The sequence below is a fragment of the Apium graveolens genome, chromosome 7, assembly GCF_009905375.1.
Source record: "Apium graveolens cultivar Ventura chromosome 7, ASM990537v1, whole genome shotgun sequence".
NCBI classification, from domain to species: Eukaryota; Viridiplantae; Streptophyta; class Magnoliopsida; order Apiales; family Apiaceae; genus Apium; species Apium graveolens.
Window position 1 is genome coordinate 93,515,521 of NC_133653.1, and position 144,179 is coordinate 93,659,699.

The 144,179-nt window shown below is 36.5% G+C and overlaps 1 protein-coding gene across 2 annotated transcripts; it reads left to right on the plus strand.

The window, feature by feature from the left end:
- The first annotated feature begins 82,303 nt into the window (after positions 1–82,303).
- LOC141672350 (uncharacterized) lies at positions 82,304–84,798 on the plus strand. 2 transcript variants are annotated; one of them, XR_012555470.1, is made up of 3 exons: positions 82,304–83,386; positions 83,496–84,026; positions 84,098–84,798. XR_012555470.1 is itself a non-coding variant. In XM_074478923.1 (2 exons), the coding sequence occupies exons 1-2, from the start codon at positions 83,874–83,876 to the stop codon at positions 84,611–84,613; spliced, it is 669 nt and encodes a 222-aa protein (XP_074335024.1). In that variant the 5' UTR covers positions 83,415–83,873; the 3' UTR covers positions 84,614–84,798. The 2 variants fall into 2 exon arrangements, 1 of the variants encoding a protein (XP_074335024.1); XM_074478923.1 differs by lacking the exon at positions 82,304–83,386 and having other exon boundaries at positions 83,415–84,026.
- Positions 84,799–144,179: the final 59,381 nt, after the last annotated feature.

Sequence of the window (144,179 nt, forward strand, 5' to 3'; positions counted from 1 at the left end):
CAAGAAAAAGATATGCACTTGTGATGGTGGATGACTACTTAAGATACACATGGGTAGAATTTATGCACTCTAAAGATGAAACTCCATGCATCATAATTAAACACAATAAGAAGATTGAGAAGCAGGATGAAGATCAAAATTGTGTGAAAAGATTGAGGAGTGATAATGGAACAAAATTCAGAATTGCAACCTTAACTGAATTTTGCAAAGACAAGGGTATTGTTCAAGAGTTCTTAGCTGCTAGATGACCTCAACAAAGTGGTGTAGTTGAGAGAAAGAATAAAACACTAGTGGAGGCTGCTAGAACAATGCTGCAAGATGCAAATCTGTCAACTAGTTTTTGGGAAGAAGCTGTGAACACTGCATGCTATACTCAAAATAGATATCTCATTAACAAGAATCTTGGAAAGTCACCCTATTCAATCTTGTCCTTAAAAAAGCCTATTGTAAAGCAACTTCATGTGTTTGGAAGCAAGTGCTATGTATTGAAAGACAACTCTGAATATGTGGGAAAATTTGACTCCAAAGTTTTTGAGGCAATTTTCTAGGATATTCATTGGAAAGAACCGCATACAAAGTCTATGTGATTGAACAAAGGAAGATCATGGAAAGCACATATGTTACTTTTGATGATGAAAAATGTCCAGGCTTGGAATGCCTTGATGAAAATGAAGCCCTAAAGTTTGAAAATATCAACATTAATAGTGATTCTGATGATGAAGCTGAAGTCAACACAAATCAGGGAGTTGATGAAGAGTCCACTGATCAAGTGAATATGAGAATGGAAGCTCATCTCATGAACCTGAATTTGATAGTACAAACTCAGGGGGAGAAAGAGAGGAAGGTTCTGCAAGTCATGCCAATGGTGAGGAAAACACAGAAAACTCAAGTTAACAAACTCACACCAGAAAATGGGATAGAAGTCACACTAGAGAAGCAATTATTGGTGATCCAACTACTGGAGTGAAGACTAGAAGTGCAACTGCAAATGAATGCCTTCATACATGTTTTCTATCACAAGTTGAGCCAAAGAAAACTGAGAAAGCCCTTCTTAATCCTGATTGGATATTTTCTATGCAAGAAGAGCTAAATTAGTTTGAGAGAAACAAAGTTTGGAAAATGGTTCTTGCACCAAAGAACAGAAGTATAATTGGAACAAAGTAGGTGTTCAGGAACAAAATGGATGAAAATGGAATAGTTATAACGACTCGTATATTTTTATATTATAAAATATGTAATTGTGGAATAATTGAATAAATAAAATATGTGTATTGGTTCTGCTATATGTGTGTTACATTATTATTATTTATGTGTGAATATTGGTGTACAGAGTTTATTTGCGTAATTAATTATTGAGATATATTGTTTTGTTTTCACTTTTAAAAGTGGTTTTATTACAGATTTATTCTCATAAATATTTGGATTATCTTTAAAATTGTTTTTATGGTTTTATAATTTCAATAATTATTTTTGGGATTTAATAAAATTTAGAAATCAATATTTTAGTAATTATTTATATTTAAATGATTTTTTGATTACATTTATTTGTAAATTTAGTATTTAATTCCAGGATGCCTCAAAAATAAAAAACTCATATTTTATTAAGTTTACAATATTTTGAGAATTTTAAACTTATTTTGGAAATTTTTTGGATTAAATTCACCCGCACATTTATTTGTTAAATCATTAAACGCGGATATGAGTTGCGTTTCAAAAATGGCTCAAAAATCTTGAAACTTTTATTTTATTAACTTTCGAATATTCCGAGAATTTTGGTATTATATTTATAATTTTTCGATGATTTTTCTTATGCATCGCAATACATTTAATTAAGAAAAGCGAGTTGGAATTCTGTTTAATTGAGTTAGGGACACGTGTAGGTACAATTTGCTTCGTGGCAGCTGTTATCCACACACACACAAAGATCAGTCTAATCTCTCTCACTCTCGATTCCTCTAATCTCTCTCGCATATTCTCTATCTCTCCCTCTAACCTCTTTCCTCGCTCCCTGTTCCTCTCCCTTCTTCCCCGCTTCTTTCTTCCCTTTTTCTCCTCTAGTCGCCGCCGTTCTGTGCTTTTCTGGTAAGCATGGTCGTTGTTCTGTTTTTCCAGTTGGGTGTTGTGGTTCCTTTCTTGCTTATTATATACATATATATACATGTGTGTATTTATTTGTGATTGTTCCAAATTCGGTTGTGAAATTCTGATTTCAAATTCTTAATTGTTGCAGGAATATTTTGAGTGATATTTGTGATAAAAATATGTTTCGTGCGGGCAATTATTAATAGTAATCAGTGAAACTTATTCGGACACCCGAACATTTTCGGGCACCAATAAATTTTGCCGCCGTTGACGATGGACTTCGGTGAATCAACGATGGACGGTGATGATTTTAATCTGAGTCCTAAATTTATAAAACAAATAAATTAGTTTTCGAATGTAAATGTTTATTATAAATTCGTATTAAATCATGGATTTTAAAATTGTGAATTTTGGGATTTGACGTCGATTATGTTTCGACAGGTAGACTTATAAATAGAGGAGTCGCTGTCCAAATTTTCTGAAAATTATTTTATTTACGAAATGTGTACTATATTATAGTAAAAGTTTCGTTATTGTAAATATCATAACATGGATATATTTATATACGTTATACGAGTCGAGTTATCAAATTGGGTTATTTAGGTTCGAGGATATCAAGCAGGTCGGTATAACTAATTAGGTTATTCTATTACTGTAGATCCCAGTCAAAATTTGCGAGGACCAAAGTCGGTCAACCGCAACTACCCTAGGAATCCCGAAAAATTATCATAAGGCAAGTACCCCTGACCATTCTTTTATGGTTCAGCATATATGAATAAACTGTTATTTTATTCTCGTACAGGAATAGAAACGTTTTAAGTTACGTATTCCCTGTAGTTATAACTAACTATTTTAAATATGTTTTGGGGAAAAGTAACTTCGAAAAGGTACCTATCTCGAATAAAAGTGATTGTGAACCAGTTTTATGTGTGATGTTAAATAAAACCATTTTTAAAATGAGATAGGTACAAGTGATTTGAAAACTGGATAAAATGATCAGATATTGGGTATATAGGGGCCAGAGTGGCCTATTGAGGTTGCGTAAGAGGCGCGCACTACAAAAACGATTAGTCCAGCAGTCCAGTAGGTCAGAGACCTACCTAGCTAGTATTTGGTGACGTCAACTCCTGACCCCGGGGTTGAGGCCGTCACAATTGATGTTTTGATAGAACTGCCTTAACCTTATTGTGTCTTTCCTGTATATTTTTTTTTTAATATTGGCAGTGGCCCATTGTGATATCCAGTTCTCCATCCCGGGAGAACATATCTGATTCAGACAGTTCAGACTCATAGAGAATACTAGATGTTATAGCCGAGGAGACTCCCTTATCTCCCCCACCAGTGCCTTAGTTTGTCCCGAAGGATATACCTGGACCTAGTACCTATCCTCGTTGGGTGCGGAGGTCAGTGTCAGCTGTTAGAGATTTTCCACCGGGTTGCGAACCCAGCTCTTCTTTCCCTGACCTCTAGGTACCTTATCCCCAATTCCGTATCATGTTCACCGGGCCGTAAACAGATCTTTTATTAGTGGTCAGAGCGCGGAGCTGGCCGTGCATCCTGATCGAGTACCAGTTGGACCCTTTCAGGGCATCCCTATCCCCTCACCCGATATCCAGGCCAGAGTGAGGACTTTGACTCAGACTGCTGTTGAGCGAGCTAGATCTATTGACTCTTTCATTAGCTCTGAGTTTAGGGCTATCCAGTACCAGGACTTGGTTAACTGGTTGGTGTTCGAGTTGTGTACGATTGGTGGCAGTGGCAGTTGTTAGAGCGGAGTTACAAAAGTGGTAGACAGAGCTCAGATCTGGTTACTTCAGGAGTTATGTAGTTTGTTTTATATATACATTATATTATTGTAGTATGTAGTAGTTGGAGGCTATTATATCAGCCAATTTTTTTGTGTACTCGGATGGTTTAGTAGTTAGATATCAGTTGTACCAGTTGGATTTCTATATAGTTGTTATATAGTAGCTGCTTTATTATGTTGTTCAGTTTTCAAATACTTGTGCGTTGTTATTATTGTTGTTATTATTATTGTTGCTTCTGTTGATGGTATTTCTAGAATTTAATCATTCACTCAGGATGGATCCGATTAACTGAGGATGAGGATATTTTCATTGCGGCAGCATTCTCCTGGATACATAAGTATAAACTATTTGGAGCAATCCATTTACTTATATATGACTGCTATGTTTCATGAGAATGCCACCTAAGAAGAATCCTGAACCCAACAACGGATCTGTTGTGGAACCCTCCATGAGTGAATTGATAGATGTGTTGCGTCAACAGTCTACTCAGCTGGCCCAACACCAACATCAATTCCAGCAACAACAACAACAATTTCAGCAGCAGCAACAACAACAACAACAACTCATACAACAACAACAACTCATACAACAACAACAACAAATCCAAAAACAATAGCTGTAAATCCAATAACAACATCAGTTGAGGGGGACAACCCAAAGTATTAGTTTTAAATCTTTCCAGGCTGTAAAACCCCCTGAGTTCAAAGGTGAAGTAGATTATGTTGCTGACAGGATCTGGCTGGAGGAAATGGAGAAGGATTTTGCTCTCATCAAGGTGAGTGAGGATTTAAAGATAGATTTTTCTAGTTACTTTCTGAAGAATGATTTGAACTACTTGTGGGAGTCTACGCGGGCCTTGGAAGGAGAAGGTCCTATTCCCTGGACCCGATTTACAACATTGTTCTTGAAAAAATATTTCCTGGATTATCTCCAAAACCAGATGGAGTTTCTAGAGTTGAATCAAGAAGACAGAAGTGTCACGGAGTATGAAGCCAAGTTCATAGAATTGGCTCGTATAACACCAGAGTATGTAAGTTCAGAAGCTCAGAGAGCGAAGTGGTTTCAACAAGGATTGAAGCTAGAGATGAGGAGTGGAGTGGTAGCTCTACAACTCAAGACATATACTTCGGTTATTCAGGCCGCCTTAGTGATAAAAGTGATCAGAGGTTGGATCCTAAAGAAAGAGGTGAGAAGAAGAGAAAGTTTAAAGGTGGGCCTGCAAAGTTAGAACAAGAAGGAGTAAACCAGAAGTTTCAACAACGGTTTGGAAGTAATAGAGACAGGAAATTCAGGAGGCAGAATTTCCCACCAGCTAGGCCCAGTGTTGCCTCAATTAGTTCTACTTCGACAAACTCTAATAAGCCAATGATCGACTGTATGAAATATGGAAAGAAGCATGGTGTTCAGTGCAGAGAGAATGTCAACTGTTTCAAGTGTTTCCAGAAGGGTCATTATTCCACTGAGTGCAAATCTGAGAACCAAGGAGTAACCTGTTTTAGCTACGGCAAAGTGGGGAACATTGCTAGGAATTGCAAATCAGTTACCCAGGGCAGTGTAAGAGGAAGTACATCTCAAGGACCAGCAACAAGTACAGCTAGAGCTAGGACCTTCAAATTGACTAAGAAATCTATGGCTCGGGATTCTGAGGTGGTTGAAGGTACGGTTTCTCTTAATTCCGTGCCTGTTAATGTTTTATTTGATTCGGGAGCGTCTAAATCTTTCATAACCCTGAACTGTGTGAATAAAATGCAATTAATGTTGGAAGACTTAGATGAACCTTTGACCATAGAGGTGGCCAATCAAGATAGGGTATCTGTAAGCCAATTTTACCCTAAGTGTTCCATAGAGATTTTAGGTCATTCTTTTCCCGCTGACCTAATACCGTTTGAGTTAGGAGAATTTGATATTATTCTAGGCATGGATTGGTTTTGTCTGTATAAGGCAAGTATTGAGTACAAGAAGAAGATAATTGTCATGTATACAACAGATAATGTAAGGATAAGCTATCAAGGACAGAAGCAGGACAAGAAGTTTCTCTCAATACTGTAGGCAAAGAAATTGTTAAGACAAGGATGCGAAGCGTATTTGGCTCATGTGGTGGACACCAAGAAAGAGAAACCTACCCTAGATGAGATTCCAATAGTAAGAGAATATCCCGACGTCTTTCCGGAAGAATTGTCGAGATTACCACCTGATCAAGAAATAGAGTTCTTCATTGATTTGATACCAGGAGCAGAACCAGTTTCCAAAGCTCCATACTGAATGGCTCTAGTGGAAATGAAGGAATTGGCCAAGCAACTCCAAGAACTGTTAGATAAAGGAGTCATCTGACCAAGTTTTTCTCCGTGGGGTGCCCCAGTGTTATTTGTAAAGAAGAGGGATGGGAGTATGAGGTTATGTATTGACTATAGGGAGCTGAACAAGTTGACAATCAAGAATAAGTATCCCTTGCCAAGAATTGATGATTTACTTGACCAGCTTAAAGAAGCATGCTATTTTTCAAAAATTGATTTAAGATCTGGCTACCACCAACTGAAGATCAGGCCTGAAAATATACCCAAGACTGGATTCAGAACAAGGTATGGCCATCATGAATTCTTAGTGATATCATTTGGATTGACCAATGCACCCACGACTTTTATGGATTTAATGAACCAGGTGTATAAGGAGTACTTGGATAAGTTTGTAATTGTATTTATTGATGACATCCTCATCTATTCAAAGACTCAAGAAGATCACACAACACACCTAAGGATTTCCCTCTAAAGGTTAAGAGACAAACAACTGTACGCGAAGTTTTCCAAGTGTGAGTTTTGGTTGACAGAGGTGCAGTTTCTTGGACATATGGTATGCAAGGAAGGTATCAAGGTAGACCCTGTATAGATTGAAGCCGTATCCAAATGGGAGCAACCAAAGACTCTGACAAAAGTGAGAAGTTTTCTGGGGCTAGTAAGATATTGTCGAAGAAGTAAAAGATTTCTCTAAGATCGCAGATCCATTAACCAAGCTAACCAGGAAGAACGAGAAATATATTTGGACGTAGAAGTGTGAAGAAAGCTTCCAGGAACTGAAAAAGAAGTTAGTAACGGCTCCAGTATTAGCATTTTCAGATGAGATGGGGAACTTTGTGATATATAGCGATGCTTCTTTAAAGGGTTTAGGTTGTGTACTAATGCAGCACAAGAAAGTCATCGCCTATGCCTCCAGATAATTGAAACCTCGCGAACAGAAGTATCCAGTCCATGATCTCGAGTTGGCAGCTATAGTGTTTGCAATGAAATTGTGGAGATAATATCTACATGGAGAAAAGTGTGATATTTACACGAATCATAAGAGTTTGAAATATATATTCACTCAAAAGGACTTGAACATGAGACAAAAAAGATGGTTAAAGTTGAACAAAGACTACGACTATTCCATCAACTATCACCCAGGTAAGGCCAACATGGTGGTGGATGCCTTGAGCAGAAAAGAGAGGCTGAATAGGGTTTAGATTGTAGAAGAGTTAGCACGAGACTTGGAAAGGATAGAAATTGAAGTTCGAGTACTAAGAAAAGGTAAAGAGAAACTGTATGAGATTATGTTTCAACCAGCACTGACAGATAAGATAAATAGGTGTCAAGAAGGAGTTATGGAGCAAGAATTGGACAATCTGACAGGAGAAGAACTGTGTACCCAAAAGGATAACCAAGGTATGCTTAGATTTGCAATGGGTGGGATTGCCAAAGATGAGACCCAATCATGATGCTATTTGGTTAATCATCGATAGATTGACAAAGTCAGCACATTTCCTCCCAATTAATGAAAGATATTCTTTGGAAAAGTTAGTTAAGTTGTATTCGGATGAAATAGTAACCAAACATGGAGTTTCTATATCCATTGTATCAGATCGAGACCCGAGATTCAATTTAAGGTTTTGGACTAAGTTTCAAGAATGTCTAGGAACCAAGCTAAATATGAGTACCGCCTATCATCCCCAGACAGACGGTCAGAGTAAAAGAACCATCCAGACAATAGAGGATATGTTAAAAGTTTGTGCTTTGGATTTTGAGGGAAAATGGGATGACCACTTACCTTTAATTGAATTCTCGTACAACAATAGTTATCATGCTAGCATTGGAATGCCACCTTATGAAGCTCTATATGGACGCAAATGTAGATCACCATTGTATTGGGATGAAATAGGAGAAAAGAAAGTGTTAGGTCCTGAGCTAGTTTAACAGACCAAAGATGCAGTGGCCTCGATTCAGAATAGGTTAGAAGCAGCTCAGGATAGACAGAGAAAGAATGCGGATTTACATCAAAAATATATGAACTTCGAACTGGGATCATTGGTATTGTTGAAAGTGTCGCCTTGGAAAGGATTGGTTCAATTTGGTCAGAACGGTAAGCTCAACCCAAGGTACATAGGACCATTTGAAGTTTTAAAGCAAATAGGGAAAGTGTCTTACGACATAGCGTTGTCGCCACAGTTGCAGTATATTCATAATGTGTTCCACGTATCCATGTTGAAGCCATATATTCCTGACTCAAATCAAGTTATAGAGTATGAACCGATCGAGCTTCAACCAGATTTATCCTATGTGGAACAACCAATCCAGATTTTAGATCATAAAGAGCGGGTCCTTAGAAATAAGTCAATCCCCATAGTAAAAATACTTTGGAGAAATCCTTAAGTAGAAGAGTCTACTTGGGAGTTAGAATCTGACATTCTTGATAAATATTCTGATTTTTTAAGTTAAGTCAGATTTTGGGGACAAAATCTTTTTAAGGGGGAAGGATATAACGACTCGAATATTTTTGTAATATTAAATGTGTAATTGTGGATTAATTGAATAAATAAAATATGTGTATTAGTTCTGTTATATGTGTGTTGCATTATTATTATATATGTGTGATTATTGGTGTATAGAGTTTATTTGCGTAATTAATTATTGAGATGTATTATTTTGTTTTCACTTTTAAAAGTGGTTTAATTACAGATTTATTCTCATAAATATTTGGATTGTCTCTAAAATTGTTTTTATGGTTTTATAATTTCAATAATTATTTTTTGGATTTTATAAAATTTAGAAATCAATATTTCATTAATTATTTATCTTTAAATTATTTTCTAATTATATTTATTTGTAAATTTAGTATTTAATTCCAAGATGCCTCAAAAATTACAAAACTCATATTTTATTAAGCTTATAATATTTTGATAATTTAAAAATTATATTAGAAATTTTTGGGATTAAATTCATCCACACATTTATTCTTTAAATCATTAAACGCGGATATTAGTTGCATTTTAAAAATGGATCAAAAATCTTGAAACTTTTATTTTATTAACTTTCAAATATTCCGAGAATTTTGGCATTTTATTTATAAGTTTTTGATGATTTTTATGTGCATCGCGGTACATTTAATTAAGAAAAGCGAGTCAGATTTCTGTTTAATTGAGTCAGGGACACGTGTAGGTAATCAGTTTACTAAATTGCCACGTGTCTTATTCATTTGCTCCGTGGCAGGTGTTAAACACACACACAAACATTAGTCTAATCTATCTCTCTCTCTCGATTCCTCTAATCTCTCTCGCATAATCTCTATCTCGCCCTCTAATCTCTTTCCTCTCCATCTGTTCCTCTCCCTTCTTCCCCACTTCTTTCTTCTCTTTTCTTGCTTCGGTCTCCGCCGTTCTGTGCTTTTCCGGTAAGCATGGTCGTTCTTCTATTTTTCCAGTCGGGTGTTGTGGTTCCTTTCTTTCTTATTGTATACTTATATATATATATATACATATGTGTGTATATATGTGTGTGCAATCAATTGAGGTTTCTTTGCCGCCTTTATTTTTCTCGTTGCCGCCTTCCTTTTTGCTTTTCCGGCAAGGGATGTTATGGCATGGTCTGCGTTTGTGTGGCTGCTACGCGCGTTGCGCGTGTGTGGCTGTGTCCGTGTGTGGCTGTTGTTCTGTGTTGCCTTGCTGCCTGTTTTGGTTAATTCGAATAACTCAAATTAATTTATTTGTGATGGTTCCAAATTCGGTTGAGAAATTCTGATTTCAAATTCTTAAATGTTGCAGGAATATTTTGAGTGATATTCATGAACTTCGGTGAGTCAACGGTGGACGGTGATGATTTTAATCTGAGTCCTAAATTTATTAAACAAATAAATTAGTTTTCGAATGTAAATATTTATTGTAGTGTCGTATTAAATCTTGGATTGTGAAATTGTGAATTCTGGCATTTGACGGCGATTATGTTTCGACGGGTAGGCTTACAAATAGAGTAGTCGCTGTCCAAATTTTTTGAAAATGATTTTATTTACAAAACATGTACTATATTATATTAAATATTTCGTTATTGTAAATATCGGTACATGGATATATTTATGTATATTATACGAGTCGGGTTATCGAATTGGGTTATTTAGGTTCGAGGATATCAAGCATGTTGGTATAACTAATTAGGTTATTCTATTACTGTAGATCCCAATTAAAGTTCGCGAGGACCAAAGTCAGTCAACCGCAACTACCCTAGGAATCCCGAAAAATCATCGCAAGGCAAGTACCCCTGACCATTCTTTTATGGTTCAGCATATATGAATAAACTGTTATTTTATTCTTGTACAGGAACATAAACGTTTTAAGTTATGTATCCCCTGTAGTTATAACTAACTGTTTTAAATCTGTTTTGGGGAAAAGTAACTTCGAAAAGGTACCTATCTCGAATGAAAGTGATTGTGAACCAATTTTATGTGTGTTGTTAAATAAAACCGTTTTTAAAATGAGATAGGTACAAGTGATTTGAAAACTGGATAAAACGATCAGATATTGGGTACATAGGGGCCAGAGTGGCCTATTAAGGTTGCGTAAGAGGCTAACTCAGTTGCGCGCACTACAAAACCGATTAGTCTCTGAGTTTCGGAATAGGTGCATGGGATGGAAGTTGGAGCCGTCTGGTGTTGATAGCCTGATCATCTGTCTTCACATATCCACTACATATCTGATTTAGCTTTGTGATTCTCGTAATGAAGCAAGTGATTTGGTACTGCTGAGCGATTATATGCTCACCTTGTAACCTGTTATGTATATATCGCAGATGTCTAAAAGACCTATCAGACCCGAACAGAACATAGTCTCAGCCCCTTCTGGTCCCGGCTCCTCCGGGGTAGTTTGTATCAGACCATATGTGGTCTGAAGAGTTGCCGGATAAGTTAATGTGTCAGGCTTTTTAATAATGGTTGTTGTAACAGTGAGTAGCTTAAATTATACTTGAATCTGGATCGGATATTGGTTTTGGGGTCATGTTAATATAATAATAATAATATTATAGTTTATATTTATGATTTATTATATTTGGTGACATCAACTCCTGACCCCAGGGTTGAGGCTATCACAATAGTCACCAGAAACAAAGCAAGATTGGTTGCAAAAGGGTATTCACATTAAGAAGGAATTGATTATGATGAAACCTTTGCTCCAGTTGCAAGACTTGAAGCAATAAGGATTTTTATTGCATTTGCTGCACATTCAAATTTCAAGATATATCAAATGGATGTGAAGAGTACAATCCCTAATGGTGAGTTGGAAGAAGAGGTTTATGTGCAACAGCCACCTGGCTTTGAAGATCCAAAATTTCCAAGTTTTGTATACAAGTTACTCAAGGCTCTCTATGGACTTAAACAAGCACCTAGAGCTTGGTATGACACACTGTTAGAATTTTTTATTAAGCATGGATTCACTAGAGGTACTATTGACAAGACTCTCTTCTACAAGAAGCATGGTGATGATATGATCCTAGTTCAGATCTATGTGGATGATATTATTTTTAGTTTTACAAATGAAAAGCTTTGCCAAAGATTCTCTAAGCTTATGCAGAGTGAATATGAAATGAGTATGATGGGGGAATTAGGTTACTTTCTTGGGCTTCAAGTTAGTCAAAGAAATGATGGAATCTACATCAGCCAAATTAAGCATGTCAAAGATTTATTGAAAAAGTTTTATATGGTTGATTGTTCACCTACATCTACACCTATATCTACAGCTACAAAGTTGGATGAAGATAAAAAGGGCAAAAGTGTAGATATCTCAAGCTATAGAGGAATGATTGGATCTTTGATGTACTTAACTGCAAGTAGACCAGACATCATGTTTGCAATATGTCTATGTGCAAGATTTCAAGCCAATCCAAAAGAATCACATTTGATGGCTGTGAAGAGGATTTTTGGATACTTGAAGGGGACTCCAAACTTGGGATTATGGTATCCTAAGGGAACTGGTTTTGAAGCTGTTGGATATAAAGATTCAGATTTTGATGGATGCAGGGTTGACAGAGAGAGTACTAGTGGAAGTTGTTAGTTTTTTGGATAAAGACTTATATCCCGGTATAGCAAGAAACAACAATTTATGTTAACTTCCATAGCTGAGGATGAATACATAGCTGCTGGAAGTTGCTGTGCTCAAGTGCTTTGGATTAGAAATCAGCTAATGGACTATGGCCTAGTGTTACACAAAATTCTAATTATGTGTGATAATACTAGTGCTATATCTATTGTGGCTAATCCACTTAATCATTCTAGAACAAAGCACATTAATGTAAGGTACCATTTTATTAGAGAACATGCTGCAAATGGTACCATTGAGCTTGTTTTTGTTCCAACAGAAAAACAATTAGCTGACAGTTTTACTAAACCTTTGGATGAAACAACTTTCACTAGACTTGTAGGTGAAATTGGAATGCTTAATTATTCATCCTAAGGCAAGAACTCAGCTAATGTTTTGCAGCAGATTAGTTTCTAATAAATCAAAATTCATTTGATTAATTGGAAATTAACTTAAATATTAATTATAAATATTTCAGAAATCTCTGCATATTTATTTTTCAAAATTCAAAATTTAGCTTGGAATTTTTCAATTCTAAGAAAAATGTCTAAATGTTGATTTACATTATCAATATGTAAAATTAGCACAATGCAGAATCAAAGTTGTGACGGCCTCAACCCCGGGGTCAGGAGTTGACGTCATCAATAACAATATTAACAACATAACATAATCCACTCAACATTATTATATAAACACAACCCCCCTTTTTTTCCAAGATCTTTTCCAGGTTTAAATATGACTTAGGTTACAACCGTCACAAAACCAACTTACTAAAGACAATCCAAACAATACTATCCTTGTTCAGCAACTCAACAGACTCGCTTGGGTCCAACACAACTACCTCAGAGGAGCCTGACACGGAAGGAACTGGAACTCTGCCCTGACTACCACGGGAGAATCCCCTAGGCATCTGCAATACATATATAAAACATTTTGCAAGGGTGAGCAACCAATTGCTCATCAGTACCACTATATGAATAAGAATCAAAAACAGTTTATGACAAACATTTATAGGAACAGAAATCATAGCTCGCTAGAAAACAAGTAAAACATGTATGAACTGGGTATCAAAACTAGCATGCTCTGTAAAACCAAATCATCAGTTGTGTGCTGTGCATAAATACCAAATTTTAATTTTAGCATGCTTCTTTCATTTTTAAATCTTCCGTCCCATGGAAGGACCCATAAAACCATTTGTCCCGTTACGGGGACCCAAAATCATTTATTCCGTTACGGGAACCATAAAACTTGTCCCATCATAGGACCTATAAGACTTGTTCCTCTCCGGGAACCTCAAAATCATTTGCTCAGATATAAAGGTATTGGATGATCTCTGGTGAGACAGCTGATCAGGCCATCCTATGAAACTTATTCCGGAACTCAGAGACTAGCTAGGTCTCTGTCACGCTGGGCTGGTCGTTATAATATGGTTCACAACCACTTCGCCTCTTATGCTAATTTCTAGGCCGTTACGGGCCTCCTGCGCACACTCATCCAATTATCTGATCATTTTTATCCAGTTTTCCAAGTCACTTACCTATCTCTTGTCAAACAATTATATCACAACACATTTTCCAAAATATTTCATTTTACTCAAAATTTAGAGATAGGCATTTTCAGAAGTTACTTTTCCCCCAAAACCAAGTTAACAAAATAATTTGAAACCCAGGGAATACATAACTTAAATCATTCTGTTCAGTACGTAAATTTAAATCAATAATTATTCATATAGTACTGAACTGTAAAAGATTTATTCAGGGGTACTTACCTTGTAGAGCTTTACAAACATTACTGATTGACCTTGAGTCGACACGAACGCTCAGGCTTTATCACCTAACCACTAGATCATCCTGGATTCGACTTCAACACGCAGGTCCTTCGATTGGAACCTTGCTGAGCTCGTCGACTGTCCACTAGGCTATCCAACGCCAATTCTTGGGCTTTCTGACTAGCACATACAAAGTCAAAATACCCTAATTTAGACCTTCGATTATGCTTGACATATCCTCGTTAACAATCTACCCGACTCGTAACATACTTCATATAATAATACACGTATCAATTAGGGTTCACGTTCTTGAAAATCGGTTCGGTGTTCGTTTCCAGAATATAGGTATATTCGTCCTTTTACGAAATTAGGGTTATCGGTTCTGGCAAAGTATTTCATCACAACACATAACCAGGTTTTGTACAAAGTAGTTACACATATGACCGATCGACGTTCCGATAGCCATTGGGTACGGCCTCGTATCTCCGTCATTTAATTTACGAAATTCGGGCAGCACCTCCTTTAATTATCGGCTAACCCGTCGAACGTCCCGACGTTAAATTAATCACAACACAATCAATCACAGTCCCAAAATCTATTCACCCACTTCAGTCAACAACGTCAATTTACCAATACCAAGTAAATATAAATATTAATCGTTATAATCCGCATTTTTATGTTTTAATCGCATTTTATAATTTAAAATCATATTTTGTATTTTTAAATCGTAGGACTCGGAGTATATCATCATAGTCCACTGTCGGCTCGCCGAGACTCATCGCCCACGGCGGTAGAATTCGCGGGTTCCCGATTAATTCGGGTTTCCGACACGAATCCCACCAATTAAATTATTTCGGAATAATCACAAATTTAATTTCAGAAATCAAGAATATTTCATTTAAAATTTTTCCACAAATTACACAATAATTCAAACTGTTCGAATTATTGCACAACGAAGCCAAAAATCAGAAATCCGAACCACCTCAGGACGCTCGCGCGTGTGATTGGCTGGAAACTAGAAAGCCAACATAATCAAAACAACTGCACAATAGCACGACCACGAGCCACTAGCCTCGCCGGAAAAATCGGGAGGGGCGGCGGCAATCATGGAATAAACAAAAAACTGCACACCCGCATATGTAATTACACAACATACACACACATATGCAGAAATATACTACTCAATCGAAATAAAACGTAACGGGAGTGAGCTCGCCGGAGAAGTGGCGGCTTACCGGAGCCAAAGAACGACGACAACCACCAGAGAAACAAGAAAGGGAAGAGAAGAATCGGGGATGAAAGAGAGATGAGAGGGAGAGATCAATTACAGAGATGAGGGAACAAGAGATTAGCCGGCTGCAAAACGGAAAATAAAGACAAGGGATAAGGATGAATATCCTTATCTGATTTATTTACTCCGATAATTCTGAATTCGCACCGACACATAACAATTTAACGAATAATTTACGGGTAATTAATACCCGAACATAATAAAATATTTTATAAGATATCACAAATAATTAAAAGTTATTTAAAATAAGTTTTCTATAATTTTGAAATTATTTTTAAAATGCAACTCATATCTGCATTTATCAATCAAATAAAATAACACGCGGGTCAAACTAATCCCAAAAATTTCCGAACAGCTTTTTAAAATTCTCGTAATATTCCAAACTTAATAAAATATAAATATCATAATATTTAAAGAATCCCGGAATTAAATACGGATTTACCAAATAATTGAAATCAGAAAATCATATATGGCTAAATAATTGATGAAATATTGATTCTCAATTTTAAAAACTCCTAAAAATAATTAATAAAATTATGAAGCCATAAAAATGATTTTGGAGATAACCCAAGTATTTATGGAGATAAATCCTGAATAAAATCACCTTTAAATATAAAAGTGACACAACACAGCTTCACAACGAATTACACAATTGATACACGAACACTAACGATCACACATAATTAATAAAATATTAACAAAATAATATCCAGCTGACAGAACCCATACACATAATTATTTATTTATTAATTACACATTTAAATATTACAAAAATGTACGAGTCGTTATATCCTTCACCCCTTAAAAAGATTCTGTCCTCAGAATCTAATCTAATTAAACAAATGCGGATATTTGTCAAGCATATCTGACTCTAACTCCCAAGTGGACTCTTCCACTCGAGGATTTATTAAAAGCATACTCACTATAGATATAAATTCATTCCTAAGGATTCGCTCATAATGACCTAGGATCTGGGTCGACCATTCCACGCAGAACAATTTGGACAAGAGCCCATTGGCTCCTACTCAATGATTTGGTTCGAATCAAGAAAATATCGCTTTAACAATGACATGTAGAACACACTATAAATTACTGCAACTGTAATGACAATGCTAACCCATGAGCACTTCATCTATCTTCCTCGATACCTCCAACGTGTACATATATTTGGGGCTCAACTTGCCCCTTCTAATCAGACCTAAGCAATCTCTTTTCGATGCAAATCCGTCTTCTTTCTTTGTCCATCCCAAGCTGCGTCAACTCCTTTTCAAACCAACACCACTATGCCCTTGGTGCGCTGAATTTACTCAGGATCTAATAACATTTCTACTCCCACTTTCTCTCAATAGAGGGAAACTCACACTTATACTCACATAGGGCTTCGCAAGGTAGCATTCCCTACTAACATAATAATCATTAACATAGGAGACTCAATCAATGGTAGGTGATTACCACAGTTTCTTCTTAGATTCAAACTATATACTCTCAACATATCTTATATTGCCGGAATCGTTCTTTCACTTTGACCCTTCGTCTACGAATGATAGGTGGTGCTCATTTTCAATTTAGTTTCCAAACATTTGAACACCTCTTGCTTCTCTCCATCAGTTAAGACTGGAAAGTAATCTCATATCTTCACTTATTCTAACCTTCAGATATTTGAACTTCACATTCCACTTTTTCCCTATTCCTTTATTAAGCATAGCGATTTTAATCACATTCAATCCATTCCTTCTATACAGGGCATCTGTTACTACACCGACTTTGCTTAAATGTTCGTTAATGGAATAATCGGAATCATTTGTTACTCTCAGCTAAAATTCATATTTGAAACTTAATATATAGTTGTTTTCCTTCTAATCTTCATAGGGAAATCCTTGGGCATTTCAAATGGATGTCCTTGGTCTTTGAATAGCTGAGGATGTTATCAATAAATACAATCATGCTTATCCAAGCACTCCTTATACACCATGCTTCTTGACTAATAAACTTATTAATCCAAATGACATTATTAAAAATTGTGATGGCCATATTTCATTTTAATTGCAGTCTTCGATACGTTCTCAGGCTGGATCTTAAATTATTCCCCGAGAAATAACACACTCCTCGAATTAAGTCACCTAAATAATCAATTCTTAATAGGGTTACTTATTCCTATTCGTCGTTTTGTTAAACTCCCGGTACCCATTACATACTCTCATAATTTCATCCTTCTTTTTAGCAACATCTCTGGTGTAAATCAAGGGACTATATCTGGTATGCTCATTTTCCTTACTAATATCTTTTACATTTTTCGAACTAATTATTTCACCCCACTAGCCTTCAAAGAAATTCCAAAACAATTATATATTACTCAACTTCCTTCAGCTTAAGTGTTTTCTTCTTCGTATCTTTACACAAGGTGGATCTACTCTATCTCCTTAGCTTATTAACTCCTTCCTTCACACGATTGGAAGAGTTTCTTATCTCGCTCCTTCCTTTTATAACTCACCCTACTACTGGCTTCCATACACTTTACTATTCGCTTCTCCTAAATTAATCTTTGCCTTATGAAAGGACAATCCATTCGCTACTAAAATCATGTCAACTCCTCAAGCTCAAAGGGTGTCAGGTCAGCTGCACTATGACCGAATTCTAAACGCTCGATCTTTTGGTCACTCTGAAAATTCTGCCTCTAGCCGTGCTGGATATTGGCCCTTGGGATGTAATACCTTGAGTAACTATTCCACAACTCCTTGCAATATGCCCAACCTTCCTACAATGGTAGCAAATAACTCCTGGATTTTCTGGATTACATTCCAACGCAGCATGACCCTTATGACCGTATTTGAAACATTGAATATTCTTTGTTTTCGAATTTAAAACCACATTAGCATTTAACTTCATATAATTGGAACCGACTTCTACATAATTGACCATTAGCTGATAAAATTAACTAACTCTTCCTTTTAATTGACCAATTGGAGTATCATCTGAAACACCACTAACACATCATAGTATACGTTGTATCTTTAAAAGTAGGGTATTTTTCAAAAATTTGGGCAGCATTTCCTCTATATTACTAACTACCAGTCAGACTCAAGCCGACACCAACAATCAACCAACAACCATATCAATCCATCAACATAAACCAAACCACCAACAAGTATATTAACCATCTTTCACCACTCAACTCCACGGTTCACAGTACTGTGACACATCTATTCTTATCACTGCTGTATTCTAGAAATCCCCTACCACATCTAGCTAGAGTACATGATTAGCAGTTAGAGCTCCCACAAAGTATGTTCCAGACAGAAATTTCACAAAGCTTTTGAAAGCTTCAAGAGCTTGATTTGCTTCTAGAAATACAAGAAAGTTGGTTTCTTTTGGGATAAAGGTTACAATAATGTTTCCTGCCACTGAGAAGAGTATGAAGTTTAGTGGGTAAGAAAAATTGAAGAGAAAGAGTTCAAAATGAGAGAGAAATCGGTTTGGAAATAAATTCTAGGTCACTTAGAGTTCTCGAAGGCATAAGTATATGTATGTCAAGATGTCTGAGTATTTATAGTAAAAGCAAATGACTTATCGAGTACTCAAAAATAAATATTTGGAAATAGCTTATCGAGAAGTCATTTCTAAAAGATAATTACATATCAGGAAGTCATTTTAATTTACTATTTTAGAGAACTAAAACTGACTTGTCGAGATGTCAAATAAATACTCAGTCTGTCCAAAATGGATTGAATTGCTTCCAATTTTTATTTGAATAAATCCAAATAAAATCAGAATTAATTATCAAGAGTAATTTACGAAAATAATTTATTGAATTTAAATTATTTCAGTTCTGAGTTATTTATAAGTCTAAAATGTACTTGTAGAGAACTCTGTGTGTTAACACTTTTAGAGAACTCTATAATGACTTATCGATAAGTCATAATAAAGCTTATCGAGAAGTCCCTGGAGAAGTCAGAAAATTGTCTTGTCGAGAACTCACACTAGAAGTCTTAAAATGACTTATCGATAAGTCAGTTAGACTTATCGAGAACTCAGTTCTCTATATATTCTTGATCACTTTTATAACGACTCGTACATTTCTGTAATATTTAAATGTGTAATTACAAAATAAATAATTATGTGTATGGGTTCTGTCAGCTGGATATTATTTTGTTAATATTTTATTAATTATGTGTGATCGTTGGTGTTCGTGTATCAATTGTGTAATTCGTTGTGAAGCTGTGTTGTGTCACTTTTATATTTAAAGGTGATTTTATTCCGGATTTATTTCCATAAATACTTGGGTTATCTCCAAAATCATTTTTATGGCTTCATAATTTTATTAATTATTTTTAGGAGTTTTTAAAATTGAGAAATCAATATTTCATCAATTATTTAGCCATATATGATTTTCTGATTTCAATTATTTGTTAAATCCATATTTAATTCTGGGATTCTTTAAAAATCACGAAATTTATATTTTATTAAGTTTGGAATATTACGAGAATTTTAAAAAGTTGTTCGAAAATTTTTCGGATTAGTTCGACCCGCGTGTTATTTTATTTTATTGATAAATGCATATATGAGTTGTATTTTAAAAATAATTTCAAAATTATAGAAAACTTATTTTAAATAACTTTTAATTATTTATTATATCTTATAAAATATTTTATTATGTTCGGGTATTAATTACCCGTAAATTATTCGTTAAATTGTTATGTGTCGGTGCGAATTCAGAATTATCGGAGTAAATAAATCAGATAAGGATATTCATCCTTATCCCTTGTCTTTATTTTCCCTTTTGCAGCCGGCTAATCTCTTGTTCCCTCATCTCTGTAATTGATCTCTCCCTCTCATCTCTCTTTCATCCCCGATTCTTCTCTTCCCTTTCTTGTTCCTCTGGTGGTTGCCGTCGTTCTTTGGCTCCGGTAAGCCGCCACTTCTCCGGTGAGCTCACTCCTGTTACGTTTTATTTCTATTGAGTAGTATATTTCTGCATATGTGTGTGTATGTTGTGTAATTACATATGCGGGTGTGCAGTTTTCAGTTTATTCCATGATTGCCGCCGCCCCTCCCGATTTTTCTGGCAAGGTTGGAGGCGCGTGGTCGTGCTATTGTTCAGTTGTTTTGATTATGTTGGCTTCCCAGTTTCCAGCCAATCACACGCGCGAGCGTGTGGAGGTGGTTCGGATTTCTGATTTTTGGCTTCGTTGTGCAGTAATTCGAACAGTTCGAATTATTGTGTAATTTGTGGAAAAATTTTGAATAAAATATTCTTTATTTCTAAAATTAAATTTGTGATTATTCCCAAAATAATTTAATTGGTGGGATTCGTGTCGGAAACCCGAATTAATCGGGAACCCGCTAATTCTACCGCCGTCGGCGATGAGTCTCGGTGAGCCAACGGTGGACTATGTTGATACTCTGAGTCCTACGATTTAAAAATATAAAATATGATTTTAAATTATAAAATGCGATTAAAACATAAAAATGCGGATGATAACGATTAATAATTATATTTACTTGGTATTGGTGAATTGACGTTGTTGACTGAAGTGGATGAATAGATTTTGGGACTGTGATTGACTATGTTGTGATTAATTTAATGTCGGGACGTTCGACGGGTTAGCCGATAATTAAAGGAGGTGTTGCCCGATTTTCGTAAATTAAATGACGGAGATACGAGGCCGTACCCAATGACTATCGGAACGTCGATCGGTCATATGTGTAACTACTTTGTACGAAACCTGGTTATGTGTTGTGATGAAATACTTAGCCAGATGCGATAACCCTAATTTCGTAAAAGGGCAAATATACCTATATTCTGGAAACGAATACCGAACCGATTTTCAGAACGTGAACCCTAATTGATACGTGTATTATTATATGAAGTATGTTACGAGTGGGGTAGATTGTTAGTGAGGATATGTCAAGCATAATCGAAGGTCTAAATTAGGGTATTTCGACTTTGTAGGTGCTAGTCGGAAAGCCCAAGAGTTGGCGTTGAATAGCCTAGTGGACAGTCGACGAGCTCAGTAAGGTTCCAATCGAAGGACCTGAGTATTGAAGTCGAATCCAGGGTGATCTAGTGGTTAGGTGATAAAGCCTGAATGTTCGTGTCGGCTCAAGGTCAATCAGTAATGTTTATAAAGCTCTGCAAGGCAAGTACCCCTGAACAAATCTTTTACAGTTCAGTATTTAAATTTACGTACTGGAACAAAATGATTTAAGTTACGTATCCCCTGGGTTTCAAATTGTTTTGTTAACTTGGTTTTAGGGGAAAAGTAACTTCTGAAAATGCCTATCTCTAAATTTTGAATAAAATGAAATATTTTGGAAAATGTGTTGTGATATAATTATTTGACAAGAGATAGGTAAGTGATTTGGAAAACTGGATAAAAATGATCAGATAATTGGATGAGTGTGTGCAGGAGGCCCGTAACGGCCAGAAAGTTAGCGTAAGAGGCGAAGTGGTTGCGCACCCTATTATAACCACCAACCCAGCGTGACAGAGACCTAGCTAGTCTCTGAGTTCTGGAATAAGTTTCATAGGATGGCCTGATCAGCTGTCTCACCAGGGATCATCCAATACTTTTATATCTCAGCAAATGATTTTGAGGTTCCCGGAGAGGAACAAGTTTTATAGGTCCTGTGATGGGACAAGTTTTATGGTTCCCGTAACGGAACAAATGATTTTGGGTTTCCGTAACGGGACAAATGGTTTTATGGGTCCTGCCATGGGATGAAATATTTAAAAATGAAAGAATCATGCTAAAATTGAAATTTGGTATTTATGCACAACACACAACTGATGATTTGGTTTTACAGAGCATGCGAGTTTTGATATCCAGTTCATACATGTTTTACTTATTTTCTAGCGAGCTATGATTTCTGTTCCTATAACTGTTTATCACAAACTGTTTTTGATTATTATTCATATAGTGGTACTGATGAGCAATTGGTTGCTCACCCTTGAAAAATGTTTTATATATGTATTGCAGATGCCTAGGGGATTCTCCCGTGGTAGTCAGGGCAGAGTTCCAGTTCCTTCCGTGTCAGGCTCCTCTGAGGTAGTTGTGTTGGACCCAAGCGAGTCTGTTGAGTTGCTGAACAAGGATAGTATTGTTTGGATTGTCTTCAGTAAGTTGGTTTTGTGATGGTTGTAACCTAAGTCATACTTAAACCTGGAAAAGATCTTGGAAAAAAGGGGGTTGTGTTTATATAATAATGTTGAGTGGATTATGTTATATTGTTAATATTGTTATTGATGACGTCAACTCCTGACCCCGGGGTTGAGGCCGTCACAGTTGGTGTCAAAGCTACAGGTTTGAGTCCCTGATTTAGGTTAGGAATAGAGTCAGAAGAGTGCAAGAAGGTTTATTCTATATAGATATGAGTAAGCAACTCAACCAGAGGAGCAAGTCTGTGAGTTTAGTCAAGGGTTCGAAGGCGTAACCCTGATATTTGTTGGGGATTGGCTAGAACTCCTTTAGATTTTAGTAAGTCTCCCTTATATATATGTATCATTTGCAATGTCTAGTTGAGGTTTCTAGTTTCTTTTCTTGAGCAAGCCAATTTGACCATGAAAGTTCAGGTGGAAGGTTAATAGTTAGCGGCTACCATGACAGCCGAGTCTCATAGTGAATGTGGGTCAGTACTGAGGTTTATACCTTGAACCCTTATATTTCTATCTTCGGAGGTTCTATCGGTTGATTGGGGCAAAAAATACATATGATGTGACTATTTTTCTGTGTGACAAAGGGTCTGGTGGGACGCCACCGAATTATGTGTTGTAAACTGTATGGTACTAAGATTGGCCATCTTACGTACTTGTATGGTTGCTCCCAGTCAAATCCGTATTTCCTTCATGTTTCTTTTTGAATGAATTATCTTGACTTCGAAATTTTATTTGGTATTTTATGACAATGAATTTTCTTCGGTAACCACTACGGTTGGACCGTCCTAGTTATGGAAAGTAAATGAAGAATTGACCGTCAGGAGAAATAGAAGTTCTATATCCGGTTGCTATTTTGGAATGATGGCAGCAGAAAGGATTTGTGACCCATTGGAAAAGGTTGTTGTCTTAGAAAAGTTAATTCAGTGGTTGTCGAGTCTATGGAAAATGATAGGGAACCACCTTTAGAAGTATGGTTGGTTGAAAATTGGATTATTATGCCTAGCAGAGGTCCTTAAGTTGACCTAGTCTGCGAAGTTGCTTGTTGGTAGATGTGGCTGAAATAGCCAACCTCGTTTTATTATGTTGGTTAGTGATATATATGGTTATTAACATGTCTTCAATCTTCGCTGGGTCCACTTTGATCCCTTCATTACTGACTATGTGTCCTAAGAACTAGACTTCTTGTAACCAAAACTCACACTTCGAAAATTTAGCATTTAACTTTTTCTTCCTTCAAATCTCTAAAGCTGTCCTCAAATGTTCTACATGATCCTCTTCTGTCTGTGAATAAATCAAAATATCATTTATAAAGACAATAACAAACTTGTCCAAGTATTCCTTGAATGCTGCCGGGGCATCGGTCAATCCAAAAGACATCACTAAAAATTCATAATGTCCATACCTTGTTCTGAAAGCTGTCTTTGGTATATCCTCTGGCTTAATCTTTAGTTGATGATATCCCGATCTCAAATCGATCTTGGAGAAGTACTTGGCTCATTTCAATTGGTCAAACAAATCATCAATTCTGGGTAACGGATACTTGTTCTTGATTGTAAGCTTATTGAGCTCCCGATAGTTGATGCACAGTCTCATTCTTCCATCCTTCTTCTTGACAAATAGTACCGGTGCACCCCACGGGGATGCACTGGGTCCGATTACTCCTTTCTCTAACAACTCTTGCAATTATTTTGCTAGTTCCTTCATCTCAACGGGCGCCATTCTATACGAGGCCTTGGATACCGGTTCCGTTCCAGGTGCTAAGTCGATCGCAAACTCAATTTCTCTGTCTGGAGGAAGTCCTGGTAACTCATCGAGAAACACGTCTGGAAATTCATCGACTACCGGAATATCTTCAAATTTTGCTGGCTCCTAACATCTATCAATGACATAAGCAACGAAATGCTCGCATCCTTGCCGTAGTAACTTTTTAGCTTGAATCATTGTTAAAAACTTCTTTCCTTGCTTCTGACCCTTAAACATTACTATCCTCTCGTCTGGCGTCTTTACCATTTCCTTCTTATTTTGACAATCTATCTGGGCATCGTGCTTAGATAACCAATCCATTCCTAAAATAATGTCAAACTCTCCTAGCTTAAATGGTATCAATTCTACACAAAACTTATTACCAGAAATCTCAATCTCACAATTCCCACAAACTTGATTAACAGGTATACGTTCTTGATTTGCTAATTCCACAGTCATTATTTCATTTAAATACTCAACTGAACAATTTAACTTACTAACAAAATCTTGAGAAATAAATGATCGAGTTGCTCCCGAATCTATTAACACTTTGGCACATAAAGAATTCACATTAAGCGTACCTGCCACGACATCAGTATCCTGGATAGCGTCCTTCATAGACATATCAAAAACTCTAGCCCTTGGAGTCTCATTTACCGCTGGAGTAGATCCCATAATTCTTAATACATTACTAACTGGGGATGGTGTCTTGCAATCCCTAGCTATATGTCCTGGCTTCCCACATTTAAAGCATGTAAATCCAATAGCTAAAACCTTAACCGTTGGTTTCCGGGTAAGTTGTTCCTTGTTTACTGGCTCTCTTACTGGATGATTGCGGCATTCCCTCGAATAGTGCCCTTTCTGATTACACTTGAAACAAACCACGTTCAACTTATTACCAACTCATCCGTGCTTCTTCCCACATACCTGACAATCTGGAAAAGTTAGCCTCAACTGATTCGGCTGATTCACATTGACTGGACGGTTACCTTGACCTTCGTCGCCTGCATTTTGCTTTTTGAAATTAAAATTTCTTCCTGGCTGAAACTTGCCCTTCTTAAAATTTGGAAACTTCCCTGGTTGTGACTGACCTTCATTCCCTTCAAACTTCCTCTTCTTACTTTCCTTTTCCTTCTGTGACATCTCGCTCTCTGTTTCTGCAATCATGGCCTTTTGTACAACTCCTGCATAGGTATCCAATTCAAATATGGCTACCTTCCCTCTGATCCATGGCTTCAGACCTTGCTGGAATCTCTTAGCCTTCTTCCTGTCAGTGTCTACATATGATGGCACATACCTTGACAATTCCTTAAACTTACTCTCATAATCAGCTACCGACATATTTCATTGCTTTAACTCTAAAAACTTCAACTCCATTTGATCCTGAACAAACTGGGGAAAATATTTTTCTAAAAACAATTCCTTAAACCTCTCCCAAGTAATAACATCTGTACCTTCCAATGTCTTCATAGTCTCCCACCAATAGGTGGCCTCATTCTTCAAATAATAACTTGCAAACTCCACTTTCTGTTCTTCCTTCACTTTAACTAAAGCAAATGACTTCTCTATTTCCTTTAACCAAACATTCGCTTAAATCGGATCTAAGGAACCCTTGAATTCTGGTGGGTTTACCGCCTGAAAAGTTTTGAAAGTTACCTGGGGATTGGTTTGTCTTTGTTGCTGTTGTGTCAGGTGAACTGTTTGTTGAGCCAAGATTTGAAGAATTTGGGCTATTGCTGGGTCTATGGGTCCTGGTTGCATTCTGGTTAGTATCATCTTGGTTGTTATTGTTGTTGTTGGTTTCTTCATTATGGGTGTTGGTGCGGGTATTTATTATGGGAGGCATTTTATGTAAAGAATCAAACAACTTATTTAGCTTTTAAATCAAATCCTTTGCATAAAAGAAAAGTTTTGTAAAACAGAAATATCTCTTTTTGAAAACAGTTGTAACTATTGAACTAAGTAAATTGCATGCTTCTTTACAGAATATAAACAGTTAAGGGAACAGGGTATATGGTATCACAAGGGTATAACTGGTGCAATAAATAAAGTAAAGTAAAACAGGTGCAGTAAAGTAAATGACAATGCTGGAAAAGAAAAGGTACTGATATATATAGATCAAAAGTTTTATGTACTACAAGCGTTAAAATGCTTCGGAAGTAAAAGCAAAAGGTACAACAAACCTACTCACTAGTCAGCATATCTAGTCTAGAAATATAACCCAAAATTCTACTAATATATACTACACACTACTGTACATACTAAACAGCCACAACAACACTGACCAGCATATCCATCTCTGGATCTAACTCCAAGGAAACTCTGGTCCTCCCAGCCTCTCCAAGTCCTCCATCACCTCTCTAGCCCATCCCATAAGTGCATCAGGGCCTGGACCAGGTAATGTAGCTCCGTGTAGCCTAGCCTCAAGAATCTTGCCTGTCACATGCATCTCCTCTCGAAGCTCCCTCACACCACGATCAACATCTGTAGTCCTGATGATATGCTGCAGCTCTCAGATATGTGCCAACAAGGAATCACGCTCCAATAAAAGAGCCTCATACCGATAATAAGGAATATGAGGCAATGTAGACTGGAATGGGGCACCCGCAACTGAATGTCCAATGGAATTTGAATCAGCTGGTCGGGGTCCTCTGATAGGTGGTCTCATACCTTGGGGTGGAATAGCCTGTAGTGGTACGGGCTGTAACACAGATGGAGGTAAAATAGCCAACACTGGTGGAACAACAGGACGTGGATCTGAAGATGGTCCTCCAACTAAAGGCTCTGAGTGATCAGCTGGTACGGCGATGAAAGAGTCGGCCATCGCTGCTATCTGAAATCATATCGCAATATAAGAATCTCGAACCACAACGCGAATTATACTAATGCTTGTTATACCGACGCACTCATCCTCTCGACGTTCTATCTTTCTATTTCCTTACTTCTAATCCTAACCCTCTACCCATTCCCGTCAACCTAGGCTTGTGTCAGTGACTTTTAACCTGTAGCTCTGATACCAAACCTGTGGCGCCCTCCAAACCCGGGTCAGAAGTTTGGGGTCCACACACACACACACACACCTTATTTATAACCTGCTTATAACAATACTAAAGATAATAATATGCAGTGACCCTATTTACCAACTACCACGGACCGCAACAGGTTAAAGTATATACACAAGCCACACACACATACTTTATATTACAAATGTCCAAATCCCAACTGTTCAAACTCAGAACTTAATATTAAACATTATTACAAACTTTTACAAACTTAAAATATCTCAAAAGCTGTCAGCTAGCTTAACTCGATCAACCTGGACCCCTAGCTCTCGCACTGGATTGGGGATCCTCGCTACCAACTGGTTCCTTCTTAACTAGAAAAGAACATAAACAACATCGCACAAATGAGCTAACTAGCTCAGCAAGTCACAATGACAAGACTGAGAATAATGATCATCAAGTGAAAAGGGTTATGGTATCAAGTGAACAATGATTAATGATTTAGAATTGGATATTATATTTTTATTTTAAAACCAAGGTTAGGCTGCTGATCAGTCACGCACTAACCCCGAGCAAGGCACATAGCTATGCTCTAATTACTGGATCCAAGGCACACATTGGCCTAACTTGACCGCCAATCTGGTCTGACCACGAATCCGGTCCACAATTTTATAAAACAATCCAATTATAACATAATAATAGAATAAACAATGTAAAATAATAAACAAAATCATAAGCAACATTGGATATTCAATAATGAAATGGTTTCAATCTTCACAATGGATCAATATGGCAATCTCAAAGAAGAGCTGTTGGGTAATGAAAGAATTGGATAACAAAGGAATCAAAGTTTCAGGGTTGCAAGGATTTGGTCTTTCAAAGTATAAGGTACAATGGTTTGAGTATGTAAGCAATTTGATTCAGTGTTTGGCATTTAGTTTGTATGTATTTGTGGAGTAGTGTCGTATATCTTTGGTTCGTATTCGGGTATACAACAATCAATAGTTCAGGAAGAATAAGGTTTACGGCTCAAAGATCAACGATTGGAATAAAGGTTTAGGGTTCAGTGCTTCAAATCACTTGCAATATAAAACAGGACTATCAATCAACTATAATATATCTTGAGAAAGTTCAGAACACTTACCTGATATTAGCTTGCTATACTTCTCTAACTTCCAATCACAATCTCCTACTCCTCGACTATCTGTTTCCCTTTCCTACGCCTTGCCTCTTCTGCTCATATATCGTGAACATCTATCAATACTCAACTCATACGATTCTATTTGATATACACTTCTATCTACCCTTCGTTTTACCCAAATCCGATTAACGAACTGAAAGTTATGCTATAACAAAGTAAACACCGAACATATAGACCGACCGTCAAACAAACAAGTCACATATAGCACATAACACGTTAAACAATCGATGACATTCCATTTATAGAGAAGTCTCGGGTCATAAACAGGCTTTCGGGTATTTAGGATGATTTTTAAAACATTTTTCGATATTAAAACTGGTCGTTGGATCAATTTTAAAGCAATAAACAGGGTTCGGTTGGCCACATCTGGCTTAAAAATAATTAAAGTAATATTTTAAAGCTCGAAATTATTTTTCAGAATTTTTAAATCATTAATAAATAATTAAATCTAATTAAATAATTAATTAAAATCAATTAATAATTAATTAAATCAATTAATCAATTAATTTTTGAATTAATTGATCAATTAAATAATTAATTATTAACTAAAATTAATTAACTAATTAATTCAGATTTATTTTTGAATTAAAAATAATTTTTGGAATTAATATAATAATTTTTGGAATTTTCAGAAATTAAAAACGAATTTTTATAATTAAAATAAATAGGAAATATGATTTTTAAATAATTTATAAATAGGAATCCTAAATTTGCAAGTTCTGGAAAGTTCAGGGACTGAACTTCATCGTTTTCAAAACAACAGGGACTAAAGTGCAATTTTGCACCCCCCGTCGCCGGAAAACGCCCTGTCTCGCCAGAGACGGCGTTCCCGGAATCCTTACACCTCCACAAGCTCCAGATTTAATCTACACAATACCAGGAACACAACCATGCAATCAAATCATTCTAATAACCCCTGAGTTGGCCGAAAAATGGCCAAGAAACTCACCGGTATCCGGTGACCTGACGTAAACTTCAAAACACAACTCCGTTCAAACCATGAATCGTCTGTTAATGAGCTATACACCAATCGATTGCAAATTTCATGAGGAACAAAACCCACTATATTTCAACATCTAATAACCCCTAGAACAAAAGGCCCTAAATTTCAATTAAGAACATTCATACGGGTTATAAACCCTAATTTTAAAATTCGAAAATTAAACTCAATTTTGAACATGTTATTGAACTCCAAATCAGTCATATGACATATCAAAATCATCAGAAAAACAAGCTCTACAACATGCAAGCATCAAATCATTCAAATAATCATCCGAACAAAAATTCATATTTTTAATCAAAATAATTCGAAAATAAATAAAATTACAGAAAATAAACCTTTGATTCTGCAGTGAAACAAGTTCTGGAATCTGAAAGTACACTCGAAATCCTTCGTTTTGGTTACCAGAGCTTTCTAAATGGATTTTAATAACACCTTGAAACTGTAGTTTGATTCTCAAACGGTTTTATGAAATTAGGGGTTTTCCCAGGAAAATTCTATAATTACTGTTTGCAAATGATTTTCGGTACGAAATAAAATACGGTAAAGGCTATTTATAATTATGGAAAATTAGTATCCCGTTGGATCATTCCGGATATGAAGTGGTACGTTTATTTATAAAAACAGATCCAAACGGTACCGGTTTTTGGGATAATTATCCAAATCAGTACAATTTGTACTGCGGTCTTGGTCTCAGTGCCTGGTTACACGTATTACGAGGTGATAATTGTAATAGTTTAATAAAAAGATCCTATTTATCAAAAATACGAGTTTTATTGATTTACCGAAACGAATAATGTATCGAAAATATTGCGCTGGGACCCGCGCAGGACAAATCGTACGCCGGATCGAAAAAGTCGAAAGATGGAAAATGCTCGGAATATTGCAATTAGGTTAGGAAGGAGTTCTCGGAAGAGTTTCGGGATATAAAAACGTAAAAACGAGTGACTTCGGTTGGTTCCCGATTGTATAAAATAGGTTATACATACTCGGAAAAATAATTTATAAAATCCATATATTTCCTATAGAATCATAAATCAACATAAAAATAAATAAGAAGATATGACAATTATCTATATTTTATTTTGGACATATAAAAATTAAAATAGTCAATTTATATTATTTTTAAACATCCAAACACATATATCACTTAACAAATACTTCACAGAATAAACACGAAACATGCATAATATTTATTTATTAGCAAAAATAATTACACGATATATCCCAAATATTACAATGGGTGGCTAGATCAGAATTTACCAAGACTTGTTTGACATATGTAGGAATTTGGAGGGGTCTCAAAACAGTCTTCTTATTATCAGTAGATAATAAGTCAGTAAAGGCTCTCTTAGCAAGTTTAAATGGTTCAATTAACTCACTTGCTAGTTGGGGTGCATCAGAGCAACAAAAACTATAAATAAGCTGACAAAATCTAGCAAAGTAAACTGTATTTCTATCTTCTGTCATCCTATCCCCAATAAATCCTAAAATAGCATTTGCGTAATCAAAATGAGTTTGATTAATGAGAGCATACCCGATTTGTTGACTGAGAATTGGGATTGCATCAAAATTAGAACATTTGTTGGCAAAGGCCTTTGTGATGCAGTCAAAGAAGAAACTCCATTCCCTCCTTATGTGAGGTCTCTTCAATTGACCCAGCTTTGCCAAAGTCTTTTTATACCCCAGATTGGCCATCATCTGTTGAAGAGCTGACTCATCAACTGTTGAACTGTAGACACAGTTTTCTGGCAAATGTAAAGCCTGTCGAACTATAGCCAAAGTCACTACATGCTCATCCTCCCCTGTTGAAAAAATAATACTTGGGGACCCATGAGCACCACCATCATCATACATGCCACTTCTCCAAAACTCAAGCACTTGAATTCCAGAGATTGCTTCTGGTTGGGTCAAAGCATACCCAATCTCAGAGTTAGCAAGGAAGTCCTGAATGAAGTGAAGTTCCGAAGGAGCTTCACCCTTGCTAAGAATAGCCAAGTAGTTGTTGGGAACAAACTTAGCTCCATTGAAAACAATATCTTTTGGCGCCATTTCTGTGAAAAATCAAATGAGAAAAAGAATGTTTGCAAGGTGTTTAATAGAATGCCTGTATGAAAAATAACTCCAGAGAATATTAGAGAGAGGGAGAGAATAAGAGAGATTAGAGAAAGAAAAGTAGGTAAAAGATTATAAAATATTTTATCTCCCATATATATACTCTCTTTTTGACAACTGTTATGATTGAAGCAGAACAGACTTTAGACACCTGGCAGCATATCATTAGTCAAAAAATTATTATTGGGCACGGGTATTAAGCAGTAATAAATGTGCACATGCAGTGTTTCAAGAAAACACGCTTCCCACTTACTAAATGATTATGACTGTTTTTATCTCACCTAATTATATTCTGATAAAATATGACCGTTACAGTATTTACCACAAATAAGTCAAGTAAATAAATAATGGCATGTAAGCATCAGAGTTTCCATCAGGATTTAATATCAGAACTTGACTATTATCAGATTTTAACAGTCATCAGAACATGGCTTCTGTACTCAAAAAGTGAATGTTTGCTTCTGTGATTCTTCATACAAATACTAACTTATTTCTTCAGATTTTAATCATCAGAACTTCCATCGGAACTTGTCCTCAGAATTTATGCATATGACACTTAACTGTTTATCTAAAACAACTTAATCACCACAGTAATTTTCATCATTCATATGGAGTGCTAGTGTGTGCATTAGCAAAATATCAGATAAAGATTGAAGTCTGATAAACTTCAGTACATCTTAGAAATAAGGCATAACTAAGAAAAGTGCTTAAAAACTGTCATTAATAATGAAGTCTACTATAGAATAAATTTATGCAAGAATCCACCTCAACTGTTTGTGCTCATTTTATGTATCTTTTGAAATTCCTTTTTACAGTGGCTTTTCAGTGTAAGTGAGTCACAACTAATATCATAATTTATGCTATTATCAGAGTATTTCTCCAGTAATCAGAGAATGTGAAAAGTCACCAAGAAAAAATTTGTTTGCTTTTTTAATGCATATAACTTAATACCAGCAATGCACTTGGGTCTTCCCTTCCTCATAATTACTCTAGATCTCAAAGGAGTACCTGACTTCAATTTTCTTTTCTTTTCTTCAGATAAGTGAGGCTTATCAAGCATGTGGTTCATCCTTAAGATTTACAGACATCAGAATTTGACAGATAAGAAGCAAGAATCTAGTTTGTGACTCAGTGATAAGATACACACAGTAAATTTGACTAAGCTCAAAATCATAATTTTCTTGTGTTAATGAATTCTCACATAAACAACTAATTCAAACATGGGATTTCTAGTATATAAAAGACTACTAGGTCAGCATCTAGTACAGTAATCCTTATTGGATTAAATAGTCACATAATATTAAAATCACTATCAGAGTATATAGATCCACATCAGATAACAATCAACATTTAATGTATTATAATTTAAGCACAGATTATATGAAGATAAGACAATCTGTAAACACTGATCATAAAGTCTGATGCATGAGAACAAAAACTAAGCAGATTTAGAGAAAGAACTTGAAACCATTCCAAGTTCATTTACCAGTCTTGTAAAAGTAGCTTCACATAGTGGTTTTGTGAAGATAACTGTTAGTTGTTGATCTGTTGGAACAAAATGCAATTCCAATGTACCATCCATCACATGTTCCCTTATGAAATGGTACCTAATGCTGATGTGCTTTGTCATTGAGTGTTGAACTGGATTACCTGTCATAGCAATTGCACTTTGATTATCACAGTAAATAGGTATTTTAGAAAATTCTAACCCATAATCCAGTAACTGATTCTTCATCCAAAGAATCTGTGCACAACAGTTTCCTGCAGCAATATATTTTGCTTCTGCAGTTGATGTGGAAATTGATTTCTATTTCTTGCTTAACCAAGAAACCAATCTGCCTCCAAGAAATTTGCAGCTTTCACTAGTGTTTTTCCTGTCTATTTTGCATCCTGCAAAATCTGCATCTGAGTAACCTATTAGCATAAAATCTGATTCTCTAGGATACCACAAACCTAGATCAGCTGTACCCTTGAGGTACTTGAAAATTCTTTTCACAGCTATTAGATGAGGTTCTCTTGGATCAGCCTGAAATCTTGCACAAAGACAGGTAGCATACATGATATCAGGTCTACTTGCAGTTAAATAGAGTAAAGAGGCAATCATACCTCTGTAGTTAGTAATATCTACTGATGAACCAGTATCTTTATCTAACTTGGTTGCAGTGGCCATGAGAGTGGATGCAGTTGAACAGTCTTCCATTCCAAATTTCTTCAGTAAATTTTTGGTGTACTTGGATTGATTGATGAAAGTATCTTCTTCATTTTTCTTGACTTGAAGTCCCATAAAATAACTAAGTTCTCCCATCATACTCATTTGATATCCTGACTGCATTAGCTTTGTAAACCTTTTACATAGTTTGGCATTTGTAGAACCAAATATGATATCATCAACATAAGTAAGTCTTTTCCATGGTTGAGGTAGAACAGTGTTTTATCAATTGTACCTCTGTGAAATCCACTTTCCAGAAGGAATTGAACTAAAGTATCATACCATGCTCTTGGAGCTTGCTTAAGGCCATAAAGTGTTTTATCAAGCCTGTAGACATGATTTGAAAATTTTGAATCTACAAAGCCTGGAGGTTGTTCAACATATACCTCTTTTTCCAATTCTCCATTGAGAAAAGCACTTTTCACATCCATTTGAAAGACTTTAAACTTTTTTTGTGCAGCATAAGCCAAAAAGATTCTTATGGCTTCCAATCTAGCAACTGGTGCAAATATTTCATCATAATCAATACTCTCCTGTTGAGAGTATCCTTTAGCAACCAGCCTTGCTTTGTTCCTTGTAATTATGCCATCAGTGTCAGTTTTATTTTTGAACACCCATTTTGTGCCAATAATGGATCTGTTCTTTGGTCTTGGCACTAGGGTCCAGAATTTATTTCTTTCAAATTCATTCAACTCTTCCTGCATTGCTTGCACCCAATCAGCATCTTGAAGAGCTTCTTGCACTTTCTTTGGTTCAGTCTGAGATAGAAAAGAATGATAGAGACATTCATTTGATGTTGTTGTTCTAGTTATGACACCTGCTTCTGGATCTCCAATTAATAAGTCAGGTGTATGTGCTTTAGTCCACTTCCTTGCAGATGGAAGTTGTTCTCTAGAATTGGATCCTCCCCCATGATCCATGTTGTCTCCATCAGCAATTTTTGAAGCTCCCCCTGTAGTTATGCTCTCTGAAACTTCAGAATTTAAGTTGGATCCTTTAGGATTTGAAGAATCAGAGTTTCCAGAATTATCAGAATTTGGCTTATCAGAACTTGATGAATCAGAACTTGAAGAGCCAGTGACAGGTTCTGATGTTTCTTGAGAGTCTTGAGTTGTGGTAGAATCTTCAGCTTGCACCCCCTGGATAGGTGCATTTTCCCTTGGAGTAGTTACCACAGTTTCAATGACATCAGAACTTAACCCGTCAGAACTTACAGGATCAGGATTTAAGTCATCAGAATTTACAGAATTAGAATTTAAATCTTCATTTTCAAATCTCAGCTGATCATGATCATTGAAATCTTCAAGTCCAGTAATCTTCTTATCATCAAAAGATACAGTGATAGATTCCATGACAACCCTTGTTCTTAAATTGTAGACTCTGAAGGCTTTTATGGAAAGTGGATATCCAACAAAAATTCCTTCATCAGCTTCTAAATCAAATTTTTCCAGCTGTTCAGGATGAGTCTTAAGAACAAAACACTTGCAACCAAATACATGAAAGTATCCCAGATTAGGATTCTTTTTCTTCACCATCTCATATGGTGTTTTTCCATGCTTGTTTATGCGTGTAGCATTCTGTGAAAAACAAGCAGTCTGTATAGCTTCAGCCCAAAAGTAGGTTGGTAGCTTTGCTTCATCAAGCATAGTTCGTGCAGCTTCAATAAGAGTCATGTTCTTTCTTTCTATAACTCCATTTTGTTGTGGAGTTCCAGGTGTAGAAAATTCATGTTTTATTCCATGCTCTTTACAGAACTTTTCCATGATTGAATTCTTGAACTCAGTGCCATTATCACTTCTTATATTGACAGAATCTTTGACCAATTTATCCAGCTGTCTGACATGATCAGTTAGAGTAGATGCAATTTCATTCTTCTTGTTCAAGAAATACACCGAAGTGTACCTTGTAAACCAATCCACTATAACCATAGCATATTTCTTCTTTGCAATAGACATGACATTGACTGGACCAAATAGATCAAGATGTAGTAGGTGATAAGGCTCAAGAATTGAAGATTCGGTTTTGCTCTTGAATGAAGATTTTCTTTATTTTGCCTTTTGACATGAATCACAAAGGCCATCAGGAGCAAATACTGATTTTGGCAGTTCTCTCACAAGATCTTTCTTTACTAGCTCATTTATGTTGTTGAAATTTAAATGAGAGAGTCTTTTTTGCCAATTCAAGCTTTCTTCAATTGATGCTCTACTCAACAGACAGATTACAGAACCATCAGAACTTGTCGAAAGTCTGGCTTCATAAATGTTACCATGCCTGTAACCTTTCAGAACCACTTTGCCTGTAGAATTTTTTACAACTTCACATTGTTCTTCAAAGAAATCCACATGATAACCTCTGTCACAGATTTGACTCACACTTAGCAGATTGTAATTAAGTTATGAGACAAGAGCTACTGTTTCAATGATGACATTCCCAAGATTGATATTTCCATATCCCAGAGTTTTTCCCATATTGCCATCTCCATAAGAAACTCATGGGCCAGCTTTCTCCACAAAGTCTGATAGCAGGGCTTTATTTCTAGTCATATGTCCTGAACATCCAATGTCCAGAACTAGGATGTTTTTCCTGTTGCCCTGCAATCACAAAGACCACAATTGGTTAGTTTTAAGGACCCAGACTTGCTTGGATCCTTTGGCCTTTTTAAGTTTGTTAGCATTTGCAGCGGATTTAGTTTCAGAGTTTATGCTAACATGTTGTTTATCAGAATTTATATCAGACTTTGCATCAGACTTTACACTAGAAGGAATAATACTAACTTTCTTCAAAGAAGGTTTTATTTGATAATAATCATAGTACAAACTATGATATTCCTTACAAGTATAAATGGAATGCCATAAACTACCACAATGAAAACAAGGATTTTGTGGTTTAAACCTAACAGACTGACTCTTAACTCCTGATTTAGGAGGTAAAGAGTTTATATCTTTATTTTTCCTGCAAAAAGAAGCAAGATGGTTAGAGTTTCCACAGTTATAACATTTCTTTCTAGGAGCATTAGGAACAGGCATATAATTATTTCTTTTATTCAGACCTTCTTTTCCATTCCAATTTTTCCTAGCTTCCTTTACCTTGTTCACATTTCTAATCTCTTAAGCTTCTTCTTTGTCATTAAGCCTATATTTACTTCAGCTGGTTTATCCTATTTTAATTTGTCAGAAGTTGACTTTTCTTTGACTTCTGTCCTAGAATCTTTCATCTTTTCAGAATCAGACTTTACAGTTTTTGCTACAAACTTAACAGGATTTACCTTTGGCTTAGTAGTCTGTTTAACAACAATTAGCTCAATTTGCACAGTTTCTTTCTCACTTTTATCATCTCCATAACCTAAGCCCTCTTTCCAGTTTCCACTACTTAGTAAAGTCTGAGTTGTTCTGCCAGAGTTAGTCCAAGTTCTGATAATCTCTCTTTCCTTTTCTAAGTCAGCTTTTAGAGATTCATTCAATTTTAAAACTTCATCTCTAACATACAAAGCATCATCTTTTTCTTTCTTAGTTTGATGAAGAAAAACTAACTCCTTTTCTAAATAGTCATTTCTCTTTTTAAAAGCAAGATTTTCAGATGTCAATCTTTCACATGTTAAAGTCTGATCTCTATAACTAATGAACATGGTTTAAGATATAATCTCAACTCAGTAATATCATCAGTATGAAAAGCATAAGTTGTTTGAGGTACCTTTAATTCAGCAGTTTCAGGACTGCTATCAGCATTTGCCATCAAGGCATAGTTCACCTCATGTTCAGAATCTGAAGTATCTGTCCAGCTTTTCTTCTTTGTGACAAGTGTCTTGCCTTTGTCACTTTTTCCTTTCTTGTAGTCAGGAGATATGTGGCCTCTTTCACCATAATTGTAGCATTTGACATTTGAATTGTCTCCTCTGTCAGACTTTCCTCCTTTTCCTTCAGACTTTCTGAACCCTTTCTTATCAGAACTTCCACTTTTCCTAGAAAACTTCTTGCCTTTTCTGAATTTCCTATGGGCTATCTTTGTGATACCCTTCACCATAAGAGCACACAGTTGCATCATCTCTGCATCAATATCAACTTCAGATAAACTTTCAGTTTCTGAATCATCATCATCAGAATATGATGACTCTGAATCAGAATTTATGATGAGAGCCTTTCGTTTGCCCCTCTTTGAGGCAACCACTTTAGGAGATTCCTCCTCAGCTTTAAGAGCAACAGTCCTTGACTTTCTTCCATGCCTCTTGCTCCTTTGATCCATCTCAAGTTCATGAGTCTTGAGCATACCATAAATTTCATCAAGAGTAGTTTCAGTAAGGTCATAGTTGTCTCTTATGGTAGTAGACTTCAAATCCCAATTTTCAGGAAGAGCTAAAAGGAATTTTAGATTTGAATCTTCAAGATCATATTCCTTGTCCACCAGTGACAGATCATTCAAGAGTTTGGCAAACCTTTCATAAAAATCAGTTAATGACTCATCCGCTTTTGAGTCAAAGTGCTCATACTCTTGAGTGAGTATAGTCCTCCTGTTCTTTTTGATTGCATCAGTTCTCTGGCATCTTGTCTCTAAAGCATCCCATATCTCCTTTGCAGTCTTGCAATTAATTATCCTGTTTGACATGACATTATCAATGGCACTATACAGCAAATGCCTTACCCTTGCATCCTTTGCAACAGATGAGATGTCTTCAGCTGTGTAATCACCTTTCTCCTTTGGTATGGACTTTGCTGGTTGATCCGCAACTGCTACAGAGAGCTTGGTAGGCTTATATGGTCCTTCATTAATCCTATCAAGGTATTCTGGATCTGTAACTTCCAGAAACATAGCCATCTTCACTTTCCATATGGGATACTCAGAAGGTCACAGTATGGGAACCCTAATAGTCTCATATCGATTGTGGGTTTGAGTGTTTTGACTTTCTTGAGTTTTGGTGGGCTTGGTTGGAGTTTGTGTTTCTTCAGACATGATTATTGGATCTTTACTGTATGTGTGTTAACAGAAAAGCTCTGATACCATTTGTTAGGTCACACAACACTGTAGAAGGGGGTTGAATACAGTGTTTATACAATTAAATCGATTTAACACAAGTATGTAACAAAGATTAAGTATATTCAATAAACTCTGTTACAATATGAACTGTTGTTCTCTCTCAGTGATGAACAAATATCACTAAGAGCTGCTAGGTTACAATATATAATCTTCTCCATAATGATAACATATAAAGTGTAAACCTTAAGTCTGTGTTTATATAGTACACAGTTACAAGATATATTCTAATTGATATGAAATACAATTCTGTCTCCTAAAATATATCAATCAGATATCTTCTACAAGTCTTCCAGTCCTCTAACTCTTTCCATGCATATCTTCTTTTTTTTAGTCTCGATCTTCTCTTGTAAATCAGCTTCATTCCTTAACTCAAAGTCTTCCCGCACTTAAGTTTTGATATGACCTTAAGTTATGATATTAAGTTCTGACTTCCCGTAAGTACTGATTTCAGTAAGTCTTGATTTCAGTAAGTCCTGATTTGTCCTGTTGTTAAGTTCTGAAAACTAAACACAAATCATATTAGACATGACATCTCAAATATATCTAACACCTCCCGAGATAAGATGTGAGAAATTGAATACCGACGGAGCATGTCAAAATGGCAGTAGATAAATAGGAGTTGGAGGCCTTATTCGTGATGAAAATGGAGCTTAGATTAGAGGATTTATGGGAACGGTGGGATGCAGATCTCCTTTAATGGCTGAATTACGGGCAATAGAGTGGGGTCTCGATATTGTTTGGGATCTTCATCTCCCATAAATAATTCTTGAAACAGATTCTCTTGATGCTATTAACTGCATCCATTCTGGAGATGTTAATCATGCATATTCTCATATTTTCGACCGAATTAATGAGTTGCGTAGGCATCTTTGGCGTATCTCTTTCACACATATCTTCAGAGAAGCTAATAAGCTGCTGATTTTCTTGCTAATTTGGGTCTTGATAATGGTTTTGGAGTCGAGGTTCTGTACGAACCTCTTGAATCTCTAGCCAATCTTCTGCTATTGGACATTCAGGGAGCTCCTTCTTTTCGTTCTCTAGCTAGTTCACCCAGGCTTGTTGGGTCCAGACCTCCTGGTAACTAATCTCAGGGTAGTACCCTTCCATTCAGAATCAAAAAAAATAAACACAGGTTTACACAGCATGCAATAAAATGTACTAAACCCTACTTTAAGTTATCTCTAAAGCTTTCCATTTTTGGCTTAGTGAATATTTGTAAATTGTGTAGGTCTGTGACTTTCCTTTATCAGTAAATCTTGGCCCTTGATCTTGCACTCTTCAAGCTGTTTTTGTAGAATTTTCAATCTTAGTGATTAGACCATTTGTTAACTGATAATCTTGAATCTTTAACTTGTCTGCATTCTGTACTTGAGGTTCATATCGAGATCTTCAGTTTGTTGTATAGGGAACTGACATCTCGATAAGTATAATGGCTTATCAAGATATCTTAGTTCTCTCTAAATGTCTTTGACTTGTCGAGGTCTCTAAGTTCTCTATAACTGAATTTGGCCTGTCGAGGTCTCTGAGTTCTCTAGAAGTGTTTTTAACTTGTCGAGGTCTTCGAGTTCTCTATAAGTGAACTTGACTTGTCGAGGTCTCTAAATCTCTACATGTAGAGATGGTTTGTCGATATCTCTGAGATCTCTACAAGAATTTTGACTTGTCGATATCTCTGAGATCTCTAATGAGAAATTGAGTTGTCGATATCTCCAATCTTCATATCTTCATTTTGACTTGTCGATATCTCTGAGTTCTCTATATGCAGAAATGACTTGTTGATATCTCCAATCTTCATATCTTCATTTGACTTGTCGACATCTCTGAGACTTCTCTATAAGCCATTTTGGTCTTCTCAATAAGTCATTCTAGAGTTCTAGAATGACTTCTCTATATGCCTTGATCTTCGACTTGTAGATATCTTTGACTTAGAACATTTTTCCTAAAACAGATTTATTCAACTCCAAGCTTCTTCAACTTTTCTCTGAGGCATGATCTTGTTGATCTTCTTCCAGAGTTTATTCTTAGGCTTGAGACTTTTCACAAAAAAATAGTCCAGTCTAATCTTTAACATTTTTATAGACTCAAGTAATACCATACAAAATACAGATTTAGACTATCATACAACTAAATCTTTGGGTTGTCAAAATGACTTAGTCTTGTTATGATACAGGCATGTATTGCACAATAATCTCCCCCAATTTGTGAGAAGATTGCTTATCACAACTTCATTCCCGGTAACAAGACTAACCCCAAGTTACAATGAACAATAAAAAATTACATAAAATTGACAGAATACAAATACAACTTTTATACATTGAGTGATTACATGAGTTTGATAAGTGCATTCATTACATGAAATTCTCATAGCCTAGCTCCTTTTTAATAAGGTCCTTAAGATTTACTAGCACTTAAAGTTCCTCAATGATTCCAGTCCCTCTTAGAGTTTCCAAAAGCTTGAGCCAATCATCCAATGAATGACAATTCAAGTAACCAACTCCGAATCTTGAGAATCTGCCAACCTTAATGTTTAGAAAGTGTCCATCCTTAGAAATTCTACTCATCTATTTTTCCTTGAGCTCATTTAATCTTTGTTCAAACATGGAAATTTCTGCTGCATACTTCTTATCCTTTTCTTCCTTTTCTTCCTTTCCGGCCTTTTCTTTTTCTCTTCTTTCATCTCTTACTTTCATCCATACATACAACACAGCCCTCCATGCTCTTGTACTAGTGTCCTTATCCTTCATCAAGCTAATCACCCTCTTGATTTATGTGGTTAAAAGTGTGTCCATTAAATGTCTTCCAAGTAAAGTGTACGAGCCGTCTTGATAATAAATTTCGACTTCCCTTAATGATACAACCAAAACTTTGACCATTTCTTCAGCTAATTTTGAAAGTAGGCATCATCTGGATGCACCAGTTTAATGGTAAAAAATCAGTTTGTTCAAAACAATTCCAGATAGTCATTTCTTCAACTTACAGCTTCTTTGCTTTTCTCCCAACATTTTTAAAATGAGTTTTGATAGGTGGCTTAAATGAAGGTAGGTTTGAGATTTTCTTTAAAGTGGTTTGGCTAGAGGTGATTGGTATTTTAAGTAGAGTGTTTGCAGTTTGTTTATACAGAAGTTTAGGCTTAGAGGTCAAGGGTAGTTGAATGTTTGAGCTTTTAGGTTTAGTGAATTGAGCATGTTGGATTTGGATTGATTGGACATTTTTGTAATAACCCCAAAATTTTTCAACTTTTTGTAACCCTTGTGAATAGTGTTTTAGCTGAATGAGAAAACTTTTCGCGCCACACTATGTAGGGGTTCTGTTATGGATATTCTGGGATTTTATTAGTACTCTATGAAGTATATAAGTGTATGTAAATATCGTCAGAATCCAATTCCGAACACTTTGGTTTTTCCCGGAAATCCACAAGATATGGAGAGAATTGAGTATAAGGTAACAGGATAAAAAGGATTTAAATTTAAGGATTATATTAGAGGATCATAAAAAGGAATATAATGTATTGAGAAAGGTTAAGGGAACCTAAGTAATAAGATCCCGGGTATGATCCTTCAAACGATAAACGAGAACGAAAGTTAAGCGAACCGTATAACAGATCAGCGGTCATTAGGCAAACGATTAGGAAGTTAATCAAAGGGATTAGTGGGAATGATGTCATCCAACCAATAGAAAGAAGACAAGGAAGGAAGGATGACATCATGAGGATAAGGTAAGCATGACATGGGAAGGAAGGAGGTGTGGTTGAATAAGGACCACACAAATTCAAGGGCAAGGTAGTAATTTACTAAATCAAATACAAATCAAGCCAACCAAGCTAGCAAAATCATTTCATCAAAAATCAAAAACAACCAAGGCATTTGTTCTTAGGAGCTCTCGGCTTTTTACATTTTAAAGGCATAGATTTTTCAAAAATCAAGATCCAAGCATCCTAAATTGGTAAGAAAATTCCCTAATCATCTTTATGCTTAGTTATGGCTATATCATGAGTTTAAGCCATTAATTCTTTCTCTAACTTCTTCATTTAATCAAGGAAGAAGACAATGAATAGTGTTTTCAAGTTTTTAACTTGAACTTTTTCTTGTTTTTCTTGAAGATCCAAGCTTTCCTAAGGCTTCTCAAAGCTTCTTAAGGCTTCTTAGCTCCACCCACCACTTCAAGGAAGGTATACCATTTCCAAACCCTAGGTTCATATATATTATAAGGTGATTTTGAGTAGTGGGTTGATATTGTATCTTGTTGTTATGATTTAGAGTTTGAGATTTGGTATGGTAGTGAATGGAATGGTAATTATTGTGGTTTTGATTTAAAAGAACTTAAGAATGATTAAAGTTAAGTTTAAGCATAAGTATGAAAGATTAAATTGAATTGGTTGGGGTGGTTATGATGTGATAAGGATGGAGGATGGTTGTATGTTGGATTTGAGGTTGATTTGGGTTGATTGTGGATGGTTTAAAAAAATTGGAAATCGCGTAAACATAGCCGTCGTAACGTCCGATTTTCTTTGGACTGTTTTTGTGCATAGCATTAGGACCCGAGAACCCCCTGCTAGATTGTGACCACTGCCATGTTTAGATAGCTCATGTTACGAGCTTCGTTTTGATATGTAGTTCGTTCGATTCCGATTTACGGTTTAGGAGAAACGACCGTTTCAAGTAACGGCGTTTCGCGAACGAAACTTTTTCCCTCGCCTTACTTTGGAATGTAGGTTAAAGACCAAAAAGGGTTAATTAATGTGTGAAACATTTATGGTAAGTGTGTTAGGCAGTTGGTAAGTCATTCGCGAAGGAATCGCTTTAAAACTCGTAAAGGTTAAATTATTAAAAATGGTGGAGGCGAGGGTACCCGAGTGACTTAAGCAAATCGGTGAGCGCAAAACTAGCATTAGAGTCTAAGTTAGTTAAAGCATAGATTTACAAGTGATTTTGGTTTAATTCCAACTTACTTGTTGTTTATAGGTTATCAGACTCGTCCCGAGCCTTTCTCACCCCCAAGTCGCTCAGGCAAGTATTCTATCCGATATACTGTTGTTGTGATGTATACATTTGTATATGCATGATCTTGCGATAAATGCCTATTGGTTATTTAGCAAACTTTTGCGATATATTGTAGCATGTGATATGGTATATATGCATGCCTGTTTCATATTCTTGAAATATATATCTGTTGGTTCATTTGATAATATCTATGCTAGAGGATAGCGGTAACTTGCATATACCCTTAGTATAGGGACCCAAAGGTGAAAATATTTTCAAAAACCGGGAGTCGAGGATCCCGAGTAGATTTTATATATATGGATATGGATATATATATATATATTTATATATTTATATATATATGGTTATAGTTTTCCAAACTATTAATCGAATAAGGTTTATTCGATAACTTGAAACTTTATTTTACTATTGAATATTATTTCGAATATTATTCGAGGGCTTATGACTCCTTTTATTTATTTATCTGAATATTATTTGAATATTCATTCGAGGACTTATGACTCTTTTATATTATTATGAATATTATTTGAATATTCATTTGAGGATCTATGACTCCGATAATGTGCTGTAATATATTCTTTATTTTATTAAAGAGTAAGGTGTTAATAATCAAACTTATTTTCGATTATTCAAATAAAGATAATACTTTCATATAAGTATATCTTTGGTTATTTAATGTTTATTTCAAGTATAAGTTTTAATACTTCTACTTCAATTATTTTTATAAAGATTATTCTTTATGGGAATATTATTTAAATAATAATATTCAGTCATTTTCTAAATATTCTGGGGACTGATTTACTTCATTAAATCAGCCTTACTCCAAACACTCTTTAAAGTGTTTTCGAGTCTTCAAAATGATTTTTAAAAGTCAGAGCGGATCCCAAAACTTATTTTTTATATTTAAGATCTTCCTTTTTTAAGGGGATTTAAATACTCGCTCAAAACCTGGGGAATCCGGCTCTGTGGTGTATTTTATATTCGCAACGAGGTTGCAGATTTGGTAAATGAATTGATTACTTGCCCAACGTTCGGGAAGTAAGCCCATCTCATTGAGTCGGCATAAGCGACAGGCCGGGGTACGGTCTATTATTGTGTAAGTGGCTGGGTGGCAGTCCATCAACGCGTGAGGAGCCGGGGTACGGTTTAGCGCGAGGTCCTAATGCGGCCAGGGTGATGACCGGTGAGGAATTCATCCATCTACAGTAGAAAAGGTTACTTATTGGTATCTTTGCCTGATCAGCAAGATATCTGGTTTATGCCAAAATTCTTTTCCTTTCCAAAATTCATTGGATGTTTCAAACTCTTTTCATACTTTACATAACAGAGGTTCCAGGAAATGTTTAAAGGGGTATATATATGTGAATATATATATACCGGGACTAAATAAAGTATCTCATAACTTTTCATTCAATAATATTTCAAAGATTGAATCTATTCAAGTCTTAACTTGTGGTCTCATCTATGGGGTGTTTTTCTTAAAACTTATAATACTTCGAACGGTGGCAGTTCAAGTAACTTTATATATGATATAAGTGTGGTGAAGTATTGGTAACTTCATTCCTTGTTTTTACTTATATCTAGTAAGTAATTATCTTGCATATGATAGAGATGCTATTAAGTATCCATTTAGATACTTATATTATTGTTATCACTATATATATTATCTTGCGAGCTGTAAGGCTCACTCTTGCTTTATTTCTTCATCACACAACAACAGTTAGGAGAGATGGCCAGACTCCAGCAGACCCAGCGCAAGCGCGTGGGAAGCGTCCCGCGTCTTCCCGATGATGTTGTAGCTGCTATAGCTGCAGAGGTAGATCCATTGTAGTGTAGACCATCTACTTTTGAGAATCAAATTATGTATAATTATAACTTGTGGCAGATAATGGCAATTAACTGTAAATTATCAAGTAATCGTTTTGGGTTGTAATAATTTTAAAATTGTGGATTCAAAGACTTGTACTTATTTCAATTTCATCTCTGAGACTATAACGAGTTGTGGTGTGTGTTAGTGTGGGGTCACAGTATGAGGTTATTTATTATAAATTAAGTGAAGTGATGTTGTGGAAAGAAAGACCGTGACAACCCGGATCCCCGACCCCGGATCTGGGGGTGTTACAGAAATGGTATCAGAGCTAAGCGTTATAAACCTCAGAGATGATGCGACGATATAATAATAAACTCACAAAGATAATAAGAACTCTTGCCAAGTTCATGGTCGGACTACTTAAAGTAGTGCTGACAGTTAAAACCCTTACGGGAACCCTTATAAGTATCATGATAGTAACTTAGCTCGTTTAATGTGTAGGCGCCTGAGATGGAGGACCCTGAGATGTTCGAGCGTGAGCATGATGAGGCACTGCTAGATGTTGAGGATCAGGAGGAGCCTGAGATGGAGGAGGATGAGGAGGACCCCTCAGAGGAGTCAGAGACGGAGGTCATTGCTATTTCAGATGAGGAGGACCCGGATGAGGTCCCAGTAGCTGAGGAGCGTGTTGGACCTATGGTAGTGTATGCTGGTATCCCTTTACCCACACTTCCGGTGGTCAGAGCCCCTACCCCTCCACCACTATCTTGGATTCCTGATGATGACAGCTCAGAGACCCATACTTCCGAGCCTAGGCAGACCGAGGAGGCACCCTCAGCGGCTCCGGATTCACCACCTCTTGACCCTGCCCACAGGCAGTCTTCGTTAGCTCATGGATATGTTCAGGATATTTTGAGGACCCGAGTGGCTGTTGCCGAGGCCCGACTGGATGAGGCCAGGAGGGAGTTGGATGCAGAGAGGGCGGGTAGGCGTACCCGAGCTTATGAGACCAGGGCTTCTATACCCCGATCCTTGAGGAGGGAGCTTACGGGGATAGAGCTCACGTCCCGAGCGAGACTCAGATCTCTCCAGGGGGACAGGCATGGTAGGATCTCCAGGCGGCAGGCCGACTATATCTTCCGTCGTGCGATGGAAAGGGTTTGGGAGCTGACCCGCTCCGGTGTGTGATTCAGGATTGATGATGGAATAGTCTAGTTGTCTAGTTAGCCGAGGCCTTAGTAAGAGCCAATTTTCCGGGATAGTTGACTTGTATATAGCATCCCTTTTTCTGACTAGACAGATAGACTCTTGTGTATCACTTTTGGGATAGATGACTGTAGCACTGTTGTACTTTTGACCAGATCAAACTATGTATTTCTCGTATTTGTATATATTTGTTTCCTTTCGGTTCAGTTCCATAGTGACGGGATCACTGTTTTATCATTATTATTACTGCACTTCGTATTAGAACTTTCTTAAAATAATAGAATTGCGATATACGTTCTCCCCATTATAAGAGCTGTGCAAGGCACAATGTTGTATATGATTGTGACCTAACGTTGAATTTTCCCAATAATTGTTTTTATTATTATCAGAATCATGCCGCCAAGAAAGATTGGAACTAGGGCGAACCCTGGGTCTGAGGACCAGGGAAGCCATAATCAGGACAATAGAAACCAAGAACACAGTGAAGAGGAAGATGAGGATTATGTGGAACAGGATGAATCCCTGTATGAAGAAGAAGAGGAAACATATGATGTTGAGGGATTTGAGATAGAGGCTGAAGAAGGAGAAACCGAGGTTGAGCAACCAGTACCAAACCCAGGCATGGATCCCATGGGTCAGTTTATGCAACTCCTAAGACAGAATTTGGAACGTCAACCCAACCCACCCCCTCAAGGAAGTAACAATGCAGTGGCAAACTCTTTCAGGGCTTTTAAGTCCCTTAAGCCCCCTGAGTTCCACGGATCAGCCGACCCAGTTGAGGCAAGGGCATGGTTAAAGGAAATGGAGAAATCTTTTGAGATTTTGAGTATCGATGAGGCACAGAAAACTGTATTTGCTACCTACCTTCTGAAAGGAGAAGCTAACTACTGGTGGGAGGCCAAGAAAAACATGGAGACAGATGCTATAATAACCTGGGAGAGATTTAGTCAGTTGTTTCTGGGAAAGTATTTCCCGAGGTTTATGGAAAACCAGATGGAGCTCAAGTTCTTGGAGCTAAAGCAGAATAACTTGTCTGTAGCAGAGTACGAAGCGAAATTTACTGAATTATCAAGGTTTGTGCCGGAGTTTGTAAGCACTGAGGAAAAGAAAGCTAGGAGGTTTCAGCAGGGACTGAAACCATGGATTCAGAATAGGGTGGCAATCCTTGAGCTTACGGACTATGCCACTCTGGTGCAAAAAGCAACGATTGTAGAAGTCGGAAGTGAACAGATGCAGAAGGAAAGAGAGAAGAAAGGAATAAAGAGGAAAAGTATGAGCATGGGTGGAGGTTCCGCAGGAAGGAGCTTCCCAACTAGATTTAATCGAGGAGCAGTGTCCCTACCAGGAAGGAACACTGGGTTTAAGCGACCAATGAGTGTGAGTGTGAGCCAGGGCGGTCAGAAGTCAAGAACGTCCTATTCCAACCAGTCTCGGCCCCCATTGCCAGCCTGTAACATATGTGGAAGGAATCACCCTGGGGAGTGTAAGGAAAGGCCAGTAACCTGTTTTAAGTGCGGTCGGGAGGGCCACTATGCAAATAAGTGCCCATCATCAACCCCTGCCGTCGTTCCAACCACCAATTGTCATCAGTGTGGACGCCCGGGTCATTGGAAGAAGGAATGCCCAATGAACAAACCAGCAGCTTCGGGAGCAAGCAGGGCTGCTTCTAATAAGCCACCTACTGCGAGGACTTTCAACATGACAGTCCAGGATGCTATGAAAGATTCAGATGTGATAGCAGGTACCCTTTCTCTAAATTCAGTCAGTGCAAATGTTTTATTTGATTCGGGAGCAACTAAATCTTTTATATCAAAGGACTTTGCGCGTAAGTTAAGACTTAAGGCTAAACCCTTGATAGAACCCTTACAAGTAGAAATAGCCAATCATGAAATTATTCCTGTTAACCAGATTCACCCCGCCTGTGAGATAGGCATAGGGGAGCAATCTTTCAGTGTTGATCTGATTCCTTTTAAATTAGGGGAGTTTGATGTGATTTTGGGGATGGACTGGCTATCTAGCAACGATGCTCAGATAGACTGTAAAGGGAAGAAAGTTAAGTTAAATATCCCCGGGAAGAAAGAAGTTATATTTAGAGGAAAGAGGCAGACGCATAAATTTTTGACCATGGCTCAGGCCAAAAGGATGCTACGAAAAGGAAGTGAGGCCTACCTAGCCTATGTGGTGGACACGCAGAAGGAGGTGCCCAACTTACAAGATATTCCAGTAGTCAACGAATTTGAAGATGTATTCCCCCAAGACCTTCCGGGATTACCACCCGATAGAGTGATTGAATTTGCTATTGAGTTGGCCCCAGGGACGGCGCCAGTTTCAAAAGCACCTTACCGGTTAGCCCCGTTAGAAATGAAGGAATTAGCTATCCAATTGCAGGAACTCTTGGATAAGGGTATGATAAGACCCAGTGTGTCTCCGTGGGGAGCATCAGTTTTATTTGTTAAGAAGAAAGATGGGAGCATGAGGTTGTGCATAGACTATCGAGAGTTGAACAAGCTAACCATAAAGAACAGGTACCCATTACCTAGAATAGACGATCTGTTCGACCAGCTAAAGGATGCTGTTTATTTTTCCAAGATCGACCTGAGAACTGGATATCACCAACTAAAGATTAAACCTGAAGATATTTCCAAGACAGCGTTCCGTACCAGGTATGGGCATTATGAGTTCTTGGTAATGTCCTTTGGACTAACCAACGCCCCAGCGGCTTTCATGGATTTAATGAATAGAGTATTTAAGAAGTACTTGGACAAGTGTGTGATAGTTTTTATCGATGATATTTTGATCTACTCAAGGACTGAGGCAGAACATGCAGAGCATTTGAGGATAGCTCTAGGAATACTCAGAGAGGAGCAGTTATATGCCAAATTCTCGAAGTGTGAATTCTGGCGGAATGAAGTACAGTTTTTAGGACATGTGATCAATAAAGAAGGAGTATTGGTCGACCCCTCCAAGATAGAGGCGGTCTCAAATTGGGAAAGGCCAACCACACCCACAGAGGTGAGGAATTTTATAGGATTGGCCGGCTACTATCGTAGATTTGTACAGGACTTTGCGAAGATCGCAGCCCCTTTGACACGACTTACTCGTAAGACAGAGAAGTTTGAATGGACGGAGAAATGCGAGAACAGTTTTCAGGAATTAAAGAAAAGGTTGATAACGGCTCCGGTATTGGCATTGCCGGACGGAAAAGGAGATTTTGTGATATATAGTGACGCGTCGCACAAAGGATTAGGATGTGTGCTTATGCAGCACGGTAGAGTTATTGCGTATGCATCGAGACAATTGAAGGAATACGAGGTTAGATATCCTACTCATGACCTTGAGCTCGCGGCAATAGTATTTGCTTTAAAAATTTGGAGGCACTACTTGTATGGAGAGAAGTGCGAGATTTTCACAGACCATAAGAGCCTCAAGTACATATTTACGTAGAAAGAGCTCAACATGCGCCAGAGGAGATGGTTAGAACTAATCAAGGACTATGATTGTGAGATTCTCTATCATCCAGGGAAAGCCAATGTGGTGGCTGATGCCCTTAGTAGAAAGGAAAGACTCAGAATGATAACGACTTCGGAAGAGTTGATAAGGGATTTTGAGAAAATGGAAATAGAAGTAAAGGTAACCGGAACCGAAACTGAAAAGCTATTGGAAAAGATCAGATTATGCCAGGAGAAAACAATGAATGAAGACAGAGAGTCAATGACTGGAGAGGAGATCCATACTGAGAAAGATGATAAAGGGATAATGAGGTACTCCTACCGAATTTGGGTTCCGAATGTTCAAGAACTTAAAAATGAGATTTTGGATGAAAGCCATAGTTCAAGGTATTCCATTCACCCGGGAAGTACCAAGATGTATAGGGATTTGAAGGAATATTACTGGTGGCCCAACATGAAGAGGGACGTAGCAGAATGGGTAAACAAGTGTTTGACTTGCCAAAGAGTAAAGGCAGAGCACCAGAGACCCAGTGGGCTTTTGCGACCCCTGGAGATTCCCGAATGGAAATGGGAACAGATAGCGATGGATTTTGTTGTAGGCTTGCCAAGGACGAAAGCCAATCACGACGCCATTTGGGTAATTATAGACCGACTGACAAAGTCAGCTCATTTCATTCCTATCAACGAGAGATACACAGTCAATAGACTGGTGGACATTTACCTTAAGGAAATAGTAACGCGACATGGAGTCCCAGCGTCCATTGTCTCAGACCGAGACCCAAGGTTCAACTCCAGATTTTGGAGGAGCTTTCAGGAATGTGCGGGGACCAAGTTAAATATGAGTACCGCGTACCATCCCCAAACGGATGGACAGAGTGAAAGGACCATCCAGACACTAGAGGATATGTTGAGAGTCTGTGCAATAGACCTTAAAGGAAGTTGGGATGATCACCTGCCGTTGATCGAGTTTTCTTATAACAATAGCTTTCATGCTAGCATCGGAATGCCGCCTTATGAGGCCTTGTACGGAAGAAGGTGTCGATCTCCCTTATACTGGGATGAAGTAGGAGAGCGGAAGATGCTCGGACCCGAAGTGGTCCAAAGGACCAAAGATATAGTGGATCTTATCAGAGGGCGACTTGTAGCAGCCCAAGACAGACAGAAGAAATATGCAGACCTAGCCCGAAAGGACAAGGAATATGAAGTAGGGGACTTAGTACTGTTGAAAGTATCCCCTTGGAAGGGATTAATGAGGTTCGGAAAGAAAGGAAAACTAAGCCCAAGATACATTGGACCCTTTGAGATATTAAGACGGATTGGAAAGTTAGCTTACGAGCTAGCCCTACCCCTTAATTTGCAACAAGTTCATAATGTGTTCCATGTGTCAATGCTAAGGAGGTATCATCGGGATGCCAGGCACATAGTGGAGTACGAGCAGGTGGATATGCAGCCAGATCTAACTTACGTGGAGAAGCCAGTAAGGATTATAGATAAGAAGGAGCAGGTGCTTCGGAACAAAGTGATCAAGCTAGTCAGAGTACTATGGCAGAATCATAATGTGGAAGAATCGACTTGGGAACTAGAGAGCGCAATGCTAGAAAAGTACCCCCATTTGTTTTCTGTTTGATTCCGGGACGGAATCCTTTTAAGGAGGGGAGACTGTAATAACCCCAAAAATTTTCAACTTTTTGTAACCCTTGTGAATAGTGTTTTAGCTGAATGAGAAAACTTTTCGTGCCACACTATGTAGGGGTTCTGTTATGGATATTCTGGGATTTTATTAGTACTCTATGAAGTATATAAGTGTATGTAAATATCGTCAGAATCCAATTCCGAACACTTTGGTTTTTCCCGGAAATCCACAAGATACGGAGAGAATTGAGTATAAGGTAACAGGATAAAAAGGATTTAAATTTAAGGATTATATTAGAGGATCATAAAAAGGAATATAATGTATTGAGAAAGGTTAAGGGAACCTAAGTAATAAGATCCCGGGTATGATCCTTCAAACGATAAACGAGAACGAAAGTTAAGCGAACCGTATAACAGATCAGCGGTCATTAGGCAAACGATTAGGAAGTTAATCAAAGGGATTAGTGGGAATGATGTCATCCAACCAATAGAAAGAAGACAAGGAAGGAAGGATGACATCATGAGGATAAGGTAAGCATGACATGGGAAGGAAGGAGGTGTGGTTGAATAAGGACCACACAAATTCAAGGGCAAGGTAGTAATTTACTAAATCAAATACAAATCAAGCCAACCAAGCTAGCAAAATCATTTCATCAAAAATCAAAAACAACCAAGGCATTTGTTCTTAGGAGCTCTCGGCTTTTTACATTTTAAAGGCATAGATTTTTCAAAAATCAAGATCCAAGCATCCTAAATTGGTAAGAAAATTCCCTAATCATCTTTATGCTTAGTTATGGCTATATCATGAGTTTAAGCCATTAATTCTTTCTCTAACTTCTTCATTTAATCAAGGAAGAAGACAATGAATAGTGTTTTCAAGTTTTTAACTTGAACTTTTTCTTGTTTTTCTTGAAGATCCAAGCTTTCCTAAGGCTTCTCAAAGCTTCTTAAGGCTTCTTAGCTCCACCCACCACTTCAAGGAAGGTATACCATTTCCAAACCCTAGGTTCATATATATTATAAGGTGATTTTGAGTAGTGGGTTGATATTGTATCTTGTTGTTATGATTTAGAGTTTGAGATTTGGTATGGTAGTGAATGGAATGGTAATTATTGTGGTTTTGATTTAAAAGAACTTAAGAATGATTAAAGTTAAGTTTAAGCATAAGTATGAAAGATTAAATTGAATTGGTTGGGGTGGTTATGATGTGATAAGGATGGAGGATGGTTGTATGTTGGATTTGAGGTTGATTTGGGTTGATTGTGGATGGTTTAAAAAAATTGGAAATCGCGTAAACATAGCCGTCGTAACGTCCGATTTTCTTTGGACTGTTTTTGTGCATAGCATTAGGACCCGAGAACCCCCTGCTAGATTGTGACCACTGCCATGTTTAGATAGCTCATGTTACGAGCTTCGTTTTGATATGTAGTTCGTTCGATTCCGATTTACGGTTTAGGAGAAACGACCGTTTCAAGTAACGGCGTTTCGTGAACGAAACTTTTTCCCTCGCCTTACTTTGGAATGTAGGTTAAAGACCAAAAAGGGTTAATTAATGTGTGAAACATTTATGGTAAGTGTGTTAGGCAGTTGGTAAGTCATTCGCGAAGGAATCACTTTAAAACTCGTAAAGGTTAAATTATTAAAAATGGTGGAGCCGAGGGTACCCGAGTGACTTAAGCAAATCGGTGAGCGCAAAACTAGCATTAGAGTCTAAGTTAGTTAAAGCATAGATTTACAAGTGATTTTGGTTTAATTCCAACTTACTTGTTGTTTATAGGTTATCAGACTCGTCCCGAGCCTTTCTCACCCCCAAGTCGCTCAGGCAAGTATTCTATCCGATATACTGTTGTTGTGATGTATACATTTGTATATGCATGATCTTGCGATAAATGCCTATTGGTTATTTAGCAAACTTTTGCGATATATTGTAGCATGTGATATGGTATATATGCATGCCTGTTTCATATTCTTGAAATATATATCTGTTGGTTCATTTGATAATACCTATGCTAGAGGATAGCGGTAACTTGCATATACCCTTAGTATAGGGACCCAAAGGTGAAAATATTTTCAAAAACCGGGAGTCGAGGATCCCGAGTAGATTTTATATATATGGATATGGATATATATATATATATATTTATATATTTATATATATATGGTTATAGTTTTCCAAACTATTAATCGAATAAGGTTTATTCGATAACTTGAAACTTTATTTTACTATTGAATATTATTTCGAATATTATTCGAGGGCTTATGACTCCTTTTATTTATTTATCTGAATATTATTTGAATATTCATTCGAGGACTTATGACTCTTTTATATTATTATGAATATTATTTGAATATTCATTTGAGGATCTATGACTCCGATAATGTGCTGTAATATATTCTTTATTTTATTAAAGAGTAAGGTGTTAATAATCAAACTTATTTTCGATTATTCAAATAAAGATAATACTTTCATATAAGTATATCTTTGGTTATTTAATGTTTATTTCAAGTATAAGTTTTAATACTTCTACTTCAATTATTTTTATAAAGATTATTCTTTATGGGAATATTATTTAAATAATAATATTCAGTCATTTTCTAAATATTCTGGGGACTGATTTACTTCATTAAATCAGCCTTACTCCAAACACTCTTTAAAGTGTTTTCGAGTCTTCAAAATGATTTTTAAAAGTCAGAGCGGATCCCAAAACTCATTTTTTATATTTAAGATCTTCCTTTTTTAAGGGGATTTAAATACTCGCTCAAAACCTGGGGAATCCGGCTCTGTGGTGTATTTTATATTCGCAACGAGGTTGCAGATTTGGTAAATGAATTGATTACTTGCCCAACGTTCGGGAAGTAAGCCCATCTCATTGAGTCGGCATAAGCGACAGGCCGGGGTACGGTCTATTATTGTGTAAGTGGCTGGGTGGCAGTCCATCAACGCGTGAGGGGCCGGGGTACGGTCTAGCGCGAGGTCCTAATGCGGCCAGGGTGATGACCGGTGAGGAATTCATCCATCTACAGTAGAAAAGGTTACTTATTGGTATCTTTGCCTGATCAGCAAGATATCTGGTTTATGCCAAAATTCTTTTCCTTTCCAAAATTCATTGGATGTTTCAAACTCTGTTCATACTTTACATAACAGAGGTTCCAGGAAATGTTTAAAGGGGTATATATATGTGGATATATATATACCGGGACTAAATAAAGTATCTCATAACTTTTCATTCAATAATATTTCAAAGATTGAATCTATTCAAGTCTTAACTTGTGGTCTCATCTATGGGGTGTTTTTCTTAAAACTTATAATACTTCGAACGGTGGCAGTTCAAGTAACTTTATATATGATATAAGTGTGGTGAAGTATTGGTAACTTCATTTCTTGTTTTTACTTATATCTAGTAAGTAATTATCTTGCATATGATAGAGATGCTATTAAGTATCCATTTAGATACTTATATTATTGTTATCACTATATATATTATCTTGCGAGCTGTAAGGCTCACTCTTGCTTTATTTCTTCATCACACAACAACAGTTAGGAGAGATGGCCAGACTCCAGCAGACCCAGCGCAAGCGCGTGGGAAGCGTCCCGCGTCTTCCCGATGATGTTGTAGCTGTTATAGCTGCAGAGGTAGATCCATTGTAGTGTAGACCATCTACTTTTGAGAATCAAATTATGTATAATTATAACTTGTGGCAGATAATGGCAATTAACTGTAAATTATCAAGTAATCGTTTTGGGTTGTAATAATTTTAAAATTGTGGATTCAAAGACTTGTACTTATTTCAATTTCATCTCTGAGACTATAACGGGTTGTGGTGTGTGTTAGTGTGGGGTCACAGTATGAGGTTATTTATTATAAATTAAGTGAAGTGATGTTGTGGAAAGAAAGACCATGACAACCCGGATCCCCGACCCCGGATCTGGGGGTGTTACAATTTTTCTTTGATCATTCACCATCTTTCTTCTTCTTTTATATCCCATTTTCTTATCATCTCTCTTCTTCTCATCCTACTTCTTTTCTTCTACTTTGCTACCAGTTGCTTTAGAAAAATGACTTGGATTTGAACCAGAAGGTTTTTGCTCGTCATGCTTCTGCTCATCATCATCCTCGTCATCTTTTAAGTTAAATTGTGGGTTTGGCAACATGGTATCAGCATTTTAAAGATATCTTCCCAAGATTCTGATCATCTCCTCATCTTCAATTTTCTTGTTCTTCTTGGACTTTAGATCAGTTTCAAGGGTCATTATCAGTCTCAAATTTCCTGTTACACAATTCTTTGGAATTGTGAAGAACTTGCACTTTTTGGTTATTGAACAGATGTAGACCACCCCCTTGTTTGGATAGAGATAGGCTTCAGGAAAAGCAGTTATCTGAGCCTTTTTGAGTTCATTTAGCAGTTGGGTGTCCTATGGAATTACTAAATTGACTCTTTCAATAATTACATCCAGCTTAGATGCTCTCATGGTTTGAAGATTTGAGAGAGACACATGTAGACATTTGTCCAAGCCATAATCATTCACATTTGCAACTATTTTTTTCTCTAAAAAGTTTTCAACTTTGACAATCACAACTCTGATAAAATTGATATTGTTGGCCAAGGCTCTTTTGTAGGTAATGTAGTTATTGTGAAGAGACATCCTTAAAACTGTTAATAGCTCATTGAACTCCTTGTCTTGACAGGGTCCTTCTGCAGCTTTTTGTAGTCTGTCTTTTCCAACATCTTTATATATTTTTGAGCTTGTGAAGAGCTTTGACCAGTTTGAGTTGATTTCAATTTTCTAGCCTCCTTAGTTTTACCAGCTTCCTTTGACTATTGAATCCTAGCTTCTATTTCCCCCTTAGTCTTGTTGGCAGGCAGGAGTAGTGGATTAGGAATTTCTGGCCTCACATCTTCAGGAAGAGCCGGTAAAGGAACATTCAAGGCACCCATGATAGCTCCCTAAAAAACTGAATTCTGCATTGGGAGATGTTTGTGGGAGTCTACCAGGGTCCTGATGTCATTATGTTGACTTTATACCAAGGCTGTTAGTTGAGAGTCTTGAATTGTCAAAGACTCATTTGATGATTGCAAAGTAGAGACTTGAGTTTGAAGAACTTGAATTTGCAAGTTTCTGGATGTGGACATTGGTTGTTGAGAAGCTAAAGAGAGAGAAGTTCCAAATGTAGCTTATACAGCTTCGCTAATTCCTTCCATCAAAAGAGCAAATGGTTCAAATCTAGCCTGATATAGTTGATCCAGTTTGACCCTGATGTCATTATTACTAGTGATTTGCTGTTGGACAACTTCATGCACGGCTATAAATGATTCCCTCAAATTCTTGATGCTCTTGTCCACAGATAAAAAATAAAACTTGATCATTTGATCTGTAAATCTAGAGAATTTTTGCTTGGTGTCCAATTGAGAAGGGATTATCTCATCTAGCTTTTCCTTGACCAGTTTTCTTGTCTTTTCTTGATGATCAATCAGAGTCAGTTTTAGAGCTTTACCAATAAGGTGAAATGCTTTAATTGAGCTTTATAGACATCTGTGACTGCATCATAAACTTCTTGTGGACCGGGTGTTTTGGAATTACTCCCAAGGATGATGATGTACTCTTCTCTAAATCTGGCCAAAACTTCATCCATCTCGAGATTGAATTTTTTATCCAACCAGGCATCACAGTTACCATCCTATTCAGCTTCATTTACAATCTTCGTTTATTTTTCTTGAACATCTATCTGATAGGAAAGTATGATAGCTTGATAATCTTGGTTAGACATATCTGATGTAAGAAGCTGTTGAGAAATTTGGGCAAGTCCAGACAGCTGATCAACCAATAGATCATTCATTGTTGTTGCTTGAGCTTCAGCTTTTTATAGCCACTGAGAGAGCAAATGAGGTTGTGGTTAAGTAGGGTTAGAGGTGGATGGCTGGTCAGTTGGATTTGAAATGGAGGGTAGTGAACCAATATAATCACCATTGACAGATGCCAAAGTTTGACTCACAAGTTGAACTGTGGTTATGATAGTGTGTTATTCTCCACTTGTGGTGGGAACCTCCATTGTAATTGGAGGGGAGTTGACCAGGTTACTATCATGTACCTTGGACTCAAACCCTTGTACTTCTTTCAAAGCACTGTCACTTGAATGTGATGTACTTGCCTCCCCCATAGCAGGATCATTGTCAATTCGACTCTTAGCTTCAATTGTTAAGGCAATTTCAGCTAGGGTTTTGAGGGGAGTTGTCCCTACTAAAGGAACCTCCAATTGAATTGGAGAGGATTTAGATAGCTCCCCCTCAGGAGTAATACCCTCAAACCTATCAATATGTGAAGATTGTTTAGCACATGAAGGTGCTTGAGTAGATACCACAGGGTCTTTAGTAAAAACTGATGAAACCAATGTGTTTGTGTCATCAAGGTCTACTCCAGAGTGTAGCCTCTCACCAACTAAATGTGGTTCCTGGGTGGTGAGCATATTTTCTTGAACCATGTCACTTGATGTTAGCAACACTTGAGAGTTAGATTCAAGTGTTTCATTATATAAAGAAGAAATTTTAGATATTAGATTTGTAATTTCAGGATTGAGTGTTGGCAGCTCCCTCTGAATAGATGAGGGAGCTTCAAAAGGTATGCTCTGTGTGTGTGTGCCATCCTTATTCCTTCTATCATACACTTGAATATGTTCAAGTGTTGGTGCAGACTCTTTACAGGGTACACTAGGGAGAGTGCTCTTTTCAATAGAGACACCCTGTTGAGAGGATGCCCCCAGAGTCTATTTTATGCCCTCTTTTACAACTACATCCTTTTGAGAGGATGCAGAGGTAGCTTGAGTGGTCAGCTCAGTTTGCTTTGCCTTCTTTGGTTTCTTGACCAAGGTTGACTCTGGTTTAATTTGATCCTCACCACTCTCATTTATCACAGTAAAAGGTGTCTGTTTTCTCTTCTTTTTACTCACTTCACCCTTTTGAGAGAATGAAGTGGTTAGTTTCCTAGCTTCTATTGGTAAAGAAAGAGGGGTCTCAGTTTGGGAAGGCCCATGTTGGTGTTCCTGTGTTTGTGCTTCCACAGGTACATGAGCCATAACTATACTAATTGTTACTGTAGACCTCATGTCTGGCATTGGATAAGGGTAAGTCCTGAATCTCTCCAACATAAATAGAGTGATTTTAAGACTTACAGGTACCTTGTTCTTTGTAATGAGTGAGCCAAATAGAACTTTGGACACTTGTTTATAGTTGCCTATTTTAGTTCTATCTATGCCATTAAACATATGAATGTCATATACTTTATGATTTAAAGCAGATATTATAAATCTAGGATAAAAGATTTCCTTACCTCTTGATGTCAAAGGCATTGTGAGCCTAGTACTAAGCTCCTCCATTATCAGGTGGCCTACATTGAGGTGTTTGTTGTGAGCCATAGAGAACACCAGCTTCTGAACAACACTTGAAATATTGTCATACCCTGTCTTCCTACAGGTGAATGCCCTCACAATCGAATCAAAAAGGAAAGACCATTCCCTCCCCAGGTACTTCTTGTTCAGACTAGACAAGTTGATTCTTTCACTGTAGTTTATGAAATCCATGAACTTAGATAGCTCATCTTGTGTTGGAACCTCCACCTAATTGTCATTAGGGATGCCCAAAGCCATATTGACATCATCTTCATAAAACTCCACCTATTGGCCTTGAATGGGGTAGTTAACCACCATGGACATAGCTTGGTTTTCATGCACCACTGTCCTTATCACAGCTGTGTTCCAGAAATCCCTAAGAGCATCCAAGCATATTATTGGAGTTGCAGTTAGAGCACCTGCAAAGTAAGTTTCAGAAATAAACTTTACAAAGCTCTTGAAACTGTTAGGAGCTTGATTTGCATCTGTAAAAGCAAGATAGTCGGTGCCCTCCTTTGGGATGAAAGGTGTAGTTGTGTTTGATGCCATTTGAAGAGTTTGAATTTGAGTGGGTAAGAAAAATTAGAGAGAAAGAGCTTGAAATGAGAGAAAATGGTTTGGATTTTGAAAAATTAGGTCACTTAGAGATTTCGAAGGCGTAAAGAGATGTATGTCAAGATATCTGAGTATTTATAGTAAAAGGTAAATGACCTGTCGAAAACTAAAAATAAATGTTTGGAATTTGCTTAGCAAGAAGTCATATTGAAAGAATAGATACATATCGATATGTTATTTTCCTGACTCGTATCGAGAACTAAAAAATGACTTATCGAGATGTCAACTAAATACCCAGTTTGTCATGAATGGACTGAATTTCTCCAAATTTTTATTTGAACAAATCAAAATAAAATCAGAAGGATTTTATCAAAAGTATTTTACCAAAATAATTTATTAAATTAAATTATCTCAGTTCTGAGTTGTTTATAAATCTAAAATTTATATTTGTTGAGAACTCAGTGAATTATCACTTATCGAGATCTCTACAATGACTTATCGAGAAGTCATAATTAGCTTTTCGAGGAGTTTTTCGAGGAGTTCTTCGAGAAGTCATAAAAATGACTTATCGAGAACTCACTCGAGAAGTCTCAAAATGACTTGTCGAGAAGTCAATTAGACTTATGGAGAACTCAGTTCTCTATATACTTTTGTTATTTTTGATTTTGTCTTGTGGTAATTTCGCATATTAAAAATGTAAATTAAAATTTAGACAGTTTTCTCAGAATTGAAAAATTCTAAGCTAAATTTTTGAATTTTAAAAAATAAATATACAGAGATTTATGAAATATTTATAACTTATATTCCAGTTAATTTCCAATTAAATCAAATTTTGATTTATTAGAAATTAATCCACTGAAAAACATATTTGAGTTCTTGCCTTTAGGATGAAGAATTTAGCATTCCAATTTTACCTATAAGTCTAGTGAAAGTTGCTTCATCCAAAGGTTTAGTAAAAATGTCAGCTAACTGGTTTTCTGTTGGAACAAAAATGAGCTCAATGGTACCATTTGCAGCATGTTCTCTAATAAAAATGATACCTTATATCATTGTATTTTGTTCTAGAATGATTGTCTGAATTAGCCACAATAGATATAGCACTCATATTGTCACACATAATTAGAATTTTATGTAACACTAGGCCATAATCCATTAGCTGATTTCTAATCCAAAGCACTTGAGCACAGCAACTTCCAGCAGCTATGTATTTAGCCTCAGCTGTGGAAGTTGACAAGGATTGTTGTTTCTTGCTATACCAGGATACAAGTCTTTGTCAAAGAAACTGTCAACTTCCATCAGTGCTCTTTCTGTCAACCCTGCATTCATCAAAATTTGCATCTGTGTATCCAACAGCTTCAAAACTTGTTCTCTTAAGATACCATAATCCCAAGTTTGGAGTTCCCTTTAAGTATCTGAAAATTCTCTTCACATCCATCAAATGTGATTCTTTTAGATTGGCTTGAAATCTTGCACACAAACATGTTACAAATATAATGTCTTGTCTACTAGCACTCGGATACAGCAAATATCCAATCATTCCTCTATAACCTGAAATGTCTACACTTTTTCCTTTCTTATCTTCATCCAATTTTGTAGCTGTAGACAAAGGTATAGATGTAGGAGAACAATCAACCATACAAAACTTCTTCAATAGATCTTTAACATACTCGGTTTGGCTGTTGAAGATTTCATCACTTCTTTGACTGACTTGAAGTCCAAGGAAGTAACTTAATTCCCCCATCATACTCATTTCATATTCACTCTGCATGAGTTCTGAGAATCTTTGACATAGTTTTTTATTAGTAGAACTAAAAATGATATCATCCACATAGATCTGAACTAGGATCATATCACCATCATGCTGTTTATAGAAGAGAGTCTTGTCAATTGTACCTCTAGTGAAATCCATGTTTAAGAAACAATTCTGACAGTGTGTTATACCATGCTCTAGGTGCTTGCTTTAATCCATATAGAGCTTTGAGTAGTTTGTATACAAAGTTTAGAAATTCTGGATCTTCAAAGCCAGGAGGCTGTTGCACATAAACTTCTTTTTCCAACTCACCATTCAGGAATGCACTCTTTACATCCATTTGATACACCTTAAAATTTGAGTGTGCAACAAATACAATAAATATCCTTATTGCTTCAAGTCTTGCAACTGGAGCAAAAGTTTCATCATAATCAATTCTTTCCTCCTGTGAGTAGCCTTTTGCAACCAACATTGCTTTGTTTCTAGTGACAATCCATTTTCATCCATTTTGTTCCTGAACATCCACTTTGTTCCAATTACAGTTTTGTTCTTTGGTGCAGGAACCAACTCCCAAACTTTATTTCTTTCAAACTAATTTAGCTCCTCTTGCATAGCAGATATATCCAATCAGGATCAAGTAAAGCTTTCTCAATTTTCTTAGGCTCACTTTGTGAAAGAAATCATGCATGTAGACATTTATTAGCAGTTCTAGTCCTCACTCCAGCATTTGGATCACCAATAATTGCTTCTCTTGTGTGACTCCTATCCCATTTCCTGGTGTGAGTTTGTTTACTTGAATGTTCTGTATTTTTTTCATCATTGGCATGACTTGCAGAACTTTCTCCTCTTTCTCCCCCTGAGTTTGTGCTATCAAATTCAGGATTTTAGGATGAGTTTCCATTCTCATGATTCACTAGTTCAGTTGACTCTCCATCCATTATGTTTCTTGTATTGACTTAAGCTTCATTTACAGAATCACTATCAATGTTGAGATTTTCAAATTTAAGGGCCTGAGTTTCATTTTCATCAAGGTATTCCAAGCCTGGACACTTGTCATCATCAAAAGTCACATATGTGCTTTCCATAATTTTCTTTTGTTCAAGCACATAGACTTTGTAGGAAGTTCTCTCCAATGAATATCCCATAAAAATTATTTCAAAAACCTTAGAGACAAATTTTCCCACATATTCAGAGTTGTTTTTCAAAACATAACACTTGCTTCCAAACACATGAAGATGCTTCACAGTAGGCTTCCTTTTAGATAAGATTGAGTAGGGTGATTTTCCAATATTCTTGTTAATGAGATATATGTTTTGAGTATAGCATGCAGCATTGACAACTTCTTCCCAAAAACTTGTTGGCAGTTTGGCATCCTGCATCATTATAGTAGCAGCCTCTACTAGTGTTCTATTCTTTCTCTCAACTACCCCATTTTGTTGAAATGTTTTAGAAGCTGAGAATTCTTAAACAATACCCTTGTCTTTGCAGAATTCTATTAAAGTTACATTTCTGAATTATGTGCCATTGTCACTCCTCAATCTCTTCACACTATTCTGATCTTCAGCCTGCTTCTCAATCTTCTTAATGTGTTCAATTATGATGTGTGGAGTCTCATCCTTAGAATGCATAAATTCTACCCATGTGTACTTTAAGTAGTCATCCACCATCACAATTGCATATTTCTTCCTTGAAATTGATAAGACATTAACTAGTCCAAAAAATTCCATGTTAATAAGTTGCAAAGGTGCACTTATGGAATTCACAGTTTTACTCTTGTGAATTGAATTCTTCATTTTGCCTTTTTGACAAGCCTCACAAACTTCATTTTGAGCAAACTCCAGATTTGGCATGTCTCTCACTAACTCCTTATTCACCAGGGTGTTGATTGCCTTGTAATTCAGGTGAGAGAGTTTTTTGTGCCACAGATTGCTTTGCTCTACAGATGCCTTGGTATAGAAATAACAAATTCCTTCCTTATTTACTAAGTGTAAATCTGAAACAAACAGGCTACCCTTTCTTACTCCTTTCATAGATACTTCACTGGTCTTTTTGCTAATGATTAAGCATTCTCATTTGTCAAATGTAACATTGAATCCTCGATCTGTGAATTGACTGACACTTAGGAGATTCACTTCCAATCCAGCAACCAGTGCTACATCTTCAATGACAATATTTCCATAAATTAACTTCCCATATCCCATTGTGAAACCTTTGATGTTGTCTCCAAAAGTCACTAATGGGTCAGCCATCTCCTCAAACTGTGATAGCAGGGCCTTATCATATGTTATATATCTTGAGCATCCACTGTCTATGATCCATATAAATTTCTTCATTTTGCCCTGCACACAAAGAGGATAAAGTGTGTTTAGCTACCCAAGCAGTGTTGGGTACTTTATTCTTATTAACATAATTTACAGAATTAGAATGAGTTGATCCAGAAAGAATGGTGTTCATTGATTGATTTGCATGTTCCCTTTTAGCTGCAGACCCAATGTTGACTTCTCAGCTTGTGACGACTTGTCATCACTTTCATGTTGCAAGGAATACAATCAAACTTATCACAGAAGGAATAGGGATCTTCAGTCTTTGTTTCATTATATTTGCATGCTCCCAATCTTGACTCACTAACAGCTTTTTTACAAAGGTGAGTTAGGTGATTTATAGAGCCACATTTCTGACACTGTTTCCTAGGAGCATCTGCTACAAATGCAAAGTTATTGCTCTTGTTTATCCCAATCTTCTCATTTCTGTTTTTCTTCTTCTTTCCTGAATTCTCAGTCTTAACCTCTTTGATTGAATTCTTGGGGGTTTGATCCATCATGAGCTTCTTCTCAGTTTTAAGTGTTGTAATTATTTCTGTGCATTTCTTCTCATTGTCCTCATTATCAAGTTCTTGATTTATCACCAACTCCTCTTCACTGAAATTGACTTTACATGCCTTGAACAAAGGTGAGTCAACCTTTCTTAGCATTTCTGGGACATTTTCATTTATAGTTGCTTTGCCTTTGTCACCTTCATTCTTTTTGTTGTTGTTTAAGGCATCATAGTCAAGGCCAATGGCTATATTAGCACATGGCTTGTTCTTCTCATGGTACTGACCCACAAACCGAGAAAAATTTCCAAATGATTTTAGTTTCACCTCATTCTTCTCTATTTTTTTCCTCAACATAGCTTCTATCTCACTAGCATACTTCAGCTTGTTCTTTAGATAGTCATTTTCCTGCTTGACAGTCTCAAGCTCAACAAGCTGTAGTTCCAAATTTTGCTTCTCAACCTCAAGCTTCTCATTAGATTTTAACAGTGTGACACCCCCAGATCCGGGGTCAGGGATCCGGGTCGTCACGGTCTTTCTTTCCACAATATCACTTCACTTAATTAATAATAAATAACCTTATGTTGTGACCCCACACTAACACACACCACAACCCGTTATAGTCTCAGAGATGAAATTGAAATAAGTACAAGTCCTTGAATCCACAATTTAAAAGCTATTACAACCCAAAATGATTACTTGATAAGTTTACAGTTAATTGTCATTATCTGCCACAAGTTATAATTATACAATATTTGGTTCCCAAAAGTAGAATGCCTGATCTACCAATAGATCTACCTCTACAGCTATAGCAGCTACAACATCAACGGGAAGACGCGGGACGCTTCCCACGTGCTTGCGCTGGGTCTGCTTGAGTCTGGTCATCTTTCCTAACTGTTGTTGTGTGATGAAGAAATGAAGCAAGAGTGAGCATTACAGCTCGCAAGATAATATATAGTGTAAACAATAATGCAAGTATCTAAATGGATAACTTACTAGAATCCTTTATCAAGTGTAAGGTAATTACTTACTGGATATAAGTTTTAAGGAAGATGAAGTTACCAATTACTTCATTATACTTATACCATTTTTAGAAATCTACTTGAACTATTATTGTTCAAAGTATAATAAGTTTCAAAAGGTCGTCCCATAGATGAGATCACAAGTTAAAACTTGAATAGATTCAATCTTTGAAATATTTTTAAAGGAAATGAAGTTACGAGATACTTCATTCAATGGGAACACCATTAAAACTATTTGATCCTGTCAATGCTTCGGCAACCACCCATTCGTAGCCTTTCGATCGAAATGCTACGGGTAGTGTTGCAGAATTATCCAACTGGATGATGAACTCATTACGGGAGTTTTGTCGCGCCAGGAAGACCACTTACGATGATCAGTCGTAGTAGTGCAACCCCACTATTTTCTACATGTAGAGGAGAACCTGTCGAATTTACTTGTCAACCGAACACTGGACTCCTAAGGAATGTACCGTCTTGCGGAACTTCCAGGCCATTGGGCCAATATAATAAAGCTGGGCCGGCGCCACTCGACCACTTATGCCACTCCTAGTTCAGATGAAATCCATGACTCTGAAACGTAAAGCTCGTCCTCACCTTCCCCAAGTAGAAACTTGTTGATACGACTCCACCAAGAAGTCGTATCTAGTTGGAAAGAAAAACTCACCGATATTTCCCAGGTGATGCCTGTCAATGGATTAACTTGTTCCAAGAATTTTACTTCCTGAGTATTGGGTAAGTAATCAAAAACTTTTTTATCAAGACAGCAACCTTGTTGCGAATATAAAACACACCACAGAGCCGGATCCCTCAGGTTTTGAGCGAGTATTTAAATCCCCTTCGAAAGGAGGATCTTAAATATAAAATGAGTTTTGGGATCCGCTCTAACTTTTAAAATCATTTTGAAGACTTGCAAAACATTTTTAAGAATGTTTGCAGTAATGCTGATTTAATAAAATGAATCAGTCCCAATATATTAGAAAATATCTGAATATTATTATTTAAATAATCTTCCCATAAAGAATAATCTTTATAAAATAATTGAAGTAGAAGTTGTAAAACTTATACTTGAAATGAATCTTAAATAACCAAAGATGTACTTATACGAAAGTAATATCTTTATTTGAATAATCAAAAGTAAGTTTGATTATCGACACATTATTCTATAATAAAATAAAGAATAATATTTAGTAAATAATCGAAGTCATAAGTCCTCGAATGAATATTCAAATTAATATACATTAATAAAATAAACGGAGTCATAAGCCCTCGAATGAATATTCAAAATAATATTCAATAATAAAATAAACGGGATCATAAGCCCTCGAATGAATATTCAAGATAATATTCAATAATAAAATAAACAACATAAGCCCTCGAATGAATATTCAAGATAATATTCAATAATAAAATAAACGGGATCATAAGCCCTCGAATGAATATTCAAGATAATATTCATTAATAAAATAAAGTTATCGAATAAACCTTATTCGATTCATAGTTTTGAAAACAATTCATATATATATATATATTATACTCGGGAGCCTCGACTCCCGGTTTTAGAAAAAGTTCACCTTTGGGTCCCCTATACTAAGGGTATATGCAAATTACCGCTTATCTCTAACATAGGTATTATCAACTGAATCAACAGATATATGTATCAAGAATATGAAACAGGCATGCATATATACCATATCACATGCTACAATATATCGCAAGAATTTTCTAAGTAACCATTATGCATCTATCACAAGATAATGCATGTACAAATGTATACATCACAACAACAGTATAACGGATAGAAAACTTGCCTGAGCGACTGGGGGTTATAAATGGCTTGGGACGAGTCTGGTAACCTATAAACAACATATAAGTTGGAATTAAACCAAAGTCACTTATAAATCTATACTTTAACCAATTTGGACTCTAACGCTCGCTTTGCGCTTACTGATTCTCTTAAGTCGCTCGAGTACCCTCGGCTCCACCATTTTTAATAACTTAACCATTACGAGTTTTAAGGAAATTCTTTCGCGAGTGTCTTACCAACTGCCTAACACACTTTACATAAATGTTTCATACTCCAATTAATCCTTTTAGGTCTTTAACCTATGTTTCAAAGTAAGGCGAGGGGTAATGATTCGTTCGCGAAATGTCGTTACTTAAAACGGCCGTTTCTCCTAAACCGTACATCGGAATCAAACGAACTACATATCAAAACGAAGCTCGTAACATGAACTATCTAATCATGGCATTGGTCAAAACCTAGCAGTGAGTTCACGGATCCTAATGTTAAGAACAAAAACAGTCTAAAGTAAATCGGACATTACGACGGCTATGTTTACGCGATTACCCAAATTTAAAACACTCCAATTCAACCCACAATCAATCCACAATCACAACCCAATCAAAACTCCATCCATACTACATCATAACATCCCCAACAACTCAACATTAAGAATTTATACTTATTCTTAAACTTGAACTTAACTACACTTAAGTTCATTAATCAACAATCCAAGAATTACCACTCCAAAACTTCACAAAACTAACTAATCTCTACATTCACAACAAGAAAGCCTCCCATGAATTAAAATCAACAAAACTAAACCTAATTACTCAAATAAATTTAGGATTTGGAGGGGTTATACCTTCCTTGCAGAGTGGAGAATCAAGAGAATGGCTTGGAATCACCCTTAAAGTCCTTATCCAAGCTTAAACTAAACAAAACTTCAAGAACAAAAATTTTAGTTCTTAAAAAACACTATTCACCATCTTCTTCCATGATTTTTAGGAAGATATTGTGAATGATTTAGGAGCTCAAACTTATAGGATATCCATAACTATGCTTAAGGAGTCTTAGATAATTACCTTGTGATTTAACAATGCTTGGAACTTGATTTTCGATTTTCTTGCTTTGAAAAAGAAGAAAAAGCCGAGAGCATGGAAGAAGAAAGGTGAGAAAATGTTGTGTTTTTGGTGAAAATGAATTGTTGGCTTGGTTGGTTGATATTTTGATTTGTTTTGTTTTGTTTTATTACCTTTTTACCATGGTAACTTTTGTGTGGTTCTAATTCAACCAACAACACACTTGCTTGGTCATGCTTATGTCACCATGTGATGTCACCCTCCCTCCTTTGTCCTCTTCTCATTGGTTTGATGACATCATCCCCACTAATCTCTTTGATTAGCTTTTAATTATTTGGCTAATCACCGTTGATTTGTTATACGGTTCGCTTAACTTTCGTTTTCGTTTATCGTTTGAGGGATCATACCCGGGATCTTATTACTTAGGTTCCCTTAACCTTTCTCAATACATTATATTCCTTTTTATGATCCTCTATTAAAATCCTTGAATTTAAATCCATTTTATCATGTTACCTTATACTCAATTCTTTCGATATCTGGTGGATTTTCGGGAAAAATCAAAAGGTTCAAATTTAGATTCTGACGATCTTTACATACACTTATATATCATATAGAGTACCAATAAAATCTCATTCCATAAAAGAACCCCTACATAGTGTGGCATGAACAGTTTTCTTATTCAGCAATATCAGCAAAAACACTATTCATAAGGGTTACAAAAAAGTTCAAAATTTTTGGGGTTATTACAGTCTCCCCTCCTTAAAAGGATTCTGTCCCGGAATCAAATAGAAAACAAATGGGGGTACTTTTCTAGCATTGCGCTCTCTAGTTCCCAAGTTGATTCCTCCATATTATGATTCTGTCATAGCACTCTGACTAGCTTGATCACTTTGTTCCGAAGCACCTGCTCCTTCTTATCCATAATCTTTACTGGTTTCTCCACGTAAGTCAGATCTGGTTGCATATCCACATGCTCGTACTCCACTATATGTCTGGCATCCCGATGATACTTCCTTAGCATTGACACATGGAACACATTATGAACTTGTTGTAGGTTCGGGGGTAAGGCTAGCTCGTAAGCCAACTTCCCAATCCGTCTTAGTATCTCAAAAGGTCCAATGTATCTTGGGCTTAGTTTTCCTTTCTTTCCAAATCTCATTAACCCCTTCCAAGGGGATACTTTTAGTAGTACTAAGTCCCCTACTCCATACTTCTTGTCCTTTCGGGCTAGGTCTGCATATTTCTTATGTCTGTCTTGGGTTGCTACCAGCCGTCCTCTGATGAGATCCACTATGTCTTTGGTCCTTTGGACCACTTCGGGTCCGAGCATCTTCCGCACTCCTACTTCATCCCAGTATAAGGGAGATCGACACCTTCTTCCGTACAGGGCCTCATAAGGCGGCATTCCGATGCTAGCATGAAAGCTATTGTTATAAGAAAATTCGATCAACGGCAAGTGATCATCCCAACTTCCTTTAAAGTCTATTGCACAGACTCTCAACATATCCTCTAGTGTCTGGATGGTCCTTTCACTCTGCCCATCCGTCGGGGGATGGTAAGCGGTACTCATATTTAACTTGGTCCCCGCACATTCTTGAAAGCTCCTTCAAAATCTGGAGTTGAACCTGGGGTCTCGGTCTGAGACAATGGACGCTGGGACTCCATGTCGCGTCACTATTTCCTTAAGGTAAATATCCACCAGTCTATCGACTGTGTATCTCTCATTGATAGGAATGAAATGAGCTGACTTTGTCAGTCGGTCTATAATCACCCATATGGCATCATGGTTGGCTTTCGTCCTTGGTAAGCCGACAACAAAATCCATGGCTATCTGTTCCCATTTCCATTCAGGAATCTCCAGGGGTCGTAAGGGTCCACTGGGTCTCTGGTGCTCTGCCTTTACTCTTTGGCAAGTCAAACATTTGCTTACCCATTCTGCTACGTCCCTCTTCATGTTGGGCCACCAGTAATATTCCTTCAAATCCCTATACATCTTGGTGTTTCCCGGGTGAATGGAATACCTTGAACTATGGCTTTCATCCAAAATCTCATCTTTAAGCTCTTGAACGTTCGGAACCCAAATCCGGTAGGAGTACCTCATTATCCATTTATCATCTTTCTCAGTATGGATCTCTTCTCCAGTCATTGACTCTCTGCCTTCATTCATTATTTTCTCTTGGCACAATCTGATCTTTTCCAATAACTCTGGCTGCATTGAGATCTCAAATAGCTTTTCAGTTCCGGTTCCGGTTACCTTTACTTCTATTTCCATCCTCTCGAAATCCTTTATCAATTCTTCTGAAGTCATTATCATTCTGAGTCTTTCCTTTCTACTAAGGGCATCAGCCACCACATTGGCTTTCCCCGGATGATAGAGAATCTCACAATCATAGTCCTTGATTAGCTCTAACCATCTCCTCTGGCGCATGTTGAGCTCTTTCTGCGTAAATATGTACTTGAGGCTCTTATGGTCTGTGAAAATCTCGCACTTCTCTCCATACAAGTAGTGCCTCCAAATTTTTAGGGCAAAAACTATTGCTGCGAGCTCAAGGTCATGAGTAGGATATCTAATCTCGTATTCCTTCAGTTGTCTCGACGCATACGCAATCACTTTACCGTGCTGCATAAGCACACACCCTAATCCTTTGTGCGACGCGTCACTATATATCAAAAAATCTCCTTTTCCGTCTGGCAATGCCAACACCGGGGCCGTTACCAACCTTTTCTTTAATTCCTGAAAACTGTTCTCGCATTTCTCCGTCCATTCAAACTTCTATGTCTTACGAGTAAGTCGTGTCAAAGGGGCTGCGATCTTCGCAAAGTCCTGTACAAATCTACGATAGTAGCCGGCCAATCCTATGAAACTCCTTACCTCTGTGGGTGTGGTTGGCCTTTCCTAACTTGAGACCGCCTCTATCTTGGAGGGGTCGACCAATACTCCTTCTTTATTGATCACATGTCCTAAAAACTGTACTTCATTCCGCCAGAAGTCACACTTCGAGAATTTGGCATATAACTGTTCCTCTCTGAGTATTCCTAGAGCTATCCTCAAATGCTCTGAATGTTCTGCCTCAGTCCTTGAGTAGATTAAAATATCATCGATAAAAACTATCACACACTTGTCCAAGTACTTCTTAAATACTCTGTTCATTAAATCCATGAAAGCCGTTGGGGCGTTGGTTAATCCAAAGGACATTACCAAGAACTCATAGTGCCCATACCTGGTACGGAACGTTGTCTTGGGAATATCTTCGGGTTTAATCTTAAGTTGGTGATATCCAGTTCTCAGGTCAATCTTGGAAAAATAAACAGCATCCTTTAGCTGGTCGAACAGATCGTCTATTCTAGGTAACGGGTACCTGTTCTTTATGGTTAGCTTGTTCAACTCTCGATAGTCGATGCACAGCCTCATGCTCTCATCCTTATTCTTAACAAATAACACTAGTGCTCCCCATAAAGACACACTGGGTCTTATCATACATTTATCCAAAAGTTCCTGCAATTGGGTAGCTAATTCCTTCATTTCTAATGGGGCTAACCGGTAAGGTGCTTTTGAAACTGGCGCCGTCCCGGGGGCCAACTCAATAGCAAATTCAATCACTCTATCGGGTGGTAATCCCGGAAGGTCTTGTGGGAATACGTCTTCAAATTCGTTGACTACCGGAATATCTTGTAAGTTGGGCACCTCCTTCTGCGTGTCCACCACATAGGCTAGATAAGCCTCATTTCCTTTTCGTAACATCCTTCTGGCCTGGGCCATAGTCAAAAATTTATGCGTCTGCCTCTTTCCTCTAAATATGACTTCTTTCTTTCCTGGGATATTTAACTTAACTTTCTTCCCCTTACAGTCTATCTGAGCATCATTGCTAGATAGCCAGTCCATTCCCAAAATTACATCAAACTCCCCTAATTTAAAAGGAATCAGATCAACACTAAAAGATTGTTCCCCTATGCCTAACTCACAGGCGGGGTGAATCTGGTTAACAGGAATAATTTCATGATTGTCTATTTCTACTTGTAAGGGTTCTATCAAGGGTTCAGCCTTAAGTCTTAATTTACGTGCAAGGTCCTTTGATATAAAAGATTTAGTTGCTCCCGAATCAAATAAAATGTTTGCACTGACTGAATTTAGAGAAAGGGTACCTGCTATCACATCTGAGTCTTTCATAGCATCCTGGACTGTCATGTTGAAAGTCCTCGCAGTAGGTGGCTTATTGGAGGCAGCCCTGCTGGCTCCTGAAGCTGCTGGTTTGTTCATTGGGCATTCCTTCTTCCAATGACCCGGGCGTCCACACTGATGACAAGTGGTGGTTGGAATGATGGCAGGGGCTGACGAAGGGCATTTGTGGGAATAGTGGCCCACTTGCCCACACTTAAAGCAGGTTACTGGCTTTCCCTTACATTCCCCAGAATGCATCCTTCCACAAGTGTTACAGGTTGGCAATGGGGGTCGAGACTGGTTGGAATAGGACATTCTTGACTTCTGGCCGCTCTGGCTCACATTCACACTCATTGGCCACTTAAACCCAGTGTTCTTTCCCGGTAGGGACACTGCTCCTCGATTAAATCTAGTTGGGAAGCTCCTTCCTGCGGAACCTCCACCCATGCTCATGCTTTTCCTCTTTATTCCCTTCTTCTCTCTTTCCTTCTGCATTTGTTCACTTCCGGCTTCTACAATTGTTGCCTTTTACACCAGAGTGGCATAATCCGTAAGCTCAAGGATTGCCACCCTATTCTAAATCCACGGTTTCAGTCCCTGCTGAAACCTCCTAGCTTTCTTTTCCTCGATGCTCACAAATTCCGGCACAAACCTTGATAACTCAGTAAATTTCGCTTCGTACTCTGCTACAGATAAGTTATTCTGCTTTAGCTCCAAGAACTTGAGCTTCATCTGGTTTTCCATAAACCTCGGGAAATATTTTTCCCAGAAATAATTGACTGAATCTCTCCCAGGTTATAATAGCATCTGTCTCCATGTTTTTCTTGGCCTCCCACCAGTAGTTAGCCTCTCCTTTCAGAAGGTAGGTAGCAAATACAGTCTTCTGTGCCTCATCGATACTCAGAATCTCAAAGGATTTCTCCATTTCCTTTAACCATGCCCTTGCCTCAACTGGGTCGGCTGATCCGTGGAACTCAGGGGGCTTAAGGGACTTAAAAGCCCTGAAAGAGTTTGCCACAACATTGTTATTTCCTTGAGGGGGTGGGTTGGGTTGACGTTCCAAATTCTGCCTTAGTAGTTGCATGAACTGGCCCGTGGGATCCATGCCTGGGTTTGGTATTGGTTGCTCAACCTCAGTTTCTCCTTCCTCAGCCTCTATCTCAAATCCCTCAACATCATATGTTTCCTCCTCCTCTTCATACAGGGACTCATCTTGTTCAACATAATCCTCGTCTTCCTCTTCACTGTGTTCCTGGTTCCTATCGTCCTGGTTATGGCTTCCCTGGTCCTCAGATCCAGGGTTCGCCCTAGTTCCAATCTTTCTTGGCGGCATGATACTGATAATAAAAAAAATTATTGGGAAAAATCAACGTTAGGTCACAATCATACTCAACATTGTGCCTTGTACAGCTCTATAATGGGGAGAATGTATCTCGCAATTCTATTATTTTATGACAGTTCTAATAAGAAGTGCAGTAATAATAATGATAAAAACAGTGATCTCGTCACTAAGGAACTGAACCGAAAGGAAACAAATATATACATAATGCGAGAAATACATAGTTTGATCTGGTCAAAAGTACAACAGTGCTACAACCATCTGTCCCAAAAGTGATACACAAGAGTCTATCTGTCTAGTCAGAAAAAGGGATGCTATATACAAGTCAACTATCCCGGAAAATTGGCTCTTACTAAGGCCTCGACTAACTAGACAACTAGACTATCCCATCGTCAGTCCTGAATCACACACCGGAGCGGGTCAGCTCCCATACCCTTTCCATCGCTCGACGGAAGATATAGTCGGCCTGCCGCCTAGAGATCCTACCATGCCTGTCCCCCTGGAGCGATCTGAGTCTCGCTCGGGACATGAGCTCTATCCCCGTCAGCTCCCTCCTCAAGGATCGGGGTATAGCAACCCTAGTCTCATAAGCTCGGGTACGCCTACCCGCCCTCTCTGCATCCAACTCCCTCCTGGCCTCATCCAGCCGGGCCTCAGCAACAGCCACTCGGGTCCTCAGTACATCCTGAACATAGTCGTGGGCTAACAAAGACTGCCTATGGGCAGGGTCGAGAGGTGGTGGATCCGGAGCCGCTGGGGGTGCCTCCTCGGTCTGCCTAGGCTCGGGAGTATGGGTCTCTGAGCTGTCATCATAGGGGCTCCAGGATAGTGGTGGAGGGGTAAGAGCTCAGACCACCGGGAGTGTGGGTAAAGGGGTACTAGTGTACACTACCATAGCTCCGACACGCTCCTCAGCCACTGGGACCTCATCCGGGTCCTCCTTATCTGAAATAGCAACAACCTCTGCCTCTGAGTCCTCTGAGGGGTCCTCCTCATCCCCCTCCATCTCAGGCTCCTCCTGATCCCCGACATCTAGCAGTACCTCATCATGCTCACGCTCGAACATCTCAGGGTCCTCTATCTCATGCGCCGACACATTAAATGAGCTAAGTTACTATCATGATACTTATAAGGGTTCCTGTAAGGGTTTCAACTGTCAGCGCTACTTTAAGTAGTCCGACCTTGAACTTGGCAAGAGTTCTTATTATCTTTGTGAGTTTATTATTACATCGTCGCATCATCTCTGAGGTTTATAACGCTTAGCTTTGATACCATTTCTGTGACACCCCACAATCCGGGGTCAGGGATCCGGGTCGTCACGGTCTTTCTTTCCACAATATCACTTCACTTAATTAATAATAAATAACCTTATGCTGTGACCCCACACTAACACACACCACAACCCGTTATAGTCTCAGAGATGAAATTGAAATAAGTACAAGTCCTTGAATCCACAATTTAAAAGTTATTACAACCCAAAATGATTACTTGATAAGTTTACAGTTAATTGCCATTATCTACCACAAGTTATAATTATACAATATTTGGTTCCCAAAAGTAGAATGCCTGATCTACCAATAGATCTACCTCTGCAACTATAGCAGCTACAACATCAACGGGAAGACGCGGGACGCTTCCCACGCACTTGCGCTGGGTCTGCTTGAGTCTGGCCATCTTTCCTAACTGTTGTTGTGTGATGAAGAAATGAAGCAAGAGTGAGCATTACAGCTCGCAAGATAATATATAGTGTAAACAATAATGCAAGTATCTAAATGGATAACTTACTAGAATCCTTTATCAAGTGTAAGGTAATTACTTACTGGATATAAGTTTTAAGGAAGATGAAGTTACCAATTACTTCATTATACTTATACCATTTTTAGAAATCTACTTGAACTATTAATGTTCAAAGTATAATATGTTTCAAAAGGTCATCCCATAGATGAGACCACAAGTTAAAACTTGAATAGATTCAATCTTTGAAATATTTTTAAAGGAAATGAAGTTACGAGATACTTCATTCAATAGGAACACCATTAAAACTATTTGATCCTGTCAATGATTCGGCAACCACCCATTCGTAGCCTTTCGATCGAAATGCTACGGGTAGTGTTGCAGAATTATCCAACTGGATGATGAACTCATTACGGGAGTTTTGTCGCGCCAGGAAGACCACTTACGATGATCAGTCGTAGTAGTGCAACCCCACCATTTTCTACATGTAGAGGAGAACCTGTCGGATTTACTTGTCAACCGAACACTGGACTCCTAAGGAATGTACCGTCTTGCGGAACTTCCAGGCCATTGGGCCAATATAATAAGGCTGGGCCGGCGCCACTCGACCACTTACGCCACTCCTAGTTCAGATGAAATCCATGACTCTGAAACGTAAAGCTCGTCCTCACCTTCCCCAAGTAGAAACTTGTTGATACGACTCCACCAATAAGTCGTATCTAGTTGGAAAGGAAATCTCACCAATATTTCCCAGGCGATGCCTGTTAATGGATTAACTTGTTCCAAGAATTTTACTTCCCGAGTATTGGGTAAGTAATCAAAAACTCTTCTATCAAGACAGCAACCTTGTTGCGAATATAAAACACACCACAGAGCCGGATCCCTCAGGTTTTGAGCGAGTATTTAAATCCCCTTCGAAAGGAGGATCTTAAATATAAAATGAGTTTTGGGATCCGCTCTAACTTTTAAAATCATTTTGAAGACTCGCAAAATATTTTTAAGAATGTTTGGAGTAATGCTGATTTAATAAAATAAATCAGTCCCAATATATTAGAAAATATCTGAATATTATTATTTAAATAATCTTCCCATAAATAATAATCTTTATAAAATAATTGAAGTAGAAGTTGTAAAACTTATACTTGAAATGAATCTTAAATAACCAAAGATGTACTTATACGAAAGTAATATCTTTATTTGAATAATCAAAAGTAAGTTTGATTATCGACACATTATTCTATAATAAAATAAAGAGTATTATTTAGTAAATAACCGGAGTCATAAGTCCTCGAATGAATATTCAAATTAATATCCATTAATAAAATAAACGGAGTCATAAGCGCTCGAATAAATATTCAAAATAATATTCAATAACAAAATAAACGGGATCATAAGCCCTCGAATGAATATTCAAGATAATATTCAATAATAAAATAAACATCATAAGCCCTCGAATGAATATTCAAGATAATATTCAATAATAAAATAAACGGGATCATAAGCCCTCGAATGAATATTCAAGATAATATTCATTAATAAAATAAAGTTATCGAATAAACCTTATTCGATTCATAGTTTTGAAAACTATTCATATATATATATATATATATATATATATATATATATATTATACTCGGGAGCCTCGACTCCCGGTTTTAGAAAAAGTTCACCTTTGGGTCCCCTATACTAAGGGTATATGCAAATTACCGCTTATCTCTAGCATAGGCATTATCAACTGAATCAACAGATATATGTATCAAGAATACGAAACAGGCATGCATATATACCATATCACATGCTACAATATATCACAAGAATTTTCTAAGTAACCATTATGCATCTATCACAAGATAATGCATGTACAAATGTATACATCACAACAACAGTATAATGGATAGAAAACTTGCCTGAGCGACTAGGGGTTATAAATGGCTTGGGACGAGTCTGGTAACCTATAAACAACATATAAGTTGGAATTAAACCAAATTCACTTATAAATCTATACTTTAACCAATTTAGACTTTAACGCTCACTTTGCGCTTACTGATTCTCTTAAGTCGCTCGAGTACCCTCGACTCCACCATTTTTAATAAATTAACCATTACGAGTTTTAAGGCGATTCTTTCGCAAGTGTCTTACCAACTTCCTAACACACTTTACATAAATGTTTCATACTCCAATTAGTCCTTTTAGGTCTTTAACCTATGTTTCAAAGTAAGGCGAGGGGTAATGATTCGTTCGCGAAATGTCGTTACTTAAAACGGTCGTTTCTCCTAAACCGTACATCGGAATCAAATGAACTACATATCAAAACGAAGCTCGTAACATGAACTATATAATCATGGAAATGGTCAAAACCTAGCAGTGAGTTCACGGGTTCTAATTTTAAGAACAAAAACAGTCTAAAGTAAATCGGACATTACGACGACTATATTTACGCGATTACCCAAATTTAAAACACTCCAATTCAACCCACAATCAATCTACAATCACAACCCAATCAAAACTCCATCCATATTACATCATAACAGCCCCAACAACTCAACATTAACAATTTATACTTATTCTTAAACTTGAACTTAACTACACTTAAGTTCATTAATCAACAATCCAAGAATTACCACTCCAAAACTTCACAAAACTAACTAATCTCTACATTCACAACAAGCAAGCCTCCATGAATTAAAATCAACAAAAATAAACCTAATTACTCAAATAAAGTTAGGGTTTGGAGGGGTTATACCTTCCTTGGAGAGTGGAGAATCAAGAGAATGGCTTGGAATCACCCTTAAAGTCCTTATCCAAGCTTAAACTAAACAAAACTTCAAGAACAAAAATTTTAGTTCTTGAAAAACACTATTCACCATCTTCTTCCATGATTTTTAGGAAGAGATTGTGAATGATTTAGGAGCTCAAACTTATAGGATATCCATAACTATGCATAAGGAGTCTTAGATAATTACCTTGTGATTTAACAATGCTTGGAACTTGATTTTTGATTTTCTTGCTTTGAAAAAGAAGAAAAAGCCGAGAGCATGGAAGAAGAAAGGTGAGAAAATGTTGTGTTTTTGGTGAAAATGAATTGTTGGCTTGGTTGGTTGATTTTTTGATTTGTTTTGTTTTGTTTTATTACCTTTTTACCATGGTAACTTTTGTGTGGTTCTAATTCAACCAACAACACACTTGCTTGGTCATGCCACCATGTGATGTCACCCTCCCTCCTTTGTCATCTTCTCATTGGTTTGATGACATCATCCCCACTAATCTCTTTGATTAGCTTTTAATTATTTGGTTAATGACCGCTGATCTGTTATAGGGTTCGCTTAATTTTCATTTTCGTTTATCGTTTGAGGGATCATACCCGGGATCTTATTACTTAGGTTCCCTTAACCTTTCTCAATACATTTTATTCCTTTTTATGATCCTCTATTAAAATCCTTGAATTTAAATCCTTTTTATCCTATTACCTTATACTCAATTCTTTCGATATCTGGTGGATTTTCGGGAAAAATCAAAAGGTTCAAATTTGGATTCTGACGATCTTTACATACACTTATATATCATATAGAGTACCAATAAAATCTCATAATATCCATAAAAGAACCCCTACATAGTGTGGCATGAACAGTTTTCTTATTCAGCAATATCAGCAAAAACACTATTCATAAGGGTTACAAAAAAGTTCAAAATTTTGGGGTTATTACAGACAGCCTACTAACCTCCTCCATAGCTGCCACCATGCTAGTGTGGATGTGGAACATCTCTATGATCATCTTTTCAACAGTCTCTTTATATTGACTTGTATTTAAATCAATAGTAGTAAGAGCTGGTACCTCTGTTTTTGATGAGGATGATTCTCCTTGCTCCACGGCCATGAGTGCATAATTTCCAACCTCCTCATCTTCATCATTATCAAAAACATCCCAACTTTTTCCTTCTGCAATGTAAGCTTTACCCTGTTGCTTCATCAAGAGAGCTTCATGCTTTACCTCCAACTCAAGATACGCTTTATCTTTCTTCACCTTTTTAGGCTTCCTGCATTCAGTAGCAAAATGACATAATTCATCACAATTGAAGCACCTTATTTTTAATATGTCAATAGATCCAGTCTTGTAACCACTTTTGCCACTAGGAGTGTACTGTCCCTTTCATTTCCAGTTGTTGTCCTTATTAAATGTTTGTCGTTTACTCTTGAAGAACTTTGGCTTTTTTGTCCTAATATTGTAGAATTTCCTAGCTAGATAAGCCAAGGATTGATCTAACTCATCTAGTCGATCCAGTGTATAGAACTCATCTTCTTCAAGTTCCAAGATGACTTGCTTCATTGGTTCCCTGTTCTTTTACCCAATGGTTGAGAAAGCTGGAGTCTGGATCTCTAATTCATCATTAGATAAATTGTTGTCATTAACAACTAGTGCACTTTTTCCACCAATAATGTGCCTTTGAACAGTTCTTAAGGATTTTCTTTGAATCGTTTTCAGTTCATATATTTTCAAAATCCCATATAACACCTCCAGTGTCATCCTGTTAAAGTCTCTTCCTTCTCTTATGGCTTATATTTTTTATTCAAGATGCTTAATAAGAGTGAGCAAAAATTTTAAGTTAACCTCCTCAGCTTCATAGTACTTGTCATGACTTATTGAATCTTTCAAACACATCAGTAATACTCTCCTTTGGTTTTTCCATAAAACCCTCATACTGAGACACCAGTATTCTTCTTTGGTTTGACCTAACTTCCTCTGTACCTTCACACAGTATCTCAATCTTCTCCCATATTTTCTTGGTTGTGTCATAGTTGACAATATTGTTGTACATTACAGTGTGAAGTGACTCTATCAGAATTAGGTATAGCCCAGTGTCAAGAGAGACCTTTTCTTTATCAATGTCTGTGTATTTTGAAGGATCTTTAGGGCCATAATAAGCTGGGATGACCATGTCTCCATCTGTAGACTCTTCAATCCTTTCCATGGGAATGAAAGGTCCATTCTTCAAAATCTGGATGTACAAGGGGTAGGCCATCCTTAGAAACAGCATCATCTTCTTCTTCCATAATGTGTAGTTAGTCTTATCAAAGACTGGTATCTTTATACTACTTATCATTTGTGTATTCATTTTTCAAAGATCTTAATCTGTTTGCTTTCAGATTTTGCTCTGATACCACTTGTTAGATATTGAATACAACACAGGGGGAGAATGTGTTTTAGATATTTTTAGACTTTTTCAAACTTCTATAGACGATGAACAAAGAAGATTAATTTGTAGAGATATTGTGTTTAACAGAATTAATAAAGCATGCACAATAAACACAGTATTTTCAAAACTCACTTAACTTTGTATTAAAATTAAGCATATCTTGCTACAAATTTCTGGGTTCTTTTTAAGTAAAGAACTCAGCTTATATCTTGAGAGAGTAAAAAAAAATCTAAATCTGTTTGTTACAACTTAAAAGCAAAGGACCAGTGTTTACTTTATAGACTAGTAAACACGGGTTTACACAACATGCAATATGATGTACTAAACCCTACTTTAAGTTATCTCTAAAGCTTTCCATTTCTAGCTTAGTGAATATTTGCAAATCATGTAGGTCTGTGAATTTCCTTTGTCAGTTAATCTTGGCCCTTGATCTTGCACTTTTCAAGCTGGTTTTGTAGACTTTTCAATCTAAGTGATTAGATTATTTGTTGATTGATAATCTTGAATCTTTAACTTGTCTACATTCTGTACTTGAGGTTCATATCGAGATCTCCAGTTTGTTGCATAGAGAACTGACATTTGGATAAGTATAATGGCTTATTGAGATCTCTTAGTTCTCTATAAGTATCTTTGACCTGTCGAGGTCTCTGAGTTCTCTATAAGTAAATTTGGCATGTCGAGGTCTCTGAGTTCTCTATAAGTGTATTTCACTTATCGAGATCTTTGAGTTCTCTATAAGTGAACTTGACTTATCGAGGTCTCTATATCTCTGCATGTAGAGATGGCTTGTTGATATCTCTGAGATCTCTGTATGAATTTTGACTTGTCGATATCTCTGAGATCTCTAATGAGAAATTGATTTGTCGATATCTCCAATCTTGATATCTTCATTTTGACTTGTCGATATCTTTGAGTTCTCTATATGTAGAAATAACATGTCGATATCTCCAATCTTCATATCTTTATTTGACTTGTCAACATCTCTGAGACTTCTCTGTAACCCATTTTGGACTTCTCGATAAGTCATTCTGGAGTTCTCGAATGACTTCTCTATATGACTTGATCTGTGACTTGTAGATATCTTTGACTTAGAACATTTTTCCTAAAATAGATTTATTTAACTCCAAGCTTCTTCAAATTTTCTCTGAGGCATGATCTTGTTGATCTTCTTCCAGAGTTTATTCTTATGCCTGAGACTATTCATAGAAAAATACTCCAGTCTGATCTTTAATATTTTTATAGACTCAATTAATACAATACAAAATACAGATTTAGACTATCATACAACTAAATATTAGGATTATTAATATGACTTAGTCTTATTATGATACAGGCATGTCTTGTGTAACAGAAAGTTTCACTCTTTTGCTTCGCAGATGCATGTAAAACTTGATAATTGAAGTGTAGCTCTCATTATATTGTTCTTATTTTTGGATTTTATTTAGATGAAACTGGATTTGATTACTATTTTTTGTTTGGGTGTATTTGATTTTGGGGGGTTTTGGTTAAATATCTCGAGTTTGGTTTGTGGAAATCTGGTTTTTTGCTTGTTGTTGTTCAAGTTCTTGTTGGAGTATCTATGTATAGGTTGTATAACATATTTTGGTTGATTTGATTTTGTTTTTGGTATTTTTGATTGGGTATGATATGTTTTGTTTTTCGTTTGTATCCGAAATATGGCATAAACTACGGGTAGGTTTATGTTTGGTATGAGGTGGAAATAATTTGCTAACATTAGAACTCATCCTGAGCGCCTTGATTATATAGGTTCACCTGAATTCTCTTTTAGTAATTCCTCTATTGAACTTGAGAATATGCATCCCCGTACCCAGATACATGCAGTTACTTATTCCCCAATATTCTTGGTGAATTCCAGACAGACTTCGGCTCGGGGTGATGAATATTGGGCAGATCTTGACCATTAATCTGTTCAATCTTGAGAGAATTCTCCTCCTTTGGATTATTATTTTCGAGAACTTTCTCGTGTCTATCAGATTATGGGTAGGGAGCATTATAACTAGGCCAGTGTGGATTCCCATTTCTTTAATGCCTCGGGGACGGGATATGGTTGTGTTTCGGTTCATCCGGATCTGTCTAGGTACACCGATAAGAAGGTAGACGATGTGATAAAAGCTGTTTTTCACTTCGGGGATGGGTTAGAGTGGAGATGGTATGAGCTTCACAAACATGTCTATCATAGACCGGTGGGCGGTTACATCAGGATCCCTTTTGAGCATCTATGTAGCATGAGGTCCAATTTACACCAGTTTACGAACTCCCAGGGATGGTTACGGTGTCCCATTCACTCAACTAGCCCAAATTCCATGAAATGGATTTCATGGTTTTTAGTTTGTTGTCATGTGAAAGAGTATTTTCGGACCTTCAAACTTTATCACCACCTATTCAAAATTAGAAAGTCAACAAGCTTTCCCCTTTATGAGTTTACGTTTAACATGAACGAGTGTGGGTTTCCTGCTGATGCTAAAACGTCCCCGGTTATGATGATGAACTCTCTCCGTGGGTGGCATCAAGAATTTATCTTTGTCCCGGGTAGAGATTTGGAGTTTATGCCATTATATAAGGATGCACTTAAAACAGACAGGTTCTCTACCCAGTGGATCGGGGTGATGCTCTTGCTTAGATGTATGACTTCTGCGGGGCCCTCGGCCAGCAATGGACCCGATATAATTTTTTGTGCAATACCACTTTATACAATGTAGGTTGTAAGATTTACAACTTGAAGAACTTTGCTATTTTTTACTTGCATCCTTTTTTCTTATTAAACTTATCTGAACTTCCTGTTGACTTGTCATATAATTATGCAGGTATTCTCGTATTGAATCCATTTTATCAAGAAATGTCGAACCAATTCAAGGACTTGGATGGGAGATTCAAGAAGATCATAGGACACAACAAATCAATTCAAAGAAGAGTAATAAGAGGACGGAGACCGGAATGGGTTCAAATATCAGAGATACGGGTTCATCTGGCTTCGTAGCTATGTCAGTGCGGCATGCTCTGGCCGCTGATACTTCTATTTTAATCCTTCCCGGAATGTTGTTATTGAAGTTACTGTTGAGGATGATATTGGGTTGAATATCCAAAAGAGGAAGGTTCTTGATGACGGGAGTGGTTCCGGAGCTCTTGTGAATAATAGGCCGGCTGTGGATTTCGTGGTTGATGAGAGCAGATTTCTCGTGGAAATGGATGCTCTGAAGAATTTGTTGGCTAAGCTTACTATCTATGATCGTCACACAGAGATGTTTGACAATTATGCTTCTCCGGAAGATTTTGAACAGTATTCAAGAGAGGATCTCGATACATTTTTTGATGGGTTGCTACAAGATGTTTCTATGGTAAGTATTAAATATGTCTGCTTCTTTTTGGTGCATTTGTTCTTGTGTTTATTTCATGTTTTTTGTTCCAGGAAAATATGGGGATATTGGGTTGTGCTACTATTCTGATAAACTATAAGGAGAGATGCGATGCTACAAGGGATGCTGCGAAGAATTTGAAGAAGCTGCAGGCTGACTTTAAAGCTCTTCGGGAGGCTAAGGAGAAGGAAAATGGGGAGCATAAGAGAGTTTATGAAGAGGTAAAGAAATCTCGAGATGAGGCTGTTCGGCAGCTGGGTGCTCTTTATGAGGAAAATTTGAATCTGAAGAAGGAGCTTAAATCTCAACCCCGAGAAGTGGATGTTCTCAATGCCTTCCGAGGTACATGTGCTTATTATGAGATGCTCAATAATAAGATCTTTCAAAAGGTGACCATGTGTTGGAAAATAGCTTCTACCTATCTCGCAGAGAATCTGGGAGGGGATATGAACGGGTTCATTGAGCTTTACTTGGCTGAAGAGTTGCACCTTGAAAATGCTAAGAATGCTAATAAAGAAGCTCTCATGCCTTCCAGTTCCAGGAACAATCCGCCAACTTCTCCTAAATAATTACACGAAAAGAATCCACCCCCCACTGATCCTTAAAGAAAGTCTTTATTTTGCCTTAATGCTCTGTTTTATGTTTTATCGTTCCTTGATAAGGGTTTTCCTTTTTGAATAATGTTTTATTACATTTTGTATTTTGGATTGATGTAAATTTTTGGACTAGGGGCATTCTTTCCCTGGGTGGTTTATGATATTTTAGCACTTCTTGTCTTTTTGCAGTTATAGCTGCTTAATTGGCTATGTTTTGCCTTATTGTTCTTCTAGATTGTGTTAAAATCATCCTCGGGATGGGGTTTAAACTTAAAAAGACAAAACTTTTCTAAGTATACATGGGTTGTGTTTAATTGTCCCCGGGGTAAGGGTTAAAACTTTTAAAACACGAAAATTTCTAAGTACACATGGTTAGTGTTTTATTGGCCCCGTGATGGGGGTTTAAAATTTGAAAACAAGAAAAAAATTTAAGTACACATGGCTTTTGGTATATCGTCCCCGGTATGGGGTTTAAAAATTGAAAACATGAAAATTTTCTAAGTACACATGGCTTATGTTTATCGTCCCCGGGATGGGGTTTAAAACTTGAAAACATGAAAATTTTCTAAGTACATATGGCTTATGTTTAATCGTTCCCGGGATAGGGGTCAAACTTTACAATGAGAAAATTTTCCAAGTACACATGAATTATGTTTAATCATCCTCGGGATGGGGGTTAAAATTTACAATGAGTACATTTTCTAAGTACACATGTGGTTATGTTTAATAAACATAAAGAAACGAGTATGCATATGAATCTTATTGAATTAAAATAGAGCATTTCGTTACAATAAATTTCAATATTAGTTACATTTCGGAGCATAATTTTAAAATAGGAACATAATACTGCTTTAAAGTTCTTATTTGTTATATCGATGGCTCCGAGATGTGGCATCTTTGTTTACTAGTAGTATTTCCTTAGTCAAGCCCCATGCCAGGTGTTCGGGATTTCAATGTCATTTAGATATCTGAGCTTGTAGGTTCCCGGGCATATCACTTCTTTGATTTTATACGGTCCTTCTCAGTTAGGCTATAGTTTGCCTTGGTTTTTTGGGTCTGAAGCTTCAGTGTCCCGGAAAACTAAATCTCCAACTTCATACTATCTCATTTTAGCCTTCTTCCTAAAATAAAGTTTGGTTTTTCTTTATATTTTTCCATTTTTTGGACAGCCCGGTCTCTAACTTCATCGAGTAGTTTGAGGTTCATCTTGAGGCCTTCTATGTTGGAAACTTTATCAAAATAAATTACTCTATGAGATGGTGATCCGGTTTCCACTGGGATCTACCGTAGGCCAATTTTGAAGGGAATTTCTCTGGTGCATGTCCTTGGAGAGGTTCTGTATGACCACAAGACCTTGGGTATTTCATCTGGCCAACTCTTTTTGAATTCTTTCAGCCTTTTTTCAAGTCCCCAAATGACTCTTCTATTTGTTACTTCCACTTGTCTGTTTCCTTGGGGGTGTGCTACTGAGGATCTTTTGTGCCTTATCCCGAGCTCTTTGAGGTACGCTTCAAAGTCTGAGCCTATGAATTAGGGTCCGTTATTTGAGACTAAGACCACTGGAATCCAAAATCTTATGACGATGGAGCCCATAAATGTTGGAACAACGTGATCTCGGCCCTGCTTTTTATGATATGAATTTAATGAGTGCGAACAGAACATTAACCTTAATCAGTACGGCGCAAGCGATTCAAATCCACGTCTTCTACTCTATTCCCTGATTCTCCTTACACAAAGTGGGGGCTTCGATCTCCCAAGGTGTACCTCTCCTTAAAGCTCCGAAAATCCAAAACCCTAGCTAGCTCCTTGAGAAAAATGGCTGCCTCTCTCAAACCCTAGGATCTTATTTCGTTTTTGTGTTCTCGTGTTCTCACATTCATGTGCGTCTAGCTTCAGAAGAATTAGAATATTTATAGGCTACAGTAGGGATCATGGACAATTAGGTCGGGCCTCCCAATGACATTCTGGACCATGCCCAATGTCATTAAATATTAATTCGGTCCACTAAAGAATTAATATTTGCACTACATTTCCTAATTTCATAAATTAATTATTTAATTCGGCTCCCATATTATTTGCTTATTAAATTCCCCATGTTTAAGATATCGCATATTCATTAATTTAATTAATTTCTGAAAATTAATTTAATCAATATCTTTTATCCTTGATCATCCACTCAACCTTATAATTGTGCAAGAACAAAACTGCCTGCAGGACTAAAGCACAATTATCTTTATGAGCTTTGAAGAGGACATCTGTAATATCAATAAATTTAGATAATAATAATAATAATAATAATTAGTAATGAATTTGATTTAAATTAGAATGAGAATTAGAAAAGAATTTATTTTGAGTTAGTAATTGAATAGAAAAAGGAGTGATTCATGATCTATATATAATAGGCACACCTCTTAAACAAAAGTCCAATGTTATTATTAAAAACCCTAACGACAGAGAAAACAGAGGAGATGAGATCGACGATCGAAAGAGAGACTACCTAGTCAATAACATAACATGTAAGTTATAATTATTCTATCTTTCCTTTACTTTGTTCAAGTTGTAATAAGAGTCTTTTTTTTATTTACTTTTGTACTAGGAATTCAAGTACTGACTTTGTAGCTAAGAGGCATGATAACTAAGAAAATCAACATATATTTTAAATTGGTACGTGTCCATGTTATGACTACTGATGATCAAAGGCCCCTATAATATTACAATATTAAAGTATTAGTATTTATATTGGTGAAACTTGGATTCTTTTACTACACATTCTTGGAGGATGAATTTAATTAATAACTGAATTGTGATAACATTTGTTGTGGGTAGAATTATTAAATTTTTATTTGCAAAATAACTTCAATGGCTTGCCAATAACTATCATATATAGATTTGGTTGATAATTAACTTTAGCTTTATATACGCAAATAATGATGTATTAAACGAAAAGGAGGACATGTAATCTCTTAATGTAAATATTAGTAGTACAAGCTATTAGGTCATGCATGATAGGTTAATATTTAATTAAATGAAACTGTGACATGTGTGTGCGTTGAAGCAAAGTCCAAAACAATATGACTTGATATATTAAATGGAATATTTCTACTTTTATTAATTGTTAAGTTGTAACTGATAATATTAGTTTAATATTAAAATGGTTATAAAAGAAAAGTCAGGAACCCAGTTGAATTTGTAAATTGATTGTAGTGGTTAGCTAATTCATGTACATGTACACTGAAGTCGCATATAATTAATATATGTTAGGTCACACAACACTGTAGAAGGGGGTTGAATACAGTGTTTATACAATCAAATTGATTTAACACAAGTATGTAACAAAGATCAAGTATATTCAATAAACTATGTTACAATATGAACTGTTGTTCTCTCTCAGTGATGAACAAATATCACTAAGAGCTTCTAGGTTACAATGTATAATCTTCTCGATAATGATAACACATATAGTGTAAACCCTAAGTCTGTGTTTATATATTACACAGTTACAAAATATATTCTAATTGATATGGAATACAATTTTGTCTCCTAAAATATATCAATCAGATATCTTCTACAAGTCTTCCAGTTCTCTAACTATTTCCATGCATATCTTCTTTTGTTTTAGTCTCGATCTTCTCCTGTAAATCAGCTTCATTCCTTAACTGAAAATCTTCCCGCACTTAAGTTCTGATATTAAGCTCTGACTTCCAGTAAGTCCTTATTTCAGTAAGTCATGATCTGTCATGTTGTTAAGTTCTGAAAACTAAACACAAATCATATTAGACATGACATCTCAAATATATCTAACAATCCTCCCCAACTTGTATATGATGCAAAATATACAAGTTAATAGATTTGATGATGTCAAAAACATGTATGTACAAATGTAAATAAGAGTTTAACTAGATAACTAACTACAACTTACAGTCCTTGTAGCTTTTACCAATCTCACTAAGTCAATCTGAATCCAAAGTGATTCTTGACAAAGTTTGATATCATCTTTTCTTCTTTAATCCTCAGGACTTAAGCCATTGTAGTCTTGACTTGCTTCATCTCTTCATTCTGACTTCCAATCTGGTAGATTACAGTCCTTAAAGCAGAGATATGGTTTCTTTCTAAACCATCATCCGGTCTTATTACCCTTGGGTGAGAAGAATCTTCATTGTTGCATAGACATTTCTCTTTCAGTATCACTTCAAGTTTAGTAGAATCCTTCTTCATTGGAATCTCACTTCCATCATCTTCAACAATATTAGGAATGAATTGTGTAACCCTTGAACCAGAAATTCTAGCTTTATCTCTTATGGTCTTCATTATGAACTTTGACCATCTCATGGTAATATAAGACTTTACCTCTAAAAGGTAATGAAAGAATTGAAGTTCTTTCAGTGATTTGTTTAGCACATCTGATTCTGACATTTGATATGTCCTTCCATCTTCAAGAAATAGAATCAGATTTTCCTTGACATTGTGCTTGTCATGAGCATCCAGTACCACTTGAACAGATATAACCTTATCAAGGTGTTTCTGTGTAACATCTTCAAGAGGTTTGTCAGTTAGTAAAAATGGATCTCTAGTAGCAACTTCAACTCCTTTATTGATCTTAGCTTCATCAGAACCTAGTCCAGCCTTGTCTCTTGGTTCTCTAGCATTTAACCCAACAGTCATGAAATCAGACAGCAATTGGTTTTTTTTGGATCTGATGGTTTGACATTTTTCCATAGAAGTTTTTTTTTCAGCTACTTCCATCTTGTCTAAATCAACTTGAGCTCTGTCAGAGGCTGATGTCTTGATAACCTTGTCAGAACTTGTTGTTTCTGTTGTACCTTGTTGTTCTTCACTCTGAACAACTTGAGCACTGTCAGAGGTTGTCTTTGATTCTTCAGAAATCTTTCTTCTTTTCAGAGTTTGAACATATTCATCTTCAGCAAGAGTATCATCAGTATCTTGAACCATTTTGCACACAGGTTTTATCAGGATTTGAGGAATTTTCATCTCATGTAGCTTTATTAGTTCATCAACTTTTCCCTTCCCTTTGTCTTTGGGATCAATCTCAGTCTGTGATCTAGTCTTGGGCTTTGATGCCTCAGTATTTGACTTCTCCTTAATCACAATGCCTTTTACCTTAGGCCTTGGAGGTTTCTTTAAAACAGAAGCTTTATACTTTAGATTTGTCTTTTCAGCTTTAAATCTAGCTTCTTCCTCCTTGAGATTTTCTAAATCCATTCCAGGATTATGCTTCAGAAATAATCTTCTAGCAATTTCCTCATCAAGTGTCTGAATCTTAGGATCTTTGTAGTAGACTGTAGTCTGCTTCCCCTTTAGCTTTAGAGTTTGCATAAACTTTTGAGAGTCTTGACTTCCACCTTGTATCAGAACATCAGGCTTTTTCATCAGACTTTGTTCATCAGAACTTGATATCAGATTTTGATTATTAGCACTTGCTATCAGATTTTGAGTTTGAGCAGCTTCAGAACTTGTCTTCTTTGGAATAGAAGATTTGCTTGCATTAGTATTTAGTTTCCTAGAAGAAACCTTGTTGCTCTGCCCTTTACCTTGAACTTGACCTCTACTCTTGTTATAGTTTTCCTGGTCATCAGCTTCATCATCTTTCTTCTTCAGTACTTGATCATTAGAGCATTTGGACTTAACTATCTTCTTCCCCTTTTTGGCATCATCAGGTAGTAGGAGAGAGAGAAGAGGTTCAACTGAAGATTGAACTTCATCCAATTGAGCTTTCTGAGAGGCTTGATTTTGAAGGACCTCAGTAATTTGGGCATGTTGATTCTCTTGTATCTTCTCAATTACTACAACTTTCTCAAGAGTAGGTCTGATTATCCTTATCTTGTCAAGCCTGATCTGCATATCTAGCTTATTAGCTGATTCTTGTAGTTTATCAACCTTTATTTGAGTTTCAGAGTGTAGACCTTGAAGGCTTTTGGTAGTTAGAGCCGTGACTTTAAGTTGAGTCTTGAAATCAGAACTTGTCATCAGCTTATCAGCCATGGTAATGTGCTCTATCAGAACTTTAGAGCTTGGAATGAAATCAGTTTCATTCCACTTCTTGGTACACTCAACTCCCCTGTGAGTTTCTTCCCAAGGAACAGGTGCAGCTTTCTCAACAAACTTCTTAACCAATGCTTCATTTCCAAGAATGGGAGCTGGTACTGGAAGAAGACTCATCATTCTCTGATAATTCAAGTGTATGTGAGGCAATGGGAGATTCTGGAACTACCTCATCTAAATTCTGTTCATCAGAATTTATCTCCAGAATAGGTGTAGATGGTATCTCAGCATTTAAGATTGAAGAGTTGACTGTAGATGACTGAGCTACTCTAGGAGCTTCCAGATAAAGAATAGTAGAAATATTCAGATTGTGAATATCTATTTCAGAACTTGTTGCTTGTTCTTCAGCATCATCTGTTGCTTTTATTGGAGAGACAGGAAGGGTGAGAACTGTATCAGGAACAGTGTCTTGAGTTGGAGTTGAAGATGACAAAGCTTCAAGTATAATTGGCTGTGAGATCAGAGATTCCTGATCCCCTTCCTCAGCTTCTTCAATATCTTCTGATGGAGGCTTAGCCATGTGCCTTCTTGCCCTCATTTTCTTTAATCTCCTTGATAGAGAAGGAGTTGCTTGACCATCAGAACTTACAGTTCTTTTCCTCTTCAAAGTACCTGAACCCTCAGCTTCATCTAAATTCTGATGGGTTGACCCTTCAGCTTCTTTCTGAAAAACTATATTTTCAGCTTCAACAGTCACAGGTTCTGATGCATGAACCTGTACTTGCTCCTCTTCACTATCAGATTCATCCATGAGAATCATCTTCCTTCTCTTTTGTAGAAGTCGAGGAACAGACTTTGTTCTAGAAGGTTTGGATCTTGATGCTTTAGTAGATGGTTGTTGTTGTGAAGATTGAGCTGATGGTTGGAAGTAAGTTCTGATGGTAGGTTGAGTTGGTTGAGGTTGAGAGGTGGTTGGTTGTGTAGTTGTTGGAGGTGCTTATGGAGGTTGGGATGGTTGTACATCAAGATATAAGACAACATAGGTGGCTGGATCAGAATTTACCAAGACTTGTTTGACAGATGTAGGAATTTTGAGGGGTCTCAAAATATTCTTCTTATTATTAGTGGATAATAAGTCAGTAAAGGCTCTATTAGCAAGGTTAAATGGTTCAATTAACTCACTTGTTAGTTGGGATGCATCAGAGCAACAAAAACTATAAATAAGCTAACAGAATCTAGAAAACTAAACTGTATTTCTATCTTCTATAATAATATCCCCAATAAATCCTAAAATAGCATTTGCATAATCAAAATGAGTTTGATTAATGAGAGCATACCCGATTTGTTGACTGCGAATTGGGATTGCATCAAAATTAGAACATTTGTTGGCAAAGGCTTTTGTGATGCAGTCAAAGAAGAAACTCCATTCCCTCCTTATGTAAGGTCTCTTCAATTGACCCAGCTTTGCCAAAGTCTTTTCATACCCCATATTGGCCATCATATGTTGAAGAGCTGGCTCCTTAACTATTGAACTGTAGACATAGTTTTCTGGAAAATGTAAAGCCTGTCGAACTGTAGCCAAAGTCACTACATGCTCATCCTCCCCTTTTGAAAAGATAATACTTGGGGACCCATGAGCACCACCATCATCATACATGCCACTTCTCCAAAACTCCAGCACTTGAGTTCCAGAAATTGTGTAACACCCCCAGACCCGGGGTCGGGGATTCGGGTTGTCACGAGCTCCATTTCCCTTATCAATACTTAATCTTAACAGTCAATCAACTACTGAGTACTGTGACCCCACAATACACAGACACACACACCACAAGTTATAGTCTCAGAGATGAATACCAAAAGTAACACAAGTCATTTTATTCCACAGTTAAAAACCGTTACACCTTAAAAGGGTTTCTGAATAAATTTACATATTCTTTGCCATTATTATAATTCATAAATATACATAAGTCTGGTACAACAAAAGTTGAAAGCCTAGCCTATTGGTAGTTCCTACCTCAGCTACAACAACATCAACGCCTACAGGAAACTGCAGAATGTTTCCTAACCGCTCATGAATTGGGAGCTTGATCCTGTTCATCTTGTCTATCTGTTATTGTGTGATGAAAGAAGAAAGCAAGGGTGAGCAACAAGCTCACCGAAATAATATGTATAATAATTAACAATATATGAGCATTCTCATAGTACTCATGAAAGTCTTGGTCAAGAAGAAATGAACCAAGCTGATATCTTAACGCAACCAAGTCGCAAAATATTCAGTATATATATATACATATATACTTTCCACAATCTTCGAAATCCTCTGACATGTATAATATACACAGAGTTCCAGTTTATAACTGTATAAAAAAATATCGTTGCAAGGTGATCTCATATATCTAACCTTGTCTCAACGTTTTTCCGAAAATCTTTGACATGCACAAGATAATCATTTACTAGATATAAGTTTAAAAGATGAAGTTACAAGATACTCCAATATACTTATATCTTTCTGAATACTACTTGAACTACCACCATTCAAGTTATAATTAGTTTCAAAAGTTCATCACCCAGATGAGACTACAAGATAAGACTTGAATAGATTCAATCTTTGAAATATTATTGAATGAAATGAAGTTACGAGATACTTCATTAAGTCCCGATATATATCCATATATATATCTCTCATACATTTCCTGAAAACCTCTGTCATGTAAAGTATGAACAGATTTGTAATATCCAATGAATTTTGGAAAGAAAAGAATTTTGGCATAAACCCGATATCTTGATGATCAGGCAAAGATACCAATAAGTAACCTTTTCTACTGTAGATGGATGAATTCCTCGCCGGTCATCACCCTGGCCGCATTCGGACCTCGCGCTAGACCGTTACCCGGCCACTCACGCGTGGATGGACTGTCACCTAGCCTCTTACACCTTCATAGACCGTACCCCGGCATGTCGCTTATGCCGACACAATCAGATGGACTTACTTCCCGAACATTGGGCAAGTAATCAAATTGTTGTCTGAAGACAGCAACCACGTTGCGAATATAAAATACACCACAGAGCCGGATCCCTCAGGTTTTGAGCGAGTATTTAAATCCCCTTGAAAGGAAGATCTTAAATATAAAAATGAGTTTTGGGATCCGCTCTAACTTTTAAAAATCATTTTGAAGGCTCGAAAACATTTTTAAGATTGTTTGGAGTAATGCCGATTTAATAAAATAAATCAGTCCCAATATATTAGAAATATCTAAATATTATTATTTAAATAATATTCCCATAAGGATAATCCTTATAAAAATAATTGAAGTAAAAGTTTTAAAACTCATACTTGAAATGAATATTAATAACCAAAGATATACTTATACGAAAGTATGATCTTTATTTGAATAATCGAAAATAAGTTTGATTATCGAAACATTATTCTTTAATAAAATAAAGAATATTAATTAGTAAATAAACGGAGTCATAAGTCCTCGAATAAATATTCAACTAATATTTATTAATTAAAATAAACGGAGTCATAAGTCCTCGAATGAATATTCAACTAATATTCATTAAATAAAATAAACTGAGTCATAAGTCCTCGAATGAATATTCAAAGTAATATTCATTAATAAAAATAAAGTTATCGAATAAACCTTATTCGATTAATAGTTTTGAAAACTATATCAATATATATATAAGTATATATATAATATACTCGGGAACATCGACTGCCGGTTTTGGAAAATGTTCACCTTTGGGTCCCCTATACTAAGGGTATACGCAACTACTGCTTATCTCTAGCATAGGTATTATGCAACTATAAGCAATTGAATCAACAATATATATCAAGATTACGAAACAGACATGCATATATACCATATCACATGCTCCAATATATCGCAAGATTTGCTAATTAACCACCATGCATCTATCACAAGATAATGCATATACATATGTATACATCACAACAATAGTATAACGGGTAGAAAACTTGCCTGAGTGTTCCGGAGTAGACTTAAGCTTAGAGTGGGTCCGATAACCTATGAACAACAACATAAGTCAGAATTAAACCCCGGTCGCTTAAGAAACTAGACTTTAACCAATTGAACCCTAACGTTCACTTATGGTAACTTATACGCTTAACGAATCACATAAGTCATTCGAGTACCCTCGGCTCCACCATTTTTAATAAATTAACCATTAAGGGTTTTAAGGCGATTCTTTCGCGAGCACCTTACCAACTGCCTGATCCACTTTAAATAAATGTTTCATACTCCAATTAGTCATTTAAGGGCCTTAACCAAGGTTTCAAAATAGGGTGAGGGGTAATGGTTCGGTCGCGAAACGCCGTTACTTAAAACGGTCATTTCTCCTAAACCGTACATCGGATTCAAACGAACCACATATCAAAACAAAGCTCGTAACATGAGCTATCTAATCATGGCAATGTTCAAATCCTAACAGTGAGTTCACGGGTCCTAATGTTAAGAACAAAAACAGTCTAGGGTAATCAGACATTACGACGACTATGTTTACGCGATTACCAATTTCGTACAACTCCAATTCAATTCACAAACAACCCACAATCATCACCATTCCACCATCATTCAACAACAATACAATATCATTCAACCATAACTCAATATCTCAACTTATTCATCTAAACCAAGTCAAAAATGTGGCCAAGTACTTTAAATCCAATAAGTATCACTCCTAACCCCAAAATCAACAAAACCACTTACTAAACAAAGCTCTAAACATGATTACACACCCATTACACTAACCCATCATCTAAACATTAGGAAATCCAAACAATAAAACTTAAGACTAAGATTATGAAGAGTTATACCTTTTTTGAAGCTTTTAATCCATGAAAGATCCTTGGAATGCCCATGGAAGCCTTAATCTAACCTCCTACAAGTTTGATCTTTCAAAGAAATCAAGAACACAAAAATTAATTTCAAGAAAGTACTATTCACCATCTTCTTGAATGATTTATAGGAAATGCTAGGAAAGGATTTTGAAGCTAAGATTCCTAGGAAGTATGTAACTTAACTAGGAGAAGCTAGGATAATTACCTTGTAAATTAGCAAGTGGAGGAGCTTGGACTTCCCTTTTTCTAAGAAAGAAGCCGAGAGCTTCATGAAGAAAAGAGAGGAAATAAATTATTTTTGCTTGCTTGGTGTATTTGTGTGGTGTTTTGTTAGCTTGGTTAGTTTAGAATTTACCATGGTAAATAATGCTTGGCTACAAATCAACCAACAAAACAATCTCACTTTTCATGCTTATGTCACCTTTCTTATGTCATCCATTTGCCACAGGTCTTTGTCTTGTGGTTTGATGATGTCACAATCCTTGGCTTCTTGTACAAGCTTGTCTCTTGGTCGCTTATTTGTTTTACGGTTCGCTTAACTTTCGTTCGCGTTTATTGTTCGAGGGATCATATCCGGGATCTTATTACTTGGGCTTCCCCTAAACCTTTCTCAATATTTTATATTCCATTTATGATCCTCTCTTAAAATCCTTGAATTTAAATCCTTTTAATCATGTTACCTTATACTCAATTCTTTCTGTATCTGGTAGATTTCCGGGAAAAATCAAAGTGTTCGAATTTGGATTCTGATGATCTTTACATACACTTATATATCATATAGAGTACTAATAAGATCTCAGAATAACAATAAAAGAACCCCTACATAGTGTGGCATGAAAAGTTTTTCTTATTAAGTATAATCAGCAAAATCACTATTCATAAGGGTTTCAAAAAAATTCCAAAAATTGGGGTTATTACAGTCTCCCCTCCTTAAAAGGATTCCGTCCCGGAATCAGATAGAAAATGAATAGGGATACTTTCTTAGCATTGCACTTTCTAACTCTCAAGTAAATTTTCCCACATTGTGGTTCTTCCATCAAACTCTGAATAGTTTGATAACCCTTCTCCTAAGCACTTGTTCCTTTTTCAATCAATAACCCTTCCTGGTTGCTCCATATAGGTTACGTCTGGTTGCATGTCTATGCGCTCATATGCCCCTATTTATCTGGCATCCGAATTACACTTCCTTAACATTGATACGTGAAACACGTTATGACTTGCTACATGTTCGGGGGTAGGGCTAGCTCATATGCTAACTTCCCAATACATCTTAATATATCCAAGGGTCCAACAATTTGTGGACTTAGCTTTCCTTTCTTTCCGAACCTCATCAATCCTTTTCAAGGGATACCTATAACATTACTAGGTCCCCTATTTCATACTCTTTGTCCTTTCGAATCAAATCAGCATACCTCTTATGTCCATCTTAGGTTACTACCAGCCATCCTCTGATTAGATCTATTAGGGGTCGTTTGGTTCGCGGGATGGTATAGGGTTGGAATGAGGAATCGGGTTAAACTGGTATGGGTTTGGAATTTGATACTTGATATATCTTGTTTGGTTCAAAAATAGAATGAGAATGATACCCTTACATTGTGTTTGGTTAATAAACTCGTGGGAATCAAGAAATAAAAATGATCTAGATAAACATAGCACATTGTTAAGAGAACTATAGCATTATCGGAATTTAAAGGGACGGTAAATTCAAGTTGTCCAATTCATTTGTCACCCAAAAAGAAATCTACATTTCCCACACTAATCTGGTGATAAAAAGAAGTAGATTCGACAAGAGCAGAACACTAAATATCAGAAAGTAAAAGATATAAGATTATAAAGCTAAAGTTGATCACAAAATTAAGATAGGTTATAAGCTTATGGAAATGGATACTGACTACTGAGTGTATGACTCAATCTACATGTATTAATGTTTAAGAAGACAAATGAATCTGACAAAATAACAATGAAAGGATTGTAAGCAAACATACAAAAAAAACAGACTTCGCCAAAGCCAAAAGTAAAATGAAATCTGGAATAAAATCAACTGAATCCAACAAAGGTAAAGAAGCATACAGATATACACAGTAAACACTAAAGGAGATTCACATAGACATCATAAAGCTGAAGGTGAGGTCAACATTGTCTCCTCCATTTTTTCAGAAACCAAACAGAAACATGGGTCAGCACAAGTTTCTATAAAGAAATTAATGAGAGAAATACAAGTCAACTGCAAAAAGAACACAAACAATCAAAGTACTGTTTATCCTCACTACCCACAACAATACACAGTCTTTTCCCAAATATTCAAAATACAAATTAGAGGATCAGGTTTAACACTATCTATCTTCACAATTTCTGAATAATCATTCAGCATCTTACAAAATAAACAAAAAAATGTAAACAAAAAGAGCAAATAGAGTGAACTTACTTAGTATTTTGACAGCCAAACTTCCAAAAAACAGCATAAGAAACAGAAGCAAAAAAACAACAACTGATTTGTCTGAAATGAGCATTACAATCCAATTCATAATTAAAAATGAAATACAACTAAAGTACTGGTTTCAAAAGAAAATCAAAATCCAAGAGGCTAAGTATTAAATTCAAATGAAAATAAAAAATCCAACTTAACGATTACGACTAATTATGTCAAGCACCACTTCTTTCTTCCAGGCATCATTTGGACTTGAAAAGAAAACATCCATCTGGTTTGGATTTGACAAAAACAAACTTGCAGCTCTAATTGCTTCAGCTTGGGTAATACCAGGTAAACTAGCAATCTCAGTTAATAACCTTTTTTTTTGCTCGAAAACCTCTGTTTCACGTTCTTGAGTGGCATGCATTGTTTTCGCAATCGTTGCCAAATGACTGCTCATATCCTTCATAAAACCTGTAAATTCACTAGCCATTTGATTGGATGTTAAATCTATAGAAGGAGTAGGTTTCTTTTTCTCACAGCTTTTTGGAACCTTTTCTTTCTTAATTTTTTTGGCAGGGGCTTGTAATGGAGAATCGTCGTCACTATAATCAATGTCCAGATTCACAGTCTCCTCGAGATTATGTATAGAGTCCCTGGCAATTCAGATGCAGTACCGTTGGCTCTATCAACACCAAAAATTAGATCTAACCTGTCAATATAAGGGAAAGGAGTCCTCCACAATCCTCCAGCTTTGGGATGATTCTAAAAAATACGTGCATTAGTAACAATGATATAAATATTTCAATGATTAATAAATTAAGTGGCATTTCATTTACCTTACAAAAATCATCATAAGCTTGTCTCTCACAAACAATCATTTTTGTTTGATCATCCCACTGAAACCCAGAAGTTCTATTTACCATTTCACAAATAACATCATACTTATCTTTGAACCATTTAACTTTCGATTCAATGTGGGGAATAGCTTTCAAAGCACAACCAGGAAATTTGATGTTCAACATAAGCTCCAAGTGATTCAGATAGCCATTTTTAAAGTCTCCTTCTCCTTTCCATTGTTGGTCAGTACTCATATCCAGCAAACAATTAATTAAAGCTTCTTCTTCCTCTTTTTTCCAAAAATGCTTGTTCCTCCCCCTTCCACTATTTGAACTCTGACTGCTTGCATCCATCCTAAATAAAACTGAGACATGATACATAACAAAATATACATATTAAGGGCCAATAAATTATCAAAAAAATACTTTTATTAAACTCCAAAAGATAAAATTTTCAAAAATAATGCAACCCTAAGTAGCTCTCCAAATGTACAAATGACTGAAGTATATAACAAAGATAATGCATCCCTAACTAGCTCTCCAAGTATTAAATAGAGTTTGTGCTAAGTCATTTCTGAAAGTAGTCCATGCATTAGATGACTGAACAAGGGTAATGTATTCAATTTCTTCATCACTATCATCTCCCTCGCTATCGTTATGTCTATCACTATCAGTGTCATCTGAATCATCATCAACCTCAAGATTTATGGGCATGTGTTTGCGAATCAAATTATGTAATAAAGCACACGCCGTTACTATACGAGCTTGGGTTCGGATTGGAAAAAAGGAATGGCTTCTTAAAATTCCCCATCTTCCCTTCAATAAGCCCAAACTTCTTTCAATTACATTCCTTGCTTTGGAGTGTCTCATATTAAAATATTCCTCTGCACTTGCTAGTTGTCGATCTTCCCATACTTTCAAGTGGTAATGGTGCCCCCTAAAAGGTGTAAGAAACCCCTCACAATTTGTGTAACCCGCATCTACTAAATAGTAACAACCTGAATAAAATAAAAAGAATAAATTTAGTATGAATCTTGATAAACTCACTAGATTTATTATTTTAGTTATTTTTATTACCTTGAGGCACCTTCAGACCGTTAATCCTAGATATTGCATCTCGTAGAACACGACCATCATGTGCGGAACCTTCCCATCCAGGTAAGACAAATATAAATTCCATATTTGGTGTACATACACCTAAGACATTCATTGCAATATTGCCTTTTCGTGTTCGATATCGTCCCTTCTCTTCATTTTTTACATGAGCGCTAACAAAGGTACCATCTAGAGCTCCTAAGCAATTCTACAAAATTAAAATGTAATATTTTATACCCACATACAAATCATTAAAGTTAATTATTTAATTAAATAAGTAAATTATATATTCCAACATGTACCTTGAAGGATTTCCATCTATTTGACTTGCAATCCTCTGTTATTGGGGCAGGCTTTTTCAGCAAATGTTGATGTAGCTTAAGAACCGCAAGAAGGCACAAATTAAATTGTCTGCTCACACTTTCTCCGCTTCTAAGAAAATATGTTCCAACTGTCCTATTTTTTTTGTGATGAGCCAATGTGTACAAAAATATAGCCACTATCTCCTCTAAACTCATATTCCGAGTACTTCTCAATCCCCCAATATCTCTAACCATCTCACAAAGTACAAAAAAAGTTTGTCTGTTCATACGTAATTGGCTTTTACAAGCAACATCACTATATGTGATCAACTCATTCAGATTTTCTAGTCTGTGATGTTTTTTATCTCTACTTCGATGTATTCTATGCATAGACACACCAATTGTACGCAATACCAAATACATGATTATCATATTATTAATAATAACTAATAAAGTCGTAAGTAGTTCATTTTGTCTTCTCCTCTTCTTCTTTAACAATGATAGTCCAGATTCATCCATTTCTGTATAAAATTACTCACAAATTTATAAATCAAACTTACATAAAAAAATACATAAGTGATAAGATAGAATACACACATAATACTTATAAAAATATATGCACATAACAATTACATATATATACATACATCTGAGTTACAATTCATATATATGTATATACATTCTTGATTATTGATTATTGAATTATATATGCCTTCTTGATTATTGATAAAGGCAAAATTAATAGATTACTGGAGAAATTAGAAATTAACGTACCTGAAGCAGAAGATGGGAAGAAGAAATTGAGGCTGCGGGAAGAAGAAGGCCGCGGGAAGATGTGAGCAGAGCCCGGGAAAAAAAAAGCGAGGGTAAAAAGTGACGTGTGTGATAAATGATACCTGAAGGTTTGATATGGCCCATACCCACCTTTGTACATGGGTTTCTAAACCCTATACCTCATGGGTTTGAGGAATGGGTTTTAAAATTAAAAATACTCAACCAAACACAAGGTATGGGTTTTATCTATTCCAACCCCATACCTTATACCCAATACTGTTGAACCAAACACCCCCTTATATCCCTGGTCCTTTGGACTACTGCGGGTCCGAGCATCTTGCGCTCTACAACTTCATCCTAACATATGGGAGATCGACATTGTCTTCCCTCAAGGATCTCATAAGGCGACATCTCGATAATGACATATGATCTATTGTCGTGAGAAAACTCAATTCGCGTTAAGTGATCATTCCAAATTCTTTCAAGTCTATTGCACAGACTCTCATTATAGCTTTTAGCATTAGAGCTTTTGCTTCTCAATACCCATTCTTTTCCAGTTCGTAATCGCTACTACCTTCCGTTCCTAATATTATACTGGTTATACTTTTGCTCGTTAGCATTCTATAACCTTTTAATAACCACGTCAACCTTAGTATCACGAATCTGTTTCCATTCCGAATACCACCATAAGGTTTACTACTCCTTTTTCAGCTGTTTCTATTTTCCAAAATTTGATCAATCATATAGAAGTAAAGGAATTTGTTGAGAGATCACTATGATCATGAACACTTATTATATTGCATAGTTAGTACAGAAGGTGGCCATCCTTTAGTACTTGACAAGCAATTAAACAACATGTGGTATCCTACTAGGCTTCTATCACACAGATAGATAGTCATTCGGTAATACCTCCCCTTCTGGAAGGGTTGTTCTTCTCAGCTTACATGAAATGAAAAGAAGAGAAAAGAACGAACTGAAGAGAATTGTATATACGTAAAAAAAAATTATTGCCATAAAATATCTGGCTTGGAATCTACCTCTGAACTATAGAGGTTTGTCATAGAAGAACAAAACATATATGTATTTATATCAACATCAAGTATTATAGCATCGTATTTCACATGCCTAAATATTTTTGCTATTCCGCCCATCATTCTATGGACCCATGCTCTTCCTCGAGCTTATACACAAACACCTTTGAAACTCCCTCGACATCGAAAATCGAATCTGGGATCTCATTCTAGACATCATCGTTACTAGAATTCTATGCTTGCATCGCAACCTTCCTCGTATAGTCATACGACCCTCTATTGATAAGGAGGAATAAATATTCAATAGGTAAATAATCTACTTAATTAGTCTATTCAATGATAACTTATACATCACCATAACCCGATTAGTGGTACTCAATCTCGACATTCATTACAATACAACTCTCACAGTTGTCATTGTCTCATTATTCATAGACTCATTGGAGCATTACTATGGTCTACCACTGACCTACTGTAGTCATTCGCTTTCCATGAAGTCTTAATAGCTAACCATACGGAGTCCATACATATCATATCGAATTCTTCTAAGGAGGTAACATGATCACCGTTCATGATTCATGAAGAACACTCCTGATCCTGACGTACATTCATGACATGAAGCAGATAAAATGCAGAAGAGTTTCAATCAAAGCAATGATAGCAGGTTAATACCATTCTTAATCATATGCCTTAAATAGAAGACTTAACTCAAAGGTTCGTCTAGTCCTTTTTGAAACATGGTCCTGGCTTATCTCAAGATAGTACCTTCTGAGATAGATAGCCCACTCATGGCGATTACACGAGTTAAACCTTTACCAACTACTATTACGGTTGGGTATTGCACAGTCATCAGAAGGAATGTCAATCTTCCAAACCATAATACAACCTTCACAACTTTAACCATCATCACTGTATTCCTTTGGCACAAACGTCTATAATTATCCTCTTACCTTTAAGGTGTCGGCCACCTCTTTGGCCTTTCCTGATAGTAAAATTTCCTTACAGTCAATGTCATTTTAACCACCCCCAAATAAATTTTCTACCTCATTTCAATCACTGCTTATGTGAATATATTTTCCTTAAAATCTGATGAGTAAAAAAAAATATCACCATTTTTCCATAAGTTATTGCCTCAGTCTTTAGAGGTTAATCACTGTCACGACTGACTCTCAATCATACTTAGAACATCTTTTATCTTAGGTCCTAATTGCCCTGAACAATTTCGACCTTTACTGGTTCGATCCATACTTTCTCGTGGTTTAACACGTGCCCCACTTGGCATCATTATAATTACGTCATATTTCCTTTATCAACATTTCTATTCTTGAGAATTTTGAGTATTACCTTTCTCCTTGTAAAACCTCTAAGGTTATCCTTGAATCGTTCATCCTGTATTCCCTAGATACAGGGCATATCAAGATACCATTTATTAATACCAGAATCATTGTCTAGATACTTCTGAAAAATTTCTCCACTGATTCCTAAAGGTTGTTATTACCTTAATCCTTTTCAATTCATACTGTCAAACTCATACTATCCCTATTAAGGGTGAAATGCCAACCTTTATGCATTCCCCTAGGATTCATTTTAAGTTACCGATGTTCTATTCTTAATTCCACCTTTAGAAAAAGTACATGCATCCTTCCATGGATAAATCAAGTCATATATCCCTGGTGAGGGTGTCTTATTCAATCATTCCCACCTCGACAGTATATGCCTAATTTTACAATAACATCTGTATTCAAAATGAGGTCAATCAATATGGCCTCCAAAAGATAACAACGGTTATCCGCTTTTCTTGCTTAATTTGGTAACGATAACAAGGATGTTCTGGAAGATATTGGTCGTGTTCAACGTGAACTTCTTCTTAATAATTCCTTATTTACTTTTGTTATTTATCTCAACAGTCATCTCAATGTTGGGATATCTTTCATACCTGGCATCTCCCTTTCTGGGTATCAAGCCACCGGTTTTACACTTCACATTCTTGAAGGTCACTTCCTTCATCCAATTTTCCTAATTTCTTACTTCCTTGTCTCCTCAGTCTATCCGCGTCTCATTATTTATCCTTCGAACTATCTCAAGGTTTCCTAGAATCCTCCCAACTTCCAGGGGATAAAATTTATGTATCTCTTATGCGTTCAACCATCAACTTTAACTTATGGCGAATCACCCTCATCCTGACGAATACATACTTTTCTATTTCTATTGCTACGAGTCTTTAGGGTTTCCTCATACCCAACTCCCTTATCATTCCTCAAACTCTATTGTCTTTATTTTCCTTTCCACTTCAGTTTCTTTTTATTTTCTTTTCTATTACAATCATTACATGAACCAACACAACATAAGCATTGATTTCAAACATCCCGTCATTCTGGATTCGTGTCCTCAGAACGAATCTTGACAACTTTTACAACTTAAATTCATAATTCATCATACTCTTCTGCCTTTGTTCTGGCTCTAAAGCTTTTACACTATCTCCATAACCTTGGGAAGTACTTTTTTGAAAACAATTGACTGAACTTAAATCAGTTTATTATAATCTCTTGCTCTATGCCTTCCTTGGCCTTTCACCAGCGGGTGGCCTCTCTCTTAGGAGGGTAAGTGACAAAAACAGTCTTTTGTGATTCGTCAATCATTTAGAATCTCTAATGATTCCTATATTTCCTTTAGCCAGGCTCTTGCCTCGACTGGGTCAGCTTGTTCCTTGGAACTCTGAGAGCTTAGCGATTTAAAGGTCCTGAAAAAATTTCTCACCGCATTGTTTCCTCAGGGTGGTGGTTGGGGATAATAGTCTAAGTTCTGTCTAGAAAGGTCCATAAATTGTCGTATAGGAGTACCGTCTCGGGTCTCCTTTCCTTACTCGACTTCTGTTTCCTTAGTCTGAATGTTCCCTCTTCCTCCCCATAATCGGGGTCATCCTACATGTTTTAAATCCTCATTTTCCACTTCATTATGTTATGAGTTCCTTCTATCTTGATGGCGACCTCCCTGACTATCACGTTCAGGGTTTGCTCTAAATCTTATTCCTCAAACTAGCTTTCATCTAAGATCTCATCTTTAAGCTCTTGAACATTTGGAACCCAAATTCTGTAGGAATACCTCATTATTCCCTTATCATCTTTCTCGGTATTAATCTTTTATCTAATTGTTGGCTTTCTGCCTTCATTCATCACTTCTTCTGGCACAATATGTTCTTTTCCGATAATTCAGACTGCATTGCAATCTCAAACAGCTTTTCGGTACCGGCTCCGGTTACCTTCACTTCTATTTCCATTTTCTCAAAATCTCTTATAAACTCTCCAAAAGACATTATCATCTTGAGTCTCTCCTTTTTACTAAGGGCATCAACCACCACATTGGCTTTCCCCGAATGATAAAGAATCTCCCAATCATAATTCTTGATTAGCTCTAACCACCTCCTCTGGCGTATGTTGAGTTCTTTCTACGGGAAAATGTACTAGAGCACTTATGGCTTAGGTAAATCTCGCACTTCTCCCCATACAAGTAGTGCCTCCAATCTTTAGGGCAAAACTATTGCCACGAGCCCAAGCTCATGGGTGGGGATATCAAATTTTATATTCCCTTAATTTTCTTGACGAGTACGCAAGTACCTTGTTGTGCTGTATAAGAGCACCCTAATTCCCTATGCGAAGCGTCAATACAAATCACAAAATCTCCTTTTTCCATCCGGCAATGCCAACATAGGGGCCATCACCAATCTTTGCTTCAGTTCTTGAAAGCTGTTCTCGCATTTCTCTGTCCATTCAAACTTCTCAGTCTTACGAGTAAGCCGCGTTAAAGGGCTACTATCTTTAAAAACTTGAACGCACCTCCGGTAGTGACCGGCCAATCCTACCTCTGGTAGTCTCCCTAACCATAGTCATCAATTCCTCAGTGGTCCTTTATTCATTCTTGTCAGGATCCTCCACGGGATTCTTCTCAGCAACAATCCCTTCTAGGATAACATCCTCAACCGCTACATCCTCAATATGAACATCATCTGGTCCTGCGTTAGGACGCTCTATCGGATCCACAATCTGATCTCCAATAAGTAATAAAACATCATCGCGTTGTTGCTCCTCAACCTCAGGGTTCGGAGTCCCGCTACCATATACGATAACGAACTACGCTTCTATCACGATATTTATAAGGGTTTCCATAAGGGTTTTAACTGTCAGTACTATGTTAGGTAGCCCGACTATGAACTTGGCAAGAGTACTTATTATCTTAGTGAACTTATTATCTTAACATCACATCATCTCTGAGGTTTATAACGCTTAGCTCTTATACCATTTCTGTAACACCCCCAGATCCGGGGTCGGGGATTCGGGTTGTCACGAGTTCCATTTCCCTTATCAATACTTAATCTTAATAGTCAACCAACTACTGAGTATTGTGACCCCACAATACACACACACACACCACAAGTTATAGTCTCAGAGATGAATACCAAAAGTAACACAAGTCATTTTATTCCACAGTTATAAATCATTACACCTTAAAAGGGTTTCTGAATAAATTTACATATTCTTTGCCATTATTACAATTCATAAATATACATAAGTCTGGTACAACAAAAGTTGAAAGCCTAGCCTATTGGTAGTTCCTACCTCAGCTACAACGGCATCAACGCCTACAGGAAACTGCGGAATGTTTCCTAACCGCTCACGAATTGGGAGCTTGATCCTGTTCATCTTGTCTATTGGTTGTTGTGTGATGAAAGAAGAAAGCAAGGGTGAGCAACAAGCTCACCGAAATAATATGTATAATAATTAACAATATATGAGCATTCTCATAGTACTCATGAAAGTCTTGGTCAAGAAGAAATGAACCAAGCTAATATCTTAACGCGACCAAGTCGCAAAATATTCAGTATATATATATATACATATATACTTTTCACAATCTTCAAAATCCTCTGACATGTATAATATACACAGAGTTCTAGTTTATAACTGTATAAAAAAATATCGTTGCAAGGTGATCTCATATATCTAACCTTGTCTCAACGTTTTTCCGAAAATCTTTGACATGCACAAGATAATCATTTACTAGATATAAGTTTAAAAGATGAAGTTACAAGATACTCCAATATACTTATATCTTTCCGAATACTACTTGAACTACCACCGTTCAAGTTATAATTAGTTTCAAAAGTTCATCACCCAGATGAGACTACAAGATAAGACTTGAATAGATTCAATCTTTGAAATATTATTGAATGAAATGAAGTTACGAGATATTTCATTAAGTCCCGATATATATCCATATATATATCTCTCATACATTTCCTGAAAACCTCTGTCATGTAAAGTATGAACAGATTTGTAATATCCAATGAATTTTGGAAGGAAAAGAATTTTGGCATAAACCCGATATCTTGCTGATCAGGCAAAGATACCAATAAGTAACCTTTTCTACTGTAGATGGATGAATTCCTCGCCGGTCATCACCCTGGCCGCATTCGGACCTCGCGCTAGACCGTTACCCGGCCACTCACGCGTGGATGGACTGTCACCTAGCCTCTTACACCTTCATAGACCATACCCCGGCCTGTCGCTTATGCCGACTCAATCAGATGGACTTACTTCCCGAATATTGGGCAAGTAATCAAATTGTTGTCTGAAGACAGCAACCACGTTGCGAATATAAAATACACCACAGAGCCGGATCCCTCAGGTTTTGAGCGAGTATTTAAATCCCCTTGAAAGGAAGATCTTAAATATAAAAATGAATTTTGGGATCCGCTCTAACTTTTAAAAATCATTTTGAAGGCTCGAAAATATTTTTAAGAATGTTTGGAGTAATGCCGATTTAATAAAATAAATCAGTCCCAATATATTAGAAAAATCTGAATATTATTATTTAAATAATATTCCCATAAGGATAATCCTTATAAAAATAATTGAAGTAAAAGTTTTAAACTCATACTTGAAATGAATATTAATAACCAAAGATATACTTATACGAAAGTATGATCTTTATTTGAATAATCGAAAATAAGTTTGATTATCGAAACATTATTCTTTAATAAAATAAAGAATATTAATTAGTAAATAAACGGATTCATAAGTCCTCGAATAAATATTCAACTAATATTCATTAATTAAAATAAACGGAGTCATAAGTCCTTGAATGAATATTCAACTAATATTCATTAAATAAAATAAACCGAGTCATAAGTCCTCGAATGAATATTCAAAGTAATATTCATTTAATAAAAATAAAGTTATCGAATAAACCTTACTCGATTAATAGTTTTGAAAACTATATCAATATATATATGTATATATATATATATATAATATACTCGGGAATATCGACTCCCGGTTTTAGAAAATTATCACCTTTGGGTCCCCTATACTAAGGGTATACGCAACTACTGTTTATCTCTAACATAGGTATTATGCAACTATAAGCAATTGAATCAACAATATATATCAAGATTACGAAACAGACATGCATATATACCATATCACATGCTCCAATATATCGCAAGATTTGCTAATTAACCACCATGCATCTATCACAAGATAATGCATATACATATGTATACATCATAACAATAGTTTAACGGATAGAAAACTTGCCTGAGTATTCCGGGGTAGACTTAATCTTAGAGTGGGTCCGATAACCTATGAACAACAACATAAGTCGGAATTAAACCCCGGTCGCTTAAGAAACTAGACTTTAACCAATTGAACCCTAACGTTCACTTATGGTAACTTATACGCTTAACGAATCACATAAGTCATTCGAGTACCCTCGGCTCCACTATATTTAATAAATTAACCATTAAGAGTTTTAAGGCGATTCTTTCGCGAGCACCTTACCAACTGCCTAATCCACTTTAAATAAATGTTTCATACTCCAATTAGTCATTTAAGGGCCATAACCAAGGTTTCAAAGTAAGGCGAGGGGTAATGGTTCGGTCGCGAACGCCGTTACTTAAAACGGTCATTTCTCCTAAACCGTACATCGGATTCAAACGAACCACATATTAAAACGAAGCACGTAACATGAGCTATCTAATCATGGCAATGGTCAAAACCTAACAGTGAGTTCACGGGTCCTAATGTAAAGAACAAAAACAGTCTAGGGTAATCGGACATTACGACGGCTATGTTTACGCGATTACCAATTTCGTACAACTCCAATTTAATTCACAAACAACCCACAATCATCACCATTCCACCATCATTCAACAACAATACAATATCATTCAACCATAACTCAATATCTCAACTTATTCATCTAAACCAAGTCAAAAATGTGGCCAAGAACTTTAAATCCAACAAGTATCACTCCTAACTCCAAAATCAACAAAACCACTTACTAAACAAAGCTCTAAACATGATTACACACCCATTACACTAACCCATCATCTAAACATTAGGAAATCCAAACAACAAAACTTAAGACTAAGATTAAGAAGAGTTATACCTTTCTTGAAGATTTTAATCCATGAAAGATCCTTGGAAGGCCCATGGAAGCCTTAATCTAACCTCCTACAAGCTTGATCTTTCAAAGAAATCAAGAACACAAAAATTAATTTCAAGAAAGTACTATTCACCATCTTCTTGAATGATTTATAGGAAATGCTAGGAAAGGATTTTGAAGCTAAGATTCTTAGGAAGTATGTAACTTAACTAGGAGAAGCTAGGATAATTACCTTGTAAATTAGCAAGTGGAGGAGCTTGGACTTCCCTTTTTCTAAGAAAGAAGCCGAGAGCTTCATGAAGAAAAGAGAGGAAATAAATTATTTTTGCTTGCTTGGTGTATTTGTGTGGTGTTTTGTTAGCTTGGTTAGTTTAGAATTTACCATGGTAAATAATGTTTGGCTACAAATCAACCAATAAAACAATCTCACTTGTCATGCTTATGTCACATTTCTTATGTCATCCATTTGCCAAAGGTCTTTGTCTTGTGGTTTGATGATGTCACAATCCTTGGCTTCTTGTACAAGCTTGTCTCTTGGTCGCTTATTTGTTTTACGGTTCGCTTAACTTTCGTTCGTGTTTATCGTTCGAGGGATCATATCCGGGATCTTATTACTTAGGCTTCCCCTAAACCTTTCTCAATTTTTTATATTCCATTTATGATCCTCTCTTAAAATCCTTGAATTTAAATCCTTTTTATCATGTTACCTTATACTCAATTCTTTCTGTATTTGGTAGATTTCCGGGAAAAATCAAAGTGTTCGAATTTGGATTCTGACGATCTTTACATACACTTATATATCATATAGAGTACTAATAAGATCTCAGAATAACAATAAAAGAACCCCTACATAGTGTGGCATGAAAAGTTTTTCTTATTCAGCATAATCAGCAAAATCACTATTCATAAGGGTTTTAAAAAAATTCCAAAATTTGGGGTTATTACAGATTGCTTCTGGTTGGGTCAAAGCATACCCAATCTCAGAGTTAGCACGGAAGTCCTGAATGAAGTGAAGTTCTGATGGAGCTTCACCCTTGCTAAGAATAGCCAAGTAGTTGTTGGGAACAAACTTAGCTCCATTGAAAACAATGTCTTTTGGTGCCATTTCTGTGAAAAATCAAATGAGAAAAAGAGTGTTTGCAAGGTGTTTGATAAAATGCCTGTATGAAAAATCGCTTCAGAGAATATTAGTGGGTGAGAGAAAATAAGAGAGATGAGACAATAAGAAAAGTAGGTAAAAGATTAGAAAATCTTTTAACTCTCTTATTTATACAGCCCATGTGATAACAACTATATTTTTGAAGCATGGCAGACAATTTACACCTAGCAACATGTCAACAGTCAGTAAAAAGTTAAAGCACGAGTTAGTGGGCACGAGAACTAAGCAGTAATTAATGTGCACATGCAGTTTTTCAAGACAAATACATTTCTCACTTAACCAAATGATTATAACTATTTTTATCTCACCTAATTATATTCTGATAAAATATGACTGTTTCAGTATTTACCACAAATAAGTCAAGTAAATAAATAATGCCACGTAAGCATCAGAGTTTGTATCAGGATTTAATATCAGAACTTGACTATTATCAGATTTTAACGGTCATCAGAACATGGCTTCTATACTCAAAAAGTGAATGTTTGTTTCTGTGATTCTTCATACAAATACCGACTTGTTTCTTTAGAGTTTAAGCATCAGAGCTTCCATCAGAACTTGTCCTCAGAATTTATGCATATGACACTTAACTGTTTATCGAAAATAACTTAATCACCAGAGTAATTTTCATCATTCATATGGAGTGATAGTGTGTGCATTAGAAAAATATCAGATAAAGATTAAAGTCTGATAAACTTCAGTACATCTTAGAAATAAGGCATAACTAAGAAAAGTGCTTAAAATCTGTCATTAATAATGAAGTCTACTATAGAATAAATTTATGCAAAAATCCACCTCAACTGTTTGTGCTTATTTTATGCATCTTTTGAAATTCCTTTTTACAGTGGCTTCTCAGTGTAAGTGAGTCATAACTGCTATCAGAATTTATGCTATTATTAGAGTATTTCTCCAGCAATCAGAGAACGTGAAAAGTCACCAAGAAAAATTTATTTGATTGTAGTGGTTAGCTAATTCATGTACATGTACACTGAAGTCGCATATAATTAATATATTTTAGGTCACACAACACTGTAGAAGGGGGTTGAATACAGTGTTTATACAATCAAATCAATTTAACACAAGTATGTAACAAAGATCAAGTATATTCAATAAACTCTGTTACAATATGAACTGTTGTTCTCTCTCGGTGATGAACAAATATCACTAAGAGCTTCTAGGTTACAATGTATAATCTTCTCAATAATGATAACACATATAGTGTAAACCCTAAGTCTGTGTTTATATAGTACATAGTTATAAGATATATTCTAATTGATACGGAATAAAATTATGTCTCCTAAAATATATCAATCAGATATCTTCTACAAGTCTTCCAATCCTCTAACTCTTTTCATGCATATCTTTTTTGTTTTAGTCTCGATCTTCTCCTGTAAATCAGCTTCATTTCTTAACTAAAAGTCTTCCCGAACTTAAGTTCTGATATACATCTTCTGACAACTTAAGTTCTGATATTAAGCTCTGACTTCCAGTAAGTCCTGATTTCAGTAAGTCCTGATTTGTCCTGTTGTTAAGTTCTGAAAACTAAACACAAATCATATTAGACATGACATCTCAAATATATCTAACAATATATATAGCAGCAAAAATGGATTCAAATATTTTGATGTAAAAATAATGTTATATATTAATTATAAATTATAATTTTGTATTTAGATCGGGGTCGGGAAAATTAACGGTGCGTTTGGATCTCTTTAGTATTAAAGTTTGCAATATTTGAGGTACGGATTTCTGTCCCCTTTTTATTCAGCGCTACTCCTCTTGTCCTTTATATTTATTTGATTCATTCCGTTCTACTTTCTGTTCATTCCGTTAATATTTGTTTTGATCATTATAACTTCCGAAAATTGTTTTAAAAATTGATTTTGAAAGTTTTAGAAATTTGTTCATGCAGTTCTCAAAAAATATTTATGAAACCCTCTACTTTGGAAATCTGAATTATTTATCTAAGGTGAATTTTAAATTTTGCGAGAATTATTTTATTTGGACCCTTAGTGTAATTTAGGGTATACCGAGTTAACCAGCTGTAGGGGTACTACAGCCATGTCATTGCGGCACCAGTGACATGACACTTCCGTGACAGTGTGATTGGTCACGGCGTACCCTTCTGTTAGCTCTTAGGAGGAGCTTTTGCGAATTTAATATTTGTTCAGGAGATGTGGGTGCACCCAGAGTTTGATTTGTGATTTGATTTATGGTGACGTTGTATATGCCATACACGTTATCCATTATATTGCACGCATTAGGTACCATATGGTGTGTGTATTTGTATATGTTCTGATCTCGGTATGAAATATCCTAACCCCTCGTTATTTCAGCCGTGCTTGTTTTAAAATTATTACTTTATTATAATTTGTGAAATCTTCAGTTCTGATTTTTATTTTATAAATTGTATTCCAAATCCGTACTAGGCGTTTGGCTCATGCCGTATTCTTTTTCTGGCAGGTGCCTAGGGGGATCTAGGATTATGTTATGGAGAGCTACCCCATTTCGTTGATTAGAGTTTCTGACTTTATCATTATCGAGATTTAATTATTTAGAGATTTGGCATTTATATATTTGGTTATACAGTTTGGAGATTTAATATTATTTTTGATGATTTTTAGACTATTTAATTATTGTTTAGAAATATATTAGTGCTCTGTTTGCAGGTTTATGAATTTTAAATAATATCTCCTTTTATTATAAAAAGGGGGTGTTACAATATCATCACCCGAATATATTTTTCGGATATGGTTTCCTTTTATAGTCAATATCCCACTCTGTATATAACGTCATTTCCCAATACATAAATTTACAATTTAAAATAAATTACTTAATGTATGAATCAAGGAATGTGTATTATATACAAGTGTCAATAACTATATCCGGATTAAGAACCTAAGGAATAATAATATCATAGAATCTTAGTTCTTTATTGTCAAAAATAAAAGAAAGAATTATTCTATTATTTTGATCCCGTTCAATATACACAAAGTATACAAGTATTATTCAATAGTAAAGATATACTATTTCTAAATAATACTTCAACCCTTCGATTGGTTTGTCTAACACCTCTTAGACTGTGAACCTTTATTATATAATATAAGGATCTTGACAATCTAATCTTCTGCTATCCCATTTGATACTAGATTGTCTACAATATATAATATATAGACAATGTGAAAATATGCATTCAGGATTCTGAAATGATTATTATAATAGTATATACTTCAAACGAATAGTTCAGTAAAAACCCTAACAATCTCCCACTTATACTCAAGCTATTCTTTGAGTATATCAGTGTTTATTATAATCAATCCACTACCAATTATATAACTCGGTGACCAAGTGTCTAACTCCTATCGCTTCCACGTGCTCCTGAACAGCCTTAGCGGGTAAGCTCTTCGTGAAAGGATCTACCCGGTTATCCTTTGATGCTATATCAGCCATAATAATATCTCATTTCTTAACGCACTACCGTATGAGGTGATACTTACGCTCTATGTGTTTCGCTGCCTTATGGGCCCATGGCTCCTTGGTATTTGCCATAACACCATTATTATCACAATAAATCGTGATTTGCCGTGGCAAATTAAGAACTACATCCAAATCCAACAGGAAGTTTCGGAATCATATAGCCTCTTTGGCCGCCTTAGAGGCTGACACATACTCGGCAACCATGGTTGAGTCTGCAATACATTTCTGATTCACACTCCTCCATATTACGGCTCCACCTCCCAAAGTAAAAAAACATCCCAATGTGGACTTTCTCTTATCCTTATCTATCTAGAAATCTGAATCGGTATATCCCAGAGGCAACAAATCCGAGGACTTGTAACCTAACATATACTCCTTAGTTCTTCGCAAGTACTTGAGTATCATTTTTACTGCACTCCAATGTTCCTGTCCTGGGTTTGACTGGTATCTGCTAACCATGCCCACGGAAAAACAGATATCAGGTCTCGTACATAATATAGCATACATTAGGCTTTCATATGCCAAAGCATAAGGAACTGCCTTCATGTTCTCTATCTCCTTAGGTGTCAAAAGGAACTGACTCTTTGATAGAGAAACTCCATGTCTGAAAGGTAAATTACCCTTCTTGGAGTTCTGAATGTTAAAATGAGCTAATACGTCATCTATGTAGGGCTCCTGAGATAAAGCCAACATCATTTTCTTGCAATCCCTTATAACTTTGATCCCAAGGATGTATATTGTTTCACCTAAGTCCTTCATTTCAAATTATTTGAACAACTATCCCTTTATTGAAGACAACATCTTAACATTGTTTCCAATGAGTAAAATGTCATCAACATATAGTACTTAAAAACCACTGCATTTCCCTCACATCTTTTACACACGCATGCTTCGCTTGGACTTTGATCAAAACTATATGATTGGGCTGCATGATCAAAACGAATGTTCCAATACCTAGAAGCTTGTTTAAGTCCATAAATAGACCTCTTAAGCTCTCGGGCATCAGAAGTAGTAGAAGATGCTCTTGGCCTTCCTTAATGAATCCCTCTAGTTGTTGCATATAGATGGTTTCTTCAAGACTTCCATTAAGGAAAGTTGTCTTGACATTCATTTTCCAAATCTCATAATCGAGATGAGCTGTTATAGATAAAAGAATACGGATTGACTTAAGCATTACCACTGGAGAAAAGGTTTCTTCATAATCGATACCTTCTTTCTGAGTATCCCTTTCGCAACATGTCTTGCTTTCCTGGCTTTCACCTTTTTATTTGATCCTCTCTCTTTCTTGTAGATCCACTTACATCCAATAGGTTGTATACCCTTGGGTGGTTCCACGAGCTCCCAGACCTTATTAGAATACATTGATTCCATCTCAGACTCCATTGCCTTTTGCCAAAGATCTGCATATTTGTCTTGCAATGCATCTTCGTATGTCCGGGGATCATCATTATGTTAACTAGAGACAAAGTCGGAAGACTCTCCCAAAACCATGAATATATCAGGCTGTTAAACAACCCTCCCGCTACGACGAGGCACTGGTGCGGTATTAGTGACAGGTTATGCATTTTGTTGTGGCTGTTCTACCTGTACTATAGGCTTCTGGGTATAATCTGTCCCTCCCACTAGTTCCTCTAAAACGATACTACTCATGGGTTTGTGATTCATCATATAGTCTTGCTCTAAAAATTTTGCATTGGTGCTAACAATAACATCTGGATTCTTCGGACTATAAAATAAATAACCTTTCATTCCCATGGGGTATCCTACAAACATCCTTACTTCTGTATGAGATTTTAACTTATTCGCGTTCTTATTCAGCACATGTGCTAGACAACCCCATCTCTGAATGTGTCTTAGACTCGGTTTGTCCTCGGTCCACAATTCTTATGGGGTTTTAGGAACCGATTTAGAAGGTACTAGGTTCAGAAGATAAGTTGTTGTTTCTAAGGCATGTCCCCAAAATAACTTGGGTAAATCCAAATAACTCATCATCGATCTAACACTCTCTAAAAGAGTCTGATTCCTTCTCTCTGCTACACCGTTCTGCTGGGGTGTGCCTGGTGTAGTTTACTGGGATTCTATCCCTTTTCTGATAAATATTCCCTAAATTCTCCAAGAAAGTATTCACCACAACGATCTGATTGTAGGGACTTGATACTTTTATTAAGTCGCTTTTCCGTTTTAACTTTGTACTCTTTGAACTTCTCAAAGCACTCAGACTTACGGCGCAACAAATAAACGTACCCATATCTAGAATAATCGTCAATGAATGTGACAAAATACTCATAACCACCTCTTGCTTGGATATTCATGGGTCCACATAAATTAGTGTGAACCAATTCTAATACTTATTTAGCTCTATTACCCTTTTCCTTGAAATGCCTATTAGTCATTTTACCTTCCAAGCAGGATTCACAAACTGGAAATGGCTCCACTTCCAATGAGCTTAAAGGCCCGTCTACTACCAGTCTTTGAATCCTCATCAAGTTAATATGACCTAATATCAAGTGCCAAAGATATGTTTGGTTCAAACTAAAAGGTTCATTTCTTTTAGTAGAGGTAGAAGACGTGTTTTTCAATTCCTTATTTTGCAGTTGCAATGCAGGTTGACTAGGATTAATTACATACAAATCATCTTGCAATGTACCATAACATATAATTCGCTTATTCATCTTAATAGAAACATTATGATCCAAACAAACATTATAACCATCCATAGCAAGCTTAGAAACCGAAATCATATTTCTTCTAAAAGAAGGTACATAAAGGCAATTGTTCAAAACCAAAATCCTATCAGAACCAAAAGATAAATGAATAACTCCTACTGCAACAGCTGCTACTTTCGTAGCATCTCCCATGAACACGTATATCTCACCATCTCTAAGTATTCTGGAAAGATGGAATCCCTGCATAGAATTACAAATATGGTTTGTGGCTCCTGTATCTACACAGCAAGTGCTCTTAGATATAGCCGCAACATATGTTTCTGTAACTAGAGAAAGAGACATGCCAATATTGTTTATCATCCTAGGAAGAGGACAATCCTGTTTCCAGTGACCTGACTGCTTGCACCTGAAGCACTTTCCCTTAGGCTTTTTCACACCACCTTGAACTCCCACTGCCTTCACCGTTTTCTACGTCTGGGCCTTTTTCTTCTTCTTTATACCTTTCGGCTTAGAGGAAGAACCTTTCTCAGCCACATTCACTTGAATACTTTGCCAAAATAATCCTCCACCTGCCTGAAGTTTTGTCAGGAGTTCCGCGATACTATACAACCTCTTGTTCATGTTGTAATTCAATCGAAACTGCTCAAAACTCTTAGACAAGCTCATAAAGATAATGTCAATCTGGGTTTCCCCGTACCAAGGATCTCTATCTCATTCAGATGCGACATCATCTTGAGAACATGATCCCTTACAGGCGTTCCTTCAGCCATCTGAGTGTTCATTAAATCCTTCATGGCTACTTGCCTAGCAGCCCTATTCTGATCTCCAAAAAGTTCCTTGAGATTAAAGAGCATATCCTCAGCAGTGGCCATAGACTGATGTTGATGCTCCAAAACACCCAGCATTGATGTCAGAATGTAACATCGCGACATCTCATCAGCCTTAATCCACCGCTTATAATACTTTTTCTCATATTCAGGAGCATCAGCAGTAGGCTGATTTGGCTTGGGTTTATAAGTGCAAACTTGTACTCCTCAGCAGTCAACACAATGTACAAATTTCGTTTCCATTCAATATAGTTAGGTCCGGTAAGTTTGTTATCCTTAAGTATGGTGAACAATGGATTAAAGCTCATTGTATCATGAGAATCATGCATAAAAACATCACATAACATATAATGGTGCATTAAATATTAAGACCTATTGGTTACTCTAACAATTAATAAAATTAATGCACTAACATTTAAACACCATAAGTTTCTAGTACGCCACGATGTGTGACATGTATACCACCTAAATTTGTTCAAATGTTACTTTAATCCTATTACTAAACAATACGCCACGTTTGGGTGGTCTATATTATTTTTCAAAGCTAAGTGTATACCATCATTAAATCTTAAATTAAACATAATTATACCAGATGCCATCAAATGATATCTTAGATTTATCCGAAATCTATGAAACTTGGTATGCCACGATGGGTGACGTGTATACCTTCTAATATTCATTATTAATTTAAGAAGTTTGTTCTAGCAATTTCTTTAACATTCTAGACACCATAAATTATATGCCACGATGGGTGACGTATATATAATAAGTCTTTATGTTAAATTACATACAGACAATAATTAAGACCATGGGATTTAATTTCATATTAATTCCCTCTCCCACTTAGTATTTACTTTGAGGATTTTAATCTAGATACATCGTCCTATGTCATTTCTTCGAATTCCACATAAATCATGTCAACAACAAAGAATATATAACATAGCAGCATACTCTCATGATTAAAGCATTAATTAATATATTTCTATGTCCATATCATTCTAGCATGCTAAGGGTTAGTATCACATGGCATAATAACACAAAAAAGAAACATATAGTAGCAATAATCAAGATCAGCAAAAATTATGTAAAACATAATAAAGCACATTCACTATTATGGCCCCATATAACCTGAACAACGGATGCCTTTGATCATCAATGGATGACTTGATCAACGGATAACTTGATCATCAACGGATGACTTGATCAACGGATGTCTTTAATTCATCTTTCAAAATTTCTTGAAAACTTCGAGAGCCCGGTTGAAAGCCTAAACATCCTCAGAACGACTTGAAAACTGGGGCAATAGATCTTTAGATGTATTGCAGCATGTATGTCTTGTTCTGCCATTTTCGAAAAGGTATTTCAAGCCCAAATCGGATATCATATGCAAAGTCTGCAGCCACAACAGCGAAGCTCCCCGAAACAGAATGCAGCAGCAGAAAATCTTTGTTTCTTGCAGCATAATCGCTCAAACAATTACAAATAATTGAACAAACCTGTTCTATTACATCATAAAAACCAGAATAGGAAAAACTATCATGATCAACCCTCGTGATTTACAACAAAACCATGATAAACCGTGTGAGATCTTAACCATAAAAAATAACCACAATTAAACCACGTGGGATCCAAACACATAATTAAAACATGGCCATAATATTTAATATCAACCTACATCACAGAATCAATACAAGCATACCACTATATATATACATATATAATTATGACATGGACTTCATATCATAAAACGCAGAACCTAGAACCAGACTTTGATGCCAATTGTTGGAACAACGTGATCTCGGCCCTGCGTTTTATGATATAAATTTAATGAGTGTGAACAGAACATTAACATTAATCCCTACGGTGCAAGCAATTCAAATCCACATCTTCTACTGTATTCCCTAATTCTCCAAGGATGAAGTGTGGGCTTCGATCTCCCAAGGTGTACATCTCCTTTAAACTCTAAAAATCCAAAACCCTAGCTGGCTCCTTGAGAAAAACGGCTGCCTCTCTCAAATCCTAGGATCTTATTTCATTTTTGTGTTCTCTTGTTCTCACATTCGCGTGGTCTAGCTTCAGGAGTATTAGAATATTTATAGGCTACAATAGGGATCATGGGAAATTAGGTCGGGCCTCCCAATGACATTTTGGGCCATGCCCAATGTCATTAATTATTAATTCAATCCACTAAAGAATTAATATTTGTACTACCTTTCCTAATTCCGTAAATTAATTATTTAATTCGGCTCTCATATTATTTGCTTATTAAATTCCCCATGTTTAAGATATCGCATGTCCATTAATTAAATTAATTTTTGACAATTAATTTAATCAATATCTTTTATCCTTGATCCTCCAGTCAACCTTATAATTGTGCAAGAACAAATCTTCCTGCAGGACTAAAGCACAATTATCTTTATGAGCTTTCAAGAGGACATCATCACCCGAATATATTTTTCGGACACAGTTTCCTTTTATAGTCAATATCCCACTCTGTATATAATGTCATTGCCCAATACATAAATTCGCAATTTAAAATTAATTACTTAATGTATGAATCAAGGCATGTGCATTATATACAAGTGTCAATCACTATATCCAGATTAAAAACCTAAGCAATAATAATATCATAGAATCTTAGTTCTTCTTTATTGTTAGAATAAAAGAAAGAATTATTCTACTATTTTGATCTCGTTCAATATACACAAAGTATACAAGTATTATTCAATAGTAAAGATACACTATTTCTAAATAATACTTCAGCCCTTCCAGTGGTTTGTCTAACATCACTTAGACTGTGAACCTTTATTATATTATATAAGGAGTTTGGTAATCTAATCTTCTGCTATCCGATTTGATACAAGATTGTCTACAATATATCATATACAGACAATGTGAAAACATGCATTCAGGATTCTCAAATGATTATTATATGTTGGATATATTTGAGATGTCATGTCTAATATGATTTGTGTTTAGTTTTCAGAACTTACCAACAGGACAAATCAGGACTTACTGGAAGTCAGAACTTCATATTAGAACTTAAGGTCATATCAGAACTTAAGTGCGGGATGACTTTCATATAAGGAAGGAAGCTAATTTACAGTAGAATATCGATACTAAATCAAAAGAAGAATGCATGGAAAGAGTTAGAAGACTGGAAGACTTGTAAAAGATATCTGATTGATATATTTTAGGAGACAGAATTATATTCCATATTAATTAGAAGTTATCTTGTAACTGTGTATTATATAAACACAGACTTTGGGTTTACACTATATGTGTTATCATTATCGAGAAGATTATACGTTGTAACCTAGCAGCTCTTAGTGATATTTGTTCATCAGTGAGAGAGAACAGTTCCATTGTAACAGAGTTTATTATATTGAATATATCTGTTTACTGTTACTTATGTTCAAGATCGATTTGATTGTAATAACATTGTATTCAACCCCCTTCTACAGTGTTGTGTGACCTAACAAGTGGTATCAGAGCTTATCTGTTAACACACATACAGTAAAGATCCAAACAATCATGTCTGAAGAAGCACAAACTCCAACCAAGCCCACCAAAACTGAAGAAACTCAAAAGACTCAAACCCACAGTCGATATGAGACTATTAGGGTTCCCATACTGAGACCTTTTGAGTATCCCATATGGAAAGTGAAGATGGCTATGTTTCTGGAAGCTACAGGTCCACAATACCTTGATAGAATTAATGAAGGACCACATAAGCCTACCAAGCTCTCTGTTGTAGTTGTTGATCAACCAGCAATGACCATACCAAAGGAGAAATGTGAGTACACAGCTGAAGACATCTCATCTATTGCCAAGGATGCAAGGGTAAGGCATTTGCTGCATAGTGCCATTGATAATGCCATGTCAAACAAGGTAATTAATTGGAAAACTGTAAAAGAGATATGGGATGCTTTGGAGACAAGATGCCAGAGAACTGATGCAATCAAAAAGAACAGGAGGACTATACTCAATCAAGAGTATGAGCACTTTGACTCAAAATCTATTGAGTCTTTAACTGACTTATATGACAGGTTTGTCAAACTATTGAATGATTTGTCACTGGTGGACAAGGAATATGATCTTGATGATTCAAATCTAAAATTCCTTTTAGCTCTTCCTAAAAATTGGGATTTGAAGTCTACTACCATAAGAGACAACCATGACCTTACTGAAACTACTCTTGATGAAATTTATGGTATGCTCAAGACTTATGAACTTGAGATGGATCAAAGGAGCAAGAGGTATGGAAGAAAGTCAAGGACAGTTGCTCTTAAGGCTGGGGAGGAATCTCCTAATATGGTTGCCTCAAAAAGGGGAAAAGGAAAGGCTCTCATCATAAAGTCTGATTCAGAGTCATCATATTCTGATGATGATGATTCAGAAACTGAAAGTTTACCTGAAATGGATGTTGATGAAGAGATGATGAAATTGTGTGCTCTTATGGTGAAGGGTATCACAAAAATAGCCTACAAGAAATTCAGAAAAGGCAAGAAGTTTTCCAGGAAAAGTGGAAGTTCTGATAAGAAAGGGTTCAGAAAGTCTGAAGGCAAGGGAGGAAAGTCTGACAGAGGAGACAACTCAAATGTCAAATACTACAACTGTGGTGAAAGAGGCCACATATCTCCTAACTGCAAGAAAGGAAAAATTGACAAAGGCAAGGCACTGGTCACAAAGAAGAAAAGTTGGACAGACACTTCAGATTCTGAACATGAGGTGAACTATGCCCTGATGGCAAATTCTGATGGCAGTCCTGAAAATGCTGAATTGAAGGTACCTCAAACAACTTATGCCTTTCATACTGATGATAGTACTGAGTTGAGATTATATCTTAAAACCATGTTTATTAGTTATAGAGATCAAACTTTAATATGTGAAAGATTAACTTCTGAAAATCTTACTTTTAAGAAAAGGAATGATTATTTAGAAAAAGAGCTAGTTATGTTCCATCAAACTCAGAAAGAAAGAGATGATGCATTTTTTGTTAAAGATGAATTGCTAAAATTGAATAAATCTCTAAAAACTGAGTTAGAAAAGGAAAGAGAGATTATCAGAACTTGGACCAACTCTGTAAGAACTACTCAGAATTTATTAAGTAATGGAAACTGGAAAGAGGGCTTAGGTTATGGAGATGATAAAAGTGAAAAAGGAACTGAACAAATTGAGCCAATTGTTGTTAAATAGACTTCTAAGTCAAAGGTAAATCCTGTTAAGTTTGTAGCTAAAACTGTGAAGTCTGATTCTGAAAAGATGAAAGAGTCTGTGACAGAAGTTAAGGATAAGTCAACTTCTGACAATTTAAAACGGGATAAACCAGCTGAAGTCAACATAGGCTTAATGACAAAGAAGCAGCTTAAGCATAAGCTGAAAGAGACTAGGAATGTTAACAAGGTAAAGGAAGCTAGGAAAAATAGGAATGGAAAGGAAGGTATGAACAAAAGCAATAATTATATGTCTGTTCCTAATGCTCCTAGAAAGAAATGTTGTAACTGTGGAAACTCTAACCATCTTGCTTCTTTTTACAGGAAAAATAAAAGTATAAACTCTTTACCTCCTAGATCGAGAGTTAAGAGTCAGTCTGTTAGGTTTAAGCCACAAAATCCTTGTTTTCATTGTGGTAGTTTATGGCATTCCATTTATACTTATAAGGAATATCATAGTTTGTACAATGATTATTATCAAATAAAACCTTCTTTGAAGAAAGTTACTTTAATTCCTTCTAGTGTAAAGTCTGATATAAGTTCTGATAAATAGCATGTTAGCATAAACTCTGAAACTGAATCCGCTGCAAATGCTAACAAACTTAAAAAGGCCAAAGGATCCAAGCAAGTCCGGGTCCTTAAAACTAACCATTAGTGGTCTTTGTGATTGCAGGCCAACAGGAAAGATATCCTAGTGCTGGACAGTGGATGTTCAGGACATATGACTGGAAATAAAGCCCTTCTATCAGACTTTGTGGAGAAAGCTGGCACATGAGTTTCGTATGGAGATGGCAATATGGGAAAAACTCTGGGATATGGCAATATCAATCTTGGGAATGTCATCATTAAATCAGTAGCTCTTGTCTCAGGACTTAAACACAATCTGCTAAGTGTGAGTCAAATCTGTGACAGAGGTTATCATGTGGATTTCTTTGAAGAATATTGTGAAGTTGTAAGCAATTCTACAGGCAAAGTTGTTCTGAAAGGTTACAGGCATGGTAACATTTATAAAGCCAGACTTTCAACAAGTTCTGATGGTTCTGTAATTTGTCTGTTGAGTAGAGCATTAATTGAATAAAGCTGGAATTGGCATAAAAGACTCTCTCATTTAAATTTCAACAATATAAATGAGCTTGTAAAGAAAGATCTTGTGAGAGGATTGTCAAAATCAGTATTTGCTCCTGATGGCCTTTGTGATTCATGTCAAAAGGCAAAACAAAGAAAATCTTCTTTCAAGAGCAAAACTGAATCCTCAATTCTTGAGCCTTATCACCTACTGTATGTTGATCTATTTGGTCCAGTCAATGTCATGTCTATTTCAAAGAAGAAATATGCTATGGTTATAGTGGATGAGTTCACAAGGTACACTTGGGTGTATTTCTTGCACAAGAAGAATAAAACCGCATCTACTCTAACTGATCATGTCAGACAGCTGGATAAGTTGGTCAAAGATTCTGTTAAAATTATAAGAAATGATAATGGCACTGAGCTCAAGAATTCAATCATGGAAGAATTCTGCAAAGAGCATGGAATCAAACAGGAATTTTCTGCACCTGAAACTCTACAGCAAAATGGAGTTGTAGAAAGAAATAACATGACTCTCATTGAAGCTGCACGAACTATGCTTGATGAAGCAAAGCTACCAACCTACTTCTGGGCTGAAGCTGTGCAGACTGCTTGTTTTACACAGAATGCTATACTCATAAACAAGCATGGAAAAACACCATATGAGATGGTGAAGAAAAAGAAGCCAAATCTGAAATACTTTCATGTATTTGGATGTAAGTGTTTTGTTCTTAAGACTCATCCTGAACAGTTGTCAAAGTTTGATCTAAAAGCTGATGAAGGAATTTTTGTTGGATATCCACTTTCCACAAAAGCCTTCAGAGTCTACAATTTAAGAACAAGGGTTGTCATGGAATCTATCAATGTATCTTTTAATGATAAGAAGATTACTGGACTTGAAGATTTCAATGATCATGATCAGCTGAGATTTGAAAATGAAGATTTAAATTCTGATTCTGTAAATTCTGATGACTTAAATCCTAATCATGTAAGTTCTGACGGGTTAAGTTTTGATGTCATTGATACTGTGGTAACAACTCCAAAGGAAAATGCACATGTCCAGAGGGAGCAAGCTGAAGATCCTACCACAACTCAAGACTCTCAAGAAGCATCAGAACCTGTCACTGGCTCTTCAAGTTCTGATTCATCAAGTTCTGATGAGCCAAATTCTAATAATTCTGAAAACTCTAATTTTTCAAATCCTGAAGGAACCAACTCAAATTCTGAAAATTCAGAGAGCATAACTACAAGGGGAGCATCAGAAAATGCTGATGGAGATAACATGGATCATGGGGGAGGATCTAGTTCTAGAAATCAACTTCTATCTGCAAGGAAGTGGACCAAATCACATACACCTGACTTAATTATTGGAGATCCTGAAGCAGGTGTCAGAACTAGAACTGCAACATCAAATGAATGTCTCTATCATTCTTTTCTATCTCAGACTGAACCAAAGAAAGTGGAAGAAGCTCTTCAAGATGCTGATTGGGTACAAGCAATGCAGGAAGAGTTAAATGAATTTGAAAGAAATAAAGTATGGACCCTAGTGCCAAGACCAAAAAACAGATCAGTTGTTGGCACAAAGTGGGTGTTCAGAAATAAAACTGACACTGATGGCATAATTACAAGGAACAAAGCAAGGCTGGTTGCTAAGGGTTACTCTCAACAGGAGGGTATTGATTATGATGAAACATTTGCACCAGTTGCTAGATTAGAAGCCATAAGAATCTTTTTGGCTTATGCTGCTCACAAAAAGTTTAAAGTCTTTCAAATGGATGTAAAAAGTGCTTTTCTCAATAGAGAATTGGAAGAAGAGATGTGTGTTGAACAACCTCCAGGCTTTGTAGATTTAAAATTTCCAAATCATGTCTACATGCTTGACAAAGCACTTTATGGCCTTAAGCAAGCTCCTAGAGCATGGTATGAGACTTTAGCTCAATTCCTTCTAGAAAGTGGATTTCACAGAGGCAAATTGATAAAACATTGTTCTACCTCAACCATGGAAAGGACTTACTTTTGGTATAGATATATTTTGATGATATCATATTTGGTTCTACAAATGCCAAGCTCTGTGAAAGATTTGCAAAGCTAATGTAGTCAAGATATCAAATGAGTATGATGGGAGAACTTAGCTATTTTCTGGGACTTCAAGTCAAGCAAAATGAAGAAGGTACTTTTATCTGTCAATCCAAGTACACCAGAAATTTACTCAAGAAATTTGGAATGCAAGACAGTTCAACTGCATCCACTCCCATGGCCACTACAACTAAGTTAGATAAAGATACCGGTTCATCAGTAGATATTATTAACTACAGAGGTATGATTGGCTCTTTACTCTATTTAACTGCTAGTAGACCTGATATCATGTATGCTACCTGTCTTTGTGCAAGATTTCAAGCTGATCCAAGAGAACCTCATCTAATAGCTGTGAAAAGAAATTTCAAGTACCTCAAGGGTACAGCTGATTTAGGATTGTGGTATCCTAGAGAATCAAATTTTAAGCTAATAGGTTACTTAGATGTAGATTTTGCAGGATGTAAAATTGACAGGAAAAGCACTAGTGGAAGCTGCCAATTTCTTGGAGACAGATTAGTTTATTGGTTTAGCAAGAAATAGAAATCAATTTCCACATCAACTACAGATTAGAATTTTCTAAAATACCTATTTACTGTGATAATCAAAGTGCTATTTGTATGACAAGTAATCCAGTTCAACACTCAATGACAAAGCACATCAGCATTAGGTACCATTTCATCAGGGAACATGTGATGGAAGGTACAGTGGAATTGCATTTTGTTCCAACAGATCAACAACTAGCAGATATCTTCACAAAACCACTATGTGAAGCTACTTTTACAAGACTGGTAAATGAACTTGGAATGGTTTCAGGTTCTTTTTCTAAATCTGCTTAGTTTTTGTTCTCATGCATCAGACTTTATGATCAGTGTTTACATATTGTCTTATCTTCATGTAATCTGTACTTAAATTGAAATACATTAAATGCTGATTGTTATCCGATGTGGATTTTTATACTCTGATAGTGATTTGAATGTTCTGTGACTATTCAATCCAATGAGGATTACTGTGCTAGATGTTGATCTAATAGTCTTTAACATACTAGAAATCCCATGTTTGAATTAGTTGTTTATGTGGAAATTCATTAACACAAGCAAATTCTGATTTTGATCTTAGTCAAATTTACTTTGTGTATCTTATTACTAAGTCACAAACTAGATTCTTGCTTCTTATCTATCAAATTATGATGTCAGTAAATCTTAAGGATGAACTAAATGCTGAAAAGCCTCACTTATTTGAAGAAAAAGAAAAGAAAAATAAAGTCAGGTACTCCTTTGAGATCTAGAGTAACTATGTGGAAGGGAAGACCCAAGTGCATTATTGGTATTAAGTAATATGCATTAGAAAAGCAAATAAATTTTTTTCTTGGTGACTTTTCACATTCTCTGATTACTGAAGAAATACTCTGATAATAGCATAAATTATAATAAGCAGTTGTGACTCACTTACACTGAGGAACCACTGTGAAAAAGAATTCTAAAAGATGCATAAAATGAGCACAAACAGTTGAGGTGGACTCATGCACAAATTTATCCTATAGTAGACTTCATTATTAATGACAGATTTTAAGCACTTTTCTTAGTTATGCCTGATTTCTAAGACGTACTGAAGTTTATCAGACATTAATCTTTATCTGATATTTTGCTAATGCACACACTATCACTCCATATGAATGATGAAATTACTGTGGTGATTAAGTTGTTTCAGATAAACAGTTAAGTGTCATTTGCATAAATTATGAGGACAAGATCTGATGGAAGTTCTGATGATTAAACTCTGAAGAAACAAGTTAGTATTTGTATGAAGAAGCACAGATACTGTTAGGTCCCAATATGTTTGTAGAAGGGGGGTTGAATACATACAATACCGTTTAATCGAATAAAATGCGGAATAAAAAGGTGAAACAAAATTCAAGTTAAATAAAACTATTATTAAACTTAAAAGGTGTTACAACAACGGTATCGTTTACAAGAGATTAATCTCAAATCAATTATTACAAATCTAGAATAAATTCGACATGCACTTTTTCTATTTTTGCAATAAAAAAGATCAAATGCTAAAAGCAATTTGAGATTAAGTTCTAGGGATTTCGATCCGCTAGATAGTTACACAAGAACAAGAAAAGTATTTCTAGTGGATTGGATTTAACAATAAATACTAGAAATAAATGATCTGTGTAGTTTGCAATAATTTCTCTGCAGGTTCTCTTGTTCTGTGTTTTGCTGTTGAATATTCAATGCTGTGTTCTGTTGAAAATTGATCTGCTTTCCGTTGTTTAAGTAAACAAAACAATCCAATTGAATCAGCAAGACTTTCGGCAAGACAATCAAATGAACTGGCATGACAATCCATTTGAACTGGTAGGACTTTCGGCAAGACAATCCAAATGAACTAGCATGACATTCGGTATGACTATTGATTGTCATACCGATTGTCTTCCTAATATAAAAGATAGTCTTGCTGGATTAAAACAGATTTTAATCAAATAATAATTCTGAATTAATTAATCAATTAATTCAAATAATCAATAAATTAATCTTTGCAGATTTAATTTATTTTCTTAATTAAATTATATGGCTTAATTAATTAATAGAGAATTAATACCAATCTTGAACAGCAACCATTCCTCTGAAAATCTTCTGAAAATCACTGTCAATTACGAATCAATTCCACCACTTCAATGTTGACACTCGATGTACTGTCTGGTTCATGAGTGACTAACTTCCGTGACGTTTCTTCATGCCTTGACCTTGATACTCTTGATTTTCTTTAGACTAAATCCTTGTAATTAATTAATATCCTGGCGAGATCTCTGTCACTTTATTAAATCCACAATCTTGATTTATATCACTGAGGCTTGATCAATTTCTTGAGCTTCTTCCAGTGAATTAAGTCATCAAGTCCGTAGATGAACAATGTTACTTAATCCTTTGACATATGTTACTCTGTGAGATCTCTCTGACGATAGATCCACTATTTACTTATTACATTCTTATTTGAGTTGAGTTAAATCCTCGAATAAACAAATAGACTATAACATATACCTTTCAATCTCTCCCTATTTGCTTGTTAGACAATAACAACAAATACCTAGAGGATAACTCAACTAACAAATAAGAAAAAGATATAAACAGTAATGCAAAGTAAATAGCAGAAAAGTTCTGGATTATATTTAACATTTTCCAGATTCCAAAAGAAATTTACAAGTGAATACAAGATAGATGTTCCTCTAGCCTGAAAATATAACTACATTAGTCTATCTTGATTCATAAAGCTCTAATCATATTACATTGTGTTTTGAGCTAATTGAATTTAGTTGTCCTCTCTTCTGACTTCACCTTCTTCTAAATCTTGAAACAACTCCTTGTCAAAGACACGTTCCTTTTCCGAAGTGAAGCTGTCTGGTCTAACTGGTTGAACTCCAACTGTCTTTAGCTTATTCTTGAGTTGATTGTACCTTTTAATATTCTTTTCATAATAAGCTTGAATCAGATCAGCTGCTTGAGTTTTCAACATGGATGAATATCCAGCAGTTCTTAAGTGATGTTCCATCAAGACCAGATGCTTAGCTGAGTAGTCTTTAAGAGATTGTGAATCGAGCTGGCAGATTTGAAGACAGTCAGACTTAAAGAATCTTACCTGATGAGGATTGTTGACCACTTGAGGACTAGCCCTGCTGGCAAACTCTTTGAGCCTTTCTCGAAGAACTTCATTCAATTCTGAGCTTCTTTTTACTTTGTTGAGAAGAACCCAAATCTTTGACAAAGAACGATTCTCAAACAGATGAAGTGACACCTTGAAAGATCCTTCGCTCTGACAATATACAAAGGGATCTATCAAAGGCAGTTGTGATCCTTGAGACTTCAGTCTTTATAGCATTCATGTACATGTCATTGTTTGGATTAGAGATCTCCAGCTTGTCCAGAAGATGTAGAAACTGTCTATCATTGTTTGTGCTCAGCTGAGGCATATCAAGTACTCTCCTAGCTTCATCCCATTTTTCACCAATCTTCAGTCTGACATCTCTTCTCCTTTCTTGAGCTTTAATGTCATGAAGACGTTGCTTTTGAAGAGTTTTTGTTCTTTGTATGTCTTTCCTCATGTCAATGATCTGGGAGACCTTTTTGAGTTCAGCTTCTTTTCTTTTCATCTCTGACTGCTGCTGCTGAAACTCTTTCTCAAACAGAGGATCCACTGGAGCTTCCTCTTCCCGTTCTCCAAAATCACTTTCCTCCTCAGCTTCAAAGAAACCATCTTTATCTTCCAAGACTGGTTCAGTGGGAACGTCACAAATATCAAAGTCATCCTGTTCTCCACTATAGTAGATATCATCAGGCTTCCCTGTGTGTGACGCCCTCAATCTCGGGGTTAGGAAATGAGGACTCACACACCTCTATTCTAATAATTAAATATGCATAGACCCCGATTAACTACTAACAGGATCAGCAGGATAAAGTATGAGACAAGATTACAACTACCAATCACAGAATATAACTTACAAACCCAAAATATTATTCAATAATCAATATCGATTCCGGTTGGGAACCGACAGATAACCCGTTGTATCTTTAAATACCTCTTTCTAGGCGCGAGCTCACTCATAACCTGTACTACCTGCTCTGGCAACTGGAAGCCCTCAACACGGTAGGGACCACCAGGTACGCTCTTACGAGCAGTGCACCTAAGCCTGGCCATCTTCTTGCTTAACTGCCATGGTTAGATTAAGATAAAACAAATGAGTATAAAACTCAGCAAGTAACTAAATAGCAGTTCTACAATATCAAATCTCAATATACTTTGAACAAACTAGGGCATTCTACTTTAGCTAATCTAGGTGGCAGATTTCCATATATTTTTTTTTGTTTTCTTTGGGATAAGGAAAAGGTATCCGAAGAATAGTTGGGCTTTCAAGAAACAAAGCTCGAAACAGGGCGAAAGCCGACATTCATCACAATTCATTATAGGATCAAAATAGATCTTTCGGTAGAGGAAAGCAACAGTATTTCAAGATATAGAATCATTCATATGATCAACAATTTCAGGAATCAGGGTTCTGAGCTTTAAGCTCCACATTAACATAATCAACTCTTTTCAAAGCAGTATAAACCATTTTCATTTCCAAAAATCAATTTACTGAATAAAAGTTTCAGTTCCCTTTTTAAATAATCATTTAGAACCCTTGATTGGATCACTTATCTTTCCATTTCATTATATACGGGTGATCAGTCTGTATCGACCTCCATTCTGGTCTTTAAGGTACCATTCGGCATAATTTCAGCCTTAAATTGGACTAGTCCCACTAGCCTCTTACCATGACTGGACTAGTCCCACTAGCCTCTTACGTCTCAATCCAATCCATCAGGAATTCATTCGGAAAACCTTGAGTTGGAAAAACAAATAGGTTTTCTAAAATCCATTTTATCATTTCCAAGCATTTGAAATCATTCGGACTCTTTCAAGTCGAAACTCATTCTTAATTCAGATTTTAAAGAAACAAAGTTCAGGGAGTGAATCAAAGATACGCAAGGAACAATTCTCAAGAATTTTGTATCAAGGATAATAAGGTACTAAATTTGAAGGATCAGTAATAACTTAGGGATCATTAGGGCGATCAAGAGAAACAGGGTATCATTAACAGAGTTATCCAAGATAATTAAAGGTTCAATATGATTCATGGCATTATAGGAAACTGGAACAGAAAGGCAGATTATCAAAGGGTGAAATTAATAGGATTATCAATAACAGGTTATCAAGAACAAGGGTACTTCAAATCAATATCAGGGTTTCATAAAGCAAGGGTTTTATACTTTAACAGTTCAATACTCTACATGGTATGAACAACATTTCCTTTATAATCATTTACACAAGTAATCAGAGTTACTTGCCTGAAATTACTTTCCTGAGGGTTGAACTACTACCACCTAGTATACTTTTCCCTTTCCTAGCCCGAATGCCCTCACGCTCCGAATCTACAATAAAAAACCAAAAATCTTAATTAGATTCCCAACTCTCGTTCCTGGAACGATCTCTCTATACGATAACTCGATTATATCTTTGACTCGAGCAGACGAATATAGCTTATACAAATAAGCACATAGCACATAGCACAATCCTTTCTCGTAGTTTTTATATCCTTATATTCCTAGCAATCAAAGCGTACTCGCTTGACCTAGGCTATTTCTCAAATCACACTAACACGACTCTTTTACGAGTACTAGACCCATTTACAACCAAACATTTACGTGCATATTATCACTTATATCAATCGACTTAATTCCTTTTTCTTTTATTCCTTAATTCAAACCAAAACAACAATCCAATCAAGCAAAACCAAAGGTTTTCACATATAACACTCAATCATTCTTTCAATTACCAAAATCAAGTTTTGACCTTTCTTTCTTATGGCCTATTCGGCCTTAACACTTATCACAATCAAGAATCAAATATGCAAAAATAGATTTTGACATGCAAGGTTATATACCACATTTCTTTCTTGTTTTAATCCCCTATTAAATCATTCCATTCATTAAGTCACCAAACCATGCACTACTTAGTGATTTCAACTTAATCAATCCATCAAATCAACATGCATACACTTAATCACCAAGTTATCCCCTTTTTATCTTGTTTTCATTCGGCAAGAACATAATTTTCAACTCAAAGACTAATTACTAGCATGCACTCATTGATCTCCTTTAAAACTATCATGCAATTGCTTTTAAATCATACAAACTTAGTGTTTACCAAGATTATCTCACCAAATTCAATTTCCTTTCTTATTAACTCAAAAATTCGAACCTAAACTTAGCATGCAACAATAATTCATTCCTTATTAATCTAATCACCTTCCATCATTACTTTAATCAAGTCTACTCACAACAAACCACTTTAAAGATTCAACCCATTCGGGTTTATCAAGAAAACACACATACAAAGATCAATCTTGACATGCAAAGTCCTATATCACATTTTCAACTTGTTTTAAGCCTTAACTTAGTCATTTAACTCATTTTCATCAAGATTTCCGAAGCACAAAGCCAAACATCACCTAATGACTCAACCTTAATCAAATTATTCAATTCATGCATTCACTTAATCACAAATCAATCTCTTTTAAACCCATTTTCCATTCGGAAAACATTCAAAATTCACAATCCAAGAACCAAACATTGACATGCATCACTAACTCCTCTTTTAAATCAACATGCAACTCTATTTCCTACTAATTAAGCTTAGTTCATACCAAGATCAAGTCACAAAATTTAATTTCCCTTTTTATTAGCATAAAGCCGAAGCAAAAACTCACATGCAAATCATCAATTTTGATTTTCTAAGCAACAATCACATGCACACATTCATTTTACAATCAAGGAAATCATTTTACCAATCACATACTCAATTTTCAACAAAAGAAACAAAACCCTTTTTCAAGCTTTCAAGAAACCATAACATGCAACATTAAAATCCAACAATCACATCATGGAAAACCCACCGGCTCTCCTTTGGATCATGGCCGGTGGTTGTCGAACTTGAGAGAGTCCATGACGGATCTCTTCTCGAGTTTATGACCTCCAAAACCTCTTAAAATCACTCTTATAGTTATGCTTCAAGAAATTGTTTTTCTTAAACACAACCATAGTGATCACTTCAATAAAACCTTTATAATCACTTACATGCAAGTAGGAATTGAAGTATATACCAAGAATAACAACTAATGGAAGCAATATCTCGGTGTTTGAGTGTGTTTTAATGGTTGCATGCGAGTGAGAGAGGTGAGAGATGAGAGAGCCGAGAGGGAGTGAGAGAGAAAGAGTGCGTTCGGGAGAAAGAAAGAAAAAGAGAGAAGAGAGAATGAGTGCTCGGGAAAGAAAGAAGAAAATGGGGAGGAAGGGGTTGATTTATACTCCACCAAAGCAAGGGCAAGATGGTAATATAATAATTCCTTTTTGACTCACACATACTTTCTCTTTTTACTTAAATGCAACAAAATTCAAATATAAAATATATCTCTCTCGGGAAGTCGAGGATTATTGAAAATGACAATTTTAACACGTAGGTCTCGAAATTAGATTTTTATCCATTACTCATAATAAGAATTTGAGCGAACGGTTGATTTTATATGAATTTCACAAACTTGCTTTAATAAATACATTTTCCACATAAAATCAATTTAAAAATGCAAAGATCAACAATCAAATTCACTTATCATTTTTATAAAGTCTCTAAGGTCTTTACAAGGATAACAGAACAAATCCCATATTTTTATCTTACTCGGATGATTTTATAAAAATGCACGAAGGTTAAATAAACCCTTATTTAAATCAAATAATTCCTTTAAAACCATAAAAATGTCACAGAGCACACAGTCATGCACACAGGCTAGCAATCACAGATATACGATTATATAATGACTCAGGTCTGATCACAAATTTATTCCTCTTTATATCTGTATTCCCTTTTTATTCTTTATCATCTTTTACGCGTACCGGGTCACGTTCAGCCTGACGGCCCGACGCTCAGCGTTTCGATTACGCTTCTCATTATATTTGCCAATCAACACGTCTCTTAAGATGAAATACTTTATTCATTCACTTTACATATAATTCACATTTTATATTATTTAATTCCATATTAGGACGGGTTCCGTTCTACCTGACGGCCCGAAACCACAGCTCGACTTCTAAGCTGACTCTTTAAATTGGAACGTTTTTATCCACGCTCCTTAACTCTAGTATACAGATAAGACAAATAATCACCGCTTAATCACATAATCTCATCACATAACACATACTTTACTTTCTTAATTACGACGCAAAATTCTCGGTCGTTACAATCTACCCTCCTTAAAAGGATTCTGTCCCCAGAATCTAATCTAAGCAAATAGATGGGGATACTTTTCTTTCATTTTCCTTTCTAATTCCCAAGTCGATTCCTCGAATAGTGGATTTCTCCACAACACTCTAACTAGAGGTACAACTTTATTTCTAAGCGTCCTTTCTTTTCGATCCAAAATTCGCACTGGTTGTTCCACATAGGACAAATCTTGTTGGATTTCTACTGGTTCCAACTCGATCACATGGCTCGCGTCGGCATTATACTTTTTCAGGAGAGATACATGAAATACATTGTGCAGATGTTGCATTTGCGGCGGCAGTGCCAATTCATACTCCACTTTCCCAACTTGTCGCAATACTTCAAATGGTCCAATATACCTTGGACTTAGCTTTCCTTTCTTTCCAAATCGAGTTAAACCTTTCCAAGGAGATATCTTCAACAAGACCTTGTCTCCAGTTTCGAATTGCACATCTTTTGGCTCTTGATTCGCGTACTTTGCTTGTCGGTCTTGAGCAGCAATTAATCTCTTTCGTATCATTTCAACTTTTTCCTTCGTTTGCTGCACTAACTCGGGGCCAATTAACTTGCGCTCACCAACTTCGTCCCAATAAGTAGGGGATCTACACTTTCTTCCATACAACGCTTCATAAGGCGGCATGCCAATACTTGCGTGATAACTGTTGTTGTAGGAAAACTAAACTAAGGGCAAATGATCGTCCTAATTTCCTTTAAAATCTATTGCACAGGTTCGCAACATATCCTCAATTGTCTGAATTGTCCTTTCACTTTGTCCATCTGTCTGCGGATGATATGTTGTACTCATTTTCAATTTCATTCCCAAATGATTGTGGAATTGTCGCCAAAATCTCGAATTAAACCTTGGATCTCTATCAGACACGATAGATACAGGAACTCCGTGACGCATCACGATTTCATCCAGATACAATTTGACCAGCTTCTCTAATGAAAACCTTTCGTTTATCGGCAAGAAATGTGCTGACTTTGTCAATCGATCAATTACCACCCAAATCGCATTATGATTAGACTTGGTTTTAGGTAATCCTACCACGAAATCCATCGCGATATGTTCCCATTTCCATTCAGGTATGACCAGTGGCTGAAGCAATCCACTTGGCCTTTGATGTTCCGCTTTAACTCTTTGGCACGTGTAACATTTGCTTATCCATTCCGCAATTTCCTTTTTCATGTTTGACCACCAAAAATTTTCTTTCAAATCCTGGTACATCTTCGTACTCCCAGGGTGAATTGAAAATCTCGAGTTATGCGCTTCTTGCAAAATCTCGTGCTTTAGTTCCACAACATCAGGTATCCAAATACGTGAGTTAACACGGTATATCCCTTTTCCATCCTTTTGAGCTTTAATTTCTTCTCCCGTCAACTTATTCCTTTCGCGATTCATCACTTGCTCTTGACAGCATCTAATCTTTTCCAAAATTTCAGGTTGAAACCGTATTGCATAAATGGCTTCACCTCCACATTCTGGAGTCTGCACCACTATTTCCATCTTTTCAAAGTCCTTGATTAATTCTTCTGATGACGTTAACATATTCAACTTTTCCTTTCGACTTAAAGCATCAACTACCACATTTGCCTTTCCAGGATGATAGTTTATCGCACAATCATAATCTTTGATCAATTCCAACCACCTTCTTTGTCACATATTTAGTTATTTCTGAGTAAAGATATACTTTAAGCTCTTATAGTCCGTATAAATCTCGCACTTTTCCCCGTACAAATAATGCCTTCAAATCTTAAGGGCAAATACAATTACTGCCAATTCCAAATCGTGCGTTGGATACTTTTGCTCATGCGGCTTGAGTTGTCTTGACGCATATGCTATTACCTTCCCGTGTTGCATTAACACGCATCCAAGTCCTTTATAGGAAGCATCACTGAATATCACAAATTCACCTTTATCATCTGGTAATACCAACACTGGGGCGGTTACCAATCTCTTCTTTAACTCTTGAAAACTTTCCTCACACTTTTCTATCCAAACGAACTTCTCATTCTTTCTCGTCAATTTTGTCAATGGAACGGCAATCTTTGAGAAATCTTGCACAAATCTTCTATAGTATCCGGCTAATCCCAGAAAACTTCTGACTTCCGTCGGAGTCTTGGGTCTTTCCCAATTCATTACAGCTTCTATCTTGGCTGGATCCACTTTAATTCCTTCTTTATTAACTACATGACCAAGAAATTGTACTTCCTTTAGCCAAAATTCACACTTTGAAAACTTTGCATACAGCTTCTCTTTTCGCAGAATTTCCAAGGAAATCCTCAAATGCTCCTTATGATCTTCCTCCGTTTTGGAATAAATAAGTATATCGTCAATAAACACAATCACGAACTTGTCCAAATACTGCTTGAACACTCTGTTCATAAGATCCATAAATGCAGCTGGCGCATTCGTCAAGCCAAATGCCATCACCAAAAACTCATAATGTCCGTATCTTCTTCGGAACGCTGTCTTGGGTATATCTTCCGCTTTGATCTTTAATTGATGATACACAGATCTTAAATCAATCTTTGAGAAACACGAAGCTCCTTTTAATTGGTCAAACAAATCCTCAATCCGCGGTAGAGGGTACTTATTCTTGATCGTCAACTTATTCAGCTCACGGTAATCGATACACAATGGCATACTTCCATCCTTCTTCTTTACAAACAACACCGGTGCGCCCCACGGGGATACACTCGGTCGGATTACTCCTTTGTCCAACAACTCTTGCAACTGAGCTGCCAATTCCTTCATTTCAACTGGCGCCATGCGATAGGGAGCTTTCGACACTGGTTCCGTACCAGGAGCCAATTCAATCGTAAACTCGATCTCTCTGTCTGGAGGTAGTCCAGGCAATTCATCAGGAAACACGTCCGGAAAATCTCTTACTACCGGAATATCGTCGATCCTTACAGATTCTTTCTCCACGTCCACGACATGAGACAAATAAACCTCGCATCCTTGACGCATTAATCTTCTCGCCTCAATAACCGTTAGAAACTTCTTATCTTGCCTTTTTCCTTTAAATATCACTTCCTCACCATCCTTGGTTTTTAACTTCACTTTCTTACTTTTACACTCTATTTGCACCTCATGATTTGACAACCAATCCATTCCTAGAATAACCTCAAATTCTCCTAACTTAAAAGGAATTAAGTCAGCAGAAAAGTGCCGACCTTCTATAGACACATCACAATCGGGACAATCTTATTAACAACAACTTTCTCTTGATTTGCTACCTCTATAATTAACTTAGGCTCTAGAGGGTACGCAACATAATTTAACTTATCAAGAATGCTTTCAGAAATAAAAGATCTGGTTGCTCCAGAATCCATCAAAACTTTTACTTCTACTGAGTTTATAACAAGCATACCTACTACCACGTCCACATCTTGCACCGCATCTTTCATTGACATGTTAAAGGTCCTAGCTCTGGGTTGAGCTGATGGTGCTGGGAGAGACGGCGGTCTAGCAATTCTGAGAACATTAGCCTTCTGCACAGGCTCCTTGCAATTTCTAGCCATATGGCCTACCTTGCCACACTTGAAACAAGCCAAATCAGGCTTCCTTATTTCATTTGAACATTCCGAAGAATAATGCCCCTTCTGGTTGCACTTAAAACATGTTATATCCAGCTTATTACACCTCCCCGGGTGTCTCTTTCCACAGTTCCTGCATTCTTGCATCTGGGGTCTGCTTTCCTTTCCCGATTGTCCAGCTTTTTGGAAACGGTTCTTCTGAGCTCCATTCCCGGGTCTAAACTTCTGGAACTTTTTGTTCTGACCTCCACCAATCTTCCCAAACTTTCCTCTGAACTTTGAACTTCCTTGCTCTTGCTCAGAGCATTCAAACTTCCTCTTTCTTCCTTCATTTTCTCTTCGAGCAGCTTCCCGCTCACCTTCCACTATCATTGCTTTCTGAACCAAAGCAGCATAGTTCTTGATCTCCAACATCGCTATTTGACTCCTAATCCACGGCTTAAGTCCCTGCTGGAACCTCTTAGCCTTCTTTGCTTCAGTATTCACGTACTCTGGCACGAACCTTGATAATTCCGAAAACTTCACCTCATATTCTGCTACCGACATTTCCTCCTGTCTAAGATCCAAAAATTTCATCTTCAACTGATCTTGCATATAACTTGGCAAATATTTTTCCAGAAACATCTCAGTGAACTTCTCCCAAGATAAGTCTTTGTCTTCCAACAACGCCTTAGAAGACTCCCACCAGAAACTTGCTTCATCCCTCAAATAATAACTTGCGTACTGAGCTTTCTTATCATCCTTAATTTCGGCTAGCTCAAAGGCTTTTTCCATCTCTCTCAACAACGACTGTGCTTTAATCGGATCTGGCAAACCTAAGAACTCTGGAGGATGAACAGATTGAAAGTGCTTGAAATTTCCAACTTTTGGGGCCACAGGTTGTTGCAAAAGCTGAGCAAGTCTGCTCATCAAAGTGGTTTCTGGGTTTATTTCTGGGTCTTGGGTGGGAATTTCTTTTTCTTGGTGATCTGGTGAGTTGGCCATTTCTTACAAACCTGATTGAGCAATTATTTAGCAATACGATAGCATGGCATATATATAACAACATTTTTTTATGAAATCTCCTTTGTGGGTTTTAAGTTTTACCAAATTTGCACATGCAATCCTATTAGTACATAATTCTCATATCAGTGTTGTTTTATCATGGCACGGAATAGGGTTTTACGATCTTTAGACATGGTTGTACGAAAACATAGCTGTATTTAAAACATGGCATTGAGAACAGTTTATAAGATAAACAAGGTGCACAAAGGAAAGCAAGATAATAGATTTATTTAAATCAAGGGTTACATAGGAAATATTCTGGATTTTAAGGTTCTGAAACAAGGTACAATAAATAGTAGGGTTAAACAGAGGAAAAACTGGAAAACATCCCCCTATCTACCCCTAACTTCCATCTACTACTACTACTGAAGTGGTCTGAAATACAACAAGATAAATGAAAAAGGGATCCCGGCATCTGACCAAGTATCCCAAAGCCTACCGGCGCTGAAAACAACAACAACAATCTACGGCTCAACCAACAGTCCCGTCTAATCATCTAGGATCTCTCTCAACACAACCAACATCCAGCGAATGATCTTATGCAGCCTCCGGGCCTCAGCATCAGCATCACTAGTGGATGGTCCCTCATCCAATCTCTTCCTGGCAACCTGCTCCACCAACTGAATCCTAGCTCTCCACTCCTCCATCACTACAGAAGTCCTCTGCCTAGAGTCTCGAATCAACCTATCTACCAAAGCTCCCAACTCAGGAATGCGGGAGTACACAAAGTCTCGGTCCTGGGCTAACTTGCCACCAATACTGACAGGAACAGTCTTAGGCATCTCCGACTCTGGCTCAGGGGCAGGGGTCTCTGAATCAGGCCTCAAGGGTGAAATCTGCATAGGGATCTCACTACTCTCAGAAGGGTCCTCCTCTGGGTCTGAACTAACATATACAGGCTCCTCTGGAGAGGGTGGAATAGGGTCAACAGGGGTACCAGTCAAGCTAATCTCTGAGTCTGAATCACTACCACTACTAGGATCCTGAGAGAAAACATAAAACAGCAACCAAGAAACAATGTTAGGGTCAAATAAAGCTTCCAGCTAACTCACACCCTAACTCTAGTTTCTGCTTTACCAATCAAACACTTTCCTTAGACTATACCTAATAGTCTAACTCAACTCTACATGAGTCGAACTCTCTCGCGATATAGATATATTCCCAAAATACCACTTTTTAAAACCTAACTTGTCTCAGGGACTAGATCATGTAGCTCTGATACCAACTTGTGACGCCCTCAATCTCGGGGTTAGGAAATGAGGACTCACACACCTCTATTCTAATAATTAAATATGCATAGACCCCGATTAACTACTAACAGGATCAGCAGGATAAAGTATGAGACAAGATTACAACTACCAATCATAGAATGTAACTTACAAACCCAAAATATTATTCAATAATCAATATCGATTCCAGCTGGGAACCGACAGATAACTCGTTGTATCTTTAAACACCTATTTCTAGGCGCGAGCTCACTCATAACCTGTACTACCTGCTCTGGCAACTGGAAGCCCTCAACACGGTAGGGACCACCAGGTACGCTCTTACGAGCAGTGCACCTAAGCCTGGCCATCTTCTTGCTTAACTGTCATGGTTAGATTAAGACAAAACAAATGAGTATAAAACTCAGCAAGTAACTAAATAGCAGTTCTACAATATCAAATCTCAATATACTTTGAACAAACTAGGGCATTCTACTTTAGCTAATCTAGGTGGCAGATTTCCATATATATTTTTTTTTGTTTTCTTTGGGATAAGGAAAAGGTATCCGAAGAATAGTTGGGCTTTCAAGAAACAAAGCTCGAAACAGGGCGAAAGCCGACATTCATCACAATTCATTATAGGATCAAAATAGATCTTTCGGTAGAGGAAAGCAACAGTATTTCAAGATATAGAATCATTCATATGATCAACAATTTCAGGAATCAGGGTTCTGAGCTTTAAGCTCCACATTAACATAATCAACTCTTTTCAAAGCAGTATAAACCATTTTCATTTCCAAAAATCAATTTACTGAATAAAAGTTTCAGTTCCCTTTTTAAATAATCATTTAGAACCCTTGATTAGATCACTTATCTTTCCATTTCATTATATACTGGTGATCAGCCCGTATCGACCTCCATTCCGGTCTTTAAGGTACCATTCGGCATAATTTCAGCCTTAAATTGGACTAGTCCCACTAGCCTCTTACCATGACTGGACTAGTCCCACTAGCCTCTTACGTCTCAATCCAATCCATCAGGAATTATTCGGAAAACCTTGAGTTGGAAAAACAAATAGGTTTTCTAAAATCCATTTTATCATTGCCAAGCATTTGAAATCATTCGGACTCTTTCAAGTCGAAACTCATTCTTAATTCAGATTTTAAAGAAACAAAGTTCAGGGAGTGAATCAAAGATACGCAAGGAACAATTCTCAAGAATTCTGTATCAAGGATAATAAGGTATTAAATTTGAAGGATCAGTAATAACTTAGGGATCATTAGGGCGATCAAGAGCAACAGGGTATCATTAACAGAGTTATCCAAGATAATTAAAGGTTCAATATGATTCATGGCATTATAGGAAACTGGAACAGAAAGGCAGATTATCAAAGGGTGAAATTAATAGGATTATCAATAACAGGTTATCAAGAACAAAGGTACTTCAAATCAATATCAGGGTTTTATAAAGCAAGGGTTTTAAACTTTAACGGTTCAATACTCTACATGGTATGAACAACATTTCCTTTATAATCATTTACACAAGTAATCAGAGTTACTTGCCTGAAATTGCTTTCCTGAGGGTTGAACTACTGCCACCTAGTATACTTTTCCCTTTCCTAGCCCGAATGCCCTCACGCTCCGAATCTACAATAAAAACCAAAAATCTTAATTAGATTCCCAACTCTCGTTCCCTGAACGATCTCTCTATACGATAACTCGATTATATCATTGACTCGAGCATACGAATATAGCTTATACAAATAAGCACACAGCACATAGCACATAGCACAATCCTTTCTCGTAGTTTTTATATCCTTATATTCCTAGCAATCAAAGCGTACTCGCTTGACCTAGGCTATTTCTCAAATCACACTAACACGACTCTTTTACGAGTACTAGACCCATTTACAACCAAACATTTACGTGCATATTATCACTTATATCAATCGACTTAATTCCCTTTTCTTTTATTCCTTAATTCAAACCAAAACAACAATCCAATCAAGCAAAATTAAAGATTTTCACATATAACACTCAATCATTCTTTCAATTACCAAAATCAAGTTTTGACCTTTATTTCTTATGGCCTATTCGGCCTTAACACTTATCACAATCAAGAATCAAACATGCAAAAATAGATTTTGACATGCAAGGTTATATACCACATTTCTTTCTTGTTTTAATCCCCTATTAAATCATTCCATTCATTAAGTCACCAAACCATGCACTACTTAGTGATTTCAACTTAATCAATCCATCAAATCAACATGCATACACTTAATCACCAAGTTATCCCCTTTTTATCTTGTTTTCACTCAGCAAGAACATAATTTTCAACTCAAAGACTAATTACTAGCATGCACTCATTGATCTCCTTTAAAACTATCATGCAATTGCTTTTAAATTATACAAACTTACTGTTTACCAAGATTATCTCACCAAATTCAATTTCCTTTCTTATTAACTCAAAAATTCGAACCTAAACTTAGCATGCAATAATAATTCATTCCTTATTAATCTAATCACCATCCATCATTACTTTAATCAAGTCTACTCACAACAAACCACTTTAAATATTCAACCCATTCGGGTTTATCAAGAAAACACACATACAAAGATCAATCTTGACATGCAAAGTCCTATATCACATTTTCAACTTATTTTAAGCCTTAACTTAGTCATTTAACTCATTTTCATCAAGATTTCCGAAGCACAAAGCCAAACATCACCTAATGACTCAACCTTAATCTAATTATTCAATGCATGCATTCACTTAATCACAAATCAATCTCTTTTAAACCCATTTTCCATTCGGCAAACATTCAAAATTCACAATCCAAGAACCAAACATTGACATGCATCACTAACTCCTCTTTTAAATCAACATGCAACTCTATTTCCTACTAATTAAGCTTAGTTCATACCAAGATCAAGTCACAAAATTCAATTTCCCTTTTTATTAGCATAAAGCCGAAGCAAAAACTCATATGCAAATCATCAATTTTGATTTTCTAAGCAACAATCACATGCACACATTCATTTTACAGTCAAGGAAATCATTTTACCAATCACATACTCAATTTTCAACAAAAGAAACAAAACCCTTTTTCAAGCTTTCAAGAAACCATAACATGCAACATTAAAATCCAACAATAACATCATGGAAAACCCACCGGCTCTCCTTTGGATCATGACCGGTGGTGGTCGAACTTGAGAGAGTCCATGACGGATCTCTTCTCGAGTTTATGACCTCCAAAACCTCTTAAAATCACTCTTATAGTTATGCTTCAAGAAATTGTTTTTCTTAAACACAACCATTGTGATCACTTCAACAAAACCTTTATAATCACTTACATGCAAGTAGGAATTGAAGTATATACCAAGAATAACAACTAATGGAAGCAATATCTCGGTGTTTGAGTGTGTTTTAATGGTTGCATGCGAGTGAGAGAGGTGAGAGATGAGAGAGCCGAGAGGGAGTGAGAGAGAAAGAGTGTGTTCGGGAGAAAGAAAGAAAAAGAGGGAAGAGAGAATGAGTGCTCGGGAAAGAAAGAAGAAAATGGGGAGGAAGGGGTTGATTTATACTCCACCAAAGCAAGGGCAAGATGGTAATTTAATAATTCCTTTTTGACTCACACATACTTTCTCTTT

Coding starts and splice junctions, on each gene's coding strand:
- LOC141672350 (XM_074478923.1), top strand. CDS start 83,874: ATGGATGCTCTGAAGAATTTGTTGGCTAAGCTTACTATCTATGATCGT. Junction 84,027..84,097: donor TGCTACAAGATGTTTCTATG/GTAAGTATTAAA, acceptor TTTTTGTTCCAG/GAAAATATGGGGATATTGGG.